The sequence below is a fragment of the Dryobates pubescens genome, chromosome Z (genome assembly GCF_014839835.1).
Source record: "Dryobates pubescens isolate bDryPub1 chromosome Z, bDryPub1.pri, whole genome shotgun sequence".
Taxonomy (NCBI): domain Eukaryota; kingdom Metazoa; phylum Chordata; class Aves; order Piciformes; family Picidae; genus Dryobates; species Dryobates pubescens.
The window spans coordinates 102757213-102901391 of NC_071657.1; the positions used below are offsets into that span (position 1 = coordinate 102757213).

At 37.5% G+C, this 144179-nt stretch overlaps 2 protein-coding genes across 6 annotated transcripts; one reads left to right on the top strand and one right to left on the bottom strand.

Annotated features, from left to right (window-relative positions):
- Positions 1 to 5991: 5991 nt before the first annotated feature.
- ZBED4 (zinc finger BED-type containing 4) lies at positions 5992 to 29192 on the bottom strand. 2 transcript variants are annotated; one of them, XM_054178450.1, is made up of 4 exons: positions 29019 to 29192; positions 27933 to 28043; positions 23320 to 23393; positions 5992 to 10089 (listed from the first exon to the last, which is right to left on the bottom strand). In XM_054178450.1, the coding sequence occupies exon 4, from the start codon at positions 9681 to 9683 to the stop codon at positions 6123 to 6125; it is 3561 nt and encodes a 1186-aa protein (XP_054034425.1). In that variant the 5' UTR covers positions 9684 to 10089; positions 23320 to 23393; positions 27933 to 28043; positions 29019 to 29192; the 3' UTR covers positions 5992 to 6122. The 2 variants fall into 2 exon arrangements, with proteins under 2 accessions (XP_054034425.1, XP_054034426.1); XM_054178451.1 differs by lacking the exon at positions 23320 to 23393.
- Positions 29193 to 39109: 9917 nt separating this feature from the next.
- BRD1 (bromodomain containing 1) lies at positions 39110 to 97257 on the top strand. 4 transcript variants are annotated; one of them, XM_054179077.1, is made up of 13 exons: positions 39110 to 39440; positions 44034 to 45414; positions 55640 to 55796; positions 61905 to 62036; positions 63298 to 63426; positions 64582 to 64894; positions 65475 to 65735; positions 68806 to 69294; positions 83940 to 84075; positions 85352 to 85479; positions 89932 to 90041; positions 92238 to 92392; positions 95322 to 97257. In XM_054179077.1, exons 2-13 carry the CDS (start codon positions 44048 to 44050, stop codon positions 95503 to 95505), a joined length of 3561 nt encoding a protein of 1186 aa, XP_054035052.1. In that variant the 5' UTR covers positions 39110 to 39440; positions 44034 to 44047; the 3' UTR covers positions 95506 to 97257. The 4 variants fall into 4 exon arrangements, with proteins under 4 accessions (XP_054035052.1, XP_054035053.1, XP_054035054.1 ...); XM_054179078.1 differs by having other exon boundaries at positions 89935 to 90041; XM_054179079.1 differs by having other exon boundaries at positions 69190 to 69294; positions 95322 to 97256.
- Positions 97258 to 144179: the final 46922 nt, after the last annotated feature.

Genomic DNA, 144179 nt, shown 5'->3' on the forward strand with positions numbered 1-144179 from the left:
GAGCTACAACCTGTTTGGGTTTGTAGACAAAATGCTAGATCACCATCACTGGAGGTGTTTAGGAAGAGACTTGATGGTGTGCTTGGTGCCATGGTTTAGTTAATTAGATAGTGTTGGATGATAGGTTGGACTTGATGATCTCAAAGGTCTCTTCCAACCTGGTCTGGTCTATTCTATTCTATCATGACCATGCACCACCATAGCACTACAGGCATTATAACTTCTGTGACAACATGGGTAGTTCCCCTCCAGCATAGGCCATGACTGTTATGGTACCTCATACTTGACACAAGGAGGGACAACTCAAACTGGAATGAAGATTATTGCAGTTTTTCCCTCAAAGACTGCTTTCAATTCAAAACAAAACCAAACCTCAAAACAAAAAAAACCCAAACCCCGCTCCTCAGAAGAAATTACAGCCATTTCTCCCTTTAAAGGTATCTTCTCATCTTGGTCCTGTATTGTTTTCCTTTATCTCTGTAAGAAACAGCTTATTTTCTCTTTTAATATAGCTTCACATTTAGTGTTCTTGCATGGAGGAAAGCATGGGGTTTCCTTCCTTTAGTTATCAGGGCATTAAGGAAGTCCCTTTTACAAACTTGTGTGGGGTATTACAAATTCTGCATTTGCAGAGCATAGTTGGAAGTCTCAGGTTACTGAAGGAATGGTACAGGTAAGAGACACTGAAAACAGACCTGCTGGAATTTTTGCAGAGACTTAAAATGAATTTCTCATGACTCTTCAGGTTCTTAAAAAATAAAATAAAATCTGTTTTTCTTTACAATTACAAACCACTTTACCTTACTGCAGAACTTTTCTTAATAAAACCAGAAATAGGGTGAGCATTAATTGCAAGTTAATTCTGACCAAATAACTGAGGGATGAATTAACGTGCAAAAAAGTGAAAGACAAGTCGTGCAAGTCCATCTACAAATTACATTGCATCTACAACATTAAACACAGAAGGGAGTTGTAAATAAAATACATTTAACATGTATAATACTGCTGTAGAATGGGATTTACTTTAGCATGTTTTGTTGAACTCCCCAAAGGTCCAACATTGTCTTAGCCTGAGAGATGGGACATTCTGTGTTGTATAACTATTAATTGCATGAAAAACAGTTGTGGGAGGTGCTGATAGAGAACATTTTTGAATACTGAAAGTAAAAGCTGCTTCAGGACAGGGTTACACAGATGACTGTCCCCTGAAGAACTAAAATGACCAAAGACTGAGGAAAAACTTCCAGTTTACAATCCCTAATTAACAGAGCATTCAAAGCTGGGAAAGTATACCAGACCATGTATTTACCTTGAACCTGCCCTAAGTACTTGTTACAGGTCTTTTCTATCAAGAGCAAATTGGGGGTGAGGGGACCTCCAGAATGGTTGTATCCAATCTGATGGGTATTTTTTCTGTTAACACTAAGAAAAGACAGAATGCGTCTGATGTTCATCCCTTCGCCATCCATTTCACAACCTCAACACAATGCAACTTCACAACATGTTATGATGCATTGATTCACTCCCTTTCTCTCACCCCTTGGCCATTTTGCTCAGCTCCTTGGTGAGACAAGTTACACTTCCAGGCAAACAAGACTGAGATTGTGATGCATGTCTTACTGCAGTTAAAACTCTTCTAGGACTGTTCCTATCGTCCTGAATACTTGTAGTTATTTCTGTGACACTTGAAAGGTGATAAAATATTTAGAGGGGTTTATCTCTTTCAATTTAAGCATGTATTTCCCTTGCACCCAAGAGCACTTTTTTAAACATAACAGAAATCACACAGGAGTGTTGCCTTCCTTGCCTTACTACCCATGCTCATTAAATACTCTCATCCTCTTGAGAGCCTTCCTTGTAACTTCCTAGTCAAAGCGTTTCTTGTACAAACTACTTTGCTTTCTATTTGCAAAAAAAGAAAACCACAAGCTGAGTTTATCACTAGTGTAAGCAAGACTGTTTAGCCACAGACTTCTTTGATAGTTGGTTACATAACTAATCTCAGCTATGTCTTAAATGTATTGCTATCTGCTGAACATAGGACACAGAAAGGATCTTTGCAAACAATCTTAAGTTAAATACAAATACCTCCATGAAAGTTTTTTCTTGTTTAAATGTGTCACTTCTAGAAGTCACTGATACCCTCTGTATGGAACGACTTATGTTAGAATGGCTTTTGATAAACATGAGCAACTACTTTTGATTGTTCATTTCAGAATTTTATGATAGTAAAGACAGGTTTTTTCCTAAAATTCTACATCTTACTGTCATAAGTAGTCTTTCACCAATTCTGCTTTATATTCAGCTACAGCTACCTCTGATTCTGTACCAGGCTTGATTTGTCTTGTTAAGTGTAATATTAAAAATGCTGTCTGAAAGAGTCCATCTTTTCCTTTAAGGTAGCCACTTCAAAGAAAAAAACTGGAAGAGAAAGTGGGGGAGAAGACAGGGACTGCTCGTCATTAGTCTAGGTCTTGGAACCCAAGTTCATACTTGAGTTGGGGACATCACTGTGGCTATTTCTGGTTGGCATACTCATTTTATGAAGCTAAGCACTTCTGGGTTAGTTTAGCAATGAAACTAAGAACTTAAAGAATCACTCTTCCTTATCACTAAGAGTAAAGCAAAGGATGAATATATTATGGAAGATCAAAATGCTGCATTTCTAAAAACACTTTAGAATTACAGATCATTTAGATATCTGCTCTTTACAAATATGTTTATTTTTCCTGTCTGATGACACCTAAATCCAAGTTTTTTAGGGTCAGCTCTATATAATGGCAGACAAAAAAAAATGCTATTTTTAAGGGACAGAACTCTCAACAACTAAACATGATGTACACTGAGCTTTTCCCTCTACGTCGGCATTTAATCAATCAAATCTTTAATTTAAACTGCTCTTTACTGAGATTTCTGTTCCCTGTAAGATCAAAAGCCAGTCTTGGGGAGCAAGGAGAAACTAGGAATATTCTTAGTAAAGACTTGCCAAATTCTACAAACAGGTTTCCTTCATTTTTACTGCGTGGGTAGGAAAAGAGGCCAATGGAAAGGGGTAATGTGGGGATAGCATGATCACAGGTTTCCAGAGCATAATACAGATCTCAGTAGACACTTTCTGTTATATACACTTTGCAAGATTCAGGTTTTTCCTTTGCTACCTGTATTTCTTGCTTTGGTGTGTAGTTACACCTCCCTACTCTTAAAAGCAAAAGATAGAACAGTCTTACAAAGACACAAGATACTTTCATATAATCTAGGTGTTTTAAGAGGAAAAAAAAAACCAGTCTCTACATTTATTTCTGAAGTTGCTAATGCAGTGAAATTAACTGTTTAAATAACTACTGTAGGTTCACCATGTCATTACGTGTTAGAGAGCTGTCTGCTGCAGCAGGGGTTGGTGCAGCACAAACTTGGCTTGAAGAAACCTCCTACTGTTACCAGCTTGTTTTACTCAGTCTGAGGGAGAGTAATGTAAAATAGGAGTTTCCTATACATTACAAATAAGAGAAGCCTTGGGAAACCAAAAGTTTTAGCAATGACTAATAATTTATATTTGAAATAATAAAGCCAACACAAACCACACCCACTCAAAAACTTACCTCAATACTGCAAGGAAAACTTTCAGCCCTTCTTTTGAAGTCATTCTTTTCTTAAAGGTGGTGGTGCCTGAACTGAAGACAGAAATGCTCCTGTAACTCCTTTGGAAGGATTACAGTTTACAACCAAAAATAGCAACTTTGTGCTTTCAGTCTCTCCTAACATTAACTGATAAACATTTTAATTTTAAAAAGTAACTAGTTCTCACGCTCTCAGAGGTTCTGGCAAAATATGACTACAAAATTAAGTGTCTATATGAATGAGGGGCAAACTGCGGGCTATAAAATGCCATCACTTCAGCTTTCCACCCAAGAGTTAGGAGTTACAGTAAAGACTGCCTTCAGAGGAGCCATGATATTTGTTTCCAGAGAACTGGGATTTTTGGGTAAGCTTGTCCACTGACAGCATTCCTATTAGTATCACATAGCTCTACACTGATTTAAACCAAAGGCCGTGTTTACATTCAAGCCCTGAGTGCCAATTCTATCACTTGTTTCTTCATCCTCTACCTCCCTCTCTACTGGCTTGGACAGATTAAACATCCCCTTTACAAAGGTCAAGGTTATATTCACAGTTAAAATGTAAGGGGGGAAAAAAATGAGATAATAATTAACCAGCAACCATTTAAATGTGTTTCTCAATAAGCTGCTTCAAACTCATCTAGTTCTAACTACATAAAAGTAGAACAAATTGTTTTATTACCACAGAAAACACACTGCTGTTCTCATTTAACCCTAGAACAACAAAGAAATGTTGACTTGATACAAGTAAAAGTTACCTTTAAAATACTGGAGACAAAATGCAGTATTAGTTTTTCCCAGGTACACTATAAAATAATTTGAGGTGTAAACATAATTGATGAAATAAAACAATTTAAATACATGATAAAATGTTTAGAGGAACATCACATGGAAACTAAAGCCACCTGGGAAAGAACAAGTTTTCCTGAGGTCAAATAGCTTGAACCATTGAACCAGAATCCAGGCTTCAGTCCAAAGAGCTAAACAGAAACCCAGTCTGTGCACACAGCATGTCTGTGGTACATTTATGATTACAACTGTATCAATTAATTTTTATTCAATAGCTGTCTTACATCCATCTGAAAATAAAAGGCAGTGTTGACTACCACTAGAAAATTGCAAATAAAATGTTTAATTTCAGAAACTGAATTCACCATTTATAAATACACTAAAACATAGTAAATGCAAAATTAGATTAGGCATAGGTACAGTATTTTAACAAAGCTACAACTTTTCTAAAAGGTCATAGGCAAATGATGACTTGTTTCCCAAAAAGCATTCAATGAAGACTGAAATAACAAGATTAATCTTTCTAGAGTTGGGAAGGGAAAAAAAAAGCAAACATGGAAAATACTCCTTTTGAATTAAAATGCCTTTTTTTTTCCTTTTTTTTTTTTTTTTTTTTCTTACTGAAGTTTTAAGGGCTCTATATCCCATCAGCCTGATGGACACCAACAGTTAAGAATCAACCCTACTACATAAAATTCTAAGTAGTGCTCCATATCCACAAGGCTATTACTGAAAATCAGAAGATCAGTTATTATTGTACTAGGAGCTTTAAGACAGGCTGTTCTATACAACTGAAATCACATTAGGAGCAAGGGCTCGATTTTTACAATAGAGAACCTTACAGTTTCAATGCACTGAAGATTAGAAAAGGCTTTAGAATGACTTAATTAAAAATCTTCATGTTAAGTTTCTTGCCTTTTTTGTACCCAACATTAAATAACAAGCATTAATTCACATACTTTGATAAGACTTCTGAAGAGCTTTTATAAATACCCAGAATATTTCTGTAGTTCAGTTAAAAGTAAAACCTGATCAGGAGAACCCAGAATGGGAAGTTTTACTACTGATTGCTGTAAAACTGACATTCCATATAATCTCAAATTTAAGATTTTTAGAAACTAAATCAATAGCCTCCTGTAAACACATCTTCCTCAACAATTGTTCTTAATCCTTTAAGTACTTTTAGGGCTTGCAGTTAAAAACATCACATTGTAAAAAGATGGCTTGAACCCCATCTTTCATGTACATCTTGCTTTCGACAACTACAAAAGCTGTTGCAATTAAAGCAATGTTCAACTAAAATACAGTACCTGGTTTATGGTTTTTACATAATAATTGAATAAAAAACTACAGAATAGAACTGTTTACATCTTTTTTTTTCTTTTTTTTTTTTTTTTCCATTTCATTCTATGAAAACAAATGAATTGAGCTTTTTTAAAGTTCATTTACAATTCTGGATTAAAACCTAATTTGTCAAGACAGGCTAGCTCTAGTATGAACTTTTAAAAAACATATATACAGTATCTGGCCTGAAGTACTATGAATAAGGCACATGTAGACATTGAAAGCTGAAAAACAAAAACCAAAAGAAATTAAAATTTGGAATTATAGTCACTGATTAGATGTCATACATGGCCCCCATTGGAGCAATTAAAATCTGATAGTTAATATCCAGTGAGCAACAACAGGTTTAGTCTAGCAGTTTGTTCATTAGTTTCAATACTGGAAGTATATTAAAGGAAGATTCACTTTCAAAAAGATAAGCTTTTCAAAGTGTTCAATCATTACCCTTGACTGACTAAAGTTGCTGCTTTCATTGGATGTATTGAACAATCTCTCTGAAGGAACAATGCTTGGTGGACAACCCAAGAACCTGACAGCCAATTTTGACAGTACTGGCCAAGATGACTTCTTAAAGTTCCAGTAAGTTAGAGGATCACAGTTATGCTCAAGCACTTCTTCCTCCAAATAAGAAAGCACCATTTCCTCTGGTAACTTTGCTCTTTCTTTCAGGTCTTTTGTTTTCTTCATGTCACCCATGAGTGACCAAAGATTATCTTCCCCACATGAATTTGTCGATGGTGAACCTATATCACATCCATTGGAAACAGGTTTATCATCATCTGAGGTAGAACTCATGATTTCCAGCTCCCTGATTAAGTCTTGTTTATATTGTTCAGCCTCCTCTTCTGTAAATAAGGATGTTTTATACCGGGGATCCAGAAGTGTAGCAAAAATGTACCTTGGATCATGAAGTGTAGAGGACAATCTACTCACCATGGCTTCTTTCAAAGATTTCAGCATTGTATCTATGCCCATTGTTTCCTCAAATAGCATCTCTATTTTTCTGTTAAGTATATGAATCATTGGAATCACTTGGCTTAGAGTAGACATGTGCGTACTCATCTCCCTGCTTGCAGCTTCGAAAGGTTTCAGAGCATGGCACACTGACTGCATGACTTCCCACTGATCACAACTTATTAGCTCCCGAAAGCTGCACTCTATTGACATTTCGTCAATTGCTCTTTTCTGTTCGATAAGCCGTTCAAGCATATGAAATGATGTATTCCACTTTGATGGGATATCTTGTATTAGTTGATGCTGAGGCAACTCATACTCTTTTTGCAACTCCGCCAACTTCTCTTTTGCCTTTGCTGACCGATGGACGCGTTCGCAGATCTTTCTTGCAATGCTAAGTAAATTCTGAACCATCCTCTGGCTTTTAATAGCCTCATTTACAATGACATTAACAGTGTGACTAAAGCACTGTACACTTGAATGATCACCTTCATTTAAAGTTTTCTCTATACTCTGATTATCAGTAACAGTAATCCCAATCTGAAGGCCAATGGAAGTAATCCACGTTTCCCACCAGTACTCTAACTGCTTTTGAATGCTGATTCCATTGTAGTCACAATCAATCTGTGATACATTTAATAGTGCTGAACAATGGTAATCCTCACACTGTGGTCGAAATGAAGATTCAAATGTAACCCAATGAGCTGTCAGAGTCAGATATTCACGTGTTTGGTTGCTCATCCATATTCCAGATGTAAAATGGATGACTCCACTTTCAGCTTCTTTAAGATGTGAAATAATTATTTGTTTTACATTATCGTACATATCTGGAATTGCTGTCCTAGAAAAGTAAGATGGAGAAGGTAAAGAATATTGAGGTTGCAAATATTCAAGAAGCCTGTTAAAGCCAACGTTGTCTACAAAAGAATATGGCTGAAGGTCAAGTGCAATCATTTCAGCTACAAGACTTGTGATTTTTTTGGCAACTGGGTGAGAGTCACAAAACTTATCATTGGTTTCATCAAAATTTGAAGATCCTAGTAATTCTGTGCTCAGTGGCATGTGATTATCCGTAGATGAGGATAATACCGTCTCTGAGACATCGGTTTTCAACACATTGTTATGAAACCGCTGCAAATGTCTTAGAAGGCAACTTGTGCCTAGATTTGTTGGCTTTTTCCCTCTACTTATTGTACGACCACAGTGCATACATATTACTTTCGTTGAATCTGCAGAACAAATTGAGAAGTGATTCCACAGTTTTGAGGTCTTCTTGCTATTAACAGGAAATATAATTGGATTATCATGTGTAACCATTGTAGGCAAGTCAGTCAACTTGGAGGATGAACATTCTGCAGAAGCCAAAGTGGCATAAGGAGAATTTGCCAAACTCATATCAAGAAAACTTTTTTGGTTTCCAATTACATCGGGATGGCGTCTATATAAATGTCTCATCAAGCAGCTTGTGCCCACATCACCTTTCTTACCACGACTTATCGTACAACTGCAGTATCTACATACTGCTTTTAGACTGTCTGAAGGTGACAGTGAAAAGTGGTGCCAAACTTCTGATTTAAGCCTTTTCATAATCCTTTTATTTTGCTGAAATACAGCAGTAGGTTCAAATATTAGTGGACCTAATCCCTCACACTGTTTCTCCGGAGATGAAATGAAGGAGACTTCACCTATATCATCAGATGATGACAGCATTGAGTCTTCCACTAGAGCATCTCCAGAAGAGAGATTAGTATGGATCTCCTCAGAGATTCTCTCCGGAGAAGAAGAAACAGAAGTTGATTCTTTCATTAGTTTTTCAGGAGAAGATGACATAGAATTCAGATCACTATCTGAAGGCAGCAAAGAAGGCAACAGAGTTGGAGGTGCAGTGTAGAGAGGTGGTATGCTAGTGCCACCCCCATTCTCTTGAAGGACGATGGAACGATGGGCTCTCCACATGTGTCTTATCAAACAACTTGTTCCCAGGTCTTTTCCATTTTTTCCTCTACTGAATTCATTCATGCAGTGAATGCAGACAGCTTTAGAATTATCTAGAGGTGACAAATAAAAGTGTTTCCAGACAGCAGATCTCCTTCTGGAACCTGATGTGCTCTTTGGAATTACAACAGTTTTTTCTGCTACATTCTCCACAGTGTCATCATACTGGTTGTTGGGTAGCTGTGGAGATGACTCAACCATGACTTCTTCTTTGATGCACTTCTCAGAAACTGAAAGATCTGATATTTCTTCAGAAGACACAATAGATTCCTCAATTATTCGATCTGGAGAGGGTATTTTAGAAGTCACTTTCTTGACCAGTTTTATGGGGGATAACATAGAACTCAGATCTCCAACATCTGCTGACTGAGGTGGTAGTAACAATGTAGGTGAAGAAAAGGAGGATATACCTGGCATACTTAGATTGCTTTGAACTAGTACAGTGGGATGGGATATACCTGGCATACTTCGATTTCTTTGAACTAGTACAGTGGGATGGGCTCTCCTCACATGTCTCATTAGACAACTTGTACTCAGGTCCTTTTCATTTTTACCCCTGCTAAATTCTTTCATACAGTACATACATATTGCTTTAGTGCTATCTCTAGGAGATATAGAAAAATGGTTCCAAGCAGGTGACTTTTTTCTTGAGCTTATGTTTCTGCTAGAAAGGAGGCTTTGTGTCACGGCCTCCATTGCTACATCATATAGAGTACTACTATACTGAGAAAAAAGAGATCCATAATTATCTTCATTTTCAGTAGATAAATATTTGCTAGGGTTGTTGGTAATGAAGTTCTTTTCTTTGTCTTCCTGTTCATCACTGCTCTCCCCATGTTTAAAATCATCTTGTTCTGTTTTTATATCCATTCCTTCTAGAGTACAGTTAATGCTGTCTTCCTCTTGCTCCACTTTTAAGTTACTGATTTTACCCAATACAAAATTACCATCCACTCTGGGGGAACCTGTTCTACTTTTGTCCATGGATGGCAAATTCTTCTTGCCAAGTCTTCATTTATTAATAAATATTGATAATTTAAAAGAGTATTTAAATTTTGATTTAAATGATGTATCTTGTATACTGAATGCACAAACACAAATGTGTGTATGTGTTAAAGGAACATCTAGTTTATAATTTCTATATCTGTATTGTGCATAACTAAATATGATTAGTCATAAAAATGCATTTTAAAATTATAGACTTAATTAATGGAATCTCATTTTTTCCCCAGGGTCAGGACATTTCAGGTCATAGATGAATGTTCTCAAAGACAGCTACTGTTAAATGCTTCATGTTGTAGGCAATCCTAAAAAATGAATGTTCTCTTTTCTTGTTGAAGGAAGCCATTCTGCTCATCTTGCTTGGGCAACTGTGGTTCTTCTGCACCATCTAGAAATTAGAAAAAAAAATAATAAGGAAACAAAGTTGACTAACACACTTTGATCAATTACATTTTCAAAAATGCACTAAATATTTACTATTGAACACAAAAACAATACACGAAAATAAACCAAACATTTTCTCAATGCATATTTTGTGGGCAAATAAATGTCTGCATACGTAGCTTTGACAAAAACTAGAGTCCAAGCATCACTTCTGTATCTGCTTGGACATACCTACACCTCATCCTACATCTTAATACAAGCACTGCATAATCATGCATACACACATGCAAACATATAATATATACATGTCTCTATCCACAGATACATAGTAAGACAAGACAGCAGTTAATCATGTTAGCACAAGAAATAGGTACTTAAAACCAAATGTTAAGTTATCCTCCTAGAGATTTGATCCCTTCATTACTGGCAGCAGTGTTTAAAAATTGAAGTTTTTATAAGAAATCTCTGTAAGGGTGTCCAGTGGTGTCATACTAATCTCTCTTCCTCTGACCATGTTTTCACCTGATTATATTCATACCCTAACACTCTCAGAAAACACCACATCATAGAAACTTTTTTTTTTTTTTTTAATTTCACAATTAAAAGCTGAAATGCTTCATTTGGGATAACTGGGCTGTGCAAATGCCACATACATACTCAGGTCTCTGAAAAGCGTAACATCACTCAGAAGCAAAGGTATATACAGTTCCATATGCTGGTGCCTAGTGCAGCAGTGCCAGCTCAAGTTCCTCACGTACACAAGTTATACTAGTAAGCCTGTTTACAAGAGAGATCAGAAACACTTCTTTCCTGTGCATTTCAGATTTCTGGAAAGCTTATCAAGGTGAGAACTTTTTTTCCCAGTACACGGAAAGTGGCGAGGAGGGGGAATCAGCTTACTGCAGCTATTTTAAGAAAAGGGAGATGGTGCAGTCAGAGCTGGCAAAGAGGAAGGCAGTTTTCTTTCTGTAAAAGTTTTAGTATTTGTGATCTGCCTTTCTTTCTTTTAATCACAGAAAGGAAAAGAAAGGAATAAAGTTTGAGACACCAAAAGATAGGAGGGTTGTGCATGAAGAACATCAGTTCTAGTGAAGAGGCAAAGAGAAAAAAAATCCCAACATTTCTAGAAAAAATATGTGGTATTTTGCACAGGTTTGTGAAATCTCACCCAAGAACAACTCTCACAGCAGAGACTGAACTTACATCACAGTATAAAACTGCATGAAACAAATTAGTGATCACAAATATATTGATATAGAAGCACGTGCAGATTGGAGAAGAGAATTCAAGACAGTCAACATTTTTAATAGAAATCAATCCGAGGATTTCCCCCCCCCAATCTTTATTTTGATCTGTATTTGTGATTTCAAAGCTTGTACTGCAAACAGAAAAAGCAAAAATATGTAATAAGCTGTTGTGACTTAAGATCACAGAACAGAAAGGCTGAGAAGCAGACTCCATGCAGAGCTTTCAACACATCAATTATGCATGTAAGTGCCAAGTTACAGTAAGCACATTACAGATTCCAAGTAAAATGCATGTACGCGTCCTTTAGCACTCTGTTCTGATGAAGTTGTATGCAATTTTTTGTATGCAAGCTTTTTTGCCTCAAAACAGGTAATCACACCTCTAGCCTGAAACACCTATAATTTCTTAATTATGCCAGAACAGTTCCAGACTTAAGAGAAAAAAATTAAAATATACATATACACACATGTAGATGTTTCACCTGTCCCTGTCCTGATAAGCATTTGCTGCTTAACAAAGCTAAGTGTAAGGTAGCTGTGATGAGAAGATTTGAAAACCTGATAAATGAGACCAGTTGCAAGCTTCCCAACAATACTTAGCTAGATTGACATTCATTCACATTGCCAATGGTTAAGTTCCTAATCACTACCAATCGTTATCACTACATATTCAGTTAGGCCCTAATCGTCTTAGCCTAAATTAGCTTTGAGTACACAATACCACTGAGCTGATGCTACATAGTTAAATACTGATGGCTATGGTCCCTGATGGTCTTCAGGAACTTCAGGTGATAGGAGAGAAAGCCATTTGGACTGTGAAGCAGAAATACAGATGGGAGACTTGTCTTCCTTTTCCCCTTTTTGTCGCTGGGTGTTTTAAATGCTCATTATCTCGTCCACCAGAAAGAGTGTGGGAAGCTATCTTATCTGGTCCTGACACGGTTTACCTTCTTTTCTTTAGGCCCAGAAACTGTCCTTGTTCTACGAGAGTTCTTTCCTGTATGCTTTGTTTTTTTACTTACAGATTTTACTACTCAAATTGTTCATTCAAATGTTTTTCTATCTCCTATTTGTGACATTAAACATAGGTCTCCCTTTGAAACTACATATTATTTCTATACTTATGTTTAGCCAATACCTTCTTGCTGTTAGGAAGGATATGCTACTAGCAGTGTGGCAAAGCACTTTATATCCTGTGCCTTGTTATACTATTTTATTGCATCTATGACTAAGTTTAAGGCAAGAAAAAATTAATTATATTTTGTCCACTTTATGTATGGCTATTACAGTTCTCTGGGTACATAGTATGTACTTTTCCTAGGCATTGTTATTGTGTTCTAGGAATGCAAAATAGCTGAGGTTCTTGGAGGAAACTCGTTAGAGTTGCTAGATCATTTCCTGGGAAATCCCCAAGGCCAAATGCCCCTTAAAAGATTTTGCCTTTCCCCCCCCCCCCCCCCCCCATTTTCTTTCAAACACCTAAGAATCATCTCTGTTGTTTAAAGTGTTACTACATCACACAGTAACATTAGAATCATAGAATCACTTAGGCTGGAAAAGACCTTTGAGATCATCGAGTTCAACCACAACCCAACTCCCATGACCACTAAACCATGTCCTGAAGCACCACAACTACAGCTTCTTGAACTCCAGGGATGGCTAAGTCAAATTTTCTTTAAAATGCAATCTCCAAAAGGCTCAGGATTAGAAAAATAGTTATGTTTTTCATCACCCTCTCTCATGCCATCAATATTTAAAAAACAAATAAAACAAAACAAAAAACCACCACCAACAAAAAAGCCCCACCAAACAAAACACTCCATGTGATTTTAAAATTCTATAGTAATCTAAAACAAAGCACAAATTTGGTTATTTTATATATTTTATGTAACTTATTTACCCTTGAACACAGCTACTCAAAGTTAAGGACTACTGCTAAGCAAACAAGATATTCAAGAAGAAAAAAGTTTTCCTTCTTGAACAGAAGGTACAAAAGGCTACAGGCAGTCATCTCAAAATTAAAATGATTTATGCCTTTGAAATCTCCTCAATTTTATACAGTCAAGCAGCAAACCAAAGGGAAGGAAGAGGCACCTTACAACAAAAATCTTCAAAAAAAATAAATGGAAGTAGAGAACCATTATATACTCAAATGTTCCACTCTAGACTATTAGCTTCTGAGAAGCTGTAGACGGTGGTTTGCTGTGGTAATCAGCCTGCAGAAATATTTTATAGGATTTTTCCATTCAAAATGGGATTATAAAGTGCAGACTGGTTGACATGAAATGCCAGGAGAATGTCACTGATCCAAAGAGTGCCACAATGAACTGTCATGACCAGAGAAATCACTGCTGAAGGAAGGGGGTAAAACAAAAGAAACACTGGCGTCTTGGGACTGTAGGGACATACATTAACATGCAATGAGGTATGAAAAGTATGCAAGAACAAAGCACTAAACCATGAGCAGAATAGGTTCAGAAACTTTAAACCGTTTTCAATTTTAGGTCAAGTACCCAAGCAATAATAATGAACTTGATTATATTACAGAATTTTAGTGCAAACAGTTGTAGAAACTAGTTTAAAACAAAACAACTTTAAATTATTATACACATGCATATAGTGCAAATACAAGCAAACACATCCCCGCTGCAAAATGCAAGAGTAGCTAGTGGATGCAACAGTGTAACTGGGATCAAAGTCAGGCTTGGGAAAACTAGGGTTAATAAAAGAAACAAACTGCTTTGGACCTCATGGGAAGTACGACTTGCAGAGAACTTTCACAATAGAATAGAGGAAGGTAAAGACACTCTTACTATACCATGACATCTTAAAAATCAGATTTTATATTAACTGGTAGCTGTTCTGGTTTTACAAATGTATTCTCTGCAACTTGCAAAATCTCAGGTCCACAACACTCCATTTGGACACAAAAGAATAAAGTGTGGAAACAGCATCACCAATACTGTACATTGATTTTTGTTGATAGGAATAATCTTCACCCTCACCAAATACTGGAACAGACTTTTACGTATAAGAGAAGTAACATGAGATATTTTTATTAATCTGGTATGAAAGAGCTGAAGTATGTAAGAATCTGTGTAATTAACAGAAAATATGCTTGAAAAAATATATTAAAAATACACAAAATATATTTCTGAAGCATATGTTAATGGAAGGAGAAAAATCATAACCAAAATCATGTCTAAGTCAATTGGGAAAACAATAATTAAAAAGCCCCACCCTGTAAAACAAACAAACAAAACCCCCAAACACCACACCAGAAGGACATACAAAGGAGAAGAAAAAGCGAGAAACCATCACATTTTAAGTGCTCTGTTTTACCACAGAGAAAAATCATGGTGTTAGAAAGTGGAAGCATTTTTATTTAAAATTTCAACTATTTAGTGTCCTTTTTTCCTTACTTCTATCTTAAAAAAAAAAAAAAAAAAAAGACATGTGGAAGCAACAAAAACACAGAACTTTTTAATACTGACTGAGAAATAATCTTTTGTTTCTACACCCTCTATTCCATCATGAGTTTACAGAGGTCATCTTACTATGTGACTTATCCAAGGTCTCACTCTCAGAAAGGCTCCCTCACTACTCCTGAAACACTTGTAGAATGGTCAAAAATACTTTACAATTATTTTTAAAGTTCAATTCTGGAGAGAGACAAACATTTACAAAATCTGAATTTTCACATAAGGAACATTCATGAACAGTTTTATATGTTTGTGTAAACAAGAAAAGACCAATTCAGCTCTCAGAATAGGGCTGCTGGTAAGAAGGGAAACAAACAAATAAACCCAACCAAACCCAAAACAAACAGAAAAAAGCAAGGAACAAACAAAATATGCTAAACAAACAAAACCAACCAAACAAGCAAAAAAAAAAACCCACAAGGACAGGAATTATTTTGTCCAAGGGTGGACCATTTAACATATGTATGGCCAGACACAGAGGATGCCACACACAGGTGCTGTAAAAGGCTGGGAGGTGGGCACCAGGAAGTTCCCAAGGATACCTCGACTGCTGGGCTTCTTGAGCTGTTGTAAGAAACTGGGCAGCATCCTGAAAGGGCAGTAGATGCCCTCAACACCCTCATAGCTGAAGAGAGAAGCTGGGAAAAACTACTAAGATAAGATCACATAGCCATAAGGAAGGAAACAAAGTGATGGGACAAAGGCACCTGTTCAGAGGTTGGAAGACAAGGCAAGAAGAACAAGGGCCCTCCAAGAAAGGTATGTGAACTCCCTAGTGTGCTTGTGCTACTTGCTGGGACATGACACAGAGACCTCCTATTTATCCAAATATGAAGATCATTCATACCTGTCATGGTAGGGCCAAACGTCCCCAGCACAAACCCAGACCGACACTAAGGTGTCTAGACATGGTCCCCCTCTCCCCCCTCCTTCCTGCAGAAAGCCAGGGTAATGCGGGAAAAGGAACAAAGGGGGCAGGACCATGCATGTCTGAGAAACAACCCTGTATCTATGGTAAGGGCATGTGTTCTGGCCACAGCCTGGCAGAACCCCTTCCCATTGGGTAACTATGTGCTGGTTTCAGTGCCCTGTTGGCCCAATTGATCTCAGGCAAAATTTACATACAGGCTGATTTCTAGTTGCCTGTGCCCCTCTTGAACACCTCCAGGGATGGTGTTCCACCACCTCCCTGGGCAGCACAATCCAAAGGCTAACAACTCTCTTATTTTTTGTATCTTTTTTTTCTCCTGCTGCTGTAAACATTAAACAAAAGTCTATGGGACTTCATTTACTGACAATTTACTGACATTTCAAGGAACACCTGGAAAGACTAAAGAACCAAAAGCCCTGGCTTTTTACAAATGTCTCCACGTCAAACCCACATCACCTGCATCAGTGCATGGGAGAAAGTGTGTACTAGCTCCCCCTGCACTAAACCACACTGGCTCCTATACTGATGAGTAAAAGAAGTGAAAACAATGACAATGGCAAAACTAAGTGAAATGCTAGGATTTCCAGATGAGCATAATTTAAAAAACACGCACACACACACACACACACAAAACAAAACAAAAACACCACAACCTTTTAAGTAAACACAAAGCAGAAATAAAAATAAGACTCAATTCTAAAAACTATTGGTTTTGTGCATGTGTGGTTTTGTTTGTTAGGGGTTTTTTGGTTGTTGCTTGTTTGGTTTGGGGTGTTAGTTTTCTTTTATTTAAAAAACATCTGGTTCTTAATTCAGTTCTCGCACCAGTATACCCTCAACAGTGAAACTTCTTTTAAACTTTGAGATAATGCTTAATATTAGATAGTCTATATTCATTACTTTTGAAGTCTAATATAAGTAATGATGTTTGTGTTAGCATGCCTATTACTCACATCTGGCTAACATTTAGTTCTGGCATCCCCCTTTAGTGCTCAGCTACATGTGCTCAGTACCCAAACATTTCATCAGATCTGTGATACAGGCTGACTACTCAGCATGTCTAAGAAAAAAGCAGGTATCTGATGCAAGAACTCAAGCTTATTTCTGGAGAAAGCAGCCTTCCTAATTTATTTGACAATTTATTAAGCATGTATCCATTTGAAGCATCACCTTCCATCACCTAGGCTTAATCAACATTGTTAAAGATTACAAAGCCCAAAGCACAGAAACCCCCATTCCACACAATTTCAGACAGCATTTATCCCAGCAGGAAAATAAAAATGCAAGGCTTAAAAAACCCAAAAAACAAAACAAAACAAAAACAAACCAAAGTATCACCTCAGCCAAAACTATGTCATTTCTAAGTTTTATACAACAAAAAAACAAACGTAGTATCACTGAGTTGCCTGTGCCACCATACTTAATATTATGTATCACCACAAATAGTAACACTACCCATACCTACAACTACCAGATAAGCCTTTAATTGTTGCTATTTATTTTTTTCCTTAGTGCACTAAAAATACCATCAGCTCTCCAATGGGACTATCTTCCTTCACATGTCCTTTGCTAACTTCCCACAGCAGCACACTATAAGGAAGGAGGAATAAAAGGGCAGGCAAATCATTCTGCCCCAGCTTTTATTAAGTTATCGCTCACAAAAAATGGATCTGTCACAACAAGCAAGTTATCTCAACAGTTGTCTAGGATCCAAACTGTCTCTTCAGTGTTGAAGCATTTCTTCTCATTATCTATTACTGAAGTAATACTTTCAGAATGTGTTTCTATGCTACTGTTTACACCTACTAAATGTCAGATCTACCTGTCTTTTATTAGTATGCTTACATTTTAAACAATAATCTTATTACAATTTCAGTAGGATTTTCCCAAGTCTTACACATTAGTTCCAATGTTGCTCCAAATGAAAGCTACAGGAGTTTATACTCTTGTTTTATATTTTTATCATTTACAATTTTGGACAAATATTGCACAAATATTTGGACAAATAATACAGAGGAATCCTTAGTCTTGCAAGAGACAAGGTAGTTTTCTTAAGAAAAAAAACCAACTTTTTTTTTTTTAAAGCAGCTGAAGCATACATTGTTTGGCTTTAGCATTTTTAATGCATGACATCAAAGCTGCTTTTAGTATGTCATGCTGTACAATCTGAGCCTGAGGGGAGATGAGCAAAGGTTGTAGTAACACAACAGGAGGGTAGAATGCAGACGATAAAAATAAGAACAGGGTAGGGAAGACACATCAGTATTATCATGGAACAGGAAACAAGACAAGACAGACAAAGTTACCAGAGGTAAGTTCCAAAAGAATCAAAAACATTTATTATTCCACACTGCTAGAGAACAGCAGCCTGCATTCACAAAAGTATCAGAAAATTCAAAGCAAGATTCCTCTGATGCTTCCTTTCCCCAAGTGATCAATTCCTAGCCTAGCTCATTACACTCTTCTCTATGTGCAGTACCACATCTGACAAAACAAACGGGATAGGATTAGGGCAAGAGATTCTTCCCCTGAGTAGTCCACCTTCCTAGCTTGCAATATACCAGAAAACATACTTTTTAAAAAAGTATTTATCTTTAAACTCTGAAAGAGTGACAATTTAAGGATGGTTTCAAACAGTTAAAAATGAGAAACTTGTAAAGAAGAGAGCTGATGGTTACAAAGCTGAATAACCTAGATTATGAACAATGAAAAAGCAGTTAGGAAGGGCATGCCATGTGCTGTGTACAGTAAGTCTTCTTCGAACTCTTGCTGAACATATCCATGTAAATATAAAGTGAAAAAACCCAAATGTAAACAGGGCACTTTACAGAATGTAGTATTGTATTAACATGTTTGAACAGTGTTTTTTTCTTAAAAAAATAAGCAAAACAAAACAAACAAACAAAAACACACACACACAAAACCCCAACACCTGAATAGTATCTGTTAAACTGCTAGAATTATTATATATTATTATCTATTTTGAAAGTAACAGTGGGATGCAGTGGGTTGACCTAGATGATCCTTGGAGGTCCCTTCCAACCCCCACCATTCTGTGTAACCAGATCAAGTCTCTAGAGATCTGTTTTAAAGATCCTTCAGTTACCCATTAATTCAACCCTGTGTTCATATTGATGCCAGTCAGTTCTGTGCCGTCAGTTTGTTTTCACTTGTGCTATGGGGAGGTTTCCCACTGCTTACACGTGTGGTAATGGTATACATGTAACAACGTAGCATTTTTTTTGTTGCCTGGAATGCATGTGCACATCAGGGCAGGTTAGTTCTTAGCCCCTGAAACGACAAAAAATATTTTCCAAGAGAATATACAGTAGTTTGAATACTTTGTAGGGTGGGTTTTTTTGTTTTGGTTTGTTTTCTTACAGCTGAGCTTTTGTCATATATCATTCTTTCCTCAAAGAATTATTTCAAGTCAGAAAATACCCTCAATTACAAACGATTCTCCAAATAAATCTGTTTCTTTGTACCAGTTATCTTCTTTCTTCCTCATATAACAGTTAAAAGCAATATGGCTAGATTTTACTTGAAGCAAGAAAAATATCCTCTAGTTACTAAATATGACAGAAAATAATATTCACAATACTATCCAATTTTTATAGAATTCATACATATTCAGTTTTACCTTTCCAGGGAGCACAACGAAAACAACAACAACAAAGCCAAAACTTTAAAGGTAACTTTAAAGCCAAGCTTCCATGCCACATGCAAGCATAATCTATCATGCCCAGGACAGGGGTGAACTTTGTATGCTCCTTTCAGGTATGTTTTTTCATTCAGTATTTCCTAAGGAGCTTCTATGTTCATCATCAGCATCTGACATTTTCACCTGATGTCTCAGTTTAAAAACAACTACCGCAGCTCTGTTTCTTTCAGAACAAACATTCCTATTTACAAGAAGTGGGAGGAGAAATGAGTGTACAGCTCTCCCCACACATTTATCAACCAGCCCATCCTTAGCCACCATAATGAGGGGTCTTTATCCTCTCAACCTCTTCTAGGAACATACTCTCTTTGCCTTCCTCAAGGCAAGGTGAGACTTTGCAGCAAAGGTCCAACTGCCACAGACAACCAGGCCAGGAAAGCCAACGTTGTTTCCACTAGCACCACATTGAGTATTAGCAGGAAATCCAAAGCAACACTGTCAAACAAATACGTCAGTTGTCTTCTCCCAGAAGAAAATGGTTTATAGGAGAACCATCCTATTGCCAAAGACACAGACTTCAATTTGAACAAATAAGGTTTTGATCAAGGAGCTAACCAAAAATACAACAAGAATTTTAATTAGGAATAAAGTTTTTTGTAGTACCTTCTTGAACCAGTGCAGTTCACAAAATTTAACTCTTCTAATGAAACCTTTAATTAAGTTTACAGAATAAGGTTATACACTTTATTCAGAGCAGGATGCATGGCATTATTTGTACAAGAGCAGATAAAGAAAATAACACTTGCTGTTTTCATTTGCTCATTTTCTATTGCTACACAGAAGCCATAATAATTATTTTAATATACCTAATAATTTGTGAGGTATAGTAAAAGAAAATAAAAACATTTAGAGAAAGAAGGATCAGAAATTTCCCTATACTTAATGAGAACCGTTGTATTTCCCATCATAAAGAGATTATGGTCTCTCCACAGCACAACTGCCAGAGAAGGCAACTTCAAATCACTAGGAAAGAATAGAACTTCAATTCCTCCCTTTTCCCAGTGTCAAAAGTAAAGGTGCTGCTGACAGAATGATCTGCATGCTGTTTAGCTCCCTGAAAGCTGAGCCACTCTTCCTACTATTTCAGTGGCTACTAATGCAAGTTGCAACAAGGGAAAACCTCTCATGTAATGACTACTACCCTGTTGTGTCTTTTTTTTTTTAACCCTGTCTGTAGATATGCTCCCACACTTATTAGCATACCATGTTCCCACCTTTAACACAGAAAAAAAGAAGGGGAACCATGGAGTAAACTCAGAAAATATTATATAGTATAATATGATATAAAATTTTATATGAAATGTGGCAATTATCTATGCCACATTTTACCAAGGACTTGCAATCCCAAATATTGGGTAAGTTCTTGAGCTGGGAGCTCATAGTTGGGTGGGAATTATAAACAAGGAGCCGTTTCCACACTGCTCTTTCCTCTCCCACCTCCTCATGGCATATCTAACACTACTTTTCCCTTTAATCAGGAACTAGATTTTCTTCTAATATCTAAACTGCACATAAAACACTACTGCATAGTATATGCACTAGAAGACTTTAATTCAGAGAATTTCTGACCTGATGAAACTTTAGATTTTACAGAAAAGATACTATCTGGACAGCAGAATATTTGGATCTTTGCTCCCAGAAGATTTCAGCTCTGTATAAGCACATGTTTTAACACAAAAGTGCCTTATTAACCATAAATGAAGAAAAGCATCATCAGCAGAAGGAACATTTGCAATATGCTAGCTCTCTGGGCCACACTACTTAATTCCATGAGCCAGTATGAAATAATTTGGTCACAATACACTGCATGATGTAATCTGTACTGGTGAATACATTATACATTACATATTGCATATTGATATATTGAAACACAGAGGAAAACAAGTCAGTCTTCAACTACCATGCCACAAAAGAGTAGGACCCCAACAGGAAGTAGTATGAGATCACTTAAAAGATGACATATTTTATATAATCTTCATATATACCAAAATAAATATGTAGAAATGACATTTTGAAAAAAGTCACAAGGAACTCAAAATACATTCTATAAACCCATTTTTTAGGCTGACCAAAATTACCTGAGCTCTATTTCAGAACCTGGATTTCAATGAAGCACATTAGTATGACAAAAAAACCCCAACAAACAAAAAAAACCCCACCAAAACAATCAAACCCCACCACACAACCAACCAGACAAACAAAAAAGTGACAAAATGTATATAGTTTCCTTCTTTATTATCTGTCACAACAACTGGGATTATAATTCAAGAAATAATTCTTGAAGTTAGCAAGACTAGATAGTAATTTTCACTGAATACTTAACCTTGAGACACATTAGAAAGACACTTTAGATGCATCTTATAGTTCTAACAAGTACATTAGAATTCAGCTTTAAATACATGGCAGTGAAATTGTTGGGTTTGTGGCAAAACCAACATTGTCCATTTTATCAGATTTCTCTACAATGGTCTAGAACTAGGCTGCTGCAAATGACTGCTCTTTCCTGCTCTTTGACTATGCTATGGACTTGGAAAGCACTAGGCAGCTCATTTTCACTTAAGACTTTCATGAAGAACAACCCACAAGCTGATTTAGTCTGTAACAAAATCCCCTACACCTTCTGTATGTCTCACCTTGGAAAACTTTCCTTCCTTCAGAAATTAATCTGAGTCATGTTTTCATTTTTCTTTTTCTACAGAGACCAGAGTCTTACAAAGAAAGGCTGAGAGAGTTGGAGTTGTTAAGCCTGGAGAAAAGGAGAGGCTCCATTGTGACCTTTCAGTACTTAAAGGGGGCTTATAACAAATATGGGGACAGACTTTGTAATAGGGACTGTAGCAACACAACAAGAGGTAATGGCTTTAATCCTAAAGAGGATAGATTTAGACTGGATACAAGGAAGAAATCTCTACAATAAGGGTTGCAAAACACTGAAACAGGTGGCCTAGAGAGATGGTAGAAACCCCAACCCTGGAAACATGCAAAGTCAGCTTGGACAGGGCTCTCAGCAACTTGATCTAGTTGAAGATGTCCCTGCTCACTGCAAGGAGGTTTGAGCTGATAACTTTTAAAAGGTCCCTTCCAACCCAAGGTGTTCTATGATCACACCAAGACTACCTAGTTTAAAATCCTATCTATCTAAACATTGTGTCCATCTGTTGCTAACATGCATGTTAACCAACAATACAGACAGCTTAAAAGTTGAACTGCATGATTTAAGACAGGGGAAGTGGGGAAATAAAAAATAATAATCAGAAAGCTCTGAAACACTATCCAAGAATGACATTTATTGTTCATCTACATACAAAAGCTGGACCATATATGAAGACTTTTCCTACTACATCTTAGTCAAAAATCTCAAGCTTCTAAAAAATCTGTACTCAACAGCTCAAACTGAATATGTAAGGACAGAAAAGTTTTAGACAAATTCTAGAAGATATTAAACTTATTTTATCAGTGAGGACATGAATATCTGAGTAAGATTAGTACAATTTGAGTATAGGATGAATGTAGCATGTAAATTAGTTTTCCTATTTTAACAGCTACACGTATCTATATGCCAGCTCTGTTACCACAGAGTAAGAGGTGCTCTGCAAATCATAAGCTAACCATAAAGATACCCAGGTTTTACAACTTAGTTTTTAAATCTCAGACACTTATACAAACCTCCTGCTAAATTATTAAGCTCCATACAAGTCATTGCACAGGCATACAATTATTCATTGGTTCACTCTACATTAATAACAATGATTCAAGGATGATTCAAGACCTGAAAGAAAACAAGCTGCCCACTAGTTTGAGAAAAAACAACAAAATCCCCACCAAAAAACCAACCAAAAAACAACTTACACACCTGTTCCACTGCATGCAGGTGGCTTCATCTGAGGTTACATATGTGCTATTCAAACTTAATGATGATAATTGTATCTAAGGAAAAGAAGAAAGTAATTCACTTCAATAATTTATACTTTGTTAGTCATGAAAACTGTCACAGTGGCAAGTCATGGGATGTTTCGAGTTCCTCTTTAGGTAATAGCTCCAGGACTTACGTGACTAGCTCTTGCTTCTTTTCATAATTGTGAAGAAAAATTAGACATTTTCAAGTCTAGAACTCCAACGCACTGAATACTAAGAAGATTTAAAACTCCTTTTTTTGTACTTGTCTGGATGATGCTCCATTTTTTTTCATGCTTAGGGTTGACTGCACCACATGATGAATGAAACCAAGTCTACACACTACAGGCAAGACAGCAAAGGAGCTCGCTGGCACCTTTCAATGCACTACAGAATTCATTTGGCAGCTTGTCACACCTCCTCTTTGTGAGCTAAGTACACTGCACCTAGCATGTGTATTAATCAAGATGAACTAGCATAGGATCAACACAAGATTATCATTTCCTATGAGAAAGGAATGATTACAAGCACAGCATATTAAGTCAGATATTTTGATTTAGCAACAAAACACACTGAAATAGTGTTATCACAGGACATATTTCTAGAGTTTTGCAACTTCTGTTCCACTATTACACAGACATGAGTGTCAGTGTGCAGAGACCCCAGCTGCTTCACTGACCCAGTATACTAAAAACTGCCAACCAAGAAATCTTTTCACCAACAGAAAATCTGGAAAGTAAACTTTGACTCAAAATCTAAATGCAGAGAACATTGAAGTCTGCACTCCTTAGTGGCCAGGATGGTGCTTTGTTCTATGCTCTAAACTTCACATAGAGTAAGTATGAGCAAAGGGTTAAATCAACACAGCATTCTCCGCATCAGTCAGTGCTCACTGCTCTTACTCAGATTGAGATGGCAATTGATACATATACACACTTTACTTTTTTTTTCCTTGAGAAGGAGAATACCACACAGAAGGTGGAAGACCGACTGCTGGCTTACTGTGCATTATGGACTTTCATTGACATTTTCTCTTAAAAATACCTCCATACTCCCTCTTAAGTGAAAACATCTCCAGAGCTGCACAGCTGACTAATTTGACTGTTAAGACACTTCATCTGTCCTACTACAGTGAACATTTAAATAATGTATACAGGCAGGAAGGTGTCAGCCAAGGCGACATGGACCCACTCAACACAGGGTGCTCCAGTAGCAGCAGCCAGGGAATTCTCCCGAGATGTGGATTAAGCTCCTCAGGCAAAACAGGGAAGCAAACCTGGCTCTCCCACATTCCTTCCAAGTGCCAGAGCCATTCAACTACAGGCAAGATAGAGTACAAATAATGCATCTTCATCCTCCCCGATATCTTTAAAAACAACACCAAAATCCCACCTTTTCCCTCCTATTTTCCCAGTGGTTCATGTTAGAGATGACTATAAAATAGTTTCAAGCTTGGCCAAATAGTTCATTCAATTCAAATTAATGTTTGGGTTTTCTTGTTTAATTATTTTAGTGACAAGAATTATAATGAAAGAGTCAGCTAAATCTGAGCTGCCTTTTTTTTTTTTTTTTTTTGAGGTAAACACTGATTCAGAAAAATAACATACAGAATGACAGCAACAGGTAAGCAGTATTATTATTGAAGCACTAATTAAATGAACCTATTTGGGGGGGAAAATAGTACATAGTCTTTGATCATTGTCGTATGAGACAAATACATTACTGATTTTAAATACCTTTCTTCCATATTTTTAAAGAATTGTGAGTGTATTGCTAAAATGTCACATCTGTTAGCCTATTTTCAGCTGTAATTTTTAAACTATGGACTACTGAAACACAGAGCTGGCTTTTGCATCAAATGTACAGAACATCTGAGCACTCAGTGCAAAACTTAGCACACCAAGGGCAAAAATCATCTGTGTGACTCTAGTGAATGCAAACTAGCAAACAGAAGCCAAACGAGCTTTCAGAAAGCTGTAACAGTGAACTAATAACCCTCCAAACCTTCCAAGATCTTTCAATCTGTGTATCACATTGAAGCAAAGAAGGAAAAGAAAGAGTTAAAAGGTGGAAGGAAGGCCAGCGTGCAGCAATAGCTAAACAGAGCAGACAGGTTGCAAGTTTAAATAAAGATTATGGCAATATCGTAATATTTCTTATGTCAACATCCACTGAAAACCAGACTTACACAGCTTATAGGAAAGACTAATACTTCATTTTCCAGTATGTTGTTCAACATCAAAAATTCACAATTTGTTCTGAGTTAACATACTTGAATTAAAACAAAAGCCTTAAAAATTATGCTACTTCCCTGTTGCTACTTTCACAGACCATCGTGACTTATCACAACAAAGCACCCCAAACCCACCAAAACCAAACAATACCACTATGGTTGAACTATATATCACACTAGGTCATCTAGGATAGAAGTTCCTTCACTTTGGGGGAAGGGGAATTAATTAAAAACTGGCAAAAGTTGTAGTTGCTCTCACTTCTTGATGTGTAAGCTTTAAACTCAAGATCCCATTTGAAAGCTACCTTTAGACCAAGAAACAAACTTTTTCTTTGCACCTCCCCCCCCACTGGTTGTGAATTGAGATATTGATACCAGTACTACACGAAAAATAAATTGCCAAAGTTGTACAGAAAACAATGTATATTTGACACATACCAGAGAACACCTTTAGCAAAGTAATTTTTGTTCACTAGAACGGGTAACATTAATTACATTAATTTGTGTCAATACTAGTCAGATACTTAAGACTATCCCTGCTTAAGAAAAAAAAAAAAAAAATCAGTTATGATGATGTGTTGCAAGCTATGGTCTACAATGTGTCAAATCCTCAACTAAACTTTCTTCTAACTAAACATAAGTTAATTTACCTGTCTAATCACACCTATGTGCATAAAGCTGATTACTTTAAATTGTATATTATAGTGGTGACCCTAAAGCACAACATGCTCCTTCTGAAGATAACTCCTATAATTTAAGCAAGCTTCAAAAGACAGGGTTTACAAAATCCTCTCATACAGAGCCTTCACTGTGAATGGTAGTAAAATGCAGCAAGGTGTGACCCAAAATATCTGCATCCTTTAATTCAAATTTTCTTGGCGCCACAAGAAGAAACTCTAAGAATGTTTGGTATTCAAGGTTATGGAAAATGAGAAGAAAACAAATTCCAAGAAAAAGACGAAGAAAAAGATACAATGGGCTCAAAGGTCAGAAAAACTGGTCAGTATTGCCCACGAACTTGCTAGGAGCTCCTCCTGTAATACCTAGCTCTTAAGAATCTTTGATAGCACAAACAGAAAATTTTAAATAAATGTGTGAATCGTAGTTGTTCTTATGTCTTTCCAAAGGACCCATTATAAACCTTAGTGATGTGTTATGTGTACTAAAGCAGACCCCCTCTACACTAACCACCTGCAACTGCATGACACTAACTGTTCAGTAAACACAATTCTTGCTCAGGATGTTTGCAGTCTAGGTTTAAAATGTGCCAGAATAGGTGGAAACACCAGAGAGAGGCCATAGCAAACAAGGTAACAGAAAGACAGTAAGCATTACTCTTAACTCACCACCTGTCTAGTCTTACATTGTACACTTTGCCTTTCATGTTATCATTGAGGATGTTGTACCTTTCACAATTTTGGTCTATAAAGAGTAACAGAATTACAGCTATTCAAATGTACAAATATTTCAAAAACTTTTCTCTGAGATGCTTAATTCAGGTATTTCATTTTACTTATTCTCAATTAATTCTTCTATTTGGCTGCTTTGGAAAATTTCTATGGCATGAATTCCTCAAAATCTGTTAAAGATGAAAGATACTAAGAACATTGTAAGCAACAAAGTAGACAGACAACTAGCTGTACAAAAACTTTCAGCACCTTGCCTGTTGGTCTCACACCTAGCAGACAGCACTCAAATGTCTAAGAGCTCACAAAAGAATTTCTCCTGCTTTTAATATATAATTAAGAGCTATCAGACTTCTTTTTTTTCCGTTTTTTTTTCCCCATAGCAAAAAATAACTAGAATGTTGTTGCCCAGTATATGCACAAATAGAGGCTTTCTAGTAACAGTGTGGTATCTTGGGGATAGTTGGTCATATCTTCTAGACTTCACTACCCCCACCCCCAGCATGTACTCCATGAACTTTCTCACAAGGTTGCACAGCTATGCTTTAAATGAAAGGTTTTGTCACCGAAGATAACCCTTAGAAGAACAGTGCTTACTCTCTTGAAAATCAAGACACGTGAACATACAGTGGGCCATACAGACAACGCACAAGGAAAGCCTTAAAAGTATGTTTACATTGTGGCAGCTTTAAAGACTTTGTGCACTTGGCACGATAAGTGTAGAATGATAGCTCAAATCAAGTTAGTAAAATTTCAAAGATACCCACCAGAAACAAGATAAGATTGTTTCTAACACACCCATCAGGGGGAAGAACTGGGGAACTTCTTCCACATTGCAAAGCCAACCACTACTAAACTTTGCAATGATAATAAGAATCAACAGTAATGCAAAAGAGGCCTTTTAGCTTTCATTGCGTTAATAAGTGTTCTTACACTTTTAGTAGACTGCACGTGCAGCAGACAACTCTATCAGACACCCGCTGAAAGCCGGCAAGCATGAGAACACCACCAGTCTCTACCATCGGCAGCCGTCTCAGTGTAGACCTACAAGTTACAGAAGACATTTTTAGCCAAAATTACTGTCCCGAGCAAAAGATGAGAAGAGCAGTACATGAAAGTTAAATTTTGCACTTTATCCATACGCATCTCTCGTAAATGACAGGGCTGGGAACTTCACCCCACACAGGAAGAGTTGTGGTGTTTACACCAAAGCCGCTGGCAGGCGCCTGACCCCCTCGTGTCCCGCGTTCCTGGTGGAAAACGCTTCTGAGGATTTCCTGGGCTTTTGGGCCCCAGCACTCGACTAGCAAGCTTGTACCCGAAGAAGCTCGCTCGCCTGCCGGTCCTCACGCAGCCCCGGCCCGCAGCGCGTGCCCTACGCGGGCCGTGGGTCACAGCTGCGCGCTGCTGAGGGCAGCGAGCTCCCCACCCCCGGGTCTGCCCGGGCCATCTTAGCTCGGGATGGTAGCGGCCACGTGGTCACCGCTCCCTCCACGGGCCCGGCTCCCGAAGCCTCCCGGCGGCGCGGCCCCACCAGGTGGGAGCGGGCGTGGAGTCCTGACGGGTCCCGCCGGCCTGGCCCGGACCGCGCACAATACCAAACGAGCCCGGGGCGCGGCCAGGCAAGAACCCCTTTCCTGGTGGAGGGCAACAGAGCCTGCCGGGAGGTCCGGGCCAGCACCGAGCTACCCTGGAGACCAAAGACCTTCGCTCGCCGGGCTGGCCGGCCCCCCTCCCAGGGCCTCGCAGACAATGGAGCCAGCACCGCGGGCCTAGTCCCCAGCTTCCTGCGCCGCCCCGCCGCCACACGCCCCCTCCCCGGCCTGGCGGCGCTGTCCTGCAGGCGCTCCCAGGCGGGACGGGACGCCGCCGGGCCCGCGACTCAGCGACGGGGTCGCGCAGACACCGACATTGCTATGGCAAAGCTGGCGGGGGCGGGGGAGGGCCGCAGGGTCCTGGGGACTACGAGCGTGACCGCCTTACCCGGCCCCCTCTCAGTGCCCGAAAGGTGCCACTCACCTCCTGGAGCGACCGCCGCCGGGAAAAACGGAGGTCGCCGCCGCCCGGCCGGGCCCGAAGGAGTTAAAAGGAAGGGCCGGGCGGGACCGTCCCATTCATTAGCCGGGCGCTTTGTCTCCGGCCGCTGCCGCCGCCGCGGCGCTGAGCAGGCTGCCCCGGCTCGGCCGCCACGGGGCGCGGTGCGCAGGCGCCAGGAACAGGGGGGCGGCACCGCCGCCGCCGAGCGGTGGCACGCACGACGCGCAACATGTCATCCGGGCTGTGGCCGCAAAATGGCCGCCAGCAGAGTTGTGACGCTCAGGGGGTGGTGTGGCAGCTCCGCGCCCGGAACCGGATCGGGGCAGCGGCAATCATGGGGAGCCGAGTGTTTTGCAGCGCCGCCCCTGCGGTGGGTCTGGGGTGAGACGCGAGTGGTCGCTATAAAGCTGCGGCCGCTTGTCTCTCCCTACTTCGTTTCTGAGGCGGCAGAGCGGGGCAGCGGCCGTATCTCTAGGGACAGCCGTGCTAGGGCGGCACCGGCCTGGGGGTTTCAGCAGCGCAGCTTCGAGGGACTGCTGGGGCCTCTGCCTGCCCGGCAGTGGTTTCCCCATGAGGCCGCGGGCGGGAGCCGCGAGTTCCTCGTGGGCCGACCTTTGTCGGAATGGCCGTTCCTTTCCTTGCAGCCTGGGGCTGGCGGCTGAGCACCGCGAGGGAGCTGATGGCTGGTGTGCGGCGTCCTCGCAGCGGGCTGGCAGCCAGACCGCGCCGGCTTCAGGAGGGGACCGAAACTCTGAGGAAAAGCCTTCATGGGTATCGCTCCACTAGAGCGCGGGTACATCACTATTCTAAACACATTTACATGAATACAACAACTTAAACATTAAGTTTAGTCTTGGTCAGGTCTGCCAGCTAGACTTTGAGGTGTGAGAGCTTAGTTAAGCTTTTATCACCAGTTTGTTGACAAATTACGGTAATTAGTTAATGCTCATTAGTTAATGTTCATAAATAGAAATATCTTACAAAGCATCTCTTACAGAACTATAAAATTGTAACAGTTATGTTGAATTTTACTTGTAATTATGTAGTTACACTTACCACACCACAGAAAGCCTGCTAATATTAGAATAGGTGCCTCTATTAACTTTTCTTTTGTTTTTCTTTCACAGTTACGAGTTTGAAGAGCTTCCCAATTTATAGTTAACAATTTTATGGTAAATTTAAAAATATTGGAAACTTTCTTTGTGCTTTCCCACTGCATACATGTTGCTTTTTCTGTACCTCTCTGTACCTCTGCACTTTTTCATGCATCCTATTCTGAAAATTTCCTTAAGAGTTGGTAAGAGTTGAGATTAATGAAAGTTGGTTATTTCTTTAAATTATCTTCTAAGTGACTTGAGAAGCAAACAGGATTTGTTATCTAATCTATAGATGTGTTATCACTCATCAAGTGAGATAGCTGGATTTTCATTCTGGTTTTAAAAATATACCAGAGCCTTAAGAAAGTCGATCTTAAAAATCTGATCAAAGCTGAGGTGAGAAAGTCCTCTCACAAGCAATCAAGGAAATTGAAGAATAAGCCAAACAAATTTTAGTGGTCTGGTGACAAGCAAAGGAGAGAGTAACTAACCACAGTTCCTAGAGAAGGCTCCAGACTGCCAGCTTGTGGTGAATGCAGCAGCACTGTTGTAGCAATAGTCTAAAAATGACAGATTCTCCATGAAGAAACCAAGACTTTCCTTATGTAACTTCACAAAAATTTTTTTTTCTTTGTTGTTTTCTGGTTTTGTCTTCATAAACCTATTATCTGTTTCAGGTACTGTGAATAAGCATCTTTATTTGCACATTTAACTGAACCTGCCATGAATTAAAAGTGATCTGATATTAAATGAATATTAAAAAGTAATTTCTCAGTCCAGTTCCTGCAGCAGACCACAAGTACCTGGTTTCCTGTTATGTTTTTTAGAAAATCAGAAACCTAAGAGAATATGCTCCCAAAGACAGTGTCTGGGTTGTCTGGAGAATAGATGTTGCAGATTCAAAGAAGGAAATACTACTGCAGTAACGGTAAGTAACCCGCTCTACGTTACTCTGAATACCAGGGTGCACACTGAACTCAGACGGCTACCAGAAAGGCTATAATAGCCTAAAACCAGTTGGAAATTAGATGCAATCTTTATATCCTTTTCTACTGTGACAGAAGTTAAAATATGCCTTAAATGTATCTTCCTTTGTCAATATTATGTTATTAGACAGTTGTATGTGTTGAGTAGCTGCAGATAAACCTTTGGATTCTGTGGTCAGTCTTTCCAGTCACTGAGCAGTTCATCTTAATCTGCTTTTTGCCTCATTCCATCCAGTTCTTTCTTGGTAGTAAAGACAATATTTATACTGCAATGATAAATTGTCTTTCTGAATTTGTATACCTGTGAAAACATTAAATGTTATACCAGTGTTGGGAATATTAACCATTTTGCTGCTGCTACATTTTTTTTAACAGAATTGGGCAGCTAAATATAGTTGTCTCCAAACTTGCTGTTAAGATTATTTTCTTTATTGAATCACTCAAACCTTTGGTATTCCCTCTAGCAAGTACTCTGTTGGTGATGCATTTTATATATGAAATAATGAAGATGAAATAGTAGTTCTTAATTCAAACACAAAGAATTGCTACTCTTTATATCCACTGAGGTAATATATTTAATAAAATGATCTCTTTTCCTATTTGTATAGATGTAGCCTCTTCAAGGATCCTGTCTTAGTGTCAACTTAGTGATCAAAACCTTAAAATAGAATAATAAAAATGTACCTCTGCCCAATTGGATGACCAATTTAGTATCAGGTACAGTTTCTGAGAACATGTAACATTGGAGGGCACATAAATTTAGCATACATATCCCATAAATTTCAGTGAGTGTTTGGCTCTGTTCATCAGATCCAAATTGTCAGATTGGATGCTTAGAAAATAAAGAATGAGCAATTACATGATGGTTGTGAACAACTTTTAAGGACCATTCTCTGTCAAAACCAGGATGGCTTTGTGGTCTTATATTAACTACCTTATTTGTTACAAACACAACTGTCTAATCCCTTTATCATCCTGAATGGATAGCACTCAGAAGTGTCTATCAGTGTTTTTTGACCTGTACTTGATTATCTTAAAGGCCTTTTCCAACCTACATGGTCATATATGACAGCATGTTCCCAGGATTTAGTCATACTTACCTTTGATACAACATGAGTGTGGAGCTGGAATATGCCTTTCAGGAGTTCTAAGTTTGAAGTTCCTATTCTGCTATTCTGGCTGGGTTTTTTTGTTTTTCTTTGAGTCTGTTGAGTTTGTGTCTGCATTATGATGCCATATTATACATCAGAACTGACTTTTATATGCATGAATTTGGAAGATCTCTTTCTTAGCCAGCATCAGGCTCTGGCTGAGGTTGTAGACATATCTAAGGCAAAGCAAACTTGTGTAGGACTCATTGCTTATTTGTTAAATGATACAAAAGAGGTTTCTCTGAAGAAGCTATGAGCCATGCCTGATTGTCTTGTTTGGGGTTTGTTAGGGTTTTTTTGTTTGTTTGTTTTGGGGTTTTTTGTGTGTGTGTTTCTGTGTGGGTTTTTCTGGTTTTGTTTGTTTGTTGGGGGGGGTGTGGATATTGTGTTTTGGGTCTTGCTTCTGAGTTCTTTTTTTTTCCACCTTATTTTTCTTCAGATTTTGATGTCACCATACTTTGTAGTCCTTCCACTTGTAAATAAGGGGACAAGTTTTTAATTCTGGATGAGTCCATCTGTCTTAAGATTTATTCTACAGTAAATGACTATGGATTCTAACAGCAAAGCTTCCTCCATTGCATACCATCTTAATCATCCTGGACCAGGTTTGTCTTCTAGACTGAATGAAGAGGAGGTAGTAAAGTAATTAAAACTGGATTCATGTCACATTGGTGATTGAATTTGAATGGTACTAAGGCTGAAGTATTATCTCACTGAAAACATTGGAGATTGTTTCGTAGAGATACATGTTTGTGGATGGCTTAACTAGGAAAACAACTTCACATGGAGTTTGTATTTTATCACACCTGCAAGTTTTCGTACTGCCAGAAAGGAATTGAGAATAAAGAAGTCCCTGTGAGGTATTTAATAAATATACACTAAAGTTTATGAAGGCAGTGAATAACTTTGCTTGGATGAAGGCTGTGTAGAGAATCCAGTATAGTGGAAAAGACTGGGGAGTAGGAAACTGTTAACAGAGAAAGTAATAATGTATTTGTAGTAATGTTATTTACATTGGTTATGCTGTCTTAAGCAGTTACCTGAGTTGATGCTAAACAAAGTAGCTTCTGCATTCCAAGCCTGATGAGGAGAATAATCACAGGGAGAAATTAGAAATACCAAAAATTGATGTTTGATTTGAGAAATATATTGTGTCAAATATTTCTGTGGAGGACATTTCCTTTTTCCTTCACTGTGGCTGCCTTTGACAAAAATTTTTGGTTCAAATACTTGCCTCTTTTTTTTCTGTTGTTGCATTTTTTTCTAGATTCTGTCTTCATCCACTACTGAGATTTCATCAGCATGTGTTGCAAAAAAAAAGTCAAAATACAATGTAAATTGTTCAGCTACAGTTTTATAATCTGTTTTATAATCTTTTGCTACACAAATGTGATATTTTTAGAACTTTCACATAGCTGTTATTTTGCTTTTTGATTCATACCCATTACTACTGATGTTTCATTTTTGCCCATAACTTGGCTCAGTTTATGAATTGACAATCCAATTCTAAACATGCAGCTTCATTAGTCAGGTAAGCTAATGATGCCTAATAACTAGGGATGCTGAAGGAGCACTCCCAAGTCCTGGATTTACTTTTCCACTGCCTCTCTTGCACTGGCAGTCATTTTCATCTGGTTGTGGAGAAAGAGCCCTGGGAGCTAACCAGAAAATTAGTGACTTGTTTTTGAAGGGTTATTCTGATGGCAATTGGCATTTGGCAGGAAGAACTTCCCATATAAGACATTTGTGTATGGAGTTACTATGCAGAACATAATAAAGGTGCCAAACTAAACATTAGGAAATGAATAATATCAAAGAGGAAGTGCTGGGAAAGAAGATGAATGCTATTCCTTCATTTATGGCTCTATCTGCTTTTTTTTTCCAGACTATATCATTATACATAACAGTGCAAATAACTCTGCTTCCAAAGGCTTGTACTTGATAAAAGTCTCAAGTAGATATTTAGAAGACTGTGGTGGGTTGAAATTACCCCCCAGCATAAAATTGCCAGACCAGCTCAGTTGAAAGCAAATGAAGCTCTATTTATAAGCACACTACAATCCAGAAATATGAAATGCAATATGTATGAAATATACAATATCTACACACATTTACAAGTTATAAACAACTCAAGAATCCCCATGGACAAAACCAGGGGGTTACCAAGAGCTTCCTCCTCTTTTCTCCCTTCCCCCCCCCCATTACATGGGACAAGACAAGAAAGAAGAAAAAGCAGAGTAGGCTGTTAGTACTTAACCATAAGAAGAATGCATTCAAGGTCAGCTAAGCCAGCAGAAGCAGCAGCAAGTATCTGCCACAGTGAAGGAAGCCAAAAAGAGAAAAAGTTAGTTTACAAATCTAACTTTCTGTTGGTAGTCAGACCAATGGGATTATTTAGACTTTATCATTATTTTCCTTTTGCATCCAGTGGTGATTTATTTACATTGTACTACTTTCTGTTCAAAATCTGTGGAAAATTTTCTAGGCACAGCCTAAAACTGCAACAAAGACCTACAGGTGAGTAGATAGGCAAGCTTTTGTTTTGCTGCAGCATTTTGTAATTTGGAAATTTTTTTGTTTTGTTTAGTGTAGTTAACATGCTTTCATTTTTATCCTAACAACAAAGATTTTATTATTTTTAAATCTGTTTAAAAATATTGCAGTGTCCTCAAACCCCACCTTCCATCATGAAACAGTTATAAGCACATATGGTAGAAAGCATCTTATAACTGCAAAATCCCAAGGGCACATTGTATTAAAGGATTCCAGCTAGATAGGGGAACAGTAAGTAAGGCAGAAAGTAAGTATCCCTGTCAATTGCATATCTTGGCAAAGTGCTTAACATGCACTGTCACTTGCAGACAGAAGAATACCTACCTCTTCTTGCTGTAGGTGACTCCAAGCAGTAGTTCCCACAAATGGAAATGGGGTGAGGGCCTTTTCATAGCAGCTGTACAGCTTAAAGACCACATTGTCAAATGGTCCTTATCCATAGATAACATTCCATAGGACTGCTTAGCAAATGCAGCTCACAGGTATTTCTTAGCAAGCACATTGATTTAGCTTGAGTTCTGCCTAAGCTCTGATAAAGTGGCTTTGTCTTTATCAGTACCATAAAAGGCATTGATGTAGCTCCCTGTTTGTTTTAAAACTTGTCTTTCAGTGAAAACTCATTTGGATGACCATGAACTGCTCTGGAGACCTAAAGTCTTTTCTTATCAATTTTATAAATAGCAACCCACTCCGATTCTGAGGATGAAAAAGATGGTATGCACAAGAAGCAAGAGCTAGTGAGGCCATAAGCAGCAAAAATCTGTTTGGGAGCCACCTTTTGAATACAACCAGCAGTGTTGCACAGTCAAGCCCACAAGTACTTTGCCAGTGCCATATACCATGATTTATGAGGTGAGATTACAAAGCATACCCTTTCAGGGTGAGAGGACCATGGTAAAGCTGTATCTTATGAGTATTCTGGAGGGGAATATTAGTTGTGCACAGATGAATCTGAAGTTATAAACCATATACTGCAAAAGCCAGACTTAAAAACTTTATGGGAATACATTGGCTTTAGGCATCATACAGAGGTATCATGTGGCTTAGCAGAGTTTGGCCACATATGCGTGTTACAGCACTACAAAACCTATTGTGAAATGGAAAGGTTCTTGGCAGTTTATAACGAATGTGTAGCATGCGTTCTGCCTCTTCCTTGTCCCTTCACCAGCCAGCTGTTCAAGACAAGGAGACTGAATTCCATCTGGGGAAATTCAGCTCCAATGTTGATATTAAGTGCTGCAGCAAACCTGAGTTGATCTTTATTAATCTTTAAAACAAATATGATACTATGTAGGTGATACAGTTTAGCAGAGGAGAAATGTGTCTCCTGAAGTTTCATTCTGCAAGGAAAGGGAAGAGGATGCCAAAGCAGATAAAAAGCATTTAGGCTTGTTTACATGATCCTTCTTGAAGCATTTCTCTTGAGAGTTTGATAACTAGTGCAGGTAAAAGCTGGTAGACAGATAAGAAGGTATTTCTTCTGTGGAAGTTTCTCATGCAGAATAAATCAGCAGTGGCAATTTGAGTAAATACTTGATGCAGCCATGTAGAGGTGTGAAGATTCTGATGGACTGGGACTAAAGCCTCACATGCATATTGAGCTAGTGACAAAAAAAGGGGGCAAAGGTCCTGTATGCCATCAAGTTTGCTTGAAATTGTGCAGTATCACAATGGAATTGTTTCTTCCTTGTCCAAAAATAGAGACACCAAGTCTCACTTTTGAGATGGAAAAGGCAAAGGAAATGGATCTTTGAGATGACAGAAGTATATGCTGAAGATTGGTCAGTTGCCCCAGACAATACTACATACTGTTGCATTTTGAAGCAATATAGGCTAGCATACTAATATTTAACATAAAAAGGTGGAAGATCCTGGTCTGGTAGCCTGCACAAGGTCAACAATTTTTTTTTTTTCAAAAGTGTAAGGCTCCTACGTGTTGAGCCTGCTCTCTGTGCTGTTGCTGTGAAGTACCACATCAAGAAATTACATGTATTCTGTGTGACAGCCTGGACACTCCATAATGAAAAGAATTATTGAGAGGGTCTAGAACACTGATGAACCCTGCCTGCATGTTGGGAGTTTGAGGTGGAGACACTGTTTTGAATATGAGAACCAGGAAATGAAGCTCAACAGCTCTCTGAAGTCCTGCAGAGCATCTGAGGAGCAGGGAAGCCTTTCTGCAATAGGCAAATGTGGATCACAGGCTTTTAATTTCTGATCTGTTAGGATATCAGGTTCTGGCACCATCACGTGCTGTTGTGATTGATTCAGACTGTGCTGAGTCCTTGATCAGTAGGTTGTGAGAATCAATGATGCTGCTGCTATCTTACTAGTTATTTTAAATAGTTTTGGAACTGCCACTTCCTGGTTTTATCAGCATGAGGTTTAGGACCTTGCTTCTTATGGATGGACTGTTTACCAAATGTGCCTCATGCACAAAACAGAGCTGGAAAATGAATCTCAAGAAAGTCATGTAAGTAGAGCTTCCTAGAGAAAATAAAGCATGAGTTTGAACTACAATAAGATGGTTAAAATGATGCAGATGCCACTAAGGCATGCTGCATTATTGAAGGGATGTCCAGCTGTGGAGTACTGTAGTCTACCCAACAGAAAAAAGAAAACTGGGACAGTGCCAGACTTGCGCATCATACATGAGAGTATGGACACCAGCAAGTTCTCTGTGGAAAGCTTGTGTTCAATTGTAGAGCATTTGTGCAGATGCAGGACAGATACACATACAGATTATTACTTAGATAAAACAACGTGTTTTCCTAATTAAATTTAGATATTTTTGTTGTTCTTGGCATTTATAATTTCTAGTCATTTTCATACTTTGTACACTGATGTGTATTATTTAGTGTGCTGTTCCCTCCTTAGTATCTTCATCATAAGCAGAATTCCAGCACAGCAACATTAACTTAAATCAGCATGTTCTAAGAATCCGAGACTGAGGGGTAGGATTACTTAAGCAGTATGACCAGACAGTAACTCCTCAAAGGCAAGTATACTAATGACCACATGGCTTACACAGTTCATACAGTCTTTGCCCCCCTTTTTTTTTTTTAAACTTCTGTATCAGAAATTAAGTTACAGGGCCTATTTTATAATAAAGATTTATTTCTACACTGAGTGTGCTGTACAAATATTAGTTGGTTTAATGGCTTCTGTCTTAGGACATCAGCATGCTGGATGGTCCCTGATGGGTGAAAAAGGAATTGGAAGTACTTTGCCTATTCTATAGTGTTTCCTTAGTGAAGATATTTAGGCTTTCTGGACGTTAATTTGCTTTCTACAAGTAATGACGTGTATTTACTTATGATTTCTTAGTCGTAAATTCATTGCTGTCTGAGACAAGCAAACATAGTAATATAGAAAAAGGTAAAAAAAAAGTAAAAAAAATTGGTAAGTCATTTTGAAGTGGTTGTTTCAGATAGATGAAGGGAATCACACCTCCTCTTGACCATTTGCTTTTTACCATATGCAGGACTCGTTCTATGTGATTGGCAAAGGCAACTGTGTTTGTGGGCTGGGCTAGTTAAAAGTTGATTTTTAAACCTGAGTGCAGCTGCCTCGCAGAAATGTATTCCAGCAAAATCCTCTAGCTCTAGGCTGTGATGGCTGTCTAAAAATAATACCTAACAAAGGGTGTCCTTCACAGGGAGAGCCAGAAATAACTTGGTTTTGCTTTGTCAAAATGCAAGGCTATTCCCAGTTAATTTACAAGCAGCAGCCTGACCCGGAGACCAGCAAGAGCTAACTTTCAAGCAAATTTTCTGCTTAATGAAGCTCGAGCTTGGACTTCCCCCAAAGAAATAATAAATACCAATGGCTTGTTGTTTCGACCCTTGGTTTTGTAACAAGCCACGGCCTGCCTCCCCCCCCCCCCCCCCCCCCCCCCACTTCCCCCTTCTCCCTCGTTTCGTTCACCCTGCGCTGGGGCGTTTCAGTGTTCTCGGAGGGAGCGCCCCGGCGAAGCTCGGAGTCCTGTCTGCCGCCGAGCCGATATGGCCCTGGGCGGGAACGCAGTGCCCGGAGCAGCCGTTCCCGGTTTGACCCCGGGGCGCGGCACGTTCCGGCCCTCTCGGCCCCTGCGTACCCGGGGATTCTGTGCTGCCCGGTTCCAGGCCGCTCAGGTCCGCGCGGTCTTCCGCCGTCCGAGGGCGGGTAGAGCAGCAAAGAGCAAGCTCCGCCCCGCGGCGGCAGCAACGGCGAGGCTGGGCGGTGCCTGGCGCCCTCACGTCCCTTCCCTGCCTCTCCTCCCCCCCACCCCCACCCCCCCCGTCGGCGCAGCGCTGTGGTGAAGCCGCATTGTTTGTGCCGAGGGGGGAGGGGAGTTTCTCAGCCCCGGGAGCCGAGCGCCCAGCCCGCAGCCGGACGGCGACCTGCGACGCGCCTCACGAATGCGCCGCGCCCGGCTGCAGCAGCAGCCCCGCACCCAACGTCGGGTCGCCGCCGCCAGCAGCGCGGCCCGCTCAGCGACTGCTATCCCGCCCGCGGCTGCTGGACGCGGGGCCAGGCGGCAGCAGCGGCGGCACCTCCGCCATTAAACCGGCCGTAGCGTCGGCCGCAGAGGCGGAACGGGAGGTCTGTCAGCCGCGCTTCGGCGGCTCCCACAGTGTGAGTAAAGCCAGGCAGGCGGTGTGGGGCGGCGGGTGTGGGCTGCTGGGCCGGGAGCCGGTGGATTCTGCTGCGGCGAGTTCCACCGCAGCGAGACTGGAGATCGGCATGGGGAAGGGCAGGACAGGCTGGGCACAGCAGCGGCGAAGGGCGCGGGAGAGAACGGCGGCCGGGGGCGAGGCTGGGCGGGCGGGAATGCTGTGCGGGGGGGAAGCCGAGCGCAGCGGTCTGGGGGAGGGCGCCGCTCGAGCTGTTTTGTCAGCCGCCATATTTGTGGGCCGAGTATTTTCGCGGAGGGGAGGGAGGTGACTGTTGGGAAGGGCTGGAGATGATGGGCCTGGGCAGGAACCATCCTCCCGGGGGCCGGGAGGGGGGAATGCTGTGGCCAGGCAGGAACCATCCCCGCGCAGGGGTGCGCACACGCTGGAGGCTCCCTGGGCGTGGGCAGGAAGTGTTCGCTCAGAACCGGCGAGGGCGGGTCCGTGGGCGTGGGCGGGCCCCGCGCGCGGGGCGACGGTGCCGACGAGGGGGCGGCGGGAACCGTGCCGGTAACCGGGACAACTGCCCGATTCCGGGGGCGTGGGGGAGGGGACTCTCTGCCGGCGGCGTTGGCGGTCTTCCGCCGGCTCGAGGGGAGCAGCTCTGGCGATCCCACACTGCTTAGGGGGTCTTTGAGCTTCGTGAACCCTGGTTCTTTGCATTCCCCTCAGGGCATTGCTCCTGCTTCGTAGCTGAAGTTGTGGGTGGTGTCTGCCCATATGCTTGTAAGCACTGTTTGCTTACCCTCCCTCATTGTCCAGGACTAAAAAGCATTCCTGTGTCTTTCTTTCTTTAATGGTCTCTATGAAAGTGTCCATTGAGAATGGAATTCCCTTCTCCATTGAGAAGGGGGTCCAGGGACTACAGGCTGTTTATTTGAAGAAGGTAACTAGGACAGAATTGTAAAAGGAATTAGTAATTAAAATAATACACGTTCTCGTACTTTTCCTGTTGATTTTAGCTATCCTACATCTTGATAAAACTTTTTGGTTCATACTGTGTATTCCACCAGTTGCCTTCATGAACTTTTGTTGTGCTGAGGGAGAGCATGTTTGTGACTTACTTCCCAAGCAGCTTAGTGTAATTCCAAGAGCAAGTTTTATCTCCTGCAGTCTTTGAGGTCAAGTTGTTGAAAGAGGCAAAAAAATGCAAACAATATGGTATCAAAATAATTTAACTTTGCTCTTAGTGTGGTGTCTTTGTTGATACTGAATGAGAACTGTCTTACTCTCTTTCAAAGTTAGATCTATGGTCTTCATACCAGTCGATCTACAGAATGCCGAGGGGAGTGAAAAAGATGCCTGACAAATAGCTAGGAAAAACAAACCAATTGCCAGTCATGAATTTGCTATGCAGAAATCTGGTCTTCAGCTGGAATGTTTATAGGACATTTGCAAACAGAAGAATTTTCGGAGAAACAAAATGAAACACTACTTTGATCTCCAGTGCATTCGTGTTATTCACACACAGTTTCTATGAAATTTGGACAGAGTTCCTTGCATCGCATTTGCAGGGTATTCACTGTGTGTTTAACTATGACTGTACTTTGCCACCTAGTTGAACAGTGTTTACAATTGGGTATTACAGGGAAGATGCTTAAGTGTTGGCTGAATTGTTTTTTATTGTTCCTGTTTGTAGAGTTTATTTGACTTTTACAATACTAAAATCTTAAAGCACGAATACTTGTGCTTTTGAATTATTTTTTTCCTGTTCCTATTGCCTGCTTGCTGCCACACTTAAGAATCTTGGGAACAGAGGGGAATGGAGAACTTGGAAACCTAGCATTAATGTATTTTTCTGCGCTACTGGGTTAAATTAGATAGTAAAGTGTGGAGAAGCGGCACTTTTAAAAAAATTATTTTTGAAGGCTGTCTCTATTTTGTTCAAAACTCTCACTATGCTCACAGACCACGATGAACAGATACACAAGCAGCTAAGATAAGCAACATTAAAAAAAAATCAGACTGCTACATCTAGACAGAAATGAGTGCAATTATAGGAGGTAAACATAATGTAAATTATTTGTCTTGATGACTCAATTAGTGACACAAAGAAATAAAAGTCATTAAAGTAGCCATCCTGATCTGTAGTCAGTTGCTGTACATTGACACATCAGTGTGTTTTATCTGAAGAATCCTGCATTTTTTTGTTCATGATAATAAACAGAAATCAGAATCATTGTGTTATCTTTGGCTTATGAATGATAAAATCTACTGAGAAACTGGTAACTAACTTCTACTTTCAGTTAATTATCAATTTGCCTTGTTTCTGGGTATTGGACCTTCTGTAGCAGTATTACCAATTTAAAATTTCAACAGTTAAGAAATCAGTATGGTTAAATACTATGGTTTTTTACAGAATTAAGTTGTTAAATATTTCTTCCAAGCTTGTTTGAAGAGGTGGAGCCTTTTTTATCTGTTATTTATATAGAGCAGATCAGAGGTCTGTCACAGTTTTACTCTGACTGTTGTGTGGTTTTGTGCTTGTGCTATTAAAAGTAATGAGTTAAAAACTATTTGTGTAAAAGTCAGATCTATGAGAAGCACAATTCTCACATGAATAATAAAACCAGCTTAGATTGGGAAAACAAGGTCAGTTTGTGAAAGCAGACAAATCAGACCTTCTCAAGAACTAGTTTTAATGCTAGCTGCTTAAATAATTTAGTCTTCCTGTAAAAGGAGTTCCTTTAGTACTTTGAAGGTGCCTTTAGAGATTGTCATCCTAGACTAACCAAAAGGCAGGCTACATGGAGTAGTTTGTGTAATTGTTCCAATCTTTGCTGTTTTCTTCCTGAAATAGATATATTAGTCTTTTAACAATCATTGCATTTTGATCTACATTTCTCTGCTGTTCAGGCAGTACATGCTAACACCAGTTGCATTATTTTAACTATTACATGACACCGACTTGAAGTGCAGAATTGAAGTGGTGAGTCTCTAGTAATACTTTAAGCCAGTGATTAAAGATAAGGAGTTTATTCTGTTGCTGGGGTTAAATTTATTAATGACTTGTTAGGAAGAAGGAAAGAGGGGAACTTTTCAAATTTACCATATCAGTTGTCTTTATAGTATTTTCAAACTGTATGGGGGCAAAAAGCAACCAAACAAAACCCACCTAACAAAAACCCAACAATAACACGTTAACGTTATTAAAATATTAAAAAACATAAGTATGGAATCTTTCAACCAGAATTTTTTTAATCAAAATGCATACCTGTCCTAGATGTGGTGCTCTGGTGGAGAAAAAGGTCTGTCTTTTTGTGAGGGAGTGTGGAATGATTTTTTCCCTTTTTCTTTTTTTTTTTTTTTGGTTAAAATAGCTTGAAATTGGACATAAAGATGGGGAGATTCATGTCTAACCCTATTACTCTAAGAAAAACTCTTGAATCAGTTGAGGGAGAAGGGTGTGTCTGAATGCATACTTACATGCAGGGAGCGTGGTTTTGCTCAGTCAAATATTTTTTACAGGTGAAATATTTCCTAACTGCAGTTAATACTGTACCATATTGGGAACTTTAATTGTGTTCTTGTCATTTTGTAAAAAATAATATACTCATTAAGAATTGTGAAGGGAAAAGTAAAAAAAAAAAAGGGCTGTCAAACCACAAATTTGCCAAGTTTATAAGTAAGCATGGTTTTTCCACCTGTAGTAATTGAGTTGTTAACATGACTATTTCAAATTGCACTTGAAAAAATTGCTGGGAAAACTTGTTCTTCTTTCACAATTAGCTAATTCTTTCAATGGGAGAGCTGGAGAAAGTAAACTGTTGCTGTTGAAAATAATTTCAAACTGTGTACAGCCTTAAGGCATTGGAAAATGTTGTATTAGAGGTTTTATACAATGTAACAAGTCCAACATTTCAGTGACACTTCTGAAATGTCTTTTTTCTCATGTGGAGGTCTTACCAATAGCTCTTTTAGCCTGGAGAAGAGGAGACTGAGGGGTGACCTTATTACTCTCTACAACTACCTGAAGGGAGGTTGTAGACAGACGGATGTTGGTCTCTTCTCCCAGGCGGCCAGTACCAGAACAAGAGGACACAGTCTCAGGCTGCGCCAGGGGAGGTTCAGGCTAGATGTTAGGAAAAAGTTCTATACAGAAAGAGTGATTGCACATTGGAATGGGCTGCCTGGGGAGGTGGTGGAGTCGCCATCACTGGAGGTTTTCAGGAGGAGACTTGATGGGGTGCTTGGTGCCGTGGGCTAGTTGTTTGGGTGGTGTTTGATTGGTTGATGGGTTGGACGCGATGATCTTGAAGGTCTCTTCCAACCTGGTTTATTCTATGTATTCTACAGCATTTTTGTATTGAGGATTTTGCATGACCGTACATAGAGAAGCTGTTATCTAGGAGCTCTGTTTATCATTAGGTTGAATTCATTCGGAATGGTGTGAGCAGTCCCTATTAAGTCAGGATTTAAATTTTTTTTTTTTTTGTGACTAAATATGTTGAGAGCTATAGAACTTAAGGTTTGGGGTTTTTTCTTGCTGTAATAAACCTGATATTTAAAAATGAATGTTTTGGGTGCATAATATTAACTATTGCTCTAATTTTAGGTAAACATTACCAAATGAGGAGAAAAGGAAGATGTCATCGAGTATCGGCAACAAGGCATTCTTCTTCGCCATGCAGTATTAAACACTCCCCCACACGAGAAACATTGACGTATGCTCAAGCTCAAAGAATGGTTGAAATAGAAATTGAAGGTCGTCTGCATAGGATCAGTATCTTTGATCCTTTAGAGATTATTTTAGAAGATGATCTTACAGCCCAGGAGATGAGTGAATGCAACAGCAATAAGGAGAATAGTGAAAGACCACCAGTTTGTCTAAGAAGCAAACGGCATAAAAATAACAAAGTGAAAAAGAAAAATGAAGCTCTTCCGAGCTCACATGGCATACCTGCTACGACAACTCCTCTTCCAGAACCAAAAGTACGGATTGTTGAATACAGTCCCCCTTCAGCTCCTCGGAGACCCCCAGTTTATTACAAGTTCATTGAGAAGTCAGCAGAAGAACTTGATAATGAAGTTGAGTATGACATGGATGAAGAAGATTATGCGTGGTTAGAAATAATAAATGAGAAGCGGAAAAGTGATGGAGTGTCAGTTGTTTCACAAAATATGTTTGAATTCCTTATGGACAGGTTTGAAAAAGAGTCTTATTGTGAGAACCAAAAACAGGGTGATCATCAGTCTTTAATTGATGAAGATGCAGTGTGTTGTATATGCATGGATGGTGAATGTCAGAACAGCAATGTAATTCTATTTTGTGATATGTGTAATTTAGCAGTACATCAGGAATGCTATGGGGTGCCATATATACCTGAGGGCCAGTGGCTCTGCAGACACTGTCTGCAGTCCCGTTCTCGGCCTGTAGACTGTGTGCTGTGCCCAAACAAGGGAGGTGCCTTTAAAAAGACTGATGATGATCGTTGGGGACACGTTGTGTGTGCTTTGTGGATTCCAGAAGTTGGATTTGCCAATACAGTTTTTATTGAGCCAATTGATGGTGTCAGGAACATTCCCCCAGCCAGATGGAAGTTAACATGCTACCTCTGTAAACAGAAAGGTGTTGGTGCCTGCATCCAGTGCCACAAAGCAAACTGCTATACTGCATTCCATGTGACGTGTGCTCAAAAGGCTGGTCTATATATGAAAATGGAACCTGTGAAAGAACTAACTGGCAGTGGGACGACATTCTCTGTAAAAAAGACTGCCTATTGTGATGTACATACTCCACCAGGTTGCACACGGAGACCTCTAAATATTTATGGAGAAACTGAAATCAAAAATGGTGTTTGTAGGAAGGAGGGATCAGTCAGAACTGCTAGGTCAACATCAAAAGTCAGAAAAAAGACAAAAAAAGCCAAGAAAACAGTGGTTGAACCCTGTACAGTTATGCCAACAGTATCTGCTCCTTATATACCCCCCCAGAGGTAAGCAAACCATTCAAGTGAGAGAATCCTTTATTTTATTATCTGGTAATTTTAAAATAATACTTTTTGATACTGGCTTGAAGCTTTTGCACATTTCTTACATGCTTTCCTTAAGGCCATACTCAGAGGGTTAAGGGAAATTACATATATTGTAACTTTGTGAAGTTGCATTAAAAATGCATCAACTTCTCCAGAGAAATTGTAAGTTGTCAAGTGGTCTGCCTTGTCCTCAGAATTGTTTTTTATGTCAGACCAAATCATGTTTTGTGTTTGGTTGTTGTCATTCACTGTGCTTTTGAGAATTAACTACTGAATTTGGAGTAGCATATGTAGTTGACCCTCATATTAAAAAAACCCTAGGATTTACTGTACTCATTTGGGAATCTGAACGCATTTTCCTAATATTAAGAGCCTGAAAATGAAAATAATATTTGCATAAGTAATATTTGAACCTTGTTTATTTCTCCTAAATTAAACTTGTACTTTAAGACCAGTGTAAGTAGTTCAAAAAAACCTCAAGGGAGTATTTTTCTTATGAGGCAGAGTAACTTTTCATTAAGTTTTTCCTGAATTGGAGTATTTGAACTAAAAGGGTATTTATTTGTTTGTTTGTTTTTCTAGCATTTACAACATCACTATGTTTGTTTACTCCCTGAATTAAATTCATGCTGATTTAAAAAGAGTAGTTTAGAAAGTTTCTCAAAAGAGGCACTACTTCCATGTACAGGTTCATTGTTTGTACTTGACAAGACTCTTGAGTACTCAGGCAGTAATGGCTCTTAAAAATAAGACCGATAAGCCATGTATTTTGGAAAGCTGACTCCCAAGTCTCAGATAGTGGACAGTAAAAGCTGGTGAAATTAATCCAAATAAATACACATTTTGTTAATATAAGCTTTGTTAATGTAAGTACGTGTTTTGTTAGTATAACAGCTTTGTTAATATAAGTAGCTACTTACTGATTAACTTTGACAAAGAGGCTACAGCTCCTGTGTGGTGTTGACAAACATCAGATAGATGCACAGTTTATGATTTGCTTGGGAAAATGGTGCTTTAATAAGGCACTGCAGAAAAGCTTAAGTTGGCAGTAAATAACATACTTAAACAGGTACTGTTGTCGGGGGGGGGGGGGGAGTTCTATGAAAGAATCTAGCTTTGTCCCCACTGGTTGGTGGTGTGGTATGTTTTTGGTTTGTTTTATTAAAGACTGTAATGAAGAACATGAACTGACCGAGAGTTGAGGATTAGAATGTATGTTCTCAGTTGTTCCTCTGGCAATTCTTTCTGTTGGTAATTTTCCTAGAAGGAGTCATTACATGCAGGAACTGAAATACAATGACATATGTCAGAAATTTAAAACATGGACACAATTTAAACCTATTTTAAAGTTGAACTTTATTATCAGTGGGTTGTCTCCATCTGAGATTCTTAAAAGTACTCTTTCTTATGTCAGTGTGCTTAGTCCTAGGAATGTGCCTAGTCCTGAATTAAAAACAAAACACAAATGGGTATTCTAAAAGGAAGAGTGGTTATGCTGCAGATACAGGTAGCAGTTGCCTAATTTTCTTTGGCTTTTTTATTTTGCTTTAGAAAAACTCCTGCATGAATTAAATACATACCCATAAACTAATAACAGTGCGGATCATTTCACAGCAGTCTAAATTTAAATGATCTCTATTCTGTTTTTAATGCACTTGTTTTCCCTTGGTGCTGAAATATTTGCCTTTCCAAAGATCTTGAGGAAAAGTAATTGAGCTATATTTGAGTTGCCAGAGAAGAAACATATGCGCTCAATGTTCAAACAGTGTTTGAACTGTTTAAAAGCTGTTTCCCTACCTGGATAGTGAGCATCATTTGTGATAATTCTTTTTTTTTTAACACCTGTCCTTCAGGGTATGCTAAAAAGACTGGTGTAGAATAACATGCTTCATCATTTCTATAGAGCTGCTGTAGCTCATGTCAGCTTATCTGTAGATCAGGTTTCTATATGGCTGTCTTGAATGATTTTGAGAGCTGTACATTTTTCAATTACCAGAATTTCTTGCATAGATGTCATACCACAAGCTTTTTGCTACTAAATTACATAGTGTCATTCTGTAAGTCATTTTTAGTCTAATGATGTGGTTTCTCAAACTGTAGTCTGTAAACTACTGTTTTAAGGGTATAGGATCAGAAGTGTGTAACCATTGATAATAAGAGATGAGTGGTTGAATACCCCATCTCTTCCCTTTTGACTTTTCATTTTAGAATGTCTATACCTAGGAGTCCACTTTCTAGGGTGCAGTAGGTCATATCAGAACCTTGTGACTTCAGTGCTGTCTATGCTGACTTCTCAGTAGCTTGCTTAGCACTTGGAATAGTCTATGGGAATGCCTGGGAGTCTCTTCTGTCTACAAAACTGTATTACATCTTTACTAGGAAATTCCATTCAATTTTTCTTGAAATAGAAAACTCTTGAAGATTTTTGCTGATGTTGTACTTTTTTTTTGTTTGTTTGAAAAGACAGAAATGCGTTTAGTCCAAAAGTCATATGTTTCAGCAAAGAGTCAGAGTAGTGGTGTTGGGGGGAGGGATGATCACTCAAACTGTACCTCTGCGTGGAAGGAGGAAGAGAAACAGAGGGTACCAGCACCTGCTGGGCAAATGATCATCAGAAAAGTGGCTTTCTGCTGCCACTGGCTAGTTTGTCTGAAGACAATGACAGATTTCTTAAGTGTCCGTACTCCACTGTGTGGTGGTTGAATTTTGCATAGTAGATAAATTATTTTTATTTATTGTTGTTACTTAGATTGGAGCTCCAGAATTTCCAGGTTAAGAATTCACAACTTTTAAGGCTGACTTGACAATCTAAATCAAGCTTCTTGTCCATGTTAATTATCTGTTACTGTCTCTGCTCCATTTCTTTTCTTTTTCCCCTGTTGCTGCTCATTCCTGTCCTTTATAACAGCTGCCATATCCAGTGAGTAGGATGGATGCACAAAGGTGAACTGTTTCAGTGCAAGTTGTGAGAACTATCTGATTTCTGATCTTTTTGAGTGCTTGATTCTTTAGTACAAACAATTTTTTTGGATGTTGTGTCTTGAATCTTGTGTGCTTAAAGAGGCATTTAAAATGTATTTGTTTGATGAAAGCAAAGTAAGTGTCCATATTCTCTAAAATTTTTGTGAAACTAGGATATTGAGGCTATAAATTCAGGGGAAATTGCATGGGATATGGAAGTATTTTGTCTTTAATATTTTCAAACGGGGATGTAATATGCTTTATTAAAATACCATTAATGCAAATATTGTTGCATTAAGTGGACATATATATTTTAAAGTATAGAAATATTTGGTTTTGTCTTTCATTTTAATTTCTACATGGTGTATTTGTATAGTCTGAAATTAAGAAAGCATTTGAAATGCAGTACTTCCACACAAAGCAAAAGACAAGCAAAAAAAGATACTTTTTTCCCTGTCTTTGGTTTGGTTTACATGTACAAAGCAAAGATGCTTAAAATAGGAATTAATATTTTAGATATTTCTGTGAGGTACATAATTAGTGTTCTGTGTGTCCTCTAATGATTCAGTCCGCAATGAGTCCACAATGTGATAATGCAGTTATGAAAATCAAAATTAATGTTTTTATTTTTCAGTACTTCTGAGTTTCATCAATTACATGAACTTTTTTTTTTGGTGGAAATTAGAAGGTGCTACCATAAAACCCTGTGTTTTTCAGAACCTATTGTCTGAAGAACTGTCTCCTGCCAATTTTTTATTCAAGGGCCAAGTTACAGATCGCACAAAAATTAGTAGGTAAATACTGAGATTTCTTTTATTGCAGATAAGGAAATTTTTGATTAATACTTTATATTCTGCTGATCTTAATTTGGCCTTTTGAGATTAGGTTTCAAAATTGTATATGGCATTATTACAAGTACTACAGAGAAGCACACAAAAATATTTTTAATATTTTCAAAGAAAAGTTATGACTCGGTATTACGTAGTGGGAAGTGTCATTAGTAAATTTATGCAAGTGATATTTCTGAGAAGACTAAGGAGGCTCTTCCAGTGTGACAGAATGTTTGGGGGGTTTTGTTGTTGTTTGGGTTTAGGTTTCTGTGTGTTTGGGTTTTTTTTGTTTTCTATTGCTTTAGTGGTTTTGTTTGTTTCTTCCTTATCTAAAGGTTTGGAATATCACCAGCTTACTTTGTTCCTAGTCATAAGAATTTACCTATTAAACTAAGAGAGAACTGAACGAAATCATGTAGCATTTCCTTAACTCCTAGGTCCTATTTTCTTGTCCAAGAAAAAATTTGCAAGCTGTTTGCTTAAGGAGAAAAATGGTTTGAGAGTCATGTGAAATTAGAAAAAGTAGTTTCTACATGTTTTATGTAGCTAGAATTTTAAAACATGCAGACAAAAAGAAATAACAATGAAGGTGATTAAACCACTGCTTTAGAGTAGTGAGGGAAGTTATTTGGCAACAGGACATTCCCATTTCTTCAGATCTTCAATGCAAAATCTGGAAAGGAGTCATCATTAGGGAAGTGTGCATTCATCACATGGGCATTCTGCAGACCTGTGTTGCACAGATGTGCTGTTGAGCACATAGCTGACTTGTGCTAGTTACTAAAGAAACCTTATCTTTTTCAAAAGGAGGTAAAGACATGCAAACAGACTCAAATTTTTTACACAGTTATTCACATACCTGGGCAAAAAGAATTTTGTTTAGTTAAGCAATCGTATACCAAGTTGAATTCTTTTACTGAGGGAGAGGGTAACAATACAGACACAGCAACAAAAACTATCTCCAGTGCTCTAAAAAAAAAAAAAAAGTGTATTGGACAGTGACCTTTCAAACCCTGTTTGATAAGCAACTGTTGCCAAAGGTTCTCTGTGGTATGAGTAGGATTTCATCTGTCCAGGCAGGCTTTCTCATCTTCAGAAGCTGAAGCTTTTGCATAAGGAGCTAGGAGGAATAGCCGGCAAGGCTCCAGAATTAATTCCAGTTACCAAAATAGGCACTTCCATAACTTTTTATTCTGTTTTTATTTTCCAGTTCTCCTCCAGTAAGTATCTGGAATTGCTGTAATTGTTCATAGGAAATTTTTGAGTGTTTCCTGCTTCCTTTGACTCTCAGTATATTTTGTGGAAATCTGCTGAGCAAGTCTTGAAAATTCAAATGCTCTTACTTTGTTACAATTCCTTGCATTTAGAATTTGTATGTTTTGTTTTGACAGGAAAGTAGGACATCATTTGACTGTTTACAGATATTAACATAGGTCAAGAGAAACTGCTAATTTAGTGATACTAAATAAAACTTTAGCAGATATAATTACAGTTTGCTAGTCTCTTGCACATAGTTTTAATACAGCTATGCTGGATAAAGGAAGATGCAAAGCAACAAATTGATGAGACTGGAAGTTCAGGACAAGTATAGAATAGAAGGTTTAGTTCATGTCTACTTTTTATTTTCTGGGTAGGTGATCTTATTTAATCCTACAAATTTTCATATTAAATTCCTTCTGTGTCTAAGTTGCTATAGTAATACTAGCAAGATCACATACTTGTTTAAGGAAATTTTTTTCTACATATTTCAAACACTGGGGAATGGAGAAATGCTATAGAAATCTTCATATATTGTAATACCAAAATGGTATCAGTGGGGTTAAAAAGCATGTATGGTCTGTGGAGCGGTTAGTGATGATTAATAGAAAAGTGATTTTCACTGGTTTCTTACCTTAAACTGCTATTTGTGCTCTTGTGCATTTATCTAAAAGGTGACAAAACACAGAACTGAGTTACCCTTAGCTTTCTCTGAATGCTTTGACCAGTGTTTTATGAGTATCACTCTGCAGGATAGATTATCTGTCATGTGTGTCCATGTGAGGAGAGTGTTAGTGTAGAGCAAATGATAAATTAGTTTCTCACCAAAGCTGTTGTATAATACATTTAAATTAAATTGTGTCTCTTGCCCTTTCAAAACAAACCAGTTTCCTCATCCTTGTATAGCTTTTGTAAATGCAGTATATTTTTAAATACCTTAATTTACCCTTCAGCCTGAGCAATTGTTTCAGGCTGGGGACTGCAGGTGCTGTTTGAAAGGTTCAGTTGAAAAGGAGAAAAAGGAATTTTTGAGGGAATTAAGGAGTTGTACAATGCCTTTATATCACGTTTGTAGTGAATGTCACAATGTTTTACAGTTGGATACAAGTAGGGCTCGGGGAGGGAAGTAGTAGTGACTTTCTCAGTTGCATGTGGCACAAATAAAACAGTTTTGAAAAATGTTTTGACATTCGTGTAGTATTGGAATGCAGCCCTCCCTCACCAAAAACCCGACAAAACAAACAAGTGAAAAAAAAAAAAAGCCAGGAGAGGGAATATGACTCATGGTGCCAAAACATCAAAAGGCTGTAGTGGTCATCACCTTGAAACCTAATGCTTCTTTTATGGGACCAGTTACATAACAGCAGCTGCTGGGAACACAGCCACAGTTGAAGGAATTTTCCCAGTTTTCTTTCTCTGTACTTTATTTTAAATAACTGATAAGTTGAGTGGGGAGAGACCATGCTGTGAGCCACACAGCTGTTCGTAAGGCCTCAAAACAGTGGTTTGAACTGCAGAAGTTACAGTGCAAGAACTGTTCTGCTCTGTGTTTAATTCTTTAGAGAGGAAATGTTTAGCGTTTAACATGGTCCGTTTCAGGATCCTCCTTACAAATTTTGTCTTAACAAATTCTGTTCCATGTGAAACCTGAAGAGTGAAAACATTTCTTATCTCTCAGCTTTGTTTTCTCTAGTCACAATAGTTGTGGCTAATTTTTTTCTTTGACATGTCTGAAGTCAGTTGTGACGGGGGAGACCATAATTCTGGCAGTATCTTCCAAATGTGTGTTCTTGCATGCTTTTCTTTGTGAGCTGTCTTCTCATTGCAGTGAGATTGGTCTATTTTATTTTTATTTTTTTTTTAAGAGAAAGCTCAGCTTCAACTAGTAAACTTATGTTTAATATGCATTCTGGTTTACTTAGTTTTTTCTCTCAGTGCTTAACTATGCTTGACTTGCCATTCAACGTAAAACACTACAGAAAGCTGTTCTTTCCTGCTGTTTTCTGCTTGGAGAAAGTTCTAGAGTGGACACATACTTTAGCAAGAAAATTCTTTTACTCTGTGGTGTTTTGTGTAGTGTGAAGAAGTGAGCTAATTTCTGTCAGCCTTACTTTTTAAAATTAATATTATTTTCAATTGTTTGTTTGTTTGTTTTTAATTACATCTGTGTTGGAGAAAAAAAAAGGGAATACATTCTGCAGCATCTTACGACTCCCAGAATTTCAGAATTCTAATTTGAAAATTTAGTTTCAACATGTAGAAACTTTGTTCAATCTAAGGTAGCAGGCATAAACCCAGTTCTCTAAGCCTTTCCTTCTGTGGCAGGTTTCCCAGTCTTTTGATCATCTTAGCCCTTCTGTTTACCCTGTTGAGCTTGTCCACATCTTTTTGTATAGCAGTGACCAAGACTGAGCACAGTATTCCAGCTGTGGCCTAACAAGCACAGAGTAGAGTTGGATAATGACTTTGTCTCTGCTGCTGGTGACTTTGCTGATGCAATCCAGCATCCTGTTGGCTTTCCTTACTGCAGTAATAAAATGTTGGTTCATGTACAGCTTTCTGTCATTCAGGACCAGCAGGTCCCTTTCCACAGAGCTGCTCCTCAGACAGATAGATCCTAGCCTATGTTGCATTCTTGGATTATGTTTTCCCAGGTGCAAGACCTTAACAATTGTGCTTGTTGAACTTCATAAAGTTTTTGTTAGTCCACTCTTCCAGCCTATCAAGGTCTTCTGCAACATGGCTTTTCCAAAGGGCCCACTTCCCCAGTCAGTTTGCTATTGACAGACTTGATCAGGGTACCCTTGATCCCATCATTCAGGTTGGTTATGAAGATACTAAACAGCCTGGGTTTGGTGGGTTTTTTTGAGGGAAGGCAGAGAGGCTTGAATTCCTGCCCCTTGTTAGGTAGCTTTTGCACTCAAATTACCTGTTTATTTATATTTTGAAAGTTGGAGATATCTTCTGTGAACATCTTTCCTAGGCTTAGTCTGACACTTTATTATTGTAATTATCTATGAATAGAACAGTTTGTTATGTGAATGGGCAAATGTACTTAAGTTAATTAAAAATGCTTGCTTAGTCTTGCCACATCTGATGGGCATAAAGCCATGACACCTTTTTTTCATTAAGTTACGATTCTCTGATCTTTCCAAGTAGGTATATATTTGGCTGTGCATTTTTCACTCTGTTCAGTATGTTTTGCTGTTTCCAAGAGAGGTATGTTAAATAAGTTGATTTTGACTGTGTTTTATAATTGTAATTCTGTTGTGTTTGAAGTTTAATATGGTCACATCAAAGTCTGTTCTGCACTGACTAAGTAATAGTGGAGCCTCCCTCAACAGTTTGGTGGAACACTTGCAAGGCAATCCTAAGTCCATCTGCAGACTTTCTCAGCTTTAAGTTAAGCTAAATTTTTTCAAGTACATCTAACTGGCTTAGTTATTAATTGAAAAACAATGTTACTGAAGAATTGAAGGATGTATGGAAGAAAACCTGTAATGACTGAAAGCTGTCAGTTGCAGCTAACCATAGCTACAGTTAGCATAACACTGAGTAAGCCTATTGCCCCTTACCTTATGTGCAGCCCAGAGAAAACAACCAGGGATAAGTGACCTTTGGTGAACTCATGGTAGACTTGTATATCTGTCTGAAAAGTACCAATGAAGTTTCCCAGCTCTTCCTAAAAATCATTTAAGCCAAGATTTACATAATGGCTTTACATTTTGTTTAGGTATCCCACTATTCTTCCATCACTTACCTGACAAACTGCTTTATTCATGAAATTAAAAGATAAAAAGCAGAAAAATACTAATATGTGTGTATGTTTGGGATTTATATTGAAATGGGTTGTGGTAGTGCTTTATGAATCAGACACTTATTTTAAATTTTAATTTTGCCTATTTTGGTATTGCATCTTATTAGAGAATGTCTGGTAAGCCTACTACTATCCATTGTAGAATTTTGCAATGGATAGTAATATACCAAGTGAAGAATTGACATATTTCTGTTCACTGATACTATCTTTTCTGTAACTATTTTATATCTAGCTCAGGGAAACCCTTTTCTCTCTCTCTCCAACTCACCCATGCCCCCAAATAAATGAACACTCACCCTAAAAACACAATCATTTCATGCTTTGGGATATTTTGTGTTAATTTTGCAAGGGCTGCAGGAAGTGGCAAATATCATGCAGAACTAAAGCATTTTCATCGTACAAGCATTAACTTTTAATTATTTTTTTCCCCATGATTTTGAGATGGTTTAGGCACACAGTTTCAGATAAACTTTGTTTTGAATTTAAGTTTTGAGAGGTTAGTGCTCTGTGTGAGGCTTGGAGATTTCAATGTCATTATGTAAAAAATAGGAGTCAAGGTTGTTGCATGTGATGTTCATGTAGCACTTTCCTAGAATATTTGTAAATAGTATTTGCATCTGTATTGTAAAAAAACAGGTTTGGAGAAAATACTGCTCATATCATCAAGATATTTTGCTTAACTGTTTGTATCATCTTTTGTTGCATCTTTTCTATGATGACATTTCCGTTGTATGTGTGTGATAAAATCGTACGTCCTTCTGTTTTGCCTTTTTTTTTTTTTTCTTTATTTGCCAAAAATTTACTATTGATAGATGAATAATACAGGCTTTTTGTTGTATATTAGGTTAAAAGTTTGAATATACATTGTCCCTAAACTGCTAGCTCTGTGTGTCGATGGCCACAAACCATCTGAAAACTTTCACAGGGATTTAGAACTTTGTTTCTGATTTTACTTTCAATAGGAAAATTATTCTGAAATGTATATAAAACTTTATTCTCTGGTCAGTTCTGGGGTTGCTCCTGAGATTATTTCAATGAAAAAAAATATAGCCTTTAGCTTTATAAAGTACCTTAGTATATTTGGTAGAAACTACAGTGTCAGGTAGATGTATTTGATTGTAATCTACTGCTCCGTAATAATTGCACTGAAAAGGTTGTCACTGAAAGAAATATGGTGATCACTGTTGTTACATTATACATTCATCTATGTGTGTGTGTATATATATATACACACATATATATATAAAAGTTCAACTTCCATAGACAAATATGTTTTATGCTTTGCTATGAAAAATACAATATCAGTTTTTCCATATTTTAGATTAAATAAGATTATGAATCAGGTGGCCATTCAGCGGAAGAAGCAGTTTGTTGAACGAGTGCACAGTTACTGGTTGCTTAAAAGGCTGTCTAGGAATGGTGTTCCTCTGTTGAGAAGGCTGCAGTCCAGTTTACAGTCACAAAGAAACACACAACAGGTATGTGACACACTTTTTACTTATAAGAAAAATTCAGAAAGTCTCCATTTCATAGGGTAAAAAATTAACCAGGTGAAATACCATAAAGTAAAAACTTTCTCTTATTCAGGACTGAATAAATTCTTTACCTTAGGTAATATGACCAATGTTGGAAATAGAGCATTATCTGATCCTCATAATTTTTGAATACAAGGAAAAAAAAAATCAGGCTTTTATTTTGTTTTGCTTATATGTTTCACAAAAATACTGTCACCAAAACTATACTAATAGCACTGTTCATTGACTAGCGTTGTGGTTTTCTGGAGCTCCTTCCTCCATTTGCTAGTGAGTTAGATAATTTGTTTTTTAATGCATCACAAGTCACAAAGCAAATGTCATCTTTGACACTTAAAACTGAGAAAAATGGGGAGTTTTACAGTTTTGAACTTCAGATCCTTGTTGCCCTCCCTTGTTTGGAAATAAGAAAGCAAGTTGTTGTTGAAGTGCAAAGACCTGTTTCAACTTCTAGTTTCACTTTTGACAAGACTTGTAGACAGGCAGGTATTTATGCTGATACTGGGTTCAAGTAAAACTCATCCTAGCCAAGATACATCTAGATTGGTTAAAGCTATTTGCATTTACAAGTCAGAATTACTGAAAAACGGTCACTCCAGATGTGTATAAGAATCAGAAAGTAGTACTGCTTCCCATTTTCGTTCATGAGCACTGAAGCGTTCAGTGACACTGAAGATTTTGTCTTTTGTTGTTTCAGTTTCAAGTCATTGGGTAGCTTCAAGAATAAGTAAAACTTCTTTTCTCAGTTTTTTATATATATATATATCTATCTCCATGTGTGCAGGCCTTGAAATTCTTTGAAACATGTTGATTTGGAAATTACTACTGCATTGATCCTGTAAATTAGATGTTAGAGCTAAAGAATTCATTTTATAATTACTTACTTTTAAAAAAAACCAAACATCTAATTAATAATTTCAGTGGTGCCCAGTGACAGGAACAGAGGCAGTGGGTACAAAATGGAAATGTTCCTGGACATCAGGAAACACTTCCCTCCCATTCCCCCATACTCCCCCTATTTTTTTTTGTTCTGACTACACCTTATGCTGCTTTTCCAATATAATTATTGCACACTCTGCCTTTCCTCAGAGATGAGATGTTAACATCCCTTTTAGATGGAATTGATAGAATTTAGGTGAATTCCTTTTAAGTGACATGTACTTTGAGTATAAATTTGTCACTTCCTTATCTTTTTCTCATTGCTTCTCTATTGCTCAGTTTTAATACTGGGGTTTGTGTTGTAATTTGTCCAAAAATGTTTTGTGTTCTAATTTCAACTTTTGATTAATGTTTTAATTCTGTATGATAACTTTCAATTCAGATGATTGGTGCTTGGCAGTTACCTAATAACAGCTGCAAATATGTTATTCAGATAGTGGGGTTTTGTGGTTTTTTAAAATAAGTGTGTATGATTCCTTAAAAAATATGGAGAGTTATAGAGCTACACTAAAGTTAGTGTCTGAAAAATATACTTGGTAGTTGAGAAGTACTTCTCCTATTCAGATGACATGGTAAGACTGCAACATTTCTAAATATTTAAATGGTAACTCCCAAAATAAAACTATTCTTATAATTGATGTTTGATGATAATAAAGTAAGTCTGAAATAGGTTCTGTTTAAAATTGCTTTGCCCGTTTGCACTCCTGTACAAACACTGTTTCTTTATTTTCTTTTCTTACTTCAGAACTGTGCACTATTCCTGAGAAAGAAAATTATGAAACTATTTTCTAAATTATTTGAAAACTCTTTATATTGGTTTATTTAAAAAGTGAAACACTTTTGAGACTTTATTCTTAAATACTTGCAATTGAAATTAGCTTTGTCTTTTAAAAAGAAAAAGCAAAGTTTCAAGTAAAGCTGAGTATTAATGACTGTTGATGAAAAATGTATAGGTAGTTCTTTTCAATGTGTATTAAGTGTCCTGTGTATGACTATGTGTCTTCTCCATAGCATCTTCAGTATGTATTTAAAATACCTATGAAAATAGTCATAACTGCAAAGCATTCAATTCATTAGTTGTCTTGGTTACTGCAGGTATAAGAAAAACCATAATGAAGACTAATAAACAGCTATGACATAGCAGTTGTGAGAATGCTTAGACATTTTTGAAGTAAAGACGGTGGTTTTGTTCATTTCAGTGTAGATGAGAAAATTATTTTTGCTTTATTTTATCTGAGAGGTCAAAATGTCAAGAAACCTAAATAGGATTTCAGTCAATCAAAGGGATATTGACATTGATGCAATGCAGATTCAGGGGAGGTTTTGTTATTATTAAACTGAAAGAAATGTTTAGATGAGGAACCAAAACCATGAAAATGGTTTCAAGATGCCTCATGGAAATGGGTTTGACCTCTCTCTAATGTTCGTTTACTAGAACAAATTTGACAAGAAGTGAAGTGTTGGTAATTTAGAATTACTTTCTAACTAACATGTTTCAGAGCTCAGTTTTGATGTGCTTTTCCTCATCTGCAGGAACAACAAACCCCGTGAAAGAGTTGTTTATACTGTCACTTCTCTCACTACCTAGAAGTTCAGGAAGGGTGTTGGAAATACTCTAATAAGCATCCCCATTTTAAAAATCTTTATTCTGTACTTTAAAAAGTCAGAATAGAAATAACGTGTGACATTTGTTTGCTGCTGTAGTGAGGAGAAACAAAGTAGAAGGTGCTGGTGACCAAAGTCATATTTTCACTGAAGATTTCAGTAAGAACGTAAGTTGCAACTACTTCAGTGAAATGCCAGCAGAGGGCATTAATAAAAAGTAATTGTATTGATCAAGATCCAGTTTTTTTACTGTAATTCTGGTTCTGTTTGCCTCACATTAAACTCTAGTTTCTGTAGGGAACTGTAAGAGTTAGGTTGTCCCCATATATTCACATCTAACATAAGGAGTGATCTGTTGGCATACTGAACATATTCCTGCTAGTATGCAGACTGGTAACATACCCATGGTGGGAATTGGAGGTGAAGACCAGATCTCAGTTGATGCATGTTCTGTTTTCCCTCGGTATTGATAACTGTGTCAGTTTGGGCTGTTGTAGATAATAGTTGGTGTTCAACAACGACTAAGTCCATCAGAAAATACCAGAGAGTTTCTTTTTGAATTTGTCTTCTGTTTTCATCCAGAAAATAAATTCAGGCTTTGTTATAGAAAGAAAGATTTGGAAGACGAATTCTACTAGGAAGTTAATAGAAACTTCTTCTGTCAGAAACCATTTAAAAACTACAAAAGGAACTCTTTTGTTTGTAATCTAAGTCTATGCTAGATGGATTGGATGCTAGTGCATCATGCTCTTTTCAGCTTTCCTACATCTTTAATTAAGATATATGTTGTATGTCAGATAATAAAAATATTGGTGTAAAGGGGGTTTATCTTGGTTATGGTAACTCTGTCTGCCACTATTACTTTGCATGGAAGGGTCAAAAAATTGGAGGCTTGCCATTAACCCCCAAGATAAGAGTGACATTCAAGAAGGGGAGGATATGTGCACAGGAAAAAACCCAAGCAAACAAGGTGCTCTTGATACTTTGGGTCATAATTGCAGATTTTGCACCTAAATGTTTTATGGAATGAATTTGATCAAACAACTGATTAATCATATCTTTTTTAAAACAACACAACCCCCCCTACAGCAACAAAAAAAACCAAACCCAGACAACATGAAAAACCCCCAACCAAACAAAACCCATAAAGTGCTACTGCACATTCTGTTTTAGTCCAAGACCTGGTGTAATGAAAATAAAGTAACTTTTTTTCTTGTTGTGTTTCAGTTTCCTGACTCACCCTAAAATTTGCACAGTTTGGATTACTCAGGCAGGCTCAGTTCCCCAGTTGCATGAACTATGCGATTACACAGGGCAAAAGGGCAGACTCCAAATGGCTGCAAGTAAAGGGAGGACAAACCTTCCACTTTTAGCAACAGCAGAAAACCAGCAAAACTATAAAAAAAAATTGCATAATTATGTCAGTTAATAGTAACTGTTCCACATAACAAACAGTACTTGGAGATGGAAGTGATATAAAACAGAATTAGTGGCAGTGTAGGCTTTCTAATTCAGTGAGTCTCAGAATTTTAAGGAATTGGAAAAGTGAATAGTAGTATGTGTTTAGTCAAAATTTGCTTTGAACTGTTCTGACTCTCAGCACTTAAATTATGTACCTAATGCATGAATGACTTCTTAAAAGAAAACTAAGTTATAGTCATTAAAAAGGGAGCTAGGAAGTTTCTAGTTAGAATTTCTGGTCTTTTTATTTGCTTTGATTTGGGAGTTGAGAGGAGTAGTTTATTCTTGGGGATTTTTGTTTCTTTGTTCTTTGGTTGGACTTTTCTGTCTGGGGTTTTTTGTTTGTGTTGGGTTTTTTTGTGTGTTTTGTTTTAAAGAGGAGCAAACTGTTATTTTCAGATTGCTATATTCTAATACAGATCACAGAATCACCAAGGTTGGAGATATAGTTGATAGATAAGGATTTTCACCTTTAATGAAGTCAGAGATTTTAATAAAGCTAGCTACCACCGATGCTTGCCTTTACTTTTACAAAGTGCATGAAGCAATAAGATACAGATCATGGAATCAGCACTCATAAACCTATTTGCCTTTTTTTTTTAACTGCTGTTTTTCTGCTTTTGTATTTTTAGAACGTTGTCTGAAAAATTGCACAAGCTTCCTTTTAGAGGATCTATGATATTTCTAAATTATCCTTCTGTTAAGGAGGTTTTTACTTTGAATGTGACAACTTGTAATGTTGGTTATTGCTCATTTGCTTAGACAATTTTCATTATTCCTCAGTCTTTTATTTTTCACAATTTAAGGAATGTATTTTTTGGTTTATTTTGAAAAAAGTCCAACACAAACAGTAAATCAACAAAACCCACATGACAGTTTCTTAAGTGTATACTGCATTATGTTAGTTATAGGGAAGCATGTGAAGCTTTGGATCTCTGTTCTCCCCAGTATCAAACTTTTCCTTATGAAAAATATGTAAGACAAAAGCCTGTATTCTTGTGGTGGTTTGAGCCTTAACTGGGACTTAAGAGCTCAGATGGGGGCCAGGCTGAGAATCCCATTCCCATTACCCCCTCCACTTTCCCAAAGAGAGGAAAAGAAAGGAAAGGAGCAAATTCACCAAGAAATAATTTGGATTTGGCTTGGAAGTAGAGAGGTAAAGAATTTTCTTTAAACAGTATATATATGTGTGTGTGTGTAACAGTAACAGGATTCACAAAGGAAAGGAACAAGGATGGATGGGATTAAAGAAATATGAAATACAAAACCAGTTCTTTGCAAAGGTGTGGGGTGCAACAGGGAGGACTAACTTAGTTTCCCAGGGGGAAAACCCCCTGCAGGGAGGGCAGTGCTCTCACAAGCCCTCCCGCCCTGCTTCCAGGATGGGTGTAACCCATCACAATTCTGTAATTACAAATCAAGTTAAATAGTGTGAGTGTTTACTACTTCCTCCTAAATATGTGTGAATAAAATTATTTCATCCATTTACTGAAAGGTTGTACTATTACATTACCTATTTGCAATACCATTTGAAGTTACTGTAGTATTTAATAAAAACTGCTTTTCGTTTTCTGTCATCAGAAGTCATGATGATTTTGTTCTGTTACAAGTGTGTCTTAATTCTGCTGGGTGTGGTGAGGGAGAGACAGTGCTGAGCACACCCAGATTGTGTTCCTACCAGGCTTGAGTTTCTGAAGAGGTTCCCTTGGTTTAGATCTTAATGTGAAAATACCAAATCTTATTTTACAGTTTGCTATACTGTTGAGTTGTTGTTTGCTATCTTGCTTTTTCTGCTGTAAAAAGCCTTCACTGTAGGATTGCTTTATGGTTCATAGACTTTTGTTTTCAGCTAGATGATTGAGAAACTGTAGATGATGTCCTGACCAGATGTTCTCTTTTGTTAAGGTATGAAGCTTATGACTAAGCACTGTAAATGTAAGGCAGTAGTTTATTCTTTCCCGTGAATATGTCCTGTATATACATAAAAGTAGTTTATAGAAGGAGGTTAGCATTTTTCATTTCATTAAAACATTTCAATTATTTTCTTAGAGAGAAGATGATGAAGAAATGCAAGCCTTAAAAGAAAAGTTGAAGTACTGGCAAAGGCTGCGTCACGATCTCGAAAGAGCACGTTTGTTGATTGAACTTATTCGTAAGCGTGAAAAATTAAAAAGAGAACAGGTAAGTGGAATATTTGGGGAAGCTTTTCTGAAGGAAAGCTTCTACAATAGAAAGACTCCAGTGTTTATCTTTTAATCTTTGCACGTATGCAAAATGTTTAATGTGTTGGAAGAACCTTCATCTAGTCCAACACCACTGCAGTAGGCAGAGACGTCTCCAACTAGATCAGGTTGCTCAAAGTCTCATTCAACCTGATCTTGACTGTTTCCAGGCAATGAGGCTTTTCCTACTTCTCTGGGCAACCTGTTCCTGTGTTTCACTACCCTCATCATAAAAAATTTTCTTCCTTGTATGTAGTCTAACTCTAGCTCCCTTGTCCTTTTGCAGCAGGCCTTGCTAAAGTCTGTCCCCATCTTTGCTACAAGCCTCTTAAACACCAGAAGGCCGCATTAAGGTCTCCCTGGAGCCCTGTCTTCTCCAGGCTGAAAACGCCCGGCTCTCAATTTTCCCTCATAAAAGCAGTGTTCCAGCTCTCACTGAAAAAGCACAATCCCATTTTTATTTTTTCTGACTGTGAACACTGATTGCAAGCTAATACAGTTTGTAATTCTTGAGTGCTTTCTGGAATTCCATACATCATTTCTGTAGGTTTGCATATCACTTGCTATATGCTTATATTTATACACATTTTCTGTGTGTGTTTTTGTATACTTTGTTTACATTTTATATATATAAATATATGTATGTATGTATACACACCATTCATGTGCTATTAAGAATTTATATTTGCCATAACAAGACCATTTCAATATGTATAACTCTTTAAATGGCCTGAAAATAAAACTATAGAGATGTTTGTAATACTGTCAAATATAATGAAAATTCTGAAGAATGGTCAACTATTTAGAGATGTTGATTCTGGGTTTCTTAATTATTTTCTTGGAATGTACACAGAACATTTATGTAGCCTGTGATTGCTCATCAGATTTATTTTTTTTTAAAATACTTTGGACATGGTGCTACAACTGAAATTTAGTTTTTAATGTTACATTTAGGTTTATATCCCTATTTTCACTTTACTGGCAAAATATGAAGCTGTTCTTATATATTTTCAAATAAAATAAATACAGTTTAAAAACTGAAGAAAATGCATTTCTAGATAAAATAGAAACATGAATTTTTAGAATCTGCATGTTCAACAAATGCCAGCTGATTGCACTGAAAGTAGCATTGAACACGTTTACTGAAGTACTACTGTTGCAAAGCCACTTTAAAATGCTATCATAATAAAAAGTGCTCAAAGAGATAATTATTGCTTTAGGTCAAGATTGAGCAGGTTGCTATGGAACTTCAGCTTACTCCATTCACTGTACTTCTGCGATCAGTTCTGGATCAGCTGCAGGAAAAGGATTCTGCTCGTATATTTGCTCAGCCAGTGAACCTTAAAGAGGTATGTTTTCAGATGTATTTCCTTAGATTTAGATATGACTTGGTGGCACTTAAAAAAAACCCAAAATATTGCATGCAGGGTTGGCAGCAGTATTACCTTTTAGTTTCTCCTCTGATAATTTATATTATGAGTTATGACTTCTGTGAAAGTGTATTTATGCTCAAATACCAAAATAATGGGGGAAATTTCTGGGAAGTGTTTGTATCGCATAGCATGAGTACGTGCTTATCTTCTGCAATAAGGTTATTGGACAAAGCAAACTCAAAGGTGGAATTCCTTTTAATTCACTGGGAAGCTAGATAGAGTATATGTGTGTTTACATATGCATATGTACTTATATAACACATTTATATGTGTGTATAAATAACATGCAGACACGTATACATGTCTATATTGATTATATATATGTGTGTGTGCATATACTATGTATACATGTGTATACTCTGCATATCAGAGAATACCAGATTAGAGGGTGCTCGAGGATCATTTGTTCTTTCCTTTTTGGGAATAATGCAGTCTAGACAAGATGACCCACCATCCTGTCCATCTGAATCTTAAAAGTGTTCAATGTCGGGAATTTGTCACTTCCCTGAGGGGATTATTGCAATGGCTGATGGCTCTAATTGTGAAAAAATTGTCCTTGTGTATCCAATCAGAATCTCCCCACGTGTAACTTGTACCATTACCCTTCATCTTTCCGTGTGACTGCTTGTGAAAAGAGTCTCCATCTTCTTTGTATCCACTCCTTAAATACTGGAATGTGGTGATAAGGTCTCCCCATAGCCTTCTTTTTCTGAGGTTGGATAAACCAAATTCTCTCAGTTTTTCCTCATATGGTAGGCTTCTAAATGCATACTTTATTAGATGGCATATGCATAAGTACACAAGTAATATGTACGTAAAACCACAGAATTAGAAAAACATGTAGCTTCTGTGTCTTAGTAGAGCTCCAAATTGTTACCTAAGTGCAGAATGTTGTGATATGTAAATGTTAATGTTTGCAACATCAAGGTGTTCAATTGTAAGTTCCATTTTGAAGTTCTTGATTTAAGGTGTTAAAAAATGCTTAAAAAAATTGAATCAGGTAATAGCTAATGTTTCTTTCTCTGTAATAAGATAATTTTAGCCATTCATGTTTTAAATATTTATTCAAAGGTTCCAGACTATTTGGATCATATTAAACATCCTATGGATTTCTCTACCATGCGAAAACGGTTAGATGCTCAAGGCTATAAAAACCTCAGTGAGTTTGAAGACGACTTCAATCTTATCATAGATAACTGTATGAAATACAATGCAAAAGATACAATATTCTATAGAGCTGCAGTGCGGTTGAGAGATCAAGGAGGTGTAGTTCTCAGGCAAGCTAGGCGAGATGCTGAAGGAATTGGTTATAATAATGAAACTGGAATGCACTTACCTGAACGGCCGAAACTTGAGTCACCCCAGCCTTTCTCTTGGGAAGATGGTAAGACATTTTTGGGTTATTTTTTCAAGTTGCCTTTTTTTTTTTTTTAATTATGCACAGCATGAATATTCCATAAAGATGTTTAAGATGGCTTCTGTTCAGTTTATGACTAGATTGCCCCACCCTCACCCCATAAAAAATGTTGCTTGACAGATTTAACTGGATGTGTTGTTAAAAAACAATGTTGCTCAGATTCTGATTTGGACAATGCCAGAGCCTAATTTAACATGATAGATGAAAGAAGTTTTTAAGTTGAGCTTTCTTTCATGATTGCATATGCTTGTAAGTCACAAAAAATGGCTACCAGTACACGTAAACTTGAACACATTCTTAAATAACCTGCTGAATGAAAAATCTAGCACTTCTGTAATAATATGAATTAAAATTGCTTCTTTTGAAATGCACATCAGTTTTCTGAGGTTTTGGCAGTTAAGAAGAATAATGCACTCATTTCTAAGTGACATTTTGGTGCCATTTTTTAGTTCTGGCAAGAGAATCTTTTTTCCCCTCCTATTGGTAATGTTCTGGGAAGTGTTCTGGGAAATGCTAACATTTTCAATTACATGTATTTTGACTTTAGTGGATAGGTTACTGAATCCTGCAAACAGAACACATATGTCCTTGGAAGAACAGCTAAGAGAGTTGCTAGAGAAACTTGATCTCACCTGTGCAATGAAATCCAGTGGGTCAAGGAGCAAAAGAGCAAAGCTGCTAAAGAAAGAAATCAGCGTTATTCGCAACAAACTAAGTCAGCAACACAACCAAGCTCCTCAAATAGAATCAGGTATTGGAAGTTTTGAAGAAGAAAGTACAACATTAGAACAAGATGGAGAAGAAGAAGGTAAGATTTTAAGCCATATTTGAACCTCTTCAGTCAGATACTTTAATTGTGTTAATTAGAAAGTGTAAGGAGAGAGTATTATATTTATTTTTTTAAATGGATAAATAGCTCCTTAATCATAACAAATAGTTTAAAAATAGGAGAGTGATCTTTCTAAAGGAATCTTCTCTCCATTTTTGATAATACAAGGTTTTAAAAAAAGTTAGGTGTTAAGAAATGAAAGTACAAACAATCTCATGAGAAGGAATCTGAAATGCTTGAGTGGAAAACATCTTTATATTTTGGAAAATCCACTTAAATGCTAGAATATGTATTAGCAATCGCATAAGCCTAAGTTAAAGGTACTGAATTCTGGCCATTGTGCTGCCTTTTGTAGTTTTTTTTATACTTTACTGCAGACTGGGGAGGATGGAGGGTAGGTTTGGGTTGAATTTTTGGTTTATTTTGTGTTTTTAAATAAAAGGAAGTATTGGTAGGACTTAACAAAATACCTTAACCAGCCCTTCCCCTTGGGTTTCTCTTCCTCCTCAAAACACTGATCTCAGAACTGTATCTAGTCTTGGCTAATTCCCACTGATTTCAGTGAGTCAATATAGTAGAAAGACCTAACTTTATATTTTAAAGTTGACTGTTGTATATTTTTTCTTTTAAATCAGTTGGTGAAATCGTTATTTCTCATTTTTAAATGATGCAAAGAAAATGTAATCTCACCAAAAAAAAAGGTCTGTTGAGTTTGTTTCACAGTCAGCTCTTCTTTACAAACCTAACACAGGGTTTTTTTAGAGAGTTAGAAATGTGTTACATTTTGAGTAAATTCACAGAATTGGAGGAGGAAAGAGCTCAAGGGAAAGTGGAAGTATAGTGAAAAATAAGGCTGACTGTCTGGTGCAGCTTGATTATATCAAACATTTTGGAAGGTGCAAGTCAATAAAAAAGACTGTCCTTAACTGCCATTCAAATTGCAACTTGATATTTAATTCATAGTGTGACTAAGAGAATGCTTTTCAAACATATAGCTTGTTTGAGATTTAAGCAACAGTAGGAAAAGTGTACATGAGTCAACAATCTTCCTCTGAGGCCATTAAGTATTTTTAAAATGTTTGGTGCCTTTTTTTTTTGTCTTCAACTGGTGATGTTACTGAGTAATTCTCCAGGAATGTAGTTCTGGCCAATAATGAATACACTAACTTTTATTTATTTGTAGCTTAACATATCTATGACACAGCCTTTCACTGCAGCTGTTGTGTAAAAAAGTAGTCCAAAAATGAGCAGTAGATGTTTTCTTATATTTACAGTACACTTTTTTCTGAAAGTAGCATCACAGGGAACATGATCCAGATTTAATTGGCACTGTTGTTACAACTCCAGTGAAGAGTAGTGGTCATTTGTTCAAATTTTGATTCTGAAATGGGAGGTAATTAGCGGAGTAAGGAAAACAAATTGTGAAAAATAAAGATAAGGAAAATAGTACAGTCCTGTGCCTAGGAGCTGACTTTTGGAGAGCTATGAATTACTCCCTGTAGTTCTGTTTTCAGTTTCTGATTGTGTGGAAAATACAGTACCAGAACAACTCCATGAAATTTAGATTATATTGTCTAGTTATCAAATAGTTTTCTGTGCTTAAATATTTTTGTGAATATTTTCTACTTTAAGAAAATAAGAATTTGTTCACAAAGAATAGTCACCTTGGACATTCTAAACTACAGGCTTTTTAATTGGTTGTACTTTAAACGTGCTTCTCGACTATAAATTTCATTCTAAATGTCTTAACAAATTATTTACCAATTCTGATATTTGTTTGCCTTCAAAGAATGTGAGCATAGTTGCACTTTATTGCAACAATATATTTTAATATGAGCTATGCTATTGTTTGATTAAAATGTAAACAGTAGGGCAGAGATTTCTCTGCCATTAGAACTAATTGATTTCCCAGTAAGCATTGCTGAGGCAAAACTAAAACAATATATATACAATATTTAAACTGCTGCTGATAACAAGGCTTAAATTTTTGGGGGTTTATACCTTTTGTACAGGTGACATAGAAGAATTAGCTAAATCAAAAATTTCAGTGATAGCATAAATATTCTGTTGGCCCATACAGTTACTCTAGAATAAGCATCTTCTTTTTTTTTTATTAATTTATGTTTTGAAAGATTCCTTTGTTAGCTAGAAAGAAGGTTTTCACATATTTTTGAGTTAATTATGGGTTTGGTTAGGATATCACTATTAGCAATGCTGCAAGAGTAGAATATTTATTTTCTTTCTCATCACTTGGGATGAAAAACTGAAACTAGGTTAATGCTCTCACAGATCTATTTCCGTAGTTGGAATTGACAAAGACATATTCATGGGAGTTTGGTTGTTTGTTTTTTTTAAAAAAGGGGAAGGGAAGAAGAAACAGTAGAGGGTAGTTTTTCTGATTTCTCCTGTCAAGTCTACATTGCAAGGTGTGTACTCACCACCTAGTAGCTAATCAAGCTGCTAGACTTCGGAGGAGGATGGAGGGATGGTTACCTGCAACTGTAAAGCAACTTTGCACATCTTGCCTTTCTATAAATTTTATAGCACATTTTAGTATATCTGTAGATCAGGTTGCAAATACTTTTTTTTTTTATGCTTCTCTGATAAAATTTGTCTAAGGCAGTTAAGGTTAATAGTGATAAGATGAAATAGATAAAAGTGTGTGTTATCAAAACTTTTTTGGATGGCAGTGTAATTGCTTTTAATAGAAAATCATCCACCAGCCCAGCTTTCTATTTTAAAAAATAGATTTCTTAGCTTATAGTTAATGAAACTAACATAACTGCATGAGATATAAACAGTATTTATTCAGGTGTAAATTAACACCAGCTATAAACACCTACTTTTCTATCCCTGTTACATTCCCAGTATAAAAGTAGGAACTACTAACTAGGACAGTTTGTTGCTAGAACAAGGTTTGTTTTTAAAATGTTATGCTTTGTTTCCAAACAACAATTTATTTGGTGGGCTGCACATTTATAGTGAGTTTTATAATAGACTTTATAACTACAGGTTTTCAAAAATCACACTCTATTTATAATTTTTTCAGGAGATAAATCTCCCCCTAAACTTGAACCATCAGATGCATTACCTCTTCCTTCAAACTTGGAGACTAATTCAGAACCACCAACCCTCAAACCAGTAGAACTCAATCCAGAGCAGAGTAAGCTTTACAAAAGAGTAAAATTTGATAATGAATTATATAGCACTTCCATTCAGAAAGAAATAAATGGACACACTCCAGAACACTTACTTGACAGTAATCTCAATGAGTCGACTGTTTCTGCTGTAGCTGAGTCATCAACTGATGTAAACAGACGTACATCCATTCTCTTCTGCAAATCGAAAAGTATAAGCCCCCAAAAGTCTGCAAAGAACACTGAAACCCAGCCAACTTCTCCACAGCTAGGGACCAAAACCTTTTTGTCTGTAGTCCTTCCAAGGTTGGAGACACTTCTGCACCCAAGGAAAAGATCAAGGAGTGCATGTGGAGATTCTGAGGTTGATGATGAGTCCCCTGTAAAGCGCTTGGACACAGGTAAATGTTACAAAGCTTATTTGAATGGATGTATCTCCAAAGTTAACATAACTGTTAAATTTGTGACATATGTGTAATTGTTCATCATCAGATTTAGTACTTGGACAGTCTTTACTCATAGTTAAATAGTTACAGTTCAGAAGATGACTTACTAATTTTTGTGTTGACCCCATACAATTAGAACCATTGTTTTTATTTTTCTCACTTTAGCAACGGAACCTTCAAGTTTATACATGTATAGGTGGGTGATTTTTGTTTGTTTTCTTCCTTTTTTAAAAAAGTTGTTTGTATTTCCTTTTGATATAACCAATAGGAAGGGTGAATCAGCTGCTTTGTAAAGTTCCTACACACATACAGTACCAAAACCAGAACTCTTGTAAGAAGTATGGAAAATACATGTTCTGTGTATGACTTCATTTTGCTGCAGTGTTACTCCAAGCATATTTTCACAACATGAATCTGATGACTATGAGGTGCTTTGTATACCCCTTGTATTTTATCAGAGTTAAAATCCCAGAGACATTTCCTCTGTGGTTTTTTGTGGGTTTTTTTTTTTTTTTGAGTCTGTGCACTTTTTAAATAAATAAAGTTGAAGAAACAAAAGTGTAAGATTAAACTCTTAATGACACTTCTAATGAGTACAGTTGAAGACTAATTATAACTTTTCTTAGCAAACCATAACTCTGTTTATTTGAGAAGTTTGAATAAAACAGTCTTTTGAGCAAGATCATCAGCATAAGGAAATTTAAGTTTATTTCTTTAACATTATTTATTGCCATTGCTTTGAATTTTATATTACCTTTGAAATAAATGCTCTTATTTCGTTGTCATGATGATAACCTATATGCAGGTTTGGAATGTGGTTTTTTGTATCTTTGAATGAAATATGTAGAAACTTAATTTGAATTGTTATTGTGAAGATGTGTCCAAATGTCTTTGTTTCTTGTGGGTTGGGAGGAGGAGAGTCGGGAGGTGTTTTTTGTTCCTTTTGTGTTTTTGTTTTTGTTTAATTTTTTTTTAATTTTAAAATTGTTATTTTGTTTGGACAATCAAGTGTGGAGGTGCACTATTCTATTGCTGTAATTGTAGCATGAGAAAATGGTAATATTTGGTATGGGGAGGGGAGTCTTCTTTTTTTTTTTTTTTTTAATTGTTTTGCCTCTGTGGAAAGTGCTAGTTCCCATTCCTAACAGCTTGGAAATAGCACATAGATTAGATCTGGTACTTTAGTTGTAAAGTAGGAATCATGTGAAGGTAGTGTGATGGCAGAAATTAGTTAATCTTAACTGATACTGTAAAAATCTTTTGTTTCCAAATACTCCAATTACCAATCTTTAGCTGACTTCATTGTGTACCTTCATACATACTGTATTTTATCACATGCATAGTGAATAATTTTGTGCTAGATCACACCAAGAATTAGCACAAACTCCTTGAAATTTTTGTCGTGAATGTTGTAAATTATTTCTTGAGGGAGAGAACGCGAAAATGCTTTTGATTATCTGAAAAGCAAACAAAACAAACCACAACCCAAACAGTGGGGAATAGTTTCATCTAGTTTTAGTACTCTTCCCATTTTAGAATTTCTACTTTTGTGGGGTTTACTGTGATATGTAGACTAGTAACAGGAAAAAAATCCCAAAGGCTTTTTTTTTTTTTAAATAAAACTGTAGTTTCTTCCTGATGTTAATGAAAATATGCACAGAATTAAATTTGTGGTGAATAGTTAAGGAGCCTTTATATGTAAACTTTTTGCCTGTTCAAGAAGAGATTGTATATGTGAATTGAAATGTTTTAGCCAAGTTACATTCACCTGAAGGTGTTCTAGTTATTCTAGTTCTAGTTATTATTATCTAGTGTTCTAGTTATTATTATCTAGTGCATTTTTAGGCATACAAATATGTGAGCTTACTGCATCTGATTCCTGTGATTCTTCCTTCCATTGCCAACCAAATGTTTTGCCTTCATGTTGGAGATTTTACTCCTCGTGTTGTTTTCAAACTTGCTGTTTGCAGCTATTTTGAGATAGATCAGCACACACCTCAGATGCTTTCCAAGATTAAAAAGCATTTGAATTGTTTTATTTTTCCATATGCAAACTGGTGTCAATTCATGCAGATGTCTGTGTTCTGATACTAATAAATAAGATTATGTATACAGTTATAGGGGATTTTTTTTATATATTTGGTTATTTGTTTCTGAACTACTAATTTCATGCTGCTGCTAAAAATGTTTTTAGTCTAAATAATTCAGTAGTTTTGAACTTTTCCCTCCAAAGCCATACCATGATACAAAAGGCATGCTTCAGGCTTCTTACATACATTCTTCTGAGTTAGCAACTTCATGAGAGTTCACTGCACTTGAAAACGTATCATTATTTTATGGTTTTCTTTGCTGTGGATATAGGAAATAAGTCGTTACAAAGGAGTTTGTTTGCTATACAAATCACTGCAAGTTTTAGTGGTTGGGAGCTGCACTGTCACATCTTTTTGGGTCCATACCTATTCATAATGAATGTGTGATTTTTTGCAGTAACTTAAGGATGCCTTGTTTGCTCATTCACCATACTCAATTCCCTCAGTGTTTCCCCCCTTTAATGTAAGTTATGTATTCTTACACAAAGTAGTTCAAAGGAAGACTCTAAAGCTTACCTAATTAAGTAAAACCACGCATACTTTGTGTGATGTTTCATTATTCTCATACACAGGCTTTTTATTATGCTCTCTTGAATTACCTTTGAAGTTGGTGTACTTGCCACTTAGTTTCAGGAAAGATACATACAGGATCCTTGGCACACTACTATGTAAGTGAGTATGATGTCCTGTATTGTTGGTTTTCAAGCAGAAATCACATACAAAAGAATTACTGGCATACTGGCACCTCTCCCCCTGCCTAGAGCTGGGGACATTATGACTTAACCTTCAAAGAGACCTGGTAGCAGTTCAATTTAAGACTCTGACCTCCCTTTCTGTGTGAATCTTTGTTTAACAAATATGAATAGTACAATATAACCTTAAATTTTAATTTCATAGTGTTCTATTTGGGCATTATCACTCTCCATAGTTGCTATGAGGTAACTGACAACTACATAGTGGAGAGATGTGTTTAAAAATGTACTTCATGTACTTGATGTATCTTGGGTTTGTTTCTTATGATACCTGGCAATTTCAAAGAGAAGTTCTGTTTGTTTAGGAAGTATTTGTCACATCAAAGTTTGATTTTTTTGAAGTTCAGGCATACTGAGTTTTAACTGGTAAGTTTAATGACCTTTTCAAAATACCCATTGTGCATTTACCTTGATATTTTGTTACAAAGATTTATCATCTCAGGAAATTAGTGCAGTTATGCAGTTATTAGTGCACTTGTGAAACTAAAGCTGATTCATGGATGAAAGGTAAATTGTACCAGCCATTTAAAAATTTACCTCTATCAGTTATGTATAGGTAAAATAAACTCCTGGAACAAATAACACTTTCAAGTTACTTTCTGAGCATTGTAAAATGCTAGATTAGACCTAGATTACATTTTCATGTTCTTATTTTTAATCAGTCACCTTTAAACTTTCCTAAATATGGGGTAATACACAGTCACTATATTGGTACCCTCTCTTTTAATTGGAAACTAAGTATTTACAATGTAAACTCCTAAATTCATTATTGAATTAGAATTGCGAGTAGTGATCAGTGTAGTGCAGTATTTTGGTTTTCTGTTCTTGGCTACATAGCAGTAATAGCAATTTTTTTCAGTGAAACATCATTTACTTGGTACCATTCTTACTTCCAACTACAGTTTCCCCAGGCACTGAAACAGATGCAACCAAATATTTGTAACACAGATCACTGAAGTAGAGTATTTAACATAAGAAAAACCACAGGCTTTTTGGAGGACAAGGAATTTATATTTTCTTTAATATATGTATTGCATACAGCTGTCAGTATACCTTATTAAATCTAACAGTAAATATTGGGCTGACTTTGTTTCTGCCCGATGGCTACAGATTATTTCATGACATTTAAGAACTGTTCGTAAGTGACCTGTACAGCAACGCCACTTGCATTTACTACAATTTAATAGCAATGATCATTTTAATTATATTTGATGTGATAGGAGTAGAGATTGTATCTAGGATAAAATGGAATACAGGGGGGTTTTTAAGTTCTTCAGTACTTGATTTCTAATAAACCTTTTGGCTCTCTGGAGCACAGGCTACTTTGATTAAAAGTAAAGCTTCATATGCATCATTCAGTGACCATTCTCTAAATGGAGGAAATGGAAGTAGTACATGGATTTCTGAGAACCTAACTTATTTCATCTAAGTAAATAACAAACTAAACTAGAAGTTGCTCAACACAAATTAACATAATTGCTCATCTGGTTAACATAGAATGGCATGATAGTGTATACATATATTCATGAGTAAAATGCAGTAATTTGACTAAATCTACTGAGATATTTAGAATCTTTGTACTTGGAATTAAACAATTCTTTTATGTTTTCTTTTTTCTTTAGATATAGTTATTTTTTCCTATAAAATCAGACATAAAATTTAGTTATCTAAGCATTTAGTGACGTCCAAAAACTTCAGCCAACTCCATTCAGGAAGTTTCAAAACATAAACTGCTTCAGGGTGTGTATGCACACAAAGCAAGCAGCAGAGAGTGAAGACCTAAAAATATTTACCCCCCTGGCTTGTTAAATTTGTCACTCTACAGATACAGGGACTATGGGAGCTCAATTACCAAATTGTTGGGATAAACCCAGCCTGCACAACAGCCCATAAGTACCAAAGAGGCTGAGAAAACTAAGTTTGACCTGAATACTACCAAAATTATTGGGGAGGATGCTAGTGCATTTTTGCTTGGTTTTTGACAAGGTTTTTTTGTATCTTTAATTGGGTTTTGGGTTTTAGCTTGTTGGGGGGAGTGGCAGGTGTTTTGTTTTGGTGTTTGGTTGTCTGTTTTTTTAATGACCATAAAACCACTGAGAAATTTTGACTGTTTGCCAGGAAAATCCAACACATTTGGACCTCTCAAGCTTTACATAGCAATAATTGTAGCAGGGCTGTCAGAATTCCTAATACAAGTTCTGGGAAAAGAAATAAAAAGAGGACTTTTCTATAATACATGTGGAAAATAGTAAGTGCATAAGGCAGAAAGAGGGGGATGAAACGTATCAGTCATCAGTTTCAGTAGCATTTAAGAGAATCTCTGTTCCTATTGGGTTTATTTCATTTAAAGAATCATAGTATTAAATGTCTCACCATTCAAATTCATTTGTGTGTTTCTTGATTTATATTGTGAGAGGGAATTTTGAGCAACAGAGTCAAAACATAGGGGCTTGAACACCAAGATAAATGGGGAGGGTTCTCCTTTTTCAAGGCATGTGAAGTGTCTGCATGCATAAGTTACAATATGAATTAATATTTCAGAATATTTTATTCAGTCTTAAAATTGCTGTTTTCTTTGAAAGTCTGTCTTTTGGGTTATGTTTAAGATGTTCATTCCTAGCACCCAAGTTGCCATTTCTGTGTTTTCCAAGATCAGCATAACTGAATCTTCCGTAATAGCAATTAAAAAAAAAAAAAAAAAATCTAGATGTCCTTCTGGTTTTCTTGATGATACAAAAATTGTGGAGCCTTTTACTCTGTTCTGGCTTTTTTTGAATGCTTAGCTCATTTCTTGGCATGGGTTTGGTATTTTAAAAAACAAAATGTCATAGTGCCCTATGTCCTTCATCTGTGGCATTTAACACTAATTTTTCTGTGTGGCGCAGATGGTAAACAGAGAACCGTGTGATTTACTGAAGGCATTCTAAAAAACAGTGAATTTGGAGACCTACACTATGCTTACAAATTAAGAACACACTTGCTGTGTTGTTGAGTCTGAGTATAGATGGCCTAGTTTCAAATTCACAGATTTGGTATCTTAAACGCCCTTGTATTGGGTACATAAGGTTCCAGAGTTGATCAGATGACCATTATGTTTGACCTGTTTGGAATATCATAGAACAGTTTGCGTTGGAAGGGACCTTTAAAGGTCATCTAGTCTAATTCCCACATACTTGCCTACAGGTTTGATTTAACAGATGGTCATAAAAATGAAGCTGCTGCCTCCAACACTAACTGTGGGCACTGAACCTGGCAGTCAAAAATACAGGCGAGTTAAGGCTCATACCACTATGAGTGGAGAGAGAGGGAGATAGTTCCTACATTATGACTGACTGCAAGATTAATGTATTTTGGAAAAGATTGTGAGTTTAAGCTTTCTATTTCCCACCCCCCACCCCCCTATTTAAGAATAGATTATATTGTTACATGAATCAAAGGTCACCCTCCATAAGGAGTGAATCTGGTAGTATGTACTCTTTTACATGCAGTTCAGTATTTTGGGGTATTTTTAATTGATCATTCTCTTCTGTGTTTCCCATTGTAGTACCCAGACATAGTTTCTCTGTTGTGGGTACAGGAAATGTACACACCAAGAGAGTTTCCCATACAGTGAAATATGTATTACTCAAGAACAGATAAAATCTTTGAAATAAAGTTGCTTTTATTTTGTTGGTAACAAAAAAATATTGTTCACTGTTCATGCTGTCTCTTGGACTTTGTCAGACCATACAATCCTGACATGGTAACACTCCTCCTGCTTTCATTTTCTTTTCTCCTTCCTTTTTTTTTTTCTTGCTGTACTAATTTCCTCCTACAAAGCTGTAATAATACAGCTGTCACTCAGAAATTACTTCCTACCAAAATGTCATTGGGAAACAATGGAGACAAAAGCAGATGTTGTCAACTGATCTTCAGCTGATAAGAATGACTAAGTTTGTATAGTCTTGAGGTCCATAAAGATACTTTTTTGTTGAAGATAAAAGTGTTTTAGGTGTGAGGGGCTGCAGGGAAACCCATACTATAGATTCATCTGATTAGGTACAGTGTACATTTGCAAGTCAGCCCTATTTTAACACTGAGTTCAGTGCTGCCTAAAAATAGCAAAGCTGGGTTGGTGTTTAATAGCCCTTGGTTATTTTCACTTGATGACACTTCAAGCATTGCTAGATTGACTGCACTGAGCAGTGAAACATCTTGTTTTGTCTTTGCAGCTCCTTTTATTGAAGCTCGTGAGACAGTTTTAGGATTGCAAGCACTGTTAACTTCTGCTAGGCTAGAATGATTTTTTATTGTGATTTTACAGTCTCTGCAGGGATTCAGATCATGCACTTCCTCAAGTAAAGTGCAAACTATCATAGAAGGAGGTTGTTCCCTGCTTATAGTAAGCACTGGATTTTCCATACTGAATCACTTGAAGTTTTTGTCTCCCTGTGTGAAACACCTCTGAAGGTACAAAAGGCCTGGAAATACAGGTCAAAAAATGCAGCTGTGTGACTTAGTTAAGTCACTGGCTAATCCAGTGACTTAAAATTTACAGTTTGTCCTGTATATCATCTCAGGAGTGACAGATAGCTGGTAAATACTTCTGCCTTTATTGTTGTTTCAAGTGGCAACTTCAGTTTCCCTGTCCTAGAATGAGGCACCTCTCCCTCCCCCCTACCCCCCCCAAATAGATCTAGAAGGCAAATAATTGCTGAATTATTTGTTTCTCTTATATTAGAGCAGGTTTGAGGGATGTTGCTTATATAAGAAAGTGCTCTAGTTCACCTGTTTGTTTTCTTTGGGTACCATGCCCAGCAATTGTGTTCTCAAAATCACAGGGAAACACTTACTTCCAGAGCAGAAGGAAAACTGGTGGTGAAAGCTCTGTATATACGCTTGAAGATAGTTTGTATAGCTTGAAGATACTCTGTATAAAAGCTTGAAGAGAGTTCTGCTGGAGTTTTGATACAATATATTGATAGAGAATTACCATGCTTTTTCATTATATAAATTGAGAATTAAAACAATCATTGTTGATTTAAGTTATTTACAAATTTAAGATTTTATATTATTTTAATTTATATGAAGATTTGGTAGGTGAGAAAATAGGAATAGTCAAAAGGAACATGTGTAAGAAAGTATTTTTCCTAAAGTTTATTTGCTGTTTGCATTCCTACATAATACAGGAAAAGTGTTTGGAATAAGCGTCCTGATCTTAAATCCTCCTAAGTAGTCTTTGCCAAGATTATTAGAAGTAAACAGTTGCAAATATTACTGACTTTCTATACTCATGTATTTCTTGGATCCTGGATGACATGATAGGTGTGTGATTCAGGCAGTTAAATCTCATAGTCACTTGTGTCTGTTTTACTCGTTGTCAATGATACAAACTAGAGCTTAGTAAAAATTCCGTTTGTAAAGTGAGTTTTACATTCTTCAGGTTTTGAGCTTACACTTAATAATGGCATTTTCTACTATATAACTACTGTCATCGGTCTTTTCTATACCACTGGAACAGCTGATACTCTCTAGAAGTGGTAAAATGTTGGGGTTGTTTTTTTGAGAAGCATTCCTGTTTGTGTGCTCTGTTATTCCTTTCAGGTTTTTCTGAAATGTTTTCAGACTCTTCCATTAGTGTTGCCTTCCACTTGAATATTTTAAAATGTCTTGGACAGTTGTCCTACAATACAGTGATCCTAGAGTTGTAGTACCCAGAGCAACAGACAATCTTTATCTTACGGAAGCTGCAGTTAGTAAATGTTTAGTTTTTCCTTTCTCTTGGGCAATTCAGATCCAGCTGTTTCAGCAGTCTCTCCTCTAAATAGCCAGAGACGCTTCTTATTCTTGGATTTCAAAGTTAGTAGTTACAGGATGAATTCTTAAACACTCTTTTGAAACATAGAAAGCTTTGACTGTTTGGTGAGCCACCAAACTGTTATCTGCTGCTTAAACCAACAAAGATGATATTTTTTCTTTAGGATTTTGAAAGTTGCTGCTATGTAGTGTGTAGATGCTGTGTTGTGGACTCACACTGAGCTTTCCTTTCTTTGGCCATGACCTGATTTTAAGCCAGCCTTAAAAGCTTTATCTCCAAGGGTACTCTTCAGAACAAATTTTTATCATCTTTGTGAGTAACTGGCTCCCATTTTGTCTGTATACTGAAGACTTATTTTAAGTCTTGTGAACTTTGATGTGTTCAGATACTCATCCCTGTATTCTGAAAAGGTTTGTGTCTAATATTCTTGCTGCACTCCAGAATTGACTGTTGGAAGTAGTCATTTATAGGGTTATATGGATTCACTTTTTAAAACCTTTGTGGGCACCATCCTATTGCTACAGTGTGCCCACTTTCAAGGTTTGCATATTTAAAAATTTATTACAGTAAAGTATTCTTTTATCCCTTCTCTGCATACCTATATATATAAATCCTCTTAAATTAGAGTCACCCCCTTTCTTACTGAAGGGATTTTTAGATGCATTTCAAAGCCATGTTCTTCATGCATATCATGCATGAGAAGATTGTATTCTATGCTTTCAATTACTTGCATATTTTTTCTTTTTCAAGAAAGAGAACTGAATCAAAGTGGAACTTTTCATCTAGTTCTCCCCTTTTGAGACATTAGCTAAGTATTAGTGTTAGAATACCTTGAACACTTGTATTATTTTCACTGTCTCTGAACACTGCTGTAGGGATGGCTTATTTATTTGAAAGCTCTATTTCCTTTCAGAGAGACTTAATGGCTTTTTCACTGTCTTCCAGGTTCTCATATTAACTAATATCATGCTGGGTATTTATCTCTTTGGATCCTAATTATTTTCTGTTATCCTCAACATGGAGTGGAATTCAATTAAATGATCATTTTGGAACGCAGAAAGACAATTGCATTTGAAGTAATTATTTTGGATCATGTTGGAGACACCAGTCATCCTTAAAACAAACAAACAAAAAAATAAAGAACACTGTTGGAGGAAGTCTTTGACATATATGAAACTATGCTCTTCATTCAATATATTGCCCCATTTCCGTAAGTTATAAAGTTGTACATGTTGTAGTATATGTGACACAAATTTGTCGCAGATTTTTACCAGTCCCAGCGTTCTTACTCCCAGAACATGCTCTGTGAGAGCAGATCAGTTAAGAATGTTCAATATCCATCCTCTTCCCTTCTCCCCAGACTAGTCTTCCTTGGAGAAGTAGAGCATACAAAAAATACTTTTCTGATTTTTGTGTGTTTATGTAGTTTTAATAAAGTACACATTTTTCTTTATATTTATGACGGCTTAATGTCACTGGTGCTGGTAAGTGCACAAGTCAGGACTTGATTAGTCCTTGCTTGGTAAAATCAACCTAAATACTGTCATATAAGTGCTGGTGCTCCCACTTTCTTAGTGGTTGCAATTATTTAATGTTTTTCATGATTTCACAGCTCTTCTCTTGTAGTGCTTTTGAATACTTTTTATACCAGTTCTGCTTCTTTATTTTTGTTTCCGCAGAACTGCAAGATGCATTTACAGTCTGAAATGCAAAATTCTCTTTTCTGTGGCAGCATTCTGTACATTCAGGGAGCACGCTGCTGCTTGGACTACCTGAATCTGTTCCTGTGTCATTGTTCTAAACTTCTGCTGTCTTGTTTCAAGAGTTACCTTTCCCTGCTTTCAGTAACTTGGTGTGGGCATCAAGATTTTACCATGCTCAGTATATGTAGTCAGCGAAAGTTTCAATTGCAGATTGAGCAAATGTTGAATAATTTCCTGACAAAAATAATTTTGGGGGCAGCAAGAAATCTGTGCAAAAAGTATCAAGCTGATAATTTTTCGCTTACTCTTTTATTTTTCTTAGTTTACAATTTTTCAGTAGCATTTCTTTATTTTTAAACTGATTAATGTGTGTTATGCCAAGATTAGCACGGCGATAAGCCTTGTACATAAACTGAGTTCTAGAGCTGAAGATTGGAAATACCAGTCAGCCTGCATTTCAGATTGATAGTAAATGTTTTGTGATTTCCTTTTTTATGTGTTCTGCCTTGGAGCACAGACTGTTGTTTTGATGAGACTGAAGAACAGAAGAGGAGTGGGGTGGAGGGGAGAAACATCCATTAATGAAAAGTTCTACTTTGATGTGTGGGATCTTTCTTTGAGGGGGGATTGTTCTCAGTTAAGGATGTTGGTGAGTGGGTATGTGTAAGATGTTCAGTACCTGACCTAATGAAGTTTCTCCTTATGACTGTAGAGAAAGCTTATTTAATCTAACAAAAATCATTAGCTTTTGGAAAATGTAAATGGCTCAGAGGTTTATTGCAAGCTTAGCCAGGCTACTAATCTGCAAAAGCAGAATGGATTACTTCTGCCATGGATTTTCTTTTTTTGACCTTCTTAGTAATATCTTTTGAGCCAGTAAATTGCAAATGAGGATCTTCTTAATCTCACTTATTCTGGTACCTATGGGAAAGTGGGTGTTTCTTGATTCATGGGAGAAAGAGTTTTGTAAAGATTAAAAACACAAATTCCCATTTATAGCATATAAATGTAGCATTTTGCACATCAGTGACACCATAAAACATTTGTATTTTATTGCCTGGATTTTTCTTGCAAGTTACAGCATCACTTGTAAACTGCTGCATCTGTGATTGGATAGGAATGGGTTTTGTTTAAAATAAGCATAGAGGTCTTCCTTTCTTAAAATAATGCCCATTCCTTATAATTTCTGAAAAGTGGACTGTATAAGCTGAAATGTCATGGATTGCATAAGCTCATGTCATTCAAGGCTTGATATTCAGGAAGATTACAATCCCTGTTTATAGCCTGCCTGTTTGTTCTTTGTTTTTCATACTTCCACAAGCAAGAGCAATGTGTCCAAGATGCTCTAAATAATTTTGAACTTTAGTACTCCCTCTTTATCAGAAAAGTTGGAATGGGGTCCCACTGTTATTTACCATTCTACAGATTGAAGAAGCTTTGCCTACTGCCATCCTGAAAACATGTTAATGAATTAAATGAGCTATTAAACTTGTAATAGTGTATGTTCTGTATAAGACTGGACTAACAGAGCAAAGAGCTGTCTTCATTGCTATAGCTGCTTGTTTCTGATGGTTTCTGATAAATGTTGTTTCTCAACATCAGCAATCAGGCAATCACATGCTTGCTTTGCCCAGTGCATCAGTGAAAACAAGTTCACCACTGTGATCACATATTGTTTGGTACTGACATGATGACAGTGAGAGGAAACCATTGAAAGGTACTGAGAGAGCCAAAACATCTATTGCAGCAGCAGCACAATCATAGACCAGTGGAAGCAATCAAAATGTGAAGCTACTTCCTAATTATTATTTTCTTGCCCATAGAACTGACATGCAGAGAAATATAGCCAAGTTATAGTTGGCATATGTAAAGAGTGTGCATAAAAATGTTTAGCTAACAAGAATAAACAGATAATTCCTTCCATTTTCTCAATGCTCTGGTTCTGATAGCAATAATTACTTGGCTCTGTCTTTAAATTTAAAATAGAATCTGTGATCTAACATGTTTCTGCTGATAGCAAATTTATATTAGCTGGATGCCTGAATGGTAACTTGAGAAATGTGTCTCTGGCTTGTGGCAGGATGAAAAAAAAAAAGGCGGTTTTTACAGCTCACTTGAAAAATAGGTCTGACAAGGTATTTAACTATGAAAAATTGTTACTTGCAGAGACCTAAGAGATCTCCTTTTATCTTTGTAGACTATTTTTTCAACTTTTAATTTCAGAATGAAGTGTGCTGTGATATTTTATAGGGGTATTTAAGCTTTCTCACAAACCATAGTCTGTTTTGACAGCTCTTTCAGCATAGTCTGAATCAGAACTCCTCCTTACTCTCCAGCTATTTGTCCTGACTTGCTAATAATGAGAAGATTAATCAATAGCCTGTAGTTTGCTGCTTGAATACTAAAGACAATGCTCCCTTTATGTTTTGTTTTTTTTTTTTCCCTTGGTACAGGAAATCAAAGGCAAATACAGGCATTAAAAACAGACACTCTTAAATGAATGTTCTAGAGTGTCAGCTAAATGAAAATGAAAGGTAATTCTTATCTGTAACTCAGATAATTAAATAAATTCACCTTTGTATCTTTAAAATTGTCTTGATAATCCAAATTGAAGGTCTCCTAGGGGAGGAAGGGGAAATCCATTAAATCATAGAAAGGTTTAGGTTGGAAGGGACTTCCAAAGGTCATCTAGTCTAACCCCCTGCAGTCAGCAGAGACATCCTCCATTAGATCAAGTTGCCCAGATGTCCCTGCAGGATCCCCAAGGAGGGGGCCCCAACTATACCTCCCTGGGCAACCTGTTCCAGTGTTCCACTAACCTCATGGTAGAGAACTTCCTCCTAACATCCGATCTAAATCCACTCTTCTAAAACAATTATCCCTATCACTACAGACCTTTGTAAACAATCCCTTCTTGTAGGCCCCCTTCAGGTGCAACTGGATCAAAGTAACTTGCTAAACTCAGGTTCCTTAGTTTTTACTCTTTGAGGTGGTCTTTCTATTAAAAAGATTGGAAGAGTTAGAACTTCACAAAGGGAGTTCCACCATAACTGTCTTATAGCACAATGCTCTGTGTAGAGGCACATGAAGTTCCATAAGCTTATCTATGTCTGAATGAATGAAGATCATGATAAAGATCTATCATAATCTGATAATAGGATGTCTAGAATGGATAGTTCTTTCTTGTGTTATGGGAAGCATGTTCATCATATCCTGTAATTAAAAACTTTATTGTAAGGAAGTGAGTATGCTCAGAATTGAATTTGTATTAAAAATTTGTTCTCTTTGCAGTCTAAAGTTTGCAGGAGCTGATTGCAGACTAGTACCATTATCTTCAGCCAGTTCTTTCCTGTTGAAACTCTTGATCCTGTGTTGGATTTTTTTATTTTTTTTTCCCTTTCAGTCCTAATTTCCACACACCACATACACACATCCCTGTAGGAATGGCTTCAGAATGCTATCTTAAACATCTTAATTTGTCTCTTTAGGCAAGTATGGAAGTAGCTCTATAAGAACTATACTGTTTGTGAATTAGCTCAGGGCAGGACTGCTGGCAGCCGTCAAAACAGTAGCTTTTGATATAAAAGCCTTTTTTAAAGTTTTCATTACAATTATGAAATTACAGCATCCTTGGACATACGTAGACTGTGCCAGGGGAAGGATAATCAAAACTAGTAATTTGCATATCATTGATTGTTGGTCACAGAAAATAGATATGATTATGTCAGACTGAATTTACTGAAATGGAAGGACGTTCAAGAAGAATTAGGTAGCATCAGGAAGGAATTCCTACAACTCTTTACTTCAGTGTCTGAAGAAGATTTTCACTATTTCTTGTTGTAACATTGTATTTAAATGAGCCTTGTATTGACTTGGTAAATCTGCCTGGTTTGTAATATTTGGATTTTTTCCTTGGATTTTCTTTTTGGCTTGTGTAGTCTGACTAACTTAATAGCTAAAAACATTACATACAAAGACCAATTTGATGTTCCATTTGGCATTTGCCATATTACAATCTTCACTTTCTTTTTTACAATACCTAAATTTCCATTCTATCTTTAATATCTGGACTACAGGAACCTCTGATGCTGTGTTTTAAAATGAAATCTTTTATTAATGTTCCACATTCCTTCTTTTTCATCACATCAGAATGCTTGAAGTACAGAAAAGTAGTACTACAATGTGTGAATACAAAAAGTTATTAGTGAAAATGGTGTGGTTTCCAGTTTGATGCAGTTTATTTTGTGTTATGCTGTAGGTCTGTCAAATGGTTTTGGAGATGGAAGTAAAGAGAGAGCATTAGATGATACTCCAGGAAGAAAAGTTGAACCTCGTCGCCGCTGCGCATCAGAATCTAGTATTTCATCTAGTAATAGTCTCTTGTGCAACTCAAGGTAAAACTGTAAATCTGAAATATGAATTTCAGACTGAATATGTCAGTTTTTCTCTACTTGTGTTCTACATTGGAGGATTGCATAAATTTTAGAAATTATAGTACGTTTCCATATTTTCAGTTGTGTGTCAAATCTTAGACACCTTTCAGACACCTTTGCTGATTTCCTGTTATTACAGGTCCAGACAGTTACCCTTTAAACTTGACTGTGCTCCTCTTGCTCTGCATAGATGAATACATGTCTGTGCTTATAGTACCTTGTTTTAATTACCTTACTAATCCTGAACACTAAAGATGGGTGTGTTTATTTTGGTGAGGGGAGGAGCAAAGTAATTTCCAAAGCAGAGTCTTGTGCATGGGCAAGGTAAATTCAGTAACTGTGGAGCTGTAGGTTATCCATCTGTGATTTGGATTACTGGCTAATTACTGCAGTGATGGTAGTACCTGTATACCAGCTACTGACCTTCTCTTTGTGAAGTCTGTTAAAGGTAGGGCTGTCAGAACGGTCATCTGCCACCACTGATAAATACTTTCTTTGTCACCAGTGGTCCACATATTCCAAAAGCACACTAATGTCTGGGTAAAAGGTAACTGTCTCCAGTCCTGGGCTGTGGGGGAATATGAGAATGAGGCATACAGGTGTATAGGGTAAATCTGTTAGAGAAAAGAAGGCTTTATTTGTGTGTTCAGTATTCCTATTAAATTGTTTGAGGATATGGTATTAATGCACCCAGGTCAAGCAAAGAAAATTTAATATTTTACCTCTTGTAGATGTGATTTATTGAGGATTTGATCTAGAATTATGCTGATCTGTGGTCTCTTAAAGAGAACTCAAGTGTGCAGAGGACAAGTTTCCCATTTTATCTTTAGATGTTCCAGTACTGAAAGATGTGAATTTGAAGTGGAAAATGCAAGAGAAAGTAATTGCTCAAATAGTTCCACTACATAGGACACAGAGGGAACATCTGTTCCAGTATCCACTGTAACACTGGAGACAAAGCAGCTCCTCTCATTTGTACATGTATAACATGTACTGCAGTTGAGGTGCAGTTGCCTACTGTTTGTCTTTTGCTGATAATGAGGCCGTTCTGTGCATGCTAATAACCTGGCCTTTGTGCTTTTATGTTGCTGTTTGTATTTGTTACATAAAATTTGTTAGAGAGTTCTGCTCCAGTTTTACTACCTAATGATGAATATCAGATTCCCTTTCAAAGTCTTGACCTGTAGTCAACAATGATGATTATCAAGTATTGGTTTTAATATTAATATTTCTGTAGTTTCAGCCTGCCAAAGTGTGGTAAAGGTAAACCTGCACTTATACGAAGACACACACTGGAAGACCGAAGTGAATTGATATCATGCATTGAAAATGGAAACTATGCCAAAGCAGCAAGAATTGCAGCCGGTAACTATAAATAATTATATTCCTAATAATAGTGTATAACTTATGATTTTGTCAGTTTATTTGACAGATTCTAGCATTCCTGGTTTTGCTGATGAAATACATTAAGCATTCTGAAAGTGGTTTCTGGTTTTGAGACTCTAAAAATTTGAAGTTTGGGGTTTTTTTATGATTAATTAGTGATATTTAGTGGTTAAGCTTCTCTAGTAATAAGACAGAATGTGGCCTGAAGGGGTATTTGTGGTTCTGTCAGTAGTTTTCTTCAGGCTTTCTGGTTTAGGGTTTACTTCTCATGTACTCTTCTGCATAAATGTGTTGTCAGATGGGTAAGACACAGTTTGCTTTTGAAATTAGAAAGAGGTGGAAATTTCTAGGAATGTAGAGGATAGTATGTAACCCAGTCTTAGGGAAAAACTATGTTCTCTTGATATGGTTTCCACCTGTATTTTAATTGTATTGGAAGATTTAAGCAGGTCATCTGTTCTGTAAGTAGAATTGCAGTTGTGTAATGAAGTACTCCCATGCTGAAGTTAGACATCAGCCTCTAGGCATCAGTGTCTGGCTCTGTCTTAATTTCTGGCTGTAGAACCCTTCATCCTGGGTGTTCCTTGTCCAGGACTTTTTCATGTCTTGCTAGTGCTTTTATTGGTCTTGGTTATCATAGTCTGTTCTTTCTTCCCCGTCTGATCAGTCCTGTTTTCCTTCTTGCTGTTTTCAGCTACTGCTTCATTACTCTTAGTTTTAGTATCTGTATCATCTGTATGATAACCTCTTATACAGAACTTACTGTCTTCCATTTGCTTTTCTTACTTTGTCCTGAGTATTATTTACTAGTATTTTCTTACTTTGTCCTTATATTTTACACTTCACTTTGAATTCATTCCAGTACCTGTTTTTTTCAGGACTCTCCTTATCTCCCTTAATTCCATCTCTGTCTTCAGATGTATTCTATAGCTGCCTAAAAGTAGGAGACATTGCACTTAACAGTATTATTTTATATATTACTGTATAGTCTATCCAGTTTGAGCTCTTGTGTCTACCTTCTGCACCATGTTACCTCAGCATATCAAGAAGAGGAAATAAGTAGGAGTAGGAGTAAAGTGAAAACTGCCATGGTCAGCATTTTTGACTTGTGAGACAGCTGTGCTTTAGAACCAAGTCCACTCAGTATCCTGGGTGAGTTAAGACAATTATGGTGAAGTATGTTCTGTACTTAAATATGAATAGTATGTTGAGATTTAGATACAGAGGATGAATTAACATTTCAAAAATTACTTCAGTCTTAACTTTTGGGCCTTAGACTTGAAGGCTCAAGAGGGCTTTCTTGGTATTCAGATAGAATTATCTGTACGTAATAGCTTGTCCTTGGTGTGCAAGAGCACTAGAATAGACATTCTATGAGTGGTTTTCCTAGATGCTATATACAGAGATACACTGAGATTTGAGGGTCTTGGATTTCTTTATAGGGTCAGGAAGCTGCTGCGCTGAAGTGGCAATCTCTTCTTCTGCCTGTCCTTTCTGAACCCTGCCCAGTCCTTTTGCCTGGCTACTACTTGTTCCTCTATTCAGCATTCTTATCTAGTTCTGCTGTTCCCAGGCTTTCTCAGATGTTTGTCCACTTCTCAATTCTTTGTCCCCATCTTTGTCCAGCCAGTTGATCCACCTTCTTGTCAGATTTTACTTTTTTGCCCCTGTGGTAAATCTTAGTGGCAGTATCCTTTCCAGTGGTGTCTGTGCGCTGTTCACTCACATCAGACTGGTGAGAAAGAGTATGCAGTGGGCAGGTTGTAGGGGAAGCATTTTGCTGCACTTGACTCAATTCAAATGGGTTTCTCCTCTTCATAGAGGTGATTTTAACAGGTAACATTGACAGCAGAAAATACTTCATCAAAGGAAGGTCTCGGCTTATTGTTTGTGCTAAAGAACAATCTGTATATGCTGCAGATATCACAACTACCTCTTGGGTGGCAGTAGTTTCGAAGCTTAAAAATGCCCATTTTTGGTGGATTTGTCTAGAAATTTAGCTGTTAAAATGAAATTTACATCTGTGTAAAAAAAAAAAAAAAAAAAAGAAAAGAAAAGTCTCTGTACTACCAGTTTGGACATCTTTCAGTAAAATAGATTTTCCTGGCTGAGTTTGCATTTTCTGATTTAAAATAAAATTGGCTTATGGAGAGCTCGCCTACCTTGCTGAAAGCTATGAAGTTCTTATCTCTGTTTCTGACGACAGCAATGCCTTAAAGTTCCGAGATTTATGACACCGAGATGTAATGGGTGTTTTGATCAACAGAAAATTAAGCACCAAAGAAAAATTAAACATGTTTGCTCATATTAAAAGAATGAAAAAAGAGCAAGTTTTTAAAATCTGTAAAGGAAGTAAGAATATGGGATATCTTTACCCTAAACTACATAGGATCTTCAGTTTTTGTGATATTTCAGAACTTCTGGGTTTCAGCTACTGGGAGTACTGTTATTTAAAATCTTTAGGAGTACGTTGTTGTGACTGCTAACTTAAATTTGTTTTATAGCTTGAGGAAAAATATAAGGGTTTATGTTGTAAGAGAAAGCTAGTAACCATATGTGCTAATGTAGTAACTCCCTTTCACCACATGGAATAAACTGTCTAAGACTCTACTGTCTAGACATCTGAGAAGTCTCTGAAGGAATCTGGCTGCATGCATCCTGTCAGATTGTGTGTGACCTTCTAGTCAGCATCAAAACACAGTTTTCTTTGTTTCATATCAGCTCTGCAGCTGAGAATAATGTTATCTGTCCTGAAGAGAACTTGTACTGTTTTTATGTACCATATATTTAAAAATAGTCTGTGTGTGAAGGGATATGTTGATTTAAACTTTCATGATTCTTAACTGGCATGTATTAACCTACTGGTATTAACAGAGCAGAGACATTAATAAGTTGCCTAAATTGCCTAAATTGCTTTTTCTGTTGTGTTTAACAATTGCTTTTTTTCTTCTGAGATACCACCAAAATGATTCTTCTGGATTTTATATATCTTTCCATAATGCCCTGTATTTTGTGTGTTCAGCTGCCCAGTATTCTGTGTTTATAAATGTGAAGAATATGATCATGACTTCAGTTTTGGGAGAGGTCACTCTAGGATGTTCTTGGACGGAGAGGAACAAGTAAACAAACTAGTAAATAGCTTTAGTAACTATTTTTCCAAGCTTACCTAGTTCAGTAAGAAATAGTGCAAATAGGGCAAATATTTTTGCTGGTTTGTATAATGGAATCCACCAATTAAAGATCTCCTCTGTAAAACCTGTGGGGATTGATGCCAAAGATCCTGGTTTCTTTTAGGAGACTCAGTCAAGATCTTAAAGACACTGTACATTTTCTAGCTTCAAGAACATGTAAGGTCTTCACTGTGCTGTGGTGCCAAGTTACTACAAACTACTGCATTTTGGTAACTGACATTACATAGTTGTGGATCTCTTAAGTTAGACTGTCCAATGAAGTATTTTATTGAAATGTTGATGCCATTATAGATTGAAAATAAATTATAATTTAATTAATTAGGCTGAAATTTGACCTAAACTATTTTGTGGAGAATGACCTCTTCTTTTGTTTGGTTACCTTAAACACTTTTTCCTTTCTCCTTCTGCTCTTACAAGGTCTGACACCGTGGTTTTTCCAGTACTTTCTTTGTGATATTGAGATAAAATATATATCCACATGCCACATTTCGTTACATATAAACATTGCTCCTTTAAAGTAAGAGCACATGGGGAAGAGTTGAGGAATAAATTATTTTTTGGCAAGTAGGGAGCTATCAAGCATTGCCTTACTGCTAAAAAGAAGTGCAATGGCAACCACTGAACTGTATTTTGGCACCATGTGTCCTCATACAAGAAGTGTTATCTCCACAACTTGTGAACATTCATTACCTTCTTCCTACTTTTTTCTACCCCTAGTTTCATCTTGAGGGGATAAATCATGGTCTTCTGCCTGGTCTCTTAGCTATATGTGTCTAAGGGGCCAGTTGTGATTCTGACTGAAACGCTTAAACTTGTCTCATGCTTCAATCCAGTGAGCAGCAGAAATAAAATAAAGATTTGGGTAGAAAGAAGCAATAATAAACTCAGTTTTCCATTACCATTGCAGCTACTTTCTTGAAGCCTGTTGGTCTTTTTGAACTTTGGTGCAGGAAATGGTTGGGCAAAGAGACAAGGATGATTATAAATAAAAATACAATGCAGATTAGAACTTAATACATAAGAATAGAAGAGTATACCAGACAATCAACTCTTAAGGTATGAGATGCTAATCCTGGTACAGATATCCAACACTTTGGAAACATACCATGCAACTTGCATATTCAGAACCATTATTTGGATTCTAATGATCATGAGATACTGACAGGGAAACCAAGAACTGCAGAAGATTTGTCTGAAGTTTTATTTAACATTTTAATTTTATATTATTATTTGTTCTTAGAAGTTGGGCATAGCAGTATGTGGATTTCAACTGATGCTGCAACATCTGTTCTTGAGCCTCTAAAGGTAGTATGGGCCAAATGCAGTGGATATCCCTCATACCCAGCTCTGGTAAGTACACAGCTTGCCATCAGTACACTAGTGATACTGTTTCTGCTTTGAAAATCCCAGTGTGTGAGCTTAGGATAATAGATAAATTCCCACTCAGATTGAATAAAGGTGCATAGTTCTGTCGTGCATCCAGTTTGTAAAACCATTGCAGTATCAGATGTTAAGTCAGTAACCCTTTACTACCCTACTCATCTTTTGGGATGTGCAATACCCGTTGTGGTTTAACTTCAGCTAGCAGCTGAGTTCCACACAGCTGCTCACTCACTCCCAACCAGTGGGATGGGGAAGAGAATCAAAAGTGTAAAAACGAGAAAACTCATGGTTTTCAGATGCTTTAATAGATAAAGCAAAAGCCATGCACACAAGCAAAGCAACACAGGGAATTTATTCACTGCTTCCCATTGGCAAGCAGGTGTTCAGCCATCTTCAGGAAAACAGGGCTCCATCATGAAAAATGGTTACTCAAGAAGACAAATACCATTGCTCCAAATGTCCTCCCTCTTTCTTCTTCACCCAGCTTTATATTGCTCAGCATGACATCATACGATGTGAAATATCACTTTGATTGGTTTGGGTCAGCTGTGTCCACTCCCAACTTCATGTGTACTTCCACCCCATTCACTGATGGGGTGGGATGAAAAACAGAAATGTCCTTGACTCTGTGTGAGCACTGCTCAGCAATAATGTAAACATCCCTCTGTTGTCAACACTGTTTTCAGTACAAGTCCAAAACATAGCCTCATTCTACGTACTGTGAAGAAAATTAATTGTGTTACTGCCAGAACCAGCACACCCATTTCAGTAGTATTTGTTTCTGCAATATATATTATTGTTTAAAGAATCAACTGAATAAGTATTTGACAGGCATTTTGTTAGTGTTAGAACAGTATTTTCTGCTGCAAAATGAGTAGAAAAGTAACTCTGATTTATTGAAGTTCATTAAAGACACAAGTAAATTGAATAAATCTAATTACTATATCCAGTTGTGAATCATGTACTGGAAACTTTAAGCTGTTTTGCCCATGTTATTTTAAGAGAAGTGCACTTCAATCTTGCAGATAAAGTGTTGTTGATAAAATGTTCGGCTTCAGACATTTTGGGTTATGGAAACAGTTCATGCTCTAGGGCTTAATTTATGGTAAAAGACTGAACAATCATGACTTCTAATATATGTATGCTGTGGACATCAGGAAATACATAGAGGCAAGTTAAAACTTGTGGAGATGAGATTCAGAGCACTTGAGTTTAAGCACCCTCCTCAGTGGCTGACTAAAACGCTCTTGGGTTAAGAGAATAACATTCTCTTGATTTCTAAAAACTCCCCACAGTGCTGGTTTGCTTTTGATTTAGTTCCCATAATTAGTTTACTGTGGTTTAAGGTTAGTGCCAGTGCAGATGCTAGAAAAGCAACAAGAACATCTGTAGGTTAGGAGACAAGTGGAACAGGCATGAAGTAACATGAACCCTCTTTGATCACAGAAGAGCACTTGATAATGCTATAATCTGCCTGCAGAGGAGTTGGGTTTTTTTGTAGCAGCCTGAGTGGTTTACAGTTAGCAGCAGCTTTCTCCCTCCTGTAAACTCTTTTAGGGAGAATTTGTGACTGCTAACTGCGTGTGTTGCTGAAAACTAATTAAATTGGATATGCAAGATGCTTGAAAGTAACTTCTAACTGCTGTTAGGGGGTGGGGATGGTGTTTGTGTTTTGGTCTGCTTTTCTGTTCTTGTGGTGTATTTGGTTGGGTTTTTTTCTTATGTAGAGGGTTTTTGTTCCAGACACTGTGTGTGGGGCTTGTATTTTGCATTAGCCGTGGTTGTTCTTTAAAGTATCTGATATTCAGCACTCATCACTTGAGGCCAGAGGCTTTAAAAAATCCTGGTTCAACTTTCTCATTGTGAAACCTGCTTGTAGGTCTGCAAAGTTGTATGAAGTGAAATTCAGATGAAACTTTAAGAAGTGATGCCAGTGAAAAATATTCTAGAGATTTATTTTTCACTTGAATCTGCCACCTTGCCTCCATTATGTCCCTTCAACTTATGTCAAAAAGTTACATAAATGTGTAACACGAAGCCAGTTTATAGGCAGTGGCTGTTTAGTTTGTGATTTTTTTCCCCATCAACTTTATTCATAACATCATCTTAAAATAAATTACATAGTTTTACAAATTAGTAACTGTCCTTTCTTCTCTTTTATAGATTATTGACCCTAAGATGCCTCGTGTTGCTGGCCATCACAATGGTGTTACTATACCAGTACCACCTCTGGATGTGCTGAAAATCGGAGAACAAATGCAGACCAAATCAGATGAGAAGCTATTCTTGGTACTGTTTTTTGACAACAAAAGAAGTTGGTATGTTATTGACATGAATTGCTTGCTGCAGCGACTTACAATTTTAAAAGCCTGTACCTTTAATCCAAAACATTATTAAAACATTATCTTTACATGGTTATCTTTCCTATGGAAAAGATATAGCATCACTGAAAGATTATTTTCGTCCAAGCTGACCATAAAAAGATATAAGTTGTTTTGCAAGATGGTTTCATTTATGGACGTGGTAAAATTACTTCTTTGGCTAAACAGATACAGAAGTTTTTTTTCTACCTTTTTTCCTTCTACCTCTTTTTCTTCCTTTCGTGAAATTACATGTTTCTTTCCTGTGTTCTTCTTAGTCTCTCTTCTCTCCAGGTTTCCACACAGGTCAGGACAATTTTAAATCTTTTGTTATCTGAATTTAACTCTTGAATTAATACCTTATCACCTAAATAACTTCTTGCCTGAATTTTAGAACTGATGTTTGCTTTTCTGTCTCCATGGATGCTTTGGCATGATTAATTGATACTTCCTTATGATACTCTTTGTTCAGTAGTGCAGGTTTTCATAAGATCTTGCATTCTTCTCACTTTGCTTGTGTTTAGGCTGGGTGTTAGGAAATATTTCTTCACTGAAGGGGTTATCAAACATTGGAACAGTCTGCCCAGGGCAGTGGTGGAGTCACCATCCCTTGGAGGTGTTTAAGCAATGTGTGGACCTGACACTTAGGGACATGGTTTAGTGCTGACCCTTCAGTGCTGGTTCAATAGTTTGACTGAATGATCTTTGAGGTCTGTTCCAACCAGATGTATTCTGTGGTTCTGTGAGAACATCGAAATTTAAACATATTTGGTATTTTGTTTCTTAGGTTTCTCTTACTGGTAATTCATGCTCTCCATAGCCACTATCTTAACAATATCTGTGATTGTTTCCTGAGTCTGCAGCATTCACAGATTGAATTGCATTGGAAGGGACTCTCAAAGGTCATTTTGTCCAAACCCTCTGCAGTGAGCAAGGACACCTTCAAGTAGATCAGGCTGCACAGGGCCACATTGAGTCTGATCTTGAATGTCTTCAGGAATTGGGCCTCAAGTACATCCTTTGGCAGCATGTTCCAGTATTTTACCGCTCTCATTGTAAAGAACTTCCTCCTTATGTCCAACTTAAATCTACCCTGCTTCAGTTTATAACCATTGCCCCTCATCCTATCACTACAAGCCCAACTTTCCTGTACGACCCCTTCAGTTACTGAAATGTAGCTATAAGGTATCCCTGGAGCCTTCTCTTCTCTAGGCCAAACAGTCCCAATTCCTTCAGCCTGTTTTCTTTGGAGAGCTGCTCCAGCCCTCTGATCATCTTTGTGGCCCTCCTCGGGACGCAATCCAGCAGGTCTGTGTCCCTCTTCTTTTGGAAGCCCCATACCTGGGCACAGTACTCCAGATGAAGTCCCACCAGAGCAGAGTGGAGTGGCAGAATCGCCTCTCCTGACCTGCTGGAAAACCATTCTAATTTGACACAGTATGCAGATGGTCCTAAATCCTGCAAATACTATGCAAAACCCTCTCTAACAGATACTGTGCAGAGATGACAGGAAAAGCCAAATACTTTTCCTGCCCCCTTCTCCCTCTTCTCCTCCCTCCCATGACTTTGTTTTTGGTAATAGTTCTTTTATCCTGATTATTGTGGCTGCTTTGCACTCATCACTCCTAACTCACTTTTATCTCTTAGCCCTAAACTCATGTGTATGATTTTCATTCATCTGCAGTCTGTCACCCATGGATTAACTTTTCAAACAGTCGTATTTGTTTCTTCTTCACCACTTGCATCTGGAGGACCAACAAGCTCTCTGTGAAAAATGCTTGCTTAAAACTACCCTCTAATCTGTATAAAAGTTGATAACGATTAGCTTGCTGCTTATTGTGCTGATGTTACTGTTCTTTACTCTTCTGCCTGTATCCTTGTGCTGAGTCTATGGCTTCTTTTGGATTCAGTGTGTGTATTCAGTACAATAGGGTTGTAGTTCAGAATGCTTTAATAAAAAATATTTAAAGAGACTATTGCATTCAGTTTAAATAAATAATCCTTTAATAAAAAATTTTCTATTGCACTTTACTATCTGCTGTGCATTGGGTTCAGCTCCAAATGGACTCCTTGACTGAAGTTTTCAAGCAGAAGCATGGCTCCTGTCATTTGCAGGGTTGGGATTGCAGATTATAGTGATGCATTTTAATAGATATTCCTTAAATGTATGTAATTTTTGTTTTCCTTAAGTATAACTTAAGCAAACAGGATTAAGATAAACATTTATGGAAATGAAATAAATGCACTTTATATGTTTAATTACATTATTAATGATTTTTGTGTATCTAGAAGAATGGGGTGTAGAGCATTTTTTATTATTGCTCCTCTATGCCAGCAATGAATAGTGTTTACAAAGCTTAAAATGCAGAAGTACTCTGAATACTGAGTTACTGGGATTTCATACTGCAGAGTAAAAACATACTAAGCAGAATTTCCTTGACATTTTAGCTTCCCCTGTGAAGACCAAATTGAAATGTCTTAAATGTAAGGTAAAAATTAAATCATCTGCAAAGTCTTTTTAATAATGGAAGTGGAAGAGTGAAGAGGAACTGTGTCGAGAATCTTAAGCCACATTCATTGTTACTTGCCTATTCCTAAACTAAACCACATCAGTATTTCTTGCTAAATTTTTTTCAGTTGATATTTAATCATTAAATGGTTATCATTGAATTGAAATGTATTCTTTGTTCTATGGAAGAGGCTTTCTTAATATTTCTTGGTTTGAAAGCATTTAAAGCAAGTACCATCTTGAATGGTATTTTATCACTTTATTTCAGATTATAAAGCTCATCTGCTATATGAGAAAAAAAATACAGCAACCCTGAATTGCTGGAAAATTCTGTATTTTATTCTGTATTTAACATACTTAATTTACCTTTTCTTACAGGCAGTGGCTTCCCAAATCCAAAATGGTTCCCCTTGGGATAGATGAAACCATAGACAAGTTAAAAATGATGGAAGGCCGTAACTCAAGCATACGAAAAGCAGTCAGAATTGCTTTTGATCGTGCTATGAATCATCTGAGTCGAGTCCATGGAGAACCAGTCAGTGACTTCAGTGATATTGACTAACAGAGATTCTACTGAGGCATGAAAAATAAATACCACACAAACTCAAACTTTACTAATGAACCTCTTTGTCTAAAGAATGTATTGAAGATACAACCCCTTAATTGTTGATTCAGTGGCTGAGTTCTGCAAACTTGAAATAGTTGAGCAATTCTTCTAAATCACCATTGCCATACTGATTATTGATTTTATTGTGTTGTAGCTTGGAGGATTTTCCACTAAACCTGTTAAAATGTCTTGTTCATAGTGTTCATAATTGTACATAAATGTATATTCAACACTTAACTTATTCTGATTTTAGAAGTAGCTCTTTAATTCCTTTTATAATTTTGCTGGGGAGGGAGTTGTTTTTTTTTTCCATCCTTTTTACTTTTTTTTTTCTGTTCTTTCTGAGGTTAAGTTACCTAAGCACCATGTTCCAGCTTAAGGTGTTTAGTGGATCTTTAAAGCTTAATATCAAAATGGCATCAAATATATGTTTGCCTAAATCATATACAATATGGTGCTGCTTGTATCATTTCTTCCTTGGTCTGTAGCTTCTGAAAGACTTCTGAATGTTTGTGTAAATCATTGCTCTTTGCACAAAGTACCACATATTTAAGATTGATGTAAATTTACAATTACAAATATGTATTTTAAGAAAGGAAGTTGAATTATTTTGGAGGGTACTTTGTGAGAAAGGCATCAAGAAAAAAACTATACTATGTACATCACTTGGAAATCACCAAAAACACTCCATTGTTGCCCAAAATAACTTAAGATTGTTTTTGTTTTAAACAAACCTGGCTTAAAGCCTGCGAGCACATTATTTCTTTCAAAACCATATCCCATTTATCTCCCATTGATTTAATTTTGTTGATATGTGTGCCTCCCTGTGTTTTATTTATTGTAGAAAATGTATTAATTTGCTTTATAATGAAAAATAAAATTGACAAATATATTGATATGCATTTTTATACAGGCACATGAGAAGACAACTTGCTTTGGGAGAAAAATGTATTGGAAATTGTATAAAATAACTTGATGGTTTGTGTGTAATTTGGTTTTTTTGTAACTTGTAATCTTTCGTTTCCAAGGAGGGGATTTATGTAACTTTTAATTTAGAACACTTTGGTAGCAATAGAAACTTTGGATACATTTTTGTATGGTACATGTGATGTATATAGAATTAGTACTTTATTTTTATTTTTAAGAAGTAAAGCATTATGTTTGGGCAGGGGGAAGAAGGAGGGTGGGTTTCCAGAACTGCATTTTTATATTAAAAGGAAAAAAAAAATAAAGTCAAGATATTGATTGTTGTAGCTACTTTATTCCTACCTTCACTGAGATACTGAATTTGTAACAATGAAAATGGCAAGGTATGTTTGCAATGTGATTTATAATGACTCCATTATTTATAAATGCACTGTGTTTGAACTCTTTTGCAGTGATATCTTAAATACTGTACCAAGTTATATAATATGAAACACCAAATAATGCATATGAATGCACGAAGTATTTATGCCCAGCTTTTTTATAAAGGATTAGCAAGTACAGCAAAACCAATACTTTTTAAATTTTTTTTTTTAAACTTCATTGAATAGCATACTTCATTGTTAAACCTGCTTGAATCTTTATTTTAAAGGGACAATTACTTTTTAAATAGTTTTTAATGTTTTTATTCTCTATTGTTTGTAATACCCCCTTAGAAGCTTGAAATAAAATTTCTTTCTCAACTGTTAATTTTGTCCTGAATTTAGCCCCTGAGATCTTGCTGTTAGTGCCCATTTTCTTCCTCCACGACTGAGCTGTTACAGAGATGTTAGTTCAAGAACCTGACTTTTCTTGCTCTGGCATGCAGCAGCATCCTTAATGAGCCCTCTGCATAGTAGTTGTTCTAGTTAGCTACACTAGCTGAGACCAGTTGCTGATCATGGATACTAATAATTAGATAAGATGGATAAATTTTACAACTGATCAAGCAAGTAGTTTTCTCAGTCTTGACAGTAAATACAGCTTTAGGGGGAGTAGAGATGGCAAGTATCCTGTAAGGACTCTTGCTGAGGTGTGCTGCTGTGATGGCAGCCACATCAGATAGAAAAAGCAAAATTGCATTGTTTGTCTTGAAGAGGACTTCTGTGTAATGACTTCACAGATCTGCCATATAACTGTGCTCTTCTTTGAATGGAATGGAGCTTAATATGTGCAATGTTGAGACAGTAGCACCACTCATCCTATTAGGACTTCCTATTAAGAGCTTTCATAAAAAAACATCCTGCATCAGATTTTATTTCAGACTTAGTCTGCTAAATGTACTCAAATTCGGTGTGTGTGGAAGTGAATAATTATTCATGGTCACATTCTAACAATGAAAAAAGTGGGTGGGTTTTTTGTTTTGTTTTGATCTGTCAAACCATGGAAAGCTGAAATTGCAGTTACAATAGGCATTTGAAGATTGTAATTTAGTACTTCTATGGTAAGAGTTCTGATAAATCTCCCTTGAAGTGTACACACAGTTGCAAAATTGTTCATTAGAAGGCTTCCAAAGTTAGTAGGGGAAAGGGAGAAAAGTCATTTTTTGAATACAAAAGCAGAACATTGTATTCATTATAACAAATTGTTTAATCACACCTTCAGTGAAAGCTTTAGTTTGAATTTTGCTGAGACTTCCAAGTTTCATTTTCTGGCCTTTGTCTTTAGAGATGGCTCTGTTGGTTCTTGGTAAAGTGAATTTGCTGCTTTGATCTTGCAGGTGTCTGTATGTACCCAAGAGAATTTCCAGGCTGGATAACTGTACTGATGAAAAGAAGCTTGTTAAGCATGCTAACAAACCACACTGCATATTCTTTTGATGAAACTGGCAGGAAAGACTATGTTGTTTTCCTCTTTGCATATGTGATGGAAACTGTCCCAGGAATTCCTCATAGATAGTGTCTCAGAAGAGGTTCCAGCAGTGGCTACGGTTTTTACCATACTCTCTTATGCCAACTTGTACATCATCTAGTGGCTCTTCAGACTGGATTCAGGTCTAAAATAGTGTGACTTGTGTATTTTACATATAGATTCCAAACCTATTTAAGAAAGAAGTATGAGCTCCAAAGCTACTTTATTTCCAAATTCTGGGGCCTAATCAGTTAGATGAGTGTGGCCATATCAGAATTTACTTCACTGCATAAACTAGTATTATAGTGGAGAAAAAAAAAGGAACACTGCATTATGTCTTACCAATTTCTTAGGAGATTTACAGCAGTAAATACAGGGTGTAGATTTTCATGTTCTAAATATATAGGGAAGAAATGTGGGTAGAGAATTGTTCTTTTAAAAAACACCTGTCTTTGTTCCCAGACTGGATGGGTTTGGATGTGTATTGATTGTGATTTTGCCTGTTTTACGCTAGAGGGCGCAATACACACAGACCATCGACGTTCACGCACTAAATACATAATATTTTTCTTTCAGAATGCTGCTATTAAAACCTTTGCTGCTAAACAGTCTTTTTTGCTTCTAGTATTTCTAGTCCATCAGAATTAGTTTCCCCTGATGTTCTTACTGTAAGTGGGCAATTTTGGGAATGTGTATTTTTAACCAGAGCAAGTATGTAGAAGAACTGGATTTTCTGTCTTTTCTTTGTGTTTAATTGCTAGTGACAGGTGAGTTACGTTTTGCACTTCTATTTAGCCAATGATTTTCTTTTCAAAGATGTGCTTCAATAGATGTGTTCTATTGTGTCAGAAAGGCTGCTTGCTACTAGTAAGGCAGTATGAGTCAAACACATCAATCAACAATAAAAGTATTCAAGTTTGGAGGTGATGATGTGAGATAATTGCTGTGTTATACAGGCTGGCACAGGAAGGTCTTGAGGATATGTGCAGGGATTTAAATAAACATAGTTCTAATGCAGAGTAGTGTGAGTCAAGGTTGTTACCTGTTTCAGGAAAATACTGGGTTTTGTGGTGGTGGTGTTTGGTTGGTTGGGTGTTTTGGGATTTTGGGGGGGCAAGGGTGCTGGTGCCCTGTAAGTCTGGAACACAAATACATAAGTAAATGGTACATTCACTGTCCACATTCTACTTAACACATTTTGGGTTAGTGTGTTTACATTTTTGTGTAATAATTATTATGACTTAACCTATTTTATGAGTTCTTCTTTGGAAGATTTATTTCTTCTAAAACTTCCGTTGTGAGGTAGAGAAAGAGTAAATTTGAGTTAATGAAAGTTGAAAAATGCTCTTGGAATAGCAGGAAACTGATAAGCTTTTTTTGGGGGAAATGACATTTGATGGGAGGGAGTTGTAAGTTTGTTTTTGTTTACCTATTCAGCTTTCATTGCCTGTGCACAGAAATGGCTTTCAAGTCTCTGCTGGTCAGGGAGGAAGATGAAAGATCTCAGCAGCTGTAATTTAAAAGTTACTCAAGATCCCTTTATCTTTGATTGTCTCCATGGTGTTACAAATCTAACATGGCAGTGACTGCAGTCACCCTGTTTTTTGCTGATACTATATGTTGGGAGGAGTCAGCATAAGGAATGGGTTTGTGTGTTGCTTGTTTGTTTGTTTTAATGTATCTAATTACTTGTTTAAAATCGGTCCCAGTGATATCACATATCTTAGGAAACAGTCCTCTAGCCAAATTGCTGCAGTGCTATTACTGCTGTACTGAAATACAGTACTTGTCAGCAGGTGTTTCCAGCTGAGAAAAATACAGGAGTTAGATGCACTGTAGCTTACATTAGAAAATAGTCCTAACATTTAATGCAAATGTTGCTCTAAAAGGGTATTTCAGAAGTGCAGATAAAAAGACTTCTTGTAATGGCTGACTGAAAAAGGAAATGTGCATATATATACCTTTTGTGTTGTATTCTAGAAACTCACAAATTACTCTCGTTTCTTACTGAGTTTCCATTGCTCCTTTTCCAAGCAAAGATCTTTACTCCAACTTAGTTTATTCATAAGGTCTCATGTTTACCTTGAATATAATTTATTAGTCATTTGGCTTAAGTACTTCAACTGCCATAAAAATGTTGAGGTGTGGGTAAGTAAATTACAGCCTTCCTTGGTCTTTAATACGTAATGAAATTCAGTCTTTGGTGCAAAGTAGGATTGATCAGCCCTACCTATGCTTGGCTTCCTGTACACAATAGCTTTCAACCACAATCCTTGGTGATTGTTTTGGGGGAAAAAAAGGAAATACTTTCATCCAAGAGAGTGTGTGAAGGCATCTCTTAAATGAATCCGTCCTAGAATTCTTCATTCTTCTTAAGCATGCTAATATCTTAGTCAACTGGAAAGTTAATCTGTATCAGAATAGGCTTCTCATAATCTCCTAAGGACAATGTTATATTTCATAGCTTTAGTTTATTAATAGGGCTGGATTCAATGATCTTCAGAGGTCACTTCCATGCCCTAACATTCTATGATTCTATGTTAGACAGTACTGTTGAGCTTTTACCTCTTTTCAGTTTATATACTACCAGACACTTTTATGCATTCTTCTGCTGACCATTAAATTTACAAATGTCTATGACTGATAATTAGTTTTTGTCACTTGCAGTGGGAAGTGTGGAGTGTAAAGTAAGGAAAGGTAAATTTGAAGCACCTAAGTATGTATACTGAAAATGTTGCAATTTTGGCCTTTGGAAATGGTAGAGCTGACAGTAAACTATTTCCTAGATACTGCATATTACTTTGAACAAGATTAGTCCTGTTTCTCAGAGCTAGGGTTGTTGACTTGTGAGGATTTTAGGTATAACTGGAGGATTGTGTCAAACTGCTAAAAACACGGTGGGCACTTGTAATATCACATAATCACAGCATGGCCAAAGTTGGCAGGGACCTCTGGAAATTACCCAATCCATCCTTTTGCCTAAGTAGGGCCACCTAGAGCAAATTTCCCAGGGCCATGGCCAGACAGCTTTTGAATATTTCCAAGAATGGAGACCCCACAACCTCCCTGGGCAAGCTGTGCCAGCGCTCAGTCACCTTTACAGAGCAAAAGTGTTTCTAGGTGTCCAAGGAGAACCTCCTATATTTCAGTTTGTTCCCATTGCCTTCGGTCCTGTTGCTAGGTGCCACTGAAAAGAGCCTGTCTCTACATCCTCCCTTCAGGTACCCATATACACTGATAAGATTGCCCTAAGCAGCCTTTAATCCAGGTTGAACAATCCTAGCTCTCAGTATCTCCTCAAAAGAGAAATGCTCCAGTCCCTTCATCATCTTTCTGGCCCTTTAGTGAACTGTCTCCAGTACTGTCCATATCTTCTGTACTAGGGAGTATAGAACTGGACACCGAACTCCAGATGTGGCCTCACCAGCACTGAGTTGAGGGGAGGGATCACCTCCTTTGACCTGCTGGCAACTTTTTGCCTATTGCAGCTCAGGATACCATTAACTTTCTTGAAGATTGTCTACTTTTTCAGTGTGTGAGTTCGCAAAGGTTTTCTAATGGTTTAAATCAGGAAGCACCTTGGATAGGGTTGGAAGTGGGGAAGAAATCAATTATGTCTTCTTTCCTTTGAACTCCTTTAAGTTTTGCTTCTTGAGCTTTTCTCTTTAGCACATTTGTATGTGTTATTTTAAAACAAAAATAATTCATACACAGCTTCATTTAAAAATTTTTCTTTTACACTATTTCTGATATTTAATGCTGCAATTAAACACTATTCTTCTTCAGCTGTTTCGCTTTCACTGAAAATTAGTATTGTAACACCAAACCAATTCATGTTAAGAAGCATGGAAATGGAAAAAATCATTAGATGCCACACAGAAGTGAGTACATGCCCTGGGGTTTGGAGATTACAAATCAAGACGGTCTATGCAGCAGTGTTTCCTCTCTGATTCATGCAGTACATTAACCTATGGGCAAAGAAAGAAAGAAATCTTTCTACAATGGATTTGACATGTGGCCATTGAACCAGGAGGACAGAGGCAAATAGACATTAAAATGTAATTGGCAAAGCAACAAAAAGATAGCTGAATAGTTTTGTGATAGGAACTGCATGACTCCACTGTTTGAAATAGCAGGTGATTGTCCTTGATGGCCCAAAAGGTCTCTTCAACACTGTGTTGCTATTTCCTAATTGTTAAGCCATCTCATGACAGGTAAATATGATTTGGTTTTGGCTATTTAGCTAGTTTTCCTAAATATAATTCTACTCTAATTATTCTCCCTCCCTCCCCCTCCAATTCATATTTTAAAATAAAGCCAGAATAAATCATCAGAATTAATGGTTCCCAGTGTGAGAAAAGCAAGCATGCTGGAGTTTTTAATCTCCTTTTTGTTTATTTACTTCATAATATGTTTGCATTCTTCCAAAGGCTGTTATGGTAGTATTTATACAAGGCATATCATTAAGAAGTATGAAAGCTTTAAGGAATTTTATGTACAGTATTGGTTTGCATGTTCTGGGGTTTGGGGTTTTCTGGTTATGTTTTTCAGAATGTCTTCTGAAATTAAGTGAAAAACTTTTCTCATCAAAATAAGCAGTGGAAAGCTGCTGGCTGTTAGAGATATTACTGAATTGTTTGATTTTTCAGATGCTAACTGTCGAAAATACAAAAAAAAACCTCAAGTAAAACTGAATTTTACAAACAACAGTAAAACATTCTTTTAAAAACTCCTAATGTCTAGGCAAGGGAATGGAGGCTGCATAGAAAATGAGGGCAGAGTTCTCAGTTTAGAGTCAGAATTTTAAAAAATAAGGTCAAAGACAATAGCAGCACTGAATAGTTGTATGACAGCTCCTCCAGAGCCTCATATGCCAGACACCCTGCTCGTGCTGCTGTCTTATTACTGCAATTGCTCAAAGTGTCTATCAAGTCACACATAAGCTACTTGCATAAAAATAAGCTATAAGTATTTTAACACCTCAGCAATAAAAAGTTTTGCCTTTCAAAACCCTGGTCTTTTTTCATATTTAACTTCCAGTATTTTCATTAATCTTAGTTAGTGTGACACTATCTCCTATGTCCAAGGTTACTAGATTTGACAGTGATGTATTCAATCAGTCCTAGAGTTAGATGTAGTTAATGAACTAGACAAGTTGTTTTATTAACTGCCTTTATAAAAATCAGTTTCAGGGACAGTTCATATTAGCTCTGTATCCACCTATCTCTTTAATGTTAGCCATATGTGTACAAATACCATCTAAAGAACAAACAACCTTGGAAAGTGAAAAAAACAGTTACAAAGCTGAAGATGATCCTGCTCAGCTGTCATGTCTGCTGTAAGAGAACATGTGAAATCTTTGCAGTAGATGTTAGTCCACTCAAGTGCACATAATCAAATTACCACTATCTTTTTTGATCTTCATGGGATCTGTTATAAAATGAAGCTCTAAGTTTAGCTGACCACATTTTGAGTAATTTGAATGCAAACAGGAGGGAAACCGATTCTAATGCAAGACAAAAGCAATACATGATTTAGTGGTGCTGCTGCTGCTGACAGTTTTGCAAAAAAACTTTAGGTGGAAAAGTTTATTTTAAAGGATTGAGAGAAACTGTGTTTCAAAGGATGGTATGAAAAAAGCTTAGGAAAAAAGCCTCCTAATTGGGATCACATGGCCATGTGTATGCCACATATAGGACTGTGCAACAATCTATGAATATAGCTGAAATCTTCTTTGATCATGTATGTAAATTTGAAACAGAACCCCCATTACCTGGGGTAGCTCCATATTTGAACCAGGTATGCGAATATATATATTATCATGTGTACTTGATATGTGCATAGACAGATAATGTGTGTTTGTAGCATTATGAAGGTACTTTTGAAGGTTTATATGAAGGTACTTTTGAAGGTTTATATGAAGGTACCTTTAATGATTGTTAAAGGTAAATACACTTCCACTGCTAATGCTCAGTTTTACATGGTATTGATTACCCTGCTGCTTGGTCTTCTGTTCTCTTGTTTGTGCTTGGTCTGGTACTGCACTGTGCCCCACACACCTCTCTGGCTTAGCTGTAGCTTGGATGCAACAGAGGAATGTAATGGGAACTGTTGTTATCTCTGGCTAAGGCAGTGGAGCAGAAACTCAGTTACTTGTCCAAGGACACAGAGGAAGAATGGGACAGAGCTAGGAATTGAACTGAACACAATTCTGCCTCATGGATCACTGATGCCTGGGGGACACCACTAGTGACTGGCTGCCAGCTGGATATGGCACCATTCACCACCACTCTCTGGGCTCAGCCCTCCAGCCAGTTCCTAACCCAACACTGAGTGCTCCTGTCCAAGCCACAGGCTGACAGCTTGGCCAGGAGTTTGCTGTGGGGAACAGTGTCAAAGGCCTTGCTGAAGTCCAGGTAGACTACATCCACATCCTTCCCCACATCCACCAGGCAGGTCACCTGATCATAGAAGGAGATCAGGTTGGTGAGGCAGGACCTGCCCTTCCTAAATCCATGCTGGCTGGGCCTGATCCCTTGGCCATCCTGTAAGTGCTGTGTGATTACACTCAAGATGACCTGTTCCATAATTTTGCCCGGCACTGAGGTTAGGCTGACAGGTTTCTAATTCCCTGGCTCATCCAACTGGCCCTTCTTGTGGATGAGCATCACGCTGGCCAGCTTCCAGTCTTCTGGGACGTCTCCAGTGAGCCAGGACTGCTGAAAAATGATGGAGCATGGCTTGGCCAGCTCATCTGCCAGCTCTCTCAGCACCCTAGGATAGATCCCATTTGGTCTCATGGACTTGTGGGGATCCAAGCAGCTAAGGAGGTCTCTAACTACTTCCTCCTGGATCACAGGGGAACTCTACAGCTCCCTGCCTCCATCTGCCAGATCAGGAGGCCAGTTGTCCAGAAGACAACCTATCCTGCTATTAAAATTTGAGGCAAAGAAGGTGTTAAGCACCTCTGCCTTTTCCTCATCTTTTGTTACAATGTTCCCCTCCATATCCACCAAGGAGTGGATGTTGTCCTTGCCTCTCTTCTTGCCATTAATATATTCATAAAGGCATTTTTTGTTGTCCTTCACAGCAGAGGCCAGTCTAAGCTCTAAATGGGCTTTTGCCTCTCTGATTTTCTTCCTGCATTGGCTGCTGGCACTAGCTGTTCCTAGTATACAGCCTATACAGGTATGCCATGACAGGACTGAAATAAATAAAAGTTCTACTGTGCATCCTGGGAATGCCTTTTGGGACTACCAAAATAATTAGTGCATGTAATTAAAGAGTTCAAATTAATCTGTACTATGTTTAAAGTTATGAGGTCTTACCATTCTCTGCTTCTTCATTTAGAAACTGTATTTCTACTTTTGTATGTGCTGATTGAAATATGAATGTTTTATCTTTCTGTTAACTTCATTTTATACCGCTAGATCACTAAGCAAAAAGATGACAGGCTGCTCAGCATGATTCCTGAAATGTATGTTAAATTAGTAAAAAGGAAAATATCTTCCCTTATTTTGGAAAAGTGGAGGCACTGAATATTAATCAAATGATAGCACTAAATTAGCACAACGGTCTTTAAGGGATTTGAGTACTTCATTCTGATGGATGAGCTGCTTATTTAGTACAGATATACTACAAAGATGCCAGAGAACTATGGTAGGCACAATTTTTCTTGTGGAAAACTTTTGTCATTAAACCTAGCTTCTTCTGAAAACACAATACAATTATAAACTGCTTGTACATCTTTCACAAGCATAATTCATTTTCAGTAAATGAGTACAACCTTAGTTAAACAGTTCTCCCTCAGAGGTAAGATATAAATACCTTCATGGGATGAGTTTTACCCAAACTTAGGGTTAAAGCTAAAATTCATATATTAGTACTGAAAAATTACAGGCACGTGACAAAATTTTTGCCATCAAAGGACCAAACCTAACTCTTTACTCTGAGAAGGTTTTTGCTTGTTTTAAAGGAATTGTGGGAAAACAAGCACAGCAAACTTGTATTCAGCGAGTTTGCTTGACATAAATGAACTGAATTGTGGATATGCTAAACTTATGATGATACCCTAATACCTTTTTTTGGGGGGGACCCATGGTGGAGCAGACTGTTCCTGAAGGGACTACAGCCTGTGAAATGGACATGTGGAAAGGAAATGACCCATGCTGAAGCAGTTCTTGGAGGACTATGTCCCATGGAAAGGACCTCACACTTCAGGAGGAGAAGAGTGAGAAGCAACTAGTAGCAGAGACCACTGCATGACGAACTGATGCGACCCCCACTCCCCATCTCTCTTCACTGATCAGGGAGAAAAGGCAAAGGAACTGGGAAGAAAGGCAAACCTGGGAAGAAAGGAGTATGGGGAGAAGGTGTTTTAAGATCTATTTTTATTTCTTACTATTCTGCTTTAATTTGATTGGTAATGAATTAGTTTCCCCAAGTCAAGGCTGCTTTGCTTGTGATGGCAATTGCTGAGTGATCTTTGTCCTTGTGCATGAGTCTTTCATTGTATTTCCTCCTCCCTGTCCAGATGAGGAGGGGGAGTAATAGAGTAAGCTTTGGTGGGCATCTGGCATCCAGCCAAGGTCAATGCACCACTTCCATCAAGGAGGCAATTCTCGTGGCTCTATTGGGCTGTCAATAACCATCCAGGGTAGATATGTGAGATCAGCTCTGTACCCTGCTTGATTTTGCCAAGCAAACTGAGTGCAGCTGTGCTGCATCTAGTGCAAACATCTTCACTGCTGTCTTCATGGCTAGAGTGCAAGCAAGTAATTTTGGTTTGGTTTTCTGATATTGCTGCTTAACTCCAGCAAACTTTAAACTATTTCTGCAAAGACTCACTTTATAGGCCATGGAACAAACATGAGATACAAGGCATCTGGATTCACATTCCCTGCCTGATAAGTAATTACTTATTTAAAGTGGGATAACTTCAGCAGTGGTGAGAAAGACCTTTCTCACTATAGGCAAAATTATTAAGCATGATGCTTTAAGCTTATCTGTGTGACTTTGCAACATGGCAGCAATAGTGAGTTGGACTGATACTCTGTTTTGATAGCAAAGGCTGTTTGTTTCTGTCTTTCAGTTCTTATTTTATCTGATACTGCAGAGTCTAATGCTTGTGGAGAATGGAAAGACATTGTGAGGGTTTCCAGAGTGAAGGTGGCCTCAGCTAAGCAATTAACTCTATAGATGTTAAAGGACTTCAGTTGAAAAGGTTGCATTTAAAGCATACATATAATGTAGCTATTTCCATTGTTTTGCTTTCTTTTAAGTTTTCTAGAGTAAATAACTGAATGGCAATTTTAATCTCAGATTAGAGATTTAAGTCTTCTTCTGAAAAAAATAAATTTATTTAATGCTGGGTTCCTTTCTGTGATTTTCCCTGCAGCAGAGCTTCCATCCAGGTATTTATACAAGTATTAGAGTCTAATACTCTAAGCTGTTACACATTAAACATACAGCCGGTTATGCAAATGCTGTGATATATTTATATCTCTGATGAATCTCTCCTGTTGCAGAATTAGCATAGTTTGGGGTGCCATTTCATAACTTTGTTTCCCTATTCTTCAAGTTTCTCTTTTTTTTTTTTTCTTAAAAACAAGACAAAACAAAACCCACCAAAACCCAAACAAACCCAAACCTTTCCAGAGTGCTATCATTTCCCACTGTCTATGATCTGACTAGCTAGAACTAGCTTCTCACTTTTTCTGATTCCTGATCATTAAGTTGCTGTCTCTGTATGCTGATTCTTCACTACCTGTCCAACATTTCAAAATCCATTAGCTAGAGTTTCTTATAAAATTTACTGAATTGTTGAGTGACGTTCCATTATATCAGTATTTGCTGGGCTGAATGGAATCCATCAGTCTGCAGTACATGTGACCGATATAGCATAATTTGGAGGAGTCTGATGCTAAAGTAGATATTTTAAGACAGTTGGGGTTTTTTCCACATTAATGAATGCTTTAAAGTGACAAAAAAACCCTCAAAGGCTGAGCAATAATTGTTTTATCAGGTTCAGAAAAGAGCTTCTTTTTTCATATTTGAATACAGTTGGAGTCACAGGGCTACAGAAATAGGTATAGTAAAATCAATTCCTTCTTCGAAGAGCACAGGACAAGCAATAATTTCAGATCTCTTGAGAGAAGATACCAAATCTACAGTTTAATTATTTGCAATTATTTGCAGCTCTTCTGGGGATGTGAGTCTGAAGTAAAGACTTAAAAGAGTTTGTTGAGGTCTGGGAATAAGAAGCAGTATCTTAATTAATTACAGGAAATGTTCTGTCATGTCCACCTGTACAATTGAGCTTCTGTGTGTCTGTATGTGTGTCCAGGTTAGCTTGTCATGTAATCCAGTTCACATAGGGAATGTTCATTCATTCTGAGTGTTGCGTTGTGTTGCACAGGCACTCAAAGTGCATCAAACAACTGGTTCAGGCAAACTCTAGCCATGTCATAAGACCCTTAAGTGAGGCCAAAGCATCACTGCTGTTCCCCATCCTCCTTGCACATTGCAGCAAGAATGTATTAAGGTATAAAGCTGCAGAGAAAAGCCATCAAGGAGCAATTTTGTCCTTTTATGCTCTTCTAAGAGTTTTGAATACACATGACAACTTTTGCAGTTGTTTGACAGTGCTGGTCTGGATCATGGTCATGGTCCTACTCTTGCAGTGTAATTAGATGACAAGTTGTACTGCAGTATTCAGGCTCATGTAGATAAGGCATACAGAAAAAATAGGTGTATGCTTAACACATACGTTTTTATTAACAACTGGGTAAGAAAAATTTGGATCCAGAAGGGTCTATCTATTTTCTTTTAACAATTTTCTTTATATCTATTCTTTCCTGTCCATTTCCTGCTTTTAGTTCTTCTAACATCAGCAGCAGGGAAAGAGAAAGCAGCATAAGCCCTGTCATCTTCAACGCTGGGGCGGTTTCATGCGGCATGAAGCTGGTTCTGTTTTCAGACAACAGGAAAGATCTCATTTTCAACAGAAAGAAATGTCTAGTAATACCTACTGCTGGTGATGTATAGCTGAGAAGGGAAAAATGAGACCACAATGTGTAAAAAGTAGCTGAAAAAAGGAATATTTTTTTTTCTGAAGCAACATAAAGCAGTGATTTCACAGCTCAAGTTTAGACGGCTGATAGATATTGAAGAGGTTTTTGCAATTTTCTATCTTAACAGAAAATTATACTATTTCAGAATGGATTTTTCTTTTATTCCTTCTTTTTTTTTTTTTTTTTCCCACTAGTAATATTTCAGTCCTCTTTTTCTGCAAACTTTTTCATCTGATGCAAACAATTTTTACTGTTTTTCCACTTGCAGGGATTTAAAAATGAACCTATGCAATTTCTGAAGTAAAATGCTCCCAAGTGGAAAACTGAAAAGGCACACATTTAAAATGGTTCCAAGTTTTTGAAATTTTCTGGATGTCAATCTCTATCAGTTCACAAATATTTTTGTTGTTAAAAAAAAAAAAATAAATGAGGAGAGGAATGGATAACCAACATTTCATTAATCAAGTTACACAAACAAGTAATTTTCTTATTTTTGGTGGGGTTTTTTTGTTGTTTATGTTTTAAAAATGTAAACAGCAAAGCTAAATTAGTCTGTTGAAAGTGCTCTTATTCATGCTCAAGATATTTCAGATGAGCTATTAAACTCAAAGGCATTTTAATTTGAGCAGTTTTTGCCTGTGCATGATGCAATCCATATTTATTATATTGATGTGAGTGCTCATAGGGGGTTTCATCACATTTTGTGGTCTTTTAATTGTGCAATAGTTAACACTACTGACATATAAAATAACATTATCGGTATTAGAATTAACAATACTGAAGGTGAAGAGCTGAATCTTTGAGAACATCATTGCCCTACAGAAACATTGTGTAATGCACTTTATTATAATTTTGATAGAGAATTGTTTCATCATTATGGGTTTGCTATCATCTGAACTCTCATAAAAGTGCTCTGAACAGGAAAACTGTATGTAGTTGAGGTGTGAATCTTTTTATCCTAACTTGATACTGTGATTCTTATTATTGATCTGATTAAAAAATGTGCCTGGAAACATTTTGGAGGCTTATGAAATGAGACATAAAATGTCCTACAAATCTAGTTTAGATGTCACCAAAAGCTTATCAAACCTCTTTCTTCATAGGAATTTTCTTATGTCTCAACATCCATATCTTAAAACCAGGAGGTTGCTCTGTCTGGAACCAGAAACAAGCAATATAATAATTTGTGTTTCATTTTATCTCTCTTCACTTAAGTTCACATCCAAATCCTCTTTCAGTCCTTTTAATGAACAACCTCATTCTAATTGCACTCAACTTTTACCCAGATAAAATTCCAACTGTTATTTGAATAAAACCTCAAGAATATTGACAATTTTGAAAAGAATTGTATGTTTTCCCACATTTAGGCCTGCTCCTTATGCTACAGATACTCTCTTTGATTGATGATGCCACAGGGAGAGTTTCATTTAACATAACATATTGCCTGTTAAAATAAATCTAAAAGAACACAGAGGTCATACTGAGCTGGTCCCAAATGTCCCTACAGACATATGTACAGACAGGTGGTTAACACAGCCTCCAGTCCCAAACAAGATCTGGAGGGATTTCTCCTTAGTCCTGACAGGTGGTCAGCTCTTCTCAGAGATCTTTGAATATGTTTAAAATATTTACATAATTTTACAATGGAACTATAGGTTCTTTGAGTGTAAAACCACTATCCATCTTTCAAAGATGTTTCCTTGGGACTTTGAAATGAATTTCCATTTCATGAAGAACAACAGGACCACCAACACCACAACACCCTGCACCCCCCCCCCCCCCCCCCCCCCCCCAAAACCCCCGCATAACTCACAAAAAACAATGCAAAGTGCTGAGGACAGGACTGGGGTTATTTAGGGCAAAGAAAACAGAATATCATTGTTTTATATTATGCTGTGTTTCTAGCTTTTTTTTCTGGAGACATTTAGGGCACTGGTCCTTGTACAACTGGTTCATTGCCTGAAAGTTCTTGCAAAGTTGATGCAGTTTGAGAACAGTATATGATGTGGCTATCTAACCATCCTGAACAGAACACAAGCAATGCCTCTCTTCTGCAGAAGCATGGACCCAGGGACAGTGAATCGCTCTGTTTTACCCAGGTTTCTCTGGCAGCAGTATACACTCCCTGATGTAGTTGCACCTTGCTGTTTCATATAGTCTTTTATGGACACTGCAGCTGTTTCTCATCCTTCAGCTGCCCCCTTCATCAGAAATGGGATCTGTGAGAGCAGATCAAGGCCTCCTGTGCTGCTTAATTCTATGGGAAGGCAGCTGATACCATTGCTATGATAGATATCACTTGCCTTCGGGCTCTAGTCAGCTCACTTTTATTAGTGGACCCAAAAGGATGATGGAAAATGACACCCACAGCTTTAGCTTCTTTTCTTTGTGAGGTGACTTGTAGCAATTGAGTGGAGCCCAGAATCTTATTCATCCAGAAGAGCTCAGCAAATGACTCACAAAAAAGTCTAGCAACAAACTACAAAGAATATATATTGTCATGAAGGATTAATATCTCTTCATCTTTCGGTTACAGAAAATTTCCATAATGTGGTAGACCAGTGGGTAATAATGGCAAAGTGCATTGTGTGGCATTGCTAAAAAGTCTCATTGTATTTCTTCTGAGATTATCTACTTGCACAGGTAGAGAATGTAGGTACAAAAATGTCTAGGATTAATTGTCAACAAACCACAAGAGACTGAAATATGTTCCTTCTTAGGCAAGCGTGAATATATCTAAGCTTGTGTCTTCATGTCTTGTATTCAAGTCTTGTAAAAATGTTTTTGGAAGCCTGTTCTAAAACTATTAAAAACTAAAGCTGGTTTGTGGAGATATTTTGCTCTGTTGGATTCTGCACAGTGATGGTTCAGTGCCCTTGTAAATACAGAGGCTGTTTGCCTTTCCAGAAAAGTAGATGTCTGAGAAATGGCTGTGACTTTTTTAATCAATGGAAATTTTAAGTGAATTTCAGCAGACTGCTGCAGCAAACATATGGACCAGGAGGTGATTAGTTATGTACATACAGAAATTTCCAAGAAACCCCCATTGCTTTCACAGATGACAGTGACTCCCAGTAAGCATCAGTCTCTATTCTGTGAAAAAGGTATTATTTTTTTTTTTTCAAATCAGTTTGCATTAATAAAGTGTATTAGATCTAGAAAGCTGTAACTGTTGATGTTCACAGCCTTAGCTTTAACCTTACTCATCTCAGCCTGGAGAAGTTTAGCTTGAAAAGTAAAATAGCACAGGTGTGTCCTGGTGATGACTAGGATACACTTGTCTAGATTGATTCTACAGATGTTTAATTTTTTTCCAAAGAAGTAAACCCCACCTAAATGCTTTTCTAATAATAGTTTACACTTCTGGCATTTGCAAATTACTTTTTATAGGTACAACCAGTAATTCTGCCCTCTCTGTCCTATTAATTTCATTGAGGAATTATTTGGTGTGGTCCACAGCAGGATGCCTTACATATTTCTCTTTGCAGCATCAAGCAGAAGGGCAACCATTTTCATTTAGTGTGAAATTTTCTATGTCCCTATGTCTCTCTGGGTTATAACACAAAATACAAGCTATAAGCTAGTGGCTGTATCTCAGGAGCTCATTGTATTTATTTATGTTGTTTCCACACTGACCTACATGTAGCAGTGTCGCATTAAAATGTTCTTTAGTATAGGCTTCACTTAATGGTCCATATTGGAAGAAATACCTTGATACAACAGTAGTTAGCACTGGAGCAGGGTAAAAGCCTGTGCCTTTAGTGTTAGAAGTAATTTTCACAATTTTGTATTTTGTCAGCTTGTATATCTTGGCATGTTGAAGGGTAGATGGATGGACTCTTTAGCTACCCATATTCAGTTATTCTCTATAGGTACAATTTTATTTTCCTTTTTGTGATGTCTGGTATAACATCTGGTGTTTTCTTCAAAACTGCAATTGAACAGAACAGTGATAATATAAACATATCAAAATATATCACATGAGGAGATAAATATTGTTATTGTTGTGGCTCAAAATACCTGTTTCTACTCACTTCATATGAGAAATTTTATAATAGTGAAAAGTTGCAAACATGCAGGATTTGAAGAAAAGTAATAAAACTGACAAGCTTACAATAGCAAATATCAAAAAGAGATGGCTGTCAGCTCTGTCTTATCTCTGCTTAAGATATATCTGCTTTGTGTTTACAACCTCAATAACAGCTGAGTGGTAGTCTGTGACTTTTATTCTTCTGAGACATTATTGTCAGCATGGGAGTGTGTTTTGTTAGCCAAACTCCTACCTTAGTGTCTGGTGGAAGGGAGCTGGCCTGTTTGCTTGTCTGTCTTGTTTTAAAGGACTGAAATATTGTACTTCATTCTTTGTTCTACAGAGTGACATGTTCAAATATTATAGACATGCACTGATGTTCATTGAGGCATTGTGTTGTACATTTTCAAATACCAGGATCTTACATACCCCATTCGAGATACTCACAATTCTTTTTACAAAAGTGGAGCAAAATTCCTGTTCATTTAATTTAGACAGGAGGAAATTAAGTGCTTCTGAAAATCAAGTATGAATAATTTCAACTTGTAAAGGCAAAATGAATGTTCACAGTTAAAATTCATCTGATTATTAGGAACACAAATGGTTGAGTACATTTACATGGCGCAGCTTGAGACCATGTCCTCTTGTTCTGGTGCTGATTGCCTGGGAGAAGAGACCAACCCCCACCTGTCTACAACCTCCCTTCAGGTAGTTGTAGAGAGCAATGAGGTCTCCCCTGAGCCTCCTCTTCTCCAGGCTAAACAATCCCAGCTCCCTCAGATTCTCCTCATGGGGCTTGTGCTTGAGGTCTCTCCCCAGCCTCGTTGCCCTTCTCTGGACACATTCAAGCGTCTCAATGTCCTTCTTAAATTGAGGGACCCAGAAGTGGACACTCAAGGTGTTGTTATTGTTTGTCATTTATATCTCTAAATAAAATACCAAATGCAAAATGTTTAAAGAAATACATCATGTCATTAATAATGACCTAGTTTGATACCCTCTTACATCATGTATCCCCAGTAATTTGTTAATATTGTTCAAGGGCCCTTTTCAACACCTGCTCATTGGGTTCTCAAATGAATTTGGCATTTTGAGTTCTCATTGTAAGCTTCATATTAGGAGCACAAAGAAGGAGCTGCACAGATACTGCAGGGCCTTGGAAAACATAAAACAATGTTCTTTGCTTTTATCTTTGGATGAAATAGTCTCCTTGATAGCAGATGACAGAGCAGGGAGTAGGGCTCATTGCTCGCTGTAATGAATCTGCATTCTCCAGATGTGCCCTTCTGTTGGGAGCATCTGATTGCCTGAGATGTCCAAACCCAGCAATCAGACTCCAGGAGAACAGGCTGCTTACAAAGCAGGCTGTTTGAAAAATTGTGACAATGATAACACCCACACACATTGCTGCATCCCATATGTATATTGGATATATGCCGTGTGATCCAGATAACAGTGCTTAACATTTTCCTTAATTTCATTCATCTTTTCTTCAACACTGGATACTTTTTTTAAGTCAGCTCTCTAAAATATTTTAAACTAGGATGCAGATATTGAAAAATATTTTAGATCAAAATATTAAGTAAATAAAATACATTTTTCCACTAACTACTTCAGAGAAACCACACTTAACCTGGATAACTCAGTACGAGAACAGTTCTCATTTATTAAAGCTGCTTTCCTAGCTAATGTCTGTTAGGAGAGAAGACTTCTTTACCAAGACACTCTCCCTCTAAAAGATTTAATTAAATTTTTATGTCTGAATTTATAAACCATTAAATTATATTGAAAATTCTTGCACATAAAACTGTTCCCTGTAATTGTAAAACATTGCAGCTGTAAAATATTTATTATTAGATATTATTAAATTTTTTTTCCTTTTTTTTTTGTAAACTGCAATTTCTATAATTGTTTCAGGAGTACTTAACATCCTCTCTCTGTTCTTAAAGATTCATTGAAGAGTGGTTTTTTTTGGAGGAGCAATGAAAGAAAATTTGTCTTCGGCACTGAACACGGATCAGTCACAGTCCACAAGATGGCAATCTTGGACCGAGAGTGCCTCCACAAATTGTTCTGTTACTAGTCTTGCTGATGTTTCCAACTTGGGGAGCAGGTTTGAAGCCTGGTGTGCTGTGTTCATGGCTGGGGATGCACTGCAAGCGACCCCGAGGCACTTTCAGATGGGCCCCGGTATCTCAAAACTGGCAGCTCAAGTAATGCGAAACCCATTCTCCATTGCTCTAACCAGATTCCAGTGGCACTCACTGTAATTCAAGCAGACAGTTCTGACATGAACTATTTAGAAGTATAGAGGCTATTTAGTAGTGCTAATACCTCCTAATGGCTTATACATTTAATACAAACAAAAGCCTCAAACAAAACCAGAGACTGTACATTAATAACCGGCTGTAACCGTTACCCGGTCCCTACCTCAGAGTTAAAATCTGTGATAATCATTTGTGAGAGCCCAGTGACTCTATTGTCTCAAAACAATGTGTAGCATACCTGATCTGAATAGACAGGGCGATGGCTTTGATGGTCCTTAATAGTCCTCCAGAAGAGCTGCTGGCCTGGCAGATTGGTTTAACAATGAAAAGAGAGTATTTCCGCGGAGGCAGGAATTCTCTCGTTCTTATTTTAAAGCCACTGCAACAGCGCCACAGAAAGGCCGGTGACAGTGTAGGCATCTGTGATTTGGAAAGACCGCTCCTCCCCACCCACCCCGTCCCACAAACCTCAGCAGTAAAAGGTTATAAAAGTCATGTTGATGTCTTTCTTTCTGCCTTGCTTCTTAACACACTCTGGTTTTTCCTCTTCTTTTTCTTCCCTTTTCCCCTCTGTTGTGGTCCAACCAAGTATCCTTAAGGCACAAGTGACCAGGAGCTTTCATTGGATCATATAAACCTAATTAATCTCTGGTATGGCTTCACCTTAACTTACTCCAAAGGGAATTTCTGCTGTCTCTGCCAAGGGCTGGCTCAGGACACTGAATCTTATAATCTTTTAAAAAACATTCATACTTTCAGTAAGTTATGAAGTTGGAAGTTGCTCTTTTTTTTTTTTTTTTTTTTTTTTTTTTTTTTTTTAATGGTCTTTCTCAAGAAAGCTCAGGAGGTTTCTTGCAGTCTTTCATCTTGTCCAGATCCACTCGTCCAGCCACGCTTCTCTAAGGATGTGAGGGACCTGACGTCGCTGTCCTGGTGGCAGGCAGCCCTTCCCCTGGTCTTCTCTGCTTTCTGCAGTGTAGCGTAACAGCTATATAACAGTCTTCACAAACAAGAAATGTGGTGATTTTTATCCTGTGGAGTGCTGTACACTCAAATGGCTCTGCACTGGCTGCAGTTCTGGAGTGTAAACAGCAGTATGGTTGCCTGCATTTGTTAGGTACTTAACAATTTAAAGAATGAGAGCATATGGATTAAGGTGTCTAAACACCATCAAAGTTTCACTTAGGATGAACTTTCAGTCTAAACAGAGTCATAAGAGTCTGCAGTAAGCTAACTTAATTTGAGACATCAGTGTTAGCATGTCATCACAGCTTTAACTTTTCAATTTTAAGTAGTGTGGCTCCATTGAATTCAGCATAACCACTGAGGTGTACACCCTGGAATGCTCCATTGATCTCATGGGGTATTCAAAGATTTAAAGGCATTCTGCAAAGTTTATAGTTGATAGGGTATTTCTAGAGGTAGTCCAGCATTCCTGCAAATGATTTCATAGATGGGCAGCCAAAAGCCCTGAAAAGGTGTTTGGAAGAGACCATGCAGAGCATGAATGTCAGAGCAAAGTACCAGCTCTGGAGCTCTGGTTGTCTAGTTGTTTTCCCCAGTTTAAAATAGGATTTAAAAACCTGGACTATGACAAACCCTCATCTGCTAGCCTTAGCGAGTGGGGAAGAAAAAAAAGTCACTCTTGTAATTTATTTGCATTCACCCAAAGAACAAGCTGTACCGATTCATTACTGTGTGGGGCATCTCAACTTGCCAAGGCTTTAATTTGGAATATGGAAATGACAAAATCCCAGAGTTAAATATGAAAAGGAAATTATCTGGGAGAAAACCCAACAAAAATACAATCATAGAATCAGTCAGGGTTGGAAGGGACCACAAGGATCATCTAGTTCCACCCCCCCCTGCCATGGGCAGGGACACCTCACACTAGATCAGGCTGGCCAGAGCCTCAGTGAACAATTTTCTCTTGTGTTGGATTTTATTTATATTTTATGACTCACTGGAGGCTTCTGAGAATCAAAACGAGGTGCTACTACCTTTCTTTAAAGCATAAAGTACACAGAGACCATTCTCAACAGACTTAATTAAAAGAATAAAGATTGTTGGGGACCAAAGTGAAGAAATCCAACTTGCTCTTCCATGTCTTTCAGAAAAGGATGTAGAAACGAAGGTAGACATTGAGATATGTATTAGCTAAGGCCTTCCTCTGAACCTGCATTTATCCTCTCTGCAAATGGAAAAGAGTTCACCTGGGCAGCTTTGTCCAGAAAACACTAGTGTGGGCAGCTTGTCAGGAGCTGATGCTATCACATAGCTACAGGAAATTGCCCTAGGCCTGATCCTCTCTGATGTAATTACTTTCCTAGTTTCTCCTTCTTTCAAGTTTTGATCTACATTAATCTTGCTCAGACCTATGAGATTGTATTTCCTTAAGCTTTTTGATATAATATTTCTAATTTGTCCAGATACCCTTTTTTAATTTCTCATACTTTGCCTATCAGTATCATGTCCTACTCCTACTTTCCAGATCTAACAGGGAAATTTTGCACAAAACTGGATCTTTTGTTCTTCTGCCACAAATTGAAACTTTGATACTTATCATTGTATTTATGACTATTCGGATACTTTTCACTTTGTATAATTGTAGTTATTGCTATTCCAATTGGAATTAATTTTGGAGATATTAAGGTTTTAAGAAACATTACACAGTGTTCTAATAAATCTGTCTCACCTCTATTCATCACCTGCAATATTTATTTATTTTTTTATATGAGTGCATAAGAAAAATTGTATTTTGCACATTTCAGCTAATATTTCTGGGAAAAAAACCTGGAACTTACCAGAATACAATATTACTGAATTATAGTATGTTTCACTGACAGAGTTGATTGTGAAATGAATTTAGAATAGTCTGCAATAATTCTCTCCTAGTATTTCATGCTTATTAAAGAGAAGTCTGACTCAGAAATACTACTAGGAAGGTTAGACTCAATCCTCACAGCTCTGAATAAAGCTTATATGAAAAAAGGATAATCTAAACACTAAGAAAACCTATCCATGTATTTTATAATTGTATCTCTACTGCCAGCAGAAAAGAAACAGACCAAAACACCACCACACCTAACAGTATGGAAAGGTGACTTAGAAGTTTCATCTAAGTCTTGTTACTGAATGGGGAGTTTTTCAATTGTTTTTAATAAGACAGAGATCATATTTTGAGATTGTGATTGCTGGGTTGGTGTTACACAGTTGCCAAAATTGTGTGCCTGGTAAGGAGGGTGCATGCTGTTCATGTGTGTGCCCCCACCGCTGGGGCTTGGGCTGAGCCCACAGAGAACCTGTGCTTATGAGCAACTTTCAAGAGGGAGCTGCCAGCCCCCCATGATGGCAGGCATGGCAGCACACAGACTCTGTGGAACTATGGTACTTCTGGTTCCAAACCTTTCCTACAATTCACCTTATCCTGCAAAGCTGAGCTGTTCCTGCAGAAGCGGTTACCTTATTGAAGTTTAGTATGCTTTACTTCTAACAATCTGCAAACACTGGAGAGTGTAAACGTTGGTATCACCTGTTCGCTGTATGGAAAAGGTGGAGCAGGTCCCTTTCAGGACCCTGGCTGAGTCAGAATCTGCTGAGAGGATCTCATCAAACAGGAAAGGTAGAAGCTGGTTTTCTTTTGCTCCCCAGCAGCATGGGAGCTGCTCCTGGGTTACAGACCCTTGGTACACCACAGACTCTTGGTACATCACAGACCCTCTGATGGAAGGTGTTAGCTCATGCCAATGCATGAGTTTACCCCAGAGGGTAGGTGCTCCTCAGTCTTGAGAAGTGACTATGGTTGGTCAGTCATGCAGCCCCTCTTCCATCCCACACATCAGAGTTTTATCGACCACCTGTCACCAGCACTGCTATTCCTTCAAAACAGGCTGGGGCTCATTAGTGGGGCAGCTTGTTCAGCTCCCGCCACAGCTGTGGAGGAAGTTAGGAAATATTGACATGAACATTTATTCCTTGTTAAAAATAGAGGCCATTAACACACTTTCCAATTAAAAGGCTTTTTTTCTCCTGTCAGAAATGTTTCTTGCCAACTGCCAGTATAGTGATAGGATCCTGTGAGGATTTGTTACATTATTTACACTGGAATAAATTTCATTACTTTTATACAAATTTGGCTAATCAGCTGTTGCTATGATGTTGCACCATGTTACATAGCCTGGAGAACTGCGTGCCAGTTTGGAGCTAGGCTTTCAGGCTTTCCAAAATGGAGCTTGTGTCAGCGATCATCCTGAAAGAGTAAGGACTGATTAGTTTTCTCTGAGGCACTAGCTCATTACTTGATGATACAGGCCAACAGGTAGATGAATACAGTCTGAGTTTTTACCTGGAGGCTTTTGGGAACCTTAGTGCTCCCTCCTGCCTTTGAACCTGAACATTGGCTAATTTTCAAAACCAGCTCATCCCAATTCATCCAAATTCCTACTTCAGTTTTGTAATTTGTGAAATGGGATTAACAGCTGCATTGACAGTCTCAAAGGATGAAATGCAAACAGCTTTCCAGAATATTACCAGCTTTTTTTCAGTATTTAGATATTTGTGGAAGTTTTTGTGGGCATTTTTGTGTGGAGTGTTTTTGATTTGATTTTAATTTGCTGCATAGACTTTTTATGCCACTAAAATATTAGAGACTAATTTTTGTGCTTTTTGCTTAGTTCTAACAGCTGGAAACTTCCTTGCAAATGAGCAAACAAGACTGAATAGTTTCACATTGTTACAATATTGTACTAGGAAGGTGCTGAAAAATCCAGTAATTACAAGAAGAGGATAACCTGAAAAGTTATCTGAGAAACAGCCTGCAAGAATTAAATGTATTAGTATTTATAGATAATTATCAGTGTGCCAATCATGATAGTTTTAGTTTGGCTCCCAAAGAATCTAAATCATACCATTTACATATAATATGGATAAACTTACATTAGTATTTTAAACATTTCAGGCAATACGGGAAAAAAAGATAATATCCTGAGGGTTGCAGAATCTGCTGTGGCAAAAGATATTCAACTGGTTTCAATAACATTATTCTGTTGGCTTCAGGAGAGTCTTTAAATTGATTCTGGCTTGGGTTCTGGCCCATAATGAAGAGGACTTATCCCACATTAATCCACTCTTTCACATATTCTGAGATCTTCACTTTGCCCAGTGAAGGTCAGGGCAGTAGTAGGTAAAACACTGACATGATTAATATTCCCCACATCTGTTTGGACCTGAATGCCTGCTGCAGAAAGCCAGCTGACCAGAGGGCATTGTTAAAGAAGGTGATGAATTTGTATTGCTAAAAGTCCCAAAACACTATTGAGCAAACTTTTCCATTGTAAAAAATAAGGTCCGGGTCTCAGTCTGGCATTTCAAGTTGTTGTAGTTGCATCTTATATAATAATAGAGGTAAATGGGACTGAAGTGGGATTTTTATTTGTCATAATGAAATGTTGCTTTGTTTCAACACTAAACAAAACCAAAACTGCAACATGTGTTTCTTTAGTAAAAATCATTAGAATTTGTGATTTTGTTTTTTGTCTTCAGAAAATCTTTAAAATGGAAAGGTTTTCATCAATGACAGGAAATACTGTTAGTAGCTCTATAACAAAGTTACAAAAATAACCTAGAAAAAGGTTGCATGGGACAAGGAATGAGTTTGTGTACCATTTCTGTGAGTCAGTAGCATTGAAAATACTCTGCAGTGGCCTTGGAAAGCCAAGACACCATGGTGCAAAGAAAGTCTCATTCTAATTTTTTCTGGTGCAGGCTGCTTTTATTTCAGTCTGTGTACATGCCAAGTACTCCACTGCCTTCAAACAAGTCTGTGCTGAAAGAATAGAATAGAATAGAATAGCATAGCATAGAATAGCATAGCATAGAATAGAATAGAATAGAATAGAATAGAATAGAATAGAATAGAATAGAATAGAATAGAATAGAATAGACCAGACCAGGTTGGAAGAGACCTTCAAGACCATTGAGTCCAACCCACCATCCAACACCACCTAATCAACTAAACCATGCAACCAAGCACCCTATCAAGTCTCCTCATAAACACCTCCAATGATGGTGACTCCACCACCTCCCCGGGCAGTCCATTCCAATGGGCAATCACTCTCTCTGTGTAGAATTTCTTCCTAACCTCCAGCCTAAACCTCCCCTGGCGTCACTTGAAACTGTGTCTTCTTGTTCTGGTGCTGGTGGACACAGTCTCAGCCAGATACTTCAGACGAACTTATTTCTATCAGAGTATCAGTGATTTTTTTTTTTTTTTTTAATGAGAAATAAGAGAAGCATCATCCTCAGTTTTTCATTTAATGAAGAAAATGTTAAATATTTTAAGTAGACTATAAAATGCTATAAACAGATACAAAATGTGAAGATGAACTTACTAAAGGTTACATTCTCTATTTTATTTTTAACCCTATTCCTATTTTGTATGCCAATCATTTTATCATCATGATCAAAATGACAGGATTCCTGCAGAACAGAGAATTTCCAGTGGCAGTTACTTTGCATTTAAAAATCTCAAGTAAAGGGAAATTCTACCTGAAAAGTTCAGAGATTACTGGACCTGATACCAGCTTCTCTTCTTCCTTGTCTGATCTGGGAAAGATTTAATTCTGCCACATGGAATGACTCATTTTTGTAGGAAAGAGTATTTACTAAAAAGTAATATTTTCTGTGCTGAAGTCACTACTGTTAAGGTCAGTGCATAAAGCACATTAATAATTTTTTGATTTGTTCTTCTCCCAGAATCTCCAAGCAGAAGTCATTATGTTTTGAGAACGGGAATAGAGATAGTCTCTGGTGTAAGACAGTGCTTTTGCACACTGAAGGTTGGTGACAGCAGGCTGTTATGGGTTTCCTAAAGAATAATGACTTGTGTTACCATTAGATTGAGAAAGGGTAGGACCCGTGCTGATTGCGTTCCATCACTGACAAACTTCATGCCTCAAATGTCATTGTTGACAGACCTCACTCCTTCACACCCTCCTGCCTTGCCACAATAAGATAAAAGAAAGAGTCTTAGTCTTGAAGAAGGGCAGGAGCTTAATCACCTCCCTAAAATCTTTTGGCACAAAGCAGTATATAATAAAAATTACAGAAACACTTAAGGAACCAATAAACATCAGTTGTGGCAACAGTGATTGAATGGTCTTTAATTAAATATCTGGAAACCCAAAATGCGTATTGAATGTTGTTCTGAGATCCCATTTCTTCACATTCCAGTTTAAGAAGTATTTTCCTGCTGCTAGACTGGATACTGTTAAATAATGCATCACTGAAATCCAGTAAATGGTTGTTTAGAGGTTGACTGAAGCTATAAGAAAATAGCTTTTTAAATTTTTTTTTTTTTTAATGGCTAGGCACATATTAATGACTTTGGTGATGTTATGAGTCATTTTGAAATGTAAAGCACCAAAGCTAATTTAAGGAAATACATAGCGTTGTAATTGTATACCCTCTTTATAATGATGTTGTTAACCTGAGCTTCCAGACCCAAAGCTTACCAGACCTATTTATATGTTTACTTACCCCAAGGTACTAGCCCTGAAAATACTTGAAAAAACACCATCATTAGCACCTAATTAAAGAGAAAACTTATGCTAATAAAGCCAGGAGTTGCTTTTTAATGCTAGGAAAAGGAAAAATATTTAATGACTGTATTTCTGGAAATCTTTTGATCTTCATGGTAATTAGTACAGTCCAACTACTAAATTAAGGACAGTTTAAGTATTATACAGATATTTGAAGGTTGCTATATCTGGAGAAGACCTTTTGTCTGGCAGTGAATGGCATTTTATACAATATTCAGATTTAGTCAGAGAACTTCAGCAGTGGAAAACCTACTCCAGAATTCTATTTGGATTTTTTTAAATCTTAGATGAGGAAAACAAATTGAAATATTTGAAAAGGCATCTGCATAGCTGCAGAAAGTTATAGTTCTCACATTCAAGATCGTTGATGTCATCAGTGAGTGCAGTCCACTGAAGAATCTATAGTACATCACTCTTGAATGTGTTCAATCACAATACATTTCTGAACTATTCTAATACTGTACAAATAACTCTGTTTGCTAAATGCCTTCAGTTCCTGATGTCAGTTTCAGAGGGCAAGCCAATATACATTCCTGATTAGTCTAGATTAGTTTGAGGTCTTTTCTCAGAGCAGTTCAAAGGGACAAAATGCAGTTATGTAAGTACCTAAGAGTTTGCTGTGGCAAAATTGATTTGGTGGAGTACAAAGAAACTGTACAGAGAGGGTACAGTATTTTCCAGTCCCTTGATGGTTCTACAATCCAGAGGACAGGCTGGTACAAAGTGATGCAAATTAGGGATAAAATTGATATACATTGTATTAACTTCTGTGTCCCTTTGGTGGTTTAATCAATGAGGCTTGCAGAGGTGTAAGCCATTCTTGTCCCACCTTTTACAGTGAAGGCTAGGGGCAACTTTGATGAGCTACTGCACACCTAACTCACCTTTCCACCTGATATACCTACATGAAAATATGAATACTGACAGTTGCTCTTCCCTTTCTGTATGAGTTTCCCACACAGTCAGCAAATATTTTCTATTTTGTCTCCTTTCCTCTTCAACTCATCTAAAAGTATTTCTAGTTTTTTGCCTTTTTTTTCCCTTTTGATGTTATGTTAACAGGGAGCACCTGAAGCAAAACATTTACTGAAGTAAATGCATTCTTGAAGACTGCATTGATATGCATGGACCTACTACAGATAGGTCTGTATCTTAACCCCTACAGATCAAATTCCTTCAGAATGTATATAATACAGCCCTTAAAACACTGTTTAAAGCATTCAAAGCCATATGGCCTATATATATGTATTTTATATGTATATTAAAATACAAATTCATGTAAATGCACAAATGCAAAGCATTTGGATATTACAGTAAAGGAAGCCACAAGAATTTTGGTTGTACATTTGTCAGAATATGCTGTGGTGTATTTTTGATCTAAACCCCAGGTCTGTGCTAAAGCATCCTACTGACCTTGTAGTAAGCATACCACCGAACTTATGCTACTCACAGCATGCAGCCATAGCTGGTGCAAATCCCATCAGATTCACAAAATCATCTGAGATACCCCACAGAAATGTTTGACTGACCACAAGCTATAATCACCTGCTGAAGCTGCTCTGTCACACTTTATTGTTAAGACCTGGGGCAACTCATTTAACCTGTCAGTGTCTTTGTTTTCAATTCTAGACATTAACAAACATTCCTGGACTTTCCCTCACCTCAAGCCTTGTGTAATGAAAAAAAAATTGTGCCAGGTGTCTGTGCCCAGGTGCTGGCAGCGGGGCTGGCCTCTGTGAGGAGAGGCTGGGGCTTTCCCATTCTGGACAAATGAGAGGAAGTGAGAGAGCATCTAGGTGAGCACCAGGCAGCCACCCAAAGTCAACATACCACAAAATCACAGTAGATGTTGGAAAGTGCTGCAGTTACAAGAATGGCATATTCACACATATACACTTGTACAAGGGCTGTATGTTGTCTGCCCCACAGAGACAGCTGTTCAGTGAGTTAGTACTGAATTAAGGATTTTCTCCTGTCCTTTTGGGTGGTTCTATGTTGACATTGTGTATATACCATGCTTGGGTAGGCACTACATGACAGTCAGCACTGTGGTGGAGCACAAGATTAGGAGATAGTCCTGTGTTTATGTGCTAGATTAGTTTTCTGACATAGAAGGATGTTGCAAATTATACTGCCTTCCTTGTGTGCATTTGATGAGTCTTGATGCTGAGCCATGGAAGTTTAAATATTATCCAGAAAGAGATCAGTCTTCTGCACCAAGATTTTACAACTAAACTTCAAGGACACATAATCAGCCTGACTGAACATAAATGTAAATTGGATGCCAAAATATGAGATTTCTGTTTCCCTTTTATGATAATGCAGTACTTAGCATAAGCAGCAGTACAGTGCTGCACATCACAGTAATCAGTACTGCATACTTGTTTTTGAAGATAAGGCTTTCCTGCATGTTTCCATAGTATTTGCTGCAGTCTTGTGTAAGCACCTCAGAGGTGATGCAACCTATGCTGTCAAAATTGTTAGTTGGTTTTGCTGCCAAACATTCTTGCTTGTATTAACGTGATATGCTGCTTGTATGTGGATAACCTTTCATTGGCAGCTAAAGCTTGTTAGATATTTATCAGGAGAATTTTGGAATCTTCTGCAGATACAGACTCTTTCAACATCTGCATTTTTTTAAGCCTTGGTATCCCAGTGATATTTCTCTAGATAGAATGCAATACGGTTCTGATATGTTCCTCATTACCCAGACCTCCTTATTTTAGAGTTCACGTATTTCTCAGAGTTCTTGGAAATTCATGCTACAGAGCAACAGTAAACAACCAAATATACATATATACTTAGCACCTAACTAAACACGAATAAAATATTGCAAAATCATAACCACATTGCCAAAGAGCTCAAGAAAAGTTGTCTTTTGTCATTTTAAGAGCCCAGTAGTGTGATGAGTATGGGCAGACTTGGCTTGGATGAGCCTTCCAGCAGTGGAAGAGAGACGAGCTGGAGCAGATCATGCAACCCAGGAGCGGAACATAGTTGTATATTTCTGTAGCTCAATCAAGGGAGACTGGGCTCATCTAATTGGATGCAGCACTGCCCACAAGTTTTACTGCTTCCAGACCTGAGCTGTTTTGCCTGCATGTCACCTCACTGAAATGTGTCAGTCACTGCAAAACCAGGGAGCTATGTGTTAGTCTCTGATGCACAGTGTAGACATGCATCTTTCTGTCATCAAGGTCATGTATGTGCAAATCTGATGGAACTGATGGAAATACAGGCAGTTGCACACATGTGTAAGTAAAGAACACAATCTTATTTTAAATTGCTGATATTTAACACAGTAAAGTCGAGATCCTCCCTTCACTTGCTAAATCATAGAATCATATGCTGAAAATATTTATATTGATCACACTAAATTATGACTTTCTTATCTGAGATTTTATTGTTGTGTTTTTTCTTCCTCTTTTTTTCTTTTTTTTTTTTTTTTTTTCCCCTGAGGAAGTGGTTTTCATGTGAACTCATTTGTGATACATTGCTAATATCTATCAGAATTAAAAAATAGGAAGCAGAACCATGTAACATAACCATAGACAAATGTAATTCAGTTTAAAAAAAGTGAAAAATAAGTACTTGAAGTGCAGGTTCAGAATAAAAAATTGGCTAGAAAATTTAAACAGGAGATTGCAGAAGCCAGACAAATCACTATATAGAAAAGAGATGAATGTAGGAAGTCCTTTAAACTGGAATTGCAAAGCGAAAAATAAAAGGCTTAGAGGTGATATTATGAAAAGAAGCAAAATAAGTTAAAAAAAAAAAGACAAAATATGAAAATAAGAAAGTGATAAAACACAACCGAACTTTGCAAAATGAGCAGGAATGGTGAGAGAGAAAATGGACAAGGACAGTAACAAGAAAATTGTGTGAGCAAAAAGTTTGTTTTGTTTTGTTTGTTGATAAATCTTAATTTCTGTCTCCTTTTGGTAGTGTTATGGCTTAGGCTTTATTGAAATAGTTTAGCTGACTGATTATTCACACTCAGCATAATCATACATTGAGATTATTCGTCTTGATGGCTAATGAATCCATAAAAACAAAAGCAAAACTGCTTTATTGATCCCTTCTGAAATGTTCTATTTTGCTTATAGAGACAATTGAAACAAACAGATCGAGAACAAACTTTTAAAATTACATTTATTTTTGTGCTCTATAGATGGTACTCCTTGTACCTGCTCCATGATTTGGTGATGTATAGATGTATTTAAAAACGTGGTCAGTTAATCACCAAGTTATACTAGAGGTATCTAATTAGGTTAAGAATGCAGGATGTATTGGGCTGCTTTCCAGAGTTTTGTTGTGTGTGTCTTCATAGACATTCAGAACTCAAGGAGAGAATGTCAAGGAGATGTGTTCATTGAGAACTAATGACTGGAAATATTTACATTTGTGGTTACTCCTTTAAAACACAGCTGATTTTTTTTTTTTAAATATATTTCTAGTAAAAACAATACTGTTAGAAAGCAGGAACAACAGAATATGAGACCTCTCCTATTTCACCTGTCTTGCATGATGGACCTAGGCAGTGACTAAGTGTCACTCTCACATGATAGCTGTTTGGTTTGCTGTACCAGTCAGGATGCAGAGTTTCAGGTGAGAATGCTGGAAGAAGCTTTATGAAATGACATTAATGGAATTCAGCCCGCTTAAAAACCTTTTCAGTTTCAAAGAAACATCTGCTTTTCAGTTTCAAAGAAACATCTGAATCTAATGGTAAAGAATCATCTTCCTTTCCCCCTTTTGATCTTGGTAAATTAACAAGCGTATTTTACAAAGAATAAAATAAATTAGGTTTCTTGATATTCATGAATAATTCTGTGCAAGACTACAAAAATCCAGATGCCCTGGATGCTCTGAGCAAGGTTTAGAGGGAAAACTGCTACATATCTCTGCATCAAAGTTATTTTCCTATTTCTTTAGAAAGAACTATCACATTTTGTGAATTCACTCTATCTCAGTCCTCAGAAAAGAGTGACTCTCTGTCCTTACAGTTTTGTAAGAGAAGGATCCTGAAATTTCAGTACCCAAAAAGGCTAATCAGAGGGATGATATGACATGTACACACATGAATGCCTTCCCCTGATCTCAAAAGAAATCTGTCACCTGGATGTTTTGTGTGTAGGTCAGCTCTCAAAGCAGGCGCTGAGATTTCTGGATGTACAGATATATTCTCTGTAATGACCTCTTGTTATTTTCATGTTTCTTATTGTTGAGTTTCCTCACTCTGGAGGTTTCAAAGCAGTGAAGTCTTATATCTGAGTTGTATAGATGCTTATTTCAATACTTTCACGTCTGTAGACCTTCTTTTATAAGGGTAGTCTAGCTTGTCATTTTGTCCTTAATTATTCCTCTTCTCATAACTCAGATAAATATATTTTTTATCCATAAGTCTATTGCACAAGTACTCTGTAAATACAGGCTTCACATACAATGAAAACAATAACTGAGTAATAAAAAGCCAGACTAAAATTTTTGCACTCTCAAAGCAAAAATATTTATCTTAGAAAAATGGAACTGGTTACCCGCCCAGCTCTCTATTCAGACACAAAAACTTTTAGATGTCTCTGTAGTCAAGGGACCTTCTCCAGAAAACTATTTATTATTTCACTTTCCTTCAACCTAGAGTAGAAATGTCTGGGGACCCAGCACACAAAATTTGTCCATGTGGACAAGGTTTTGCCAGGTTGAGGAGTGTCTAATCAGACTACAGAAATGAGTCCTGAGACTATTTGCATTTGGAGGTGCTAAGCTCTAGCAGAGGAAACTAACCTGCTTTTCCTAGAGGACTAAGACATGAGTTAACCTTAAATGGGACTTGTAAATCAGCTTTCTCCCTAGTTTTAATGGACTGTTTGCAATGGCTAAAAAAAGTCCATGAAAACAGGGAGATGAAAAATTATCAGTCCCCTGGATCACATGTTTTTTATTACATAGTGCATTGCAATTTGTGAAAGCATACACACCTGTTAAATTGGTATGTGAGTTTCTCTACATCATTCTTTTAATGTTAATTTAATGACTGGGACCAGGAAGAGATCGTTACGGAGATAAGGAATACAGCAGAGACGAGTTCTCCCAGCACACGAGGGAGAGTGTGTTGCAGCAAAGGTGACTAGTCTATGAAGGTTTGGACAGATTTGCTGGAGCAGGCAGCAGGGCTCAGACGGCATTAATGAGATTGTTTATTAGTACCGGATGAACAATTCTGCAACTCACTTGACAAATACCAAGCAGAAAGAACCACAGGGGAGCGTCCCACTGCCTTTAGCAACTCCGTGATCTGTGGAATAAAATAATCACTGAAGAAAAACAATCTATTTTCCATCTATTGAGTTTTCTCTAACACACGAAACTGCTTCTATCAGAATTTAAAATCTAGGCTAACCCTGCATGAGACTGGGAGCTTTGTTTAAAAATCAGAACTCTGTGGTTAGAATATCAGCATAAACCAGAAATGTTGTGACTGACTTAATAAGTCATGTATGCTTCACTGCATCTATTTAATTCCTGTGTTTTTAAAGTTCTTTGTTTTGATTCTTAAATTCAGAAATGTTACCTTAGCTACTGCACAGCATCAGATTTTCTTACTACTGCAAAATGGTCTGTTTTCCCACAACTATCTACCATTCCTACACGCTGCAGTGTTTGAATCTATTTGAAATGGATATTTGTCAACTAACTTCAAGGTGCTCAAAAGTTTTCTCATTGGAGCACTTTTTTTTTTCTCTCTTTCTTTTTGAATGCACTCCCCAGAGATCCGCCTGAGCTAAGCTTTGTCTGTAGCAGCTTTTGATGTATACACACACACACACTTCTACACACATGAAAGCTCTGTGTGTGCATCTACCTATGCACACATACATTATCTTTCTTCATCCATCCATCCATCTATCCATCCATCCAGTCAAACAGCTTAAGAGCAGCTTCTTATAGTATGAGAAAAGCAATAAACAGCACAGTTTTCAGCTTGTACTTTTTCATGTCAGTGATTCAAGATCATGTTTTGTTTTGTTTTGTTGTTTTGTTTTTACTGAGGTCTGTAAAAAGTGACCTGAACTGAAAGGATTTGGTCAACCAGTATGTTACCTCAACTGGCTGCTAAGGTGAACCTTAAGTGTCAAAACTAAACACCGCTTTTGGGGAGATACCTCTTTAGCACATTCCTTCTCTTATGCTTGTTTTCTTGTGATGACTAGATGGTTTCCTGTTTATTTTGGTTCCATCTTCATCAGCATCAGCTGGCATTGTGATGTTGGTATGGTAACTACTGAGTGGATTCCTCACTTTCCTAGCTGCTGCTTCCCTTCATCATGCCAGTGAACATCATCTTTGAACTGAGCAGAAAAGTTGCAGCACACACCTGTAGTCACACATTGTTGTCCTTCTACAACCTTCAAAGACTCATTAGGCATTCTCAGTTTCTCATTTGATTGCTGCAGGGACACATTAGTACATACTGGATAGACTTGAGTTTTATGGCTTTGAATTTAGAGTGCTCAGTACACCACAACTTTCATTGCTCTCCAAGGTTTATCTTCTTTGATTCTCACATGTATTGCAGAAATGAGACATCTTTCCCTTCAGCAGAAGAGCTGTTGTTATTGCTGACAGACTGCATCTAGAAGGAATTTCTTCCCTACAGCCACATCTTCAGATGAGCAGGAATGGATTGGTGATGGCACCTGTTGTGGTACACGTAAGCCATCTGTTTGGAAAGTTTTTGCTTATCTGATTGAACATAATGCAATAACATGTATTAACTGCAGAAAGCTAGAAGATCTGTTTAAATAACCAGTGAATTTCTTGGGTTTGGAGCATACTACCAGTCAGTGGTGAGATGTGTGCTATCCCCGAAGACTGCCTCTTATGTAGAATAGAATAGAATAGAATAGAATAGAATAGAATAGAATAGAATAGAATAGAATAGAATAGAATAGAATAGAATAGAATTAACCAGGTTGGAAAAGACCTTTGAGACCATGGAGTCCAACCTATCATCTGACACTATCTAATCAACTAAACCATGGCATCAAGTACCCCATCCAGACCCTTCCTAAACACCTCCAGTAGTGGTGACTCCACTACCTCCCTGAGCAGCCCATTCCAATAGCCAAACACTGTTTCTATGAAGAACTTCTTCCTAACATGCAGCCTAAACCTCCCCTGGTGCAGCTTGAGACTGTGTCCTCTTGTTCTGGTGCTGGTTGCCTGGGAGAAGAGACCAACCCCCACCTGGTTACAACCTCCCTTCAGGTTGTATTTAAATTTTCTTTTAATTCTGGCCCAAGATTCCTAAATATAAAACATTAAACACAGATTTGTCAGAGTAATGGACCAGCCACCTATATCAAGAGGAATATTTGTTTCAGTGGACTGTTTGTCAGGTGTTTTGAATGTGAGATTATATGTCAGTGGTGGGAAGGGAAGAAAACTTAGTCCATTTTCTGGTGTGCCTGCAGCTAGGCAGCTGTACCCATTTTATTGAACCAAATTCAGAGATTCACAGATTATATAAAAGCCAGAAGGAACCATTGTGGTCATTTACTGTGACCCCCTGCATAGCACATTCCATTGGAGATTTTTGAATTAATTCCCACATGAACTACAGTGTTCCATTTAGAAAAATAACCAATCTTGTTGAAAGTGTGTGCAGAGATAAGTCTGCCATAATCAGTAGCAAATTATTTTAATGCTATATTATTTTTTAAATGTAGTGTTCTATAGTCGATCTGAATTTGGCTTGCTTCATCTAGATCATTTGATCTCATTACAGAATTACCTGCTGGACTGATGTGTCTTCTGTTAGGAAGTGCCTATTTGTCATGTAGGTACAGATGCTTTGGGCAATCCCCTAACCTTCTCTTTATTAAGGCAGACTGAATGAGCTAGTTACTCAAGGGCATGTATTGTGAGAAATATTTTCTGATCAATACATCTTCTATAAATACTTTCTATACTAACACCTTTCTAATATCAGAGATCTTGGTGCTGAACAGTACAACATCCCATACAGATATCTCCTTTATTCTGAAAAATACTCTGTTTATTCAAATAGGGTTTATGTGACTGATTTTCATCACACTCTTTCATTTGGAGGTTGTGTTTAGCTGATTTGGTCTCTTAAAGCCTATGGTCTTATATAAAGAATACAAAAGAGATCCTTCTATAAGTATGGCTGCATTTAACCTTACTAGATGTGTTAAAAAATACTCAAGGCCATACTGATTGTTCACCATGGTGCACATTTTAGCAAGTAAAAGTAAGTCAACCTTAGTGCTAGTGTCCTTATGGTTGCTTTTCTCATGTATTGTTATGATCTCTAGAAATACTTACTTCTGTGTAGTAGTGGGTATATCACACAACGTATGTTCAGAAACTAACAGCTATTCACACTTGATGCATATGATGTTACCCCTTTTACTTTTTCTTTCTCAGGGATTAAATTTCTGTTATCTTACTTACCAGTCTCCCAAAATTCCTTACAGAACTGTGGTAGTGGGCTATTTCCAAGGCTGCTTCTGAGCATGCAAGTTACATTTTTGAACAGGGAGAAATTTAATGAAATTCAACAAGGGCAAGTGTAGAGTCTTGCACCTGGGAAAGATCAACCCCATGTATCAGTACAGGTTGGGGACTGAGCTGCTGGAGAGCAGTGAAGGGGAAAAGGACCTGGTGGTCCTAGTGGATGGAAGGTTGACCACAAGCCAGCAATGTGCCCTTGTGGCCAAGAGGACCAACAACATTCTGGGGTGTATTAGAAGAGGTGTGGTTAATAGATTGAGAGAGGTTCTCTTCAATGCAGAGCCACAAAAATGATTAAGGGTGTAGAACATCTTCCTTATGAGGAGAGATTGAGGAAGCTGGGGCTCTAGCTTGTAGAGGAGGAGAGTAAGGAGTGACCTCATTCATGTTTATAAATATGTAATGGGTGAGTGCCAAGAGGATGGAGTCAGGCTCTTCTCAGTGATGCCCAGTGACAGGACAAGGGGCAGTGGGTGGAAGTTGAAGCACAGGAAGTTCCATGGAAACCTTAGGAAAAAATTTTTTAACTGTGAGGGTGATGGAACACTGGAACAGGCTGCCCAGTCTCCTTCTGTGGAGATATTAAAAACCTGCCTGGATGCATTCCTGTGTGATCTATTCTAGGTGATTCTGCTCTGGCAGGGGCATTGGACTAGATGAGCTTTCGAAGCCCCTTCCAAGCCCTAACATTCTGTGATTCTGTGATATTTGCCCTCTAGAGAAGTTTGTCTCTGGGGCATATAAAAAGAGCCAAGAGAACCAAACAGCTAGCAGGTGAGGTAGATTCTTGAAGGTAGGAGCTTCTTCTACCAGTTTATGAGATTATCAGCCAGTTTTAATCCTTTGATAGGTTTCATATTGGCTTTGTGTTGCTCTAATTTTGTAAGCAAAATGTGTGAAGTCAATGGTATTTCAGTAGCCTAAGAACATTACATCAAGAATAGTAATCAACTGAAATTACTTCTATCACTTTATTAGGACTTAGAAAATGATCATGAAGATCATGATCATGATGTTAGGTCTTTGCTATCATACACAAGAGGAAGGAGCCCTTTCTCTTAACCTCATTAACTATGAAACTGAATTGAGCTGTTGCTACATACCGTGGTTAGTGCAGAAAACCTGGATTAATGGGCTCTCAGCCTTCTTTCCCATTTCTGTGACATGCTAATGAATAATGTTTCCAGTGCAGTGCTTGAAAGCCACTGGGAGGATCACACAAAAGAAACTTGACAATTCCTATCTTGAACATGTATTTCAGTGCAAGTGATATTCTTTGCCTTCCACTCAGGCCCTCTTTCTTCTGGGGAATGTTATTGTATAGGAACATTCTGGCATAATTTTTCCCATCTGTAGAATTAGTTGACTTCTCAAGATGATACTTTGTGTGCATAATCTTGGAAATACTAAGGGAATGTGTCTTCCTGGAGCACATGTGTATGGTTTGGTTAGATTTCTGCATGCGGCTTGAAAGCAGCAGTGACTTCTCTGAAGTATGAATATTTTAGGTGGAGCACCTGGACTTTGATGGGAGTGGAGGGAGTTCTGCAGCCTACATTTAGTTGTGTCACTTGTCAAACTCAGAAAATCCTCCACAGTAAATTGTGGTATGCTCATTGCATAATCACTTGACTTTCTAGACAGAATTCTCTTATTTTTCTTTGACCGCTATGGTCTAATGAATAAAAGTATGAAGTTTTCAGAGATATTGGAAACAGGCTTACTTTCATTAAAGTTTACTTATCTAAAGGTATTTGCATAACCAGACCAAGAATGAATAAAAACAGCATCTATAGGCCTTCCTAATGTCATACTCACTGCAAAGAGTCTCCTGAGTGCTGGGGAACAGGTGGAGATGGATCTCTAGAGCTGAAAAGGGATTACAGCAGAACAGTACTGTCCTACTCTAGGCACCACACAAAAAGTTTATCCAAAAATTGAGCTGAACATAAAAGCTTTAAGATGATTGTTCCCTTCCATTGGTACTATCTCGATAGCAGAACAGCAAAATAAAAATTTAGAAACAAAAATTTAGAAATATGAGAAAAGGGAAAAAGCCAGAAAGAATATATTTCTTTTACTACAAGGAGGTAATTTAAAACGATTCAATAAGGGACATACTGCAAGGATAAGAATTTTCCTAGGAAAATGTTTAATTAAAAAATGGAAGAACATAGCTGCTAAGCAATTAACATTTTCATAAAATATAAAGCAACCCAGGCCTGAGGCATGACAAGTTAGATTTCAGCTAACACATAGTTGCACTTAGTACATAAAATATAACAGCCCTGAAGAAGTCAGTACCAAGCAAGGACAGTAATAAAGAATTTAACTTGAAGGGTTGATATTGCAGCATCCAGCCTACTGCCTTTATTTGTTCTTACTTATTAGGCTAAGACTGCACTGCAATACCAAATAATACAAAGGCATTAAATAAAGATGGTGACATGTGTTATTGTGATCACATCCGGGCAACATGTGAATAGTATCCATATTTAAGCAACACCTTCTTTAATGTTTTTTACCTTTTGGACCATTTCCTTCTGATCCTCCTTCAGCGAATGATGTACTTTATCAGCCTAACATAAAGGTTAGCAAAGGAGTTCAAAATCTTATTGCTACATGGAATGGGCCTGACAGTGCCACTAGATAATACAGAGTGCACACCTTCTGCTTGTCACAGCTCTTGCCCTCCCTTTCATGAAGCCTAGTTTTCAGAGCTGAGAAGGCAGCATGAACAGCGACTGATCGGATTTCGTAATATTGCTGTGCGTTTGCACCTCAGTCCTGAGCTAGAGGCAGCTTCTTTATTGTTTGCATTTGGAAAGATGCATTATTAATCTGTTCACACCCGGTATCCAGCTATAAATGTAACATCTAAGCAAAAAAGATGGCTAATGGCCCCAAAAGGGCATTCTCATCTACTGCTACTGTTATGAAGTGCAGCTGGTTATATAAAGCTTGCAATGGCTTAGCCACTGCAGACATCCACTGCCCTGTTCTTTAGTTTCTGATGAAGTTGTGTTTACCATAGGCAACGCAAGGTGACCACAACCCTTGATTGTTCCCCAGTGCACAGTATGGAGCACTGTGTATTTCTGCAGAGGCAATTCCTTTAGAGAATTAGCTCAGAACTCTAGGGTTGTCACAGCTTTCTTCTGTGTTTCCAGTTAGGTAATTTGGTTTATTTCATATACTGTATTTAATTATCACTAAATTATCTAGACATTTTTAAACCGTTTCCTCTTGCCAGGGTGATTTTTCTCTGTTTATGATGTCTGCATCTTTGGCCATTGCTGAATTTCAGTGCCTTTTGTGTGTACAGTGACTGAAACACTAGCCTGCTAAACACATATGAAGAATTATTCATATCTTTCATGCTTTTGGAAAGAAATCCACTTAAACTATAAACAGCTACTAATTGTTCACATAAAAAAAAAAAAAAGTCAGTAAAAGTTCAAAGGGATTGTGGAAAAATGTAGTTTAAACTTGCTACCAGGCACAATAATTTTCACCTGCAGAATAATGTTAGAGTATTGTTGCACGTACCCAGGCGAAGTAATTAATTGAACAATGTGTTTCTATGAAGCAAATTTTAAAAGTGGTGTGAAAGTATTAGCAAAAGCTCATTTCTGATTTTGCAAACACAAGCAATTTTCTGTGAACAGTGAAGCAATCAGTGAATAGAAATTTCACTATGTAGCTCCTTTGAGCAACCTTAAGAAAAAGTATAGTTCAAATTATGAATATTCAACAGTTCATAAAATACCACAGTTAAGGACTCTTCTAATGTGTCTAAATTATGAATAGTTCCAGGAAAGGTGGCTCAAAATTTAGAAGAGGAACCTAAATTTGTCAATTTGTTCTCTCTGAATTATATTCTAATATTATTGTATGTAATTTGAATATTACATCCTGTACTTCCTTAGCTCTTTCATTCCTATGATCTAAAAACATTTAAGAAATTAAAAAAAATTGTAAAGTAAAAAAAAAAAAAAAACAACAAACTTGGCTGGGAAAGAAATCTGCAGCAGATGTTGTATACTCAGTTTAATCCACATAAAATAAATTTCTAGGTTGCCATTGCCACATAGTACTGTATTTGAATAACATGAAAACATACTCCAAAGGATACAATGAACGGGTAGCTGCAATCAGATAAAAGTGCTAAAGTACAGCGCAGTAATTGTCTGTGCCTGCTAAAAGAGGCACTTTCATGGCCCGGGGAGTGAACTACAGCATCTAGAATAGGTCAGAGCTACTTTGACTTTTTTTGGGTGTTGGGGCTTTTTTTGTTTGGTTGGTTGGGTTTTTTTTGTTTCCCCCCCCCTAGTTTTTTTGGCATTTAAGAGCTAATTTAGCAAACCTGGAAGCCTTTCTCAGAAACAGTTTATGCTGAAGTTGAGTAGGAAGGTTTCCGTGGAGGCTACAAAAAGATGCGAAACGCAAGCTCTGTTTTCCATATTGTGATGTGTTCCTACCTTTTCCCTCTGTACTTCTCCTTAGGTAGGAGAATGGCTCCTGGCCACTGCTGGATGCAGAAGCCTGCACCCTTTTGGACATTCCCAAAGGCCCCTGCAGTCTTGTGTATCGATGATCTGCCCAGTTTTACTTTCTCTTTCCCCTCAACCCATCAGCTAGACTTTGGGGAGCCGGCCCAAGGAACTGCAAACAGTGGCACCCCCTGTAGTTGTTAATTGTGCTGTCTAATAACTGTAATGATTCTCAGTGCTTTCATATAGCTATTCATCTTCAAAGAGTATCACTAACATTAACTAATTAATTTTCTAGTTTTCTTCTAAGACACAGAATTGCAAGCTGTGGTCATGCAGAACACCTAGGTAATTATAATTTTCACTGCACTGAAGATTATTCTGAAGTCTATTTTTATTACTTTTAGATATAGTCTTGCAAATGTTAATTTGATCAGATAAGAGTTAAAGCTAAAGTGATTACATGATAGAATTTCTGCTTCAGAAACTTAGAGTGGCATGCTAGTAATCCTTATTGAAAAAGGACTTCTTTTATCTAAAACTTTACTATTAATGCTGAAAATAGTGCTAAAGGATTGGTCCAGGCACAGAAGGAATATGAGTGAATCTAACTTTTATACAATCAGAGAATATTAAATATTCAGTGTTGTACTGTTGTGGGTTTTGTTGTTTTTTTTTCAGTTCACAGCAGTCTTTTGAGAACATTTTCCACAAAGATTTTTCAGTAGAGCAGTAAGTAGAAATTGGTCCTTTTCACCTAAAAGAAGTATAAAAGCCAAAGTTTGCAACAAATAATTTGGTCGAGATGCATAATGTATGAGCCACTGTTTCTCTGACCAATGCTTGCTTCATTATTGACTGCTTTTGTTACTCTGGTGGTTATTGCTCCTTATTTAAGGGACAGCAACTGGTTGAATAAAATACTCTAAGATAATAAGAATTAAATAATAAAAGGTATTAAAAATGAGAAATAGTGTGGGTTCTTTAAATGTCTTCTGTCTCCTCTCTCCAGAGACAAGCACAACGAGGTGAATCTCATCATTATTTCTCTTTTCAAGGGCAAAGCTGTGATAGACAAGGCTTAATGTGTATCTTGGTAGAATTGGATTTGATCCTTAGGGCTGGGCCAGAGGGTTGCTTTGTTAGATTTGTTAGATTTACTCTCTCCCTCACTCTCTCTCTACCACAAACAAAATTACCTCTTAGAGGCCTGCATTAGCCCCAGCATCCTGAGACTATCTCCTTTTCTTGATTTCAGTCACATCTAAATCTGTTTAAACTGTCGACATGATGATTTGTGGAGAGACAGGGATTAAGCAGAAGGGAGATTAACACAGTTGTCTGTCTTTTTCGAAATAATATACCTGCTGACAGTGAGGGCATTCTTCAATTTACATAAGCTCACAAGAAGGGCTTTATGGTTGTACTGGGTTGCTTTTTTCGCTATCAGCAATACAAACTCCCCTGCTCTCTCCCCGTACATTCAAAACCTTGACAGTCCATCTCTTTAGTTTCTTTATGATTGAGAGCCATGCCCTCCCCCTTTTCCAGCTTTTTTAGTGTTTGAATAACACACGTTCAAATAGATTATTTAAGAAATGTGTATTAAATTCTGCTGGATATGAGATGAACTTCCAATACCCTAAAGAAAATAACTGGACTCCAGTGGAGTGAGAACTCTGTGAACAAATCTTTTGAAACAGAACCATGATTACTGTGCTTTTCCTTTCATTTGTTGGAAGAAATTAACAGACTATTTTTCTAGTTGTTTAGGGGAAAAACAAACGATGTGATATTCTGAATACTTAGGTAATTTTTAACAGCACTAACAAGAATTGGTTGAGTGGTGTTTTGTGCTTGAAGAATCTGGTGGAGAACAAAAGACTGCAGAACAAGAAAATTTCATTTGAAAACAGGGATAAGAATGCCTATTTTGTCATACTTTCTACATATTATCTTTGTTCACTTACAAAGGCTAAGGCACAGAGCCTTTTCTTCTGTATGCACAAGGCTTTCTAACAGAAATCTTGTTTTAAATTAGGGCCTGGATCGTGAGGTAGCATTATGCAAGTTAAGGGAAAGCACAAACTTCATGCCAGCAAATTGATAAATGCACTGTCACAGCAAAATAATCTGGAAGAGCTGCATATGCAGGGAAAAAAGGAAATAAAATTGCATTGGAAAAAAAAAAAAAAAGACAATAGCTTCTTAGGTGTGAACCTTTTTCTGGTACCTTATATTTTTATATGAAATCTCACATGAAGCTTGCTTCATGATTGCTGGGTAATGTCCTGTTCCGTTAGGATGAGGGAGCATGTATAGTTATCTCCAGACTTGCATTTCTGGGAGTCAAAGCACTTATGAAAACATCTGTCACACCAGAACTGGGGAAGTTTTTCTATTACAGAGCTCCTGCTGTAGCTTAGCACTCTGTAGAGGAATGAAGGCAGAGAAGCAGACAGAAACTTTTCTGTTCATCTCCCTTTATGTCTCACTGAAATACTAAGCAAGATTTTTTTTTTAACATGTTGTGATTTTTCTTTCACTACTAACAAATTATAGAATCATAGAACCATAGAATCAACCAGGTTGGAAAAGACCTCAGAAATCATCAAGTCCAACCTATTACCTAATACCTAACACCATGGCTTCAAGTGCCACGTCCAATCCTTTTTTGAACATCTCCAGGGACGGTGACTCCACCACCTCCCTGGGCAGCACATTCCAGTGGGCAATTACTCTCTCTGTGAAGAACTTTCTCCTCACCTCAAACCTAAAGTTCCCCTGGCACATCTTGAGAATGTGTCCTCTTGTGCTGGTGCTGGTTGCCTGGGAGAAGAAACCAACCCCCACCTGTCTACAACCTTCTTTCAGGGAGTTGTAGAGAGCAATAAGGTCTCCCCTGAGCCTCCTCTTCTCCAAACTAAATAACCCCAGGTCCCTCAGCTTTTCCTCATAGGGCTGTGCTCAAGACCCATCCTCCGCCTCACTGCCCTTCTCTGGGCACGTTCAAGAGTCTCTGTCCTTTTTAAATTGAGGAGCCCAGAACTGGACACAGTACTCATGGTGTGGCCTAACCAGTGCTGAGTACAGGGGCAGAATGATCTCCCTGTTTCTGCTGGCCACACTATTTCTGATGCAGGCCAGGATGCCATTGGCCCTCTTGGCCACCTGGGCACACTGCTGGCTCATGTTCAGCTGGCTGTCAACAAAAAAACTTACCATAAACAATTAATAGTTATGACATATGAGTCAATCAATTTCTTATTTCCTAAATCAAATCAGAAGTGTTTCTGAGGTCTGTATACATTTAGTTGTTTGTTTGTTTTCAGACTTCATAGTTACTAATTATCTTTGAGCATCCTCAACTGTGTCTACTAGCCACACCTCAAAACCCAGATTATTTTCCTAAACTTCCAAGCAAATTATTAGGTTTTATAGTAAAAAACATTCAGATAGGCACTCAAACTTTGAAACGTTTATCAGCCTCAAACCACATCTTTAAGATTTATCCATTACTGGTGGAAATTCCAATAGGAACTGCTTTTCCTTACTTATGTTAAAACATTTTGGTTACTCAAGCTATGCCAGAGGAGGTTCAGATTGGCTGTTAGGAAGAAATTCTACACAGAGAGAGTGATTGCCCATTGGAATGGGCTGCCCGGGGAGGTGGTGGAGTCACTATCACTGAAGGTGTTTGAAGATTTTTGGGAGGAGACTTGATAGAGTGCTTGGTTGCATGATTTAGTTGATTAGGTGGTGTTGGATGATAGGTTGGACATGATGATCTTGAAGGTCTCTTCCAACCTGGTCTATTCTATTCTATTCTATTCTATTCTATTCTATTCTATTCTATTCTATTCTATTCTATTCTATTCTATTCTATTCTATTCTATTCTATTCCATTCCATTCCATTCTATTCTATTCTACTTTACACTTATAAATATCACCATTTTTTCAAGGGCATAAAGGTGCATGTTCAGTTTTCAGGTGTGGAGAAGTCAAGATGCTGACCTGAGAGAGATCATCCCAGTGATGACAGTGGGAAGAGATGTACACAGGTAACATTATCAGTGAAACACCCTTATGCAAGACACTCAGTGGACTCCATGTGCTCCAAAACCACTAAAAGCTTCTGCATGTTTTCCCACTGAAAAACATGGTTGGGTTGGGTTGGTTTTGTTTGTTTACTCTGCAAGTCAGTTAATGCTGGGCTGTTGGTGGTCAAAAAAGACTCAGTTGTAAAAAGAGAGGCTGTGTCTCATATAGGCTGAGGTCAGGTATGGCAGAGACAGATAACTTCACAAGAAAAGACACACAATGATTAACAGAGGTAGAATACTTGATGAATACATCCTTGAAGTAAAAGGTTTGAGCAAGTGTATGTTTTCCAGTACATTCTACCTGCAGTACTTATAGTAGTTTCTGTAGGTCAGAACTTATTTTTAATCAATTGCATTGCTGAATTGGATGTTTTTAGGAAAGGTAGTCTTAATTTTAGCCTTAAATCCTAAAAGGCTTGCTCCTAACTAAATAATCTATTCAGGAAGAATAGGGCACCTCTATAAATTATCCTGACATTTCACTTATGGAAAAAAATTATCTGGAAATTACCTTGTATTGCCACAGATACAGGAAGAATCAGAAGTGTCAAATGGATAGGGATGCTGAGAAATGCTGCTGAACTGTCCCCCTCTAGTTTAATTAACTAGTTCCCATTTAGTTTCACTCTTGGGCTTTTCAGAAAAAAAAAAAAAGAGAGAGCAAAGTGTTGGCCAAAAGATTTCATAATTTCTTTTTAGTGTGTGAAATAATGTCAGCTGTTGCCACCAAACTAATAACATGGAAAGAATTCACGTTTTTTTGCTTTCTGAAATGTTTGTTTTAGTGTGTGCAGGTTTAGAAATCTATGGAACTTTGTCTATGCTTGCAATATCTAGCAAAATACCCCTAGGAGAGAGAAAAACACTTCCTCTAAACTAATTCTGCAAATTAAATTGCTCACAATATTCTTGGTGGGAATTAAAAATTTCATGAATGGCCAGCATGAAGAAGCACTGGGATTAAATACCAAACAATTCACCTTACTGTGTCTTCATATCTATGGTTAAGCATAATAAATAGTTTATGTATTCACATAATTTTCAGCTGCTGGGTATATCAGTTAAATTAATACATTTGCTGGGTTGTTTTGGCTCATCAGTAAACCTAGTACAAAATCTGATAATGTACCAGCTGGATTTATATTGCTGCAACATGTAGAGATTATTACTGATGCCATGAAGACTAACTTTCTGCTGATTTGATTAGAACAGTAGCTGTGCAAAACTATATATTAACATATAAGAAAACTGCAGTCCCCTAGAAGTCCACAGAAAGGAACTGTGTGTCAAATTTGGAAAAACCAGATCAATTATTTCTTTATTCTACTGCACCTATTAGACAATTCATACACATTCTTTAATCAGCTTCTTCGTGTGTGCTAGGAAATGGGCCTTCCATATTAACCAGGGAAATGTCAACCCAAGGCTATAGGGGCTGGTGCTAATAAGGTTAATGAATAGTTGGCCTGAAAAGCAACAGATGGGCCTAACAGAGCGAGAGCCTTAATGGCATTTATAATGCCTAGGGTCAATTGTAGTTTATCTTCATTTTTTTCTCATTTAAAATATTCCAAAGAATAATAAAGTAAGTTTAAAATTTCCCCACAGGGAAATGAAATTTTATGCAACACTGTTTATTGAATGTCAATGTGTTGGGTTATAAGCAGGAGACTGCTACAGTGTGCTAGAGCTATAGCTGCTGCGTATTTGCATTTGCAGAGGAATTTTTCATTTCAACAACTTAAAAGAGTCCCTTTTTAATCAGTTGCTGCTGCAGATTTTTTTCTGAGCACAGGCTAACAGAAGAAAGTCTGTTTCTAGTTATATATTGTAGCCAGATAGAGTAATTGTAAGGGTAGGGTTTTAATGCCTGTGTTCTGGTCTCCCCAAAGATAACAGAATTTGTGCTCATTATGACAGAACATGTTATAGAATGTTAGAAATGACAAAGAATATTTTAGAATTCATGAACATTTCCTACTGTAGCAGAAAATGTTTCTGATCAAAATGTATTCTATCAGACAATATTTTCTGTGACCCTATTGTCCTTCATCTCAGCTGCTTTAGTCTTGCCCTGGTAGGAGTAATCTGCACAAGAGGCAATTGGTATAGTCCTTTTTGCTATGAATATAGGCTCACAGGTGTCTTAAACTAGCATTAAAGGACATGTAGACTAAATTCAGACAGCACACAAGATTTAAGCTCTGATATCAGCTAAAATAGTGAAATATAATGTTGAGGGATCCAAAGTAGTTTTATCAAAGCAAGTCACTTTCATACTTTGTAAACTCATGGATATAACTAAGGACATATTTAAGCTTAGGATAAGCTTAAATAGGATAATGTTTTTTAATAGTACACTTTAAAGACATTTCCAAGTTTGCCACATCAGATGCTTTCAACTTACTCTCTTTCTGTTTCTTTAATGCTCCCATAAGTAAGTAACAAAACTTACACTGAATTTAATAGGGACAGAGTTAAACCAATACTGTGGGCTGTTGAGAACTTCACTCTGTATGGATTTTTAAGCCATTGTTGGATTATTCATCATTGTCATGGTAGGACCAGAGGGCCCCAGCTCAAACCCAGACAGACACTAAGGTGTCTAGATCTGGTTCCCCTCCTTCCTGCAGAAAGCCAGGATAATGCAGGAACAAAGAGGACAGGACCATGTGTGTCTGGAAAACAACCCTATGGCAACCCAATCTATGGTA

Coding starts and splice junctions, on each gene's coding strand:
- ZBED4 (XM_054178451.1), bottom strand. CDS start 9,683: ATGGACAAAAGTAGAACAGGTTCCCCCAGAGTGGATGGTAATTTTGTA.
- BRD1 (XM_054179077.1), top strand. CDS start 44,048: ATGAGGAGAAAAGGAAGATGTCATCGAGTATCGGCAACAAGGCATTCT. Junction 55,797..61,904: donor CACAAAGAAACACACAACAG/GTATGTGACACA, acceptor TTATTTTCTTAG/AGAGAAGATGATGAAGAAAT. Junction 65,736..68,805: donor ACAAGATGGAGAAGAAGAAG/GTAAGATTTTAA, acceptor TAATTTTTTCAG/GAGATAAATCTCCCCCTAAA.